This window comes from Aulonocara sp. 'chitande type north' Nkhata Bay, linkage group LG22, assembly GCF_057382095.1.
Source record: "Aulonocara sp. 'chitande type north' Nkhata Bay isolate Kocher_YH1m ecotype deep benthic linkage group LG22, A_spYH_male_GT1.1, whole genome shotgun sequence".
In the NCBI taxonomy this organism is placed as follows: Eukaryota; Metazoa; Chordata; class Actinopteri; order Cichliformes; family Cichlidae; genus Aulonocara; species Aulonocara sp. 'chitande type north' Nkhata Bay.
Genome location: NC_141364.1, coordinates 26,628,821 through 26,754,759, shown reverse-complemented (window position 1 = coordinate 26,754,759; position 125,939 = coordinate 26,628,821). Strand labels below are relative to the sequence as shown.

The 125,939-nt window shown below is 41.9% G+C and overlaps 6 protein-coding genes across 9 annotated transcripts; 4 read left to right on the top strand and 2 right to left on the bottom strand.

Annotated features, from left to right (window-relative positions):
- Positions 1–4,100: 4,100 nt before the first annotated feature.
- On the bottom strand, positions 4,101–12,177 carry LOC147304323 (digestive cysteine proteinase 2). Its single transcript, XM_086281162.1, has 11 exons — positions 12,010–12,177; positions 11,306–11,365; positions 11,130–11,222; positions 10,371–10,543; positions 9,162–9,423; positions 8,876–9,071; positions 8,585–8,778; positions 8,413–8,504; positions 6,196–6,357; positions 4,707–4,896; positions 4,101–4,620 (listed from the first exon to the last, which is right to left on the bottom strand). Exons 1-11 carry the CDS (start codon positions 12,053–12,055, stop codon positions 4,433–4,435), a joined length of 1,656 nt encoding a protein of 551 aa, XP_086137288.1. The 5' UTR covers positions 12,056–12,177; the 3' UTR covers positions 4,101–4,432.
- Positions 12,178–16,839: 4,662 nt separating this feature from the next.
- Positions 16,840–33,378, bottom strand: LOC147304322 (SH3 domain-binding protein 5-like). The gene is made up of 9 exons (XM_086281330.1): positions 32,966–33,378; positions 32,651–32,713; positions 29,081–29,209; positions 20,077–20,241; positions 19,860–19,990; positions 19,381–19,423; positions 19,060–19,276; positions 18,544–18,912; positions 16,840–18,293 (listed from the first exon to the last, which is right to left on the bottom strand). Exons 1-9 carry the CDS (start codon positions 33,041–33,043, stop codon positions 18,118–18,120), a joined length of 1,371 nt encoding a protein of 456 aa, XP_086137456.1. The 5' UTR covers positions 33,044–33,378; the 3' UTR covers positions 16,840–18,117.
- Positions 33,379–37,664: 4,286 nt separating this feature from the next.
- On the top strand, positions 37,665–45,431 carry mturn (maturin, neural progenitor differentiation regulator homolog (Xenopus)). Its single transcript, XM_086281332.1, has 3 exons — positions 37,665–38,184; positions 42,083–42,205; positions 43,980–45,431. The coding sequence occupies exons 1-3, from the start codon at positions 38,026–38,028 to the stop codon at positions 44,085–44,087; spliced, it is 390 nt and encodes a 129-aa protein (XP_086137458.1). The 5' UTR covers positions 37,665–38,025; the 3' UTR covers positions 44,088–45,431.
- Positions 45,432–45,564: 133 nt separating this feature from the next.
- LOC147304320 (E3 ubiquitin-protein ligase znrf2-like) lies at positions 45,565–52,891 on the top strand. Its single transcript, XM_086281331.1, has 4 exons — positions 45,565–46,952; positions 48,389–48,484; positions 49,682–49,787; positions 51,891–52,891. Exons 1-4 carry the CDS (start codon positions 46,646–46,648, stop codon positions 51,946–51,948), a joined length of 567 nt encoding a protein of 188 aa, XP_086137457.1. The 5' UTR covers positions 45,565–46,645; the 3' UTR covers positions 51,949–52,891.
- Positions 52,892–55,017: 2,126 nt separating this feature from the next.
- On the top strand, positions 55,018–59,014 carry txnl4a (thioredoxin-like 4A). Its single transcript, XM_086280827.1, has 4 exons — positions 55,018–55,177; positions 55,393–55,572; positions 56,800–56,903; positions 58,499–59,014. Exons 2-4 carry the CDS (start codon positions 55,420–55,422, stop codon positions 58,668–58,670), a joined length of 429 nt encoding a protein of 142 aa, XP_086136953.1. The 5' UTR covers positions 55,018–55,177; positions 55,393–55,419; the 3' UTR covers positions 58,671–59,014.
- An 18,195-nt stretch (positions 59,015–77,209) lies between these two features.
- On the top strand, positions 77,210–117,180 carry fam49al (family with sequence similarity 49 member A, like). 4 transcript variants are annotated; one of them, XM_086279381.1, is made up of 13 exons: positions 77,211–77,575; positions 96,112–96,202; positions 100,338–100,417; positions 102,392–102,471; positions 106,133–106,254; positions 107,874–107,979; positions 110,699–110,835; positions 110,967–111,044; positions 111,334–111,450; positions 112,957–113,036; positions 113,331–113,457; positions 115,519–115,589; positions 115,690–117,180. In XM_086279381.1, the coding sequence occupies exons 4-13, from the start codon at positions 102,399–102,401 to the stop codon at positions 115,751–115,753; spliced, it is 975 nt and encodes a 324-aa protein (XP_086135507.1). In that variant the 5' UTR covers positions 77,211–77,575; positions 96,112–96,202; positions 100,338–100,417; positions 102,392–102,398; the 3' UTR covers positions 115,754–117,180. The 4 variants fall into 4 exon arrangements, with proteins under 4 accessions (XP_086135508.1, XP_086135507.1, XP_086135510.1 ...); XM_086279382.1 differs by lacking the exon at positions 100,338–100,417 and having other exon boundaries at positions 77,210–77,575; XM_086279384.1 differs by lacking the exon at positions 102,392–102,471.
- Positions 117,181–125,939: the final 8,759 nt, after the last annotated feature.

Genomic DNA, 125,939 nt, shown 5'->3' with positions numbered 1-125,939 from the left:
TCCTATTAATAAACGGTTAACGAATGTGTATTTATGACGACGATTTGTGAGACTGGTAAACTTATGATACGTACGATGGTCTTTACTTTCTACACGGTGCATTTCAAGGTCCTGCACCCATCCGTCGGTAAACTGTACCTGGGCTTGTTGCAGTGACCGGAAGTTACTAAACTTCATGAGTGTATGCACTCACTCCAAGAACCGTATAATTATAAATATGCATATAAATATGCTAAGATGAGATAGCTGACTTCATCTAACTAGCAAATGTTGTCCAGGCTACGTTGGTGATACAGTTTTTTTTAATGTGTATGATATTTTTGTCATGCGATTTTAAAGCTGGTCCTACAACCGCATCCAAGAATAACATGCAGCTTATCTCAGAACTGTCGGTGAAAATTATTCTTGGAGCTAGGTTTAATTGAGCTGCATTTTAAAGAGGTGCAATTTCACAATTTGTGTATATTTTCTAAGTTCACTATTTTGTCATGTGTTGAGAAAAACACAGATTTTAAAATTACATGGTCTAATATTTACATTTAGCATAACTGCAACATTATTTTTTCGTTTTTTTTTTTTTAAAGACTCGAAAGGACTTGAAATTCAAAGTTTCAGACTTGTGACTTGACTCGGACTTTTACACCAGTGACTTGAGACTCGACTCTGACTTGCCTGACATTACTTGAGACTTGACTTGAGACTTGAGGATAAAGACTTGAGACTTACTTGAGACTTGCAAAACAATGACTTGGTCCCACCTCTGGACATGGCTACAGCAAGCTAAAGCGACTTCCTCTCTCCTTCTGCGACACTCGTTAACTCCAGAAACTTCTTGTAGAACCACATGTATTAACTTGAAGTAATAGTTCACTGTATGACTTTCTCAGTCTACCACGTTATCGTGGAGGAATTCTGGGACATCTTCCTTACAGCGTTGTTTCAGTTAATTGAGGTTTGCAGGCATTTGTTTATACACAGCTCTGTTAAGCACCTGCAACAGCATTTTAATCAAATTGAAGTCTTGACTTCGACGGGACCATTGTAACGCCTGGATTCTTTTCAGCCGTTCTGTTCCTGCTGTGCTGTTACGTGACCATATTTGATTTGGGTCAAACGTTAGCTGACGGACAGATAGTCACACGTTTGACTTTAGATCACTTGTGTGTACGGAGGAGTTCATGGTCGACTCAGTCACTGAAAGATGCTTAGGTCACATGGCCAACAGGAAGCCTGAATCATCACCCCTCCACCACCGTGCTTCACAGCTGATATGAGCTGTAAGTGCTGATATGCTGAGTTTGGTTTTTGCCAAAAGATATTCTTCAGAAGTGTTGTGGTTTGTTCAGATGTTACTGTTCAAACCTAAGCATTGGTGCCATGTTCATTTTAGAGAGGAGATGTTCTCCTGGTAGGTCCTCACAAGCAAGCGACTTTTTCTGTCTTTTTTTAATTGTACTGTCATGAACTTTAACATTTAACATTCTAACTGAAGTGTGTAGACTCTGAGATGTAGCTCACGTAGCTGTTTTTTGCTGTTACTCTGAGCATTTGGTGGTCTGACTTTGGGGTGTCCATTCCTCTGAAGATTCGGTAATGTGTTAACACACACCTGAATGCACCAGACCATCAAACGTCTGCTTTTTTTAGAAGTGGTCACGCTTGTTGTTAGTCAGTTAAATAAACTGTGTTCTATTATCCTCTTAATTGCTTTGGAAGCATTAAATGTGTACTTGGGTCTTCACAGGCAGCATGAAGTCCAGTGAAAACTTTCTGTTTCACGTGACTGTAATGATGCTGATTGTTGATCTGTGTGTGCTGCGTGCTATAAATTCGCAAAGATCTCCGGACTGTGTTTCGCACCACTTAAAATTAGGTATTGTTTTCACTCAAGATGGGTGTGCGGTTGCTGTTCAGGGCAAAATCCCTGGACGCGCTGCTCTTGTGATTGGGGGTGCCGAACGCACAACTAAACGTTGTTTAAAGACTGGAGAAGACTAGCAGACTGCCAAATGCAACGCACCTATTCTCCAAACGTTATTACTGCATTTTAAACATTTTGTTCAAAGAAACATGCTTGATATTTTTGTATGAAAGTGTTTTTGTTTTGGGCATATGTTGGTTGTAGCACAAATTTATATTGCAAGCAACTGCCTCATCTTCGTCTCAAGCCAAGAAAAAAGAGACTAGTCAAGTGAGACTGCATGCACTAGTGAAGCCTTTTAGTTAGACTGCTGTATTTAATAGATTTGGATGAAAAAAAAGAGATTTGACTGTTATCAGCATGTGGAAGAATATTTGATTTCAGCAGTGTTGTTGTTGTTGTTGTTGTTTTTAGATTTGTTCTCCTTTTATTATTGTCCAATACAAATGGACTGCAGCATGTATCAATGATAACACTCTATGAGTCTTCACAAGCAATCAAGGGCTGTTATTGTTATGAATTATAGAAGAAATTCGATTCATGTATCGGATGCACTTGAATGTGCAATATGATGCCATACAGTGCTGTGAAGTATCTGTGCCCCTTCTTGATTTTATTTTTACACATTTAATGAAATCATCATTTAAAAACTGCGTTTTGCGTTTACTCTGGTTACTCTGCTTAATGATCTGAAACATTGTGACAGATGAGAAAAAAGAAAAGAGGGACTCAGGAAGCGGGCAAATACTTTCACACAACACCGTATGTTTGTGCTGTTATTCAGGCACAAGCATTTACATGTCCAACTGTAAAATTGTAAATAGAAATAAAATGCAATGATTTGCAAACCTCATAAACCCACATTTGATTCACAATAGAATATGGAAACAATATGGAACATTTAAACTGAGAAAAAAAATGATTCTAGCTGCTTATCAGTCCTGAGTCTTTATATCTTGTTCTCTTCATGATGTGCCAATTGCTTTCTGTTGGTGGAAGGTCTGGACTGCAGGAAAAATTCCAAGAAAAAAATGGAAAAAACCCCAACATGTTTTACATTAAAGTGGCAAATTAATGAGAAAAATGGCAAATTTGCCAGGAATAATACAAAAAAACCCTTTTTCTTAGATGACCTAATTTAATTCTACTTTTCAATTGGACTTTGCAATAAAGAAATCCTTGTGGTTTAAGTTCAGAATCACCACATTTTCAAAAGCGTCTGAGTTTCAAAGAGTCGTTGTCGTGAGCTGCTATTCATGAGAAAACACACTGATTTGGATGAGGTAACAGCCTGTGTGTGAAGTACTACAGCACAGTTGATATCTTGAGGACTTGTGGTACATCAGGACGCAATCCAACAGATTATTAAAGCATTCAATCCTCATGGTTTGAAGGATTGAAACCATGAGAGGCGTCTTAGGCACTGTAGGCTCAATGTTCTCTCAGATTTGCCACTTTAATGTCAAAAATCTTGAGTTTTTTCTCAAAATTTTATACCCACTCTGCTTTTTTTTTAAAATTTTGGGCCCTCATATGTATGTATATGCCATTCAGCACTGATGGTGCCTTTTCAGATGTGTAATTGCACAGCCCCTGATGCACTCACACACCGTGAAAGACACAGGATTTATCCGGGAGGACATGACGCTCATGTTTTCCAAAAGGAATTTCACATTTCTGACCACAGAGCAGTTTTCCAATTTCTCCGGCATCATTTCTTTATCATGTTCCTGTATGACTTAATATTTTTGTGACCTTCCATCAATTTAAAAAAGAAAAAGAAAATAGTAAAGTCAATTGAAACACTTGATATTATTTCTGTTCCATTATGAAAACAATTTGTTGTAAGATTTTTTGTAGATTTAAAAAAACAAACAAACTAAATTCCTTTTGCAAAGAAATTAAAGAAACCAATTGTATAAATGTCGATATGCATGATGTGAGAGTGCACGCCTTAATGCTGGCCACAGCATGTGATGTTAGATGTCATTATAAATGCAACTTCTTTTTATAGCAGGAATAATTTGCCTGTAAAGGACGAGTGGAAATTTGTGACTTATCTGAAATAAGGGCATTGAGCCAGTGTGCCTTGAGCAGTAAAATTTTAATGACTGAGTGAACTTGTTCTGTGTGTGTTTGTGTGTCATCAAGTAGAAACAGACAAAGCAACCAGAGTTAATAACTTCCTGGGACCAGCAAATTTATTTAAATTTGTTTTCAATAAAAATTCTGCCTTCCAGCAGCAATTAAAAAACTAACACCACAGAGACAAAATAGATTATCGGGACGTAACACTTTTTACTTCACAATGATCCAGTTTGTCTTGTTATCAATGCAACACACTGTAGTGCTGTCTCCTCCCAATCAGGCTGCCATGTTTAGTTCAGTCCACGATAAGTTCTTAGGCTTTTTTCCCATAAAGCTGGCCTAACACACACATCAAGATTAAGTGTAATTCAGCAGTCATGAAGTGGCATCAACAGCAACATAAAGGCTTTAAAAGAAGACAGTCTATGCCAGTGTAACATATGTAGCATCAGTGGCAACACCACAGTTGTTATCCTTCATAGACATGAGGATGTAGCCATCATTGCCCCAGTATGTGGACCAAGAGTTCTTGATGAGCCAGTATGGCTCTCCATTCAGGGTGCCATATCCCACTGCAAGCACAGCATGGTCCAGATCATCCACAGTGTTCCCTGAAAAACAGAACCAGCGAGTTACGTTGTTGTGAGCGTGAAGGATAGTATCTAACGCAATCACTGTGGAAAGAAAAAACACTCACCACAAGCAGGTTCGTAGTAGACGCCGTTACTGTAGAAAACAAACGAGCGATGTGATGCGTCGATACTCACGGCAACGGGGCCGTTTTTAAAGAGCGCCAGCTTGAGGGCCAGTTGATCGCCAGACGTGACGTTCGTGTAGCTCTGGATACGTGCAGCGAGCTCGGACGAGTTCGTGTGGCAAAATCCGTTCTACTCGGAGAGAAAAAAATATTTTTAAAAACTTTCTCACAGCTTCTCGAAATCCTCTTTTGTGTTGAAATCCACTGTTAATAAGCAGGCAGTTATTCTGCTGGCTTTTTAAATATAAATTTGTAGGTTTTGCTTTAACATTTAGGGAGGAATGTATTGAAATGAATCATACGCATGTGATTTACTGGGGTTTGTGGAGGGCAAATTAATGGAAAAACAATCCATTATTTAACGCAGAAAGAAAGTATGTGATGTTTTGCTCCTGATGATTCTATGATAGCTGCAAGGAATGTTATTTTAATTGGAATACCAGAGGGGAGGGATTATTGGAACAAAATGTGAATCTTTGTTTGGGTTCTGAATATTTCTGGACCTTAAAATTGCTGTTTTATTACAAAGGAAAACTTAACAAGGAGCACTGGAGAGAGTGGTAGAATAGCTGCCCAGTAAAGGCCATTTATACACACCAGCAGTGGTCATTTCAACTGGCTTTCATCCATCTCTGGCTTTTTGTGACCTAGCACATGTGGGGCAGCTGGGTTAAAGACATGAACAGACATCACATAGTTTATTTTTAAATACATGTATAATATTTAATACTACTCTTAAACAGCAGATCTATGTCTGCTTAGTTAGAGCATGCTAGATTTATGACTGAATTTTGCAAAATACTGTTCAGGTGTCGCTACTTTTGGGTGACACCAGAGCAATTTGGGATAATCACAGGTCACTGGAAGTCAGTCTCTTCCTTTGATGTTAATAAATACACAGTTATACACAGTGGGGCAAACTGACAGTAACTTTCTGAATGCTTTAAGTACTTAAGAGACACATGAAACAGTCTCTGGTCAAAAGCTTGTTTAACTGTAAGACAGGCTTCCTGAGCCTGAAATCAAACATGCCGTTAATACCACAATGATAAGATTTGTAGAATTACACTATTAACGTCGCTCTTTTAAGGGGCGATCGTGGCTCAAGAGTTGGGAGTTCGTCTTGTAATCGGAAGGTTGCCGGTTCGAGCCCCGGCTCGGACGGTCTCGGTCGTTGTGTCCTTGGGCAAGACACTTCACCCGTTGCCTACTGGTGGTGGTCAGAGGGCCCGGTGGCGCCAGTGTCCGGCAACATCTCCTCTGTCAGTGCGCCCCAGGGTGGCTGTGGCTACAATGTAGCTTGCCATCACCAGTGTGTGAATGTGTGTGTGGATGACTGGTTGTGCTTTGGGGTCCTTAGGGACGAGTAAAGCGCTATACAAATAAAGGCCATTTAAATTTTTGATTTGTTGTTGTGAAATCATCTCACCATCCCCATGTAGGCGCCATATGTTTCCATTGTGGCGATGCCTCCGTGCTTCATGATCCACTCGTACGCTCTCCACTCCTCCCCGCCATCGCAGCCGTTATTACCGAAACCCCAGGAGCAGTCGATCAGCATCTGCTGAGACAGAACCTGCAGAGAGCCCGTCTGAAAGACACGAGCAAAAGTATGATTACACTCGGCATTACATCAGCAGCCTGCGCTTACTCTGCACTAATCATGAATCAAACTCTAATAAAATGCAGACATTTTAATCCACTGATCCACTTTATTGACATTTGATTATATGAAACACAAACAAGACAGCTAAACATTTATAATCGGCTTTCATTCCTACACCATTTTTACTCCAGCTGCAATCTACAGGTTTCTAGGCAGATGCTGTGAGATCACGAAGAACTAAATTCAAAGCGTGCCCCCCACTGAGTGGCTCTGTTTATGAACCTGCCCATGGGGGTCACTGCATCGCTCAGGTTCAAAGACGACCTGCTGCAGCCTCACAGCAGTACTTCCTCCTAGCCAAAACAAACTGTTCCTGCAATTATTGCAAAGCAATTAGCAGTTCAAGCTGCTTTACCTCAGTGAGAAATGTTAAGATTATTGCATGGATGAATCCCTTACATTTATATATTTATACATCGTTAAACAAGAAGTCGCTACAGAGACCAAAACCAGACCTTAAAAACATGTTTTGGTGTAAAGTTGGACATTTTTACATGGAAGTCCATCACGACCACTGACAGTGTGAAACAAGGATGCAACTACCATAAAGTTTTCTACTGCATTGTGAAATCTCATTGCAACATCATCTCGGTGCTTTGAACCACATGTGACAGCGAGGGGTAATCTGACCATGAAACCGCGCTGATGCCAAAGAGCATGTCCTGGATAATCCTCCTTTCTGACACTTCAAATGACTAAAATTTACAAAAGGGATAAAGATTTATGGGCTCTTCTCCTACAGACTTTTATAAGGCAGGAGTATTTTTAAAATCACAGATATCACCTCCCCGGTGGCTTTAATAAACTTGCAGTTGCTTCACTTTTCAGACCCAGAAGCTCTATCGATCTTTTATACTTGAGTGAATCGCCTTTGGAGCCAGTCTCAAGGGGCTCACTTCCACATTCACTTTACCTTTCGACCCTGGATTTCGGTGTTCGTTATGTACTTTGCATTTTCTGATCAGTAATTTAAAACTAGATGAGTAAATAAATACTAAGATCAGATTTTACTGATACTCAATGGGAAATTTCCAAGCGCAGCACCTTAAGTTTACTGCAATGCAAAAACATTTTACTTCAGTTAATGTTTAAATGTTGTTACTGCACTGCGATGAAGCAGGAGCTTTAATGTAAGTATTATCCCTGAGACTTCCTCCATCACTGGACCTCAGCCTAGGAGTTACAGAGCTACAGGCCAGGGGCAAGACACATAATTAAGAGTCTCCTATGTGAGGGAGAGACACAGAATTCGGTCACTTCAATGGGGTGCCGTCAAGTCCCAATAAACTGATCCTATGTTTGGATCAAGTTGCTAGGCAACATGGGATAAGGAATGCCTTTGAGCTCAGCTTTCTACAGGATGGAGGCAGCCCAAAGCTGACGTCCCCTCAGACTCATTCATTCACACAGACACACACACTGTAAAGCCCGTCCAACACGACTGAAGTTACACAATGAATCTTCCTGTGGATCTATCCCCAAAAGGAGGGCTGCACTTCGGAGAGAAGGATGTTTGTTTGTTTTTTTTATTTTTTTAAAAAGGTCAGTAGACTCAAACAGCAGCCCTATGCTAAATAAATGTGACAGACTGTCATTATCTATCTAATTTACAAATGGTTATTTTTAATTTTGCAAATAATTCTGCTGGTTTTGTCACAAAGAATCTATATCAGTCATGCACCTTGAATAATTTGCATCTTTGTATTTTATTCATTTCACTGGGCGTATTCTTCTGCCTGCACGAGCCACTTCAATACAAGGAGTATTAAAATAAAACCTAATTTCTCCCTAAAACATCAGAAAGATAGATATAGATTTATACCAAACGTAAGTGCACTGGAAATAAACCCAAACAAGAACAGATGAAGCATCAAGCTGAGCATCTGCGGCTTCAAAGAGAATAGGGAAGGAGCCCCATTATTCGAAGACACTGGAATGGGGCCAAGGACTGTGCAGCAAGCTGCCTCCTATCCTTTTTACCTTTAAGAAGAGAGCGCCCTCTACTGCTCCAGTGGTGGCAAAGCTCCAGCAGGAGCCACAGATGGCCTGGTCCTTTACTGGGGTCACGGCGCCTGGGAGGCCAGAGTTAAGGTGAAAAAACAAACCTTCCTCACAGATGCATCTTTGGTGAATATTTAAAGCTTATACACACCATAAAGCCTCCAGTCGAGTGACTCGGGAAGATTGACTCTTTTGTAAGCTTTGAAGGGGAAGGGGAGCCCTCTGTTTGGGGTCTTTCCCCTTTTTCTTCCCCTCATGGTTGCCAGCTCAGACATGGTGCGATCCGACAGAGAGTTCAGAGCCAGAGAGAAAGACACGCCCGCTCTGTTCTTAGAGTGAATGTACCTAGAAAAACAGGGAACCAGTCAGACACACCGCTGAAAAACTACTACTAAAGCTGTAGCCTCACAATTATTATTAAAGTATTAAATGTTGCGCTCACCGTAGGTTAAGAACAAAAGCATGCTCCCTCTTCTCGTGCTCCCTTTCATCGCTGTACTGCCGCTGGAACTTGTCCTTGAAATGGCTGAACATGCGCTGTGACTGGCTTGACGCTGAGGTGTGGATGAGATCTTTCATTGGATTGGCCAACATATGGTGCTCCACTCCAGGACCAGGAAACCCACCACAACTCATGCCTGTATAGAAACACAACAAGAAGGAGTTTTTGTTTTTCTTTTGTCCTCTGAGTCTTCCAAAAGGTCGAGCAGGTATATATTTACACAAACCTTCAGGCAGCAGGAAGACTTTGGGGTTCACGTCAGTGCTGAACTCCTTGTATTCCACCAAGTACTTGTCGTAATGGGACCCCAGCAGAGTGTTGTATCCCATCATCTCATAGTGAATGGGAATGGGGGTGTCTTTTCCTCCATCTGCACCTCGCTCTGAATGTGTCACCCACAGTGTGTACGTGTTCTTCTTGTAACCCACAGTGGTCACATTCTGCCAGACTTCACACAGGGAACCTCTGTAGTACTCCACCCTCAGGAACTAAGGAGGGAAATGAACAACTTGACTTGTCAAAATAAAAGATAAAAACATTCAATGAAATATGTGACTACGATATAAATACTCACAAATGGTGACGGTTTGTTTTCCACTAAGACATACTCCTCATGAAAATGTAATTTACAAAATGAACATGACACTGTAATAAAGATCTTATGACTTATGAGCCCACAAACTCATCAGAAAAGGTTTACTGAGGTAAGCAGTTGAGTCATTTACCTGTTTTCTTTTGCGGTTTTGCTGACACATCACCACTGACCGTGTGATGTCAACTTGTTAACCATTAATACCATGATTGTGTGACAATCATGGTGACAACATAGGATCAAGTGAATGCGTCTATAGTGACACGGGTCTAGAGAGTGACCATCTGACAACCCTCGAACGTGAGGAGGAAAATGAGTACTCCAAGACCAGCGGTGAATGATTGCTGGAGGCTGATGGCAGTTGCTGCAAAAATGACTGCTATAACCAAAGTCACACAGGCCTACAGACAGGTTAATGGTTTCCTGGAAACAACCTGTCACTAAAGAAATATTAGTATTCCCCCAATGTTAGTAATACTGGTAATGGTAGCATATTCCCATTTACTGGTCTGACTGTAAGTGAAAGGCTTATCTACAAACACTGGCAATCTACTAGAAACACTGCCAACTGGTTGGGGAATAGAAGTTTCCCTAGCAACCGGTGGTTGCATCATGTCCAATGTCGAGGTCAACTCTTAACCGATGTGTGCGTGACCTCAGTACACTCTGACTTCTTCTTGCAGTAGGGTAACTACCCCCTTCTGGCCATTAGAATGATAGTATACAGCTTTAAGACTTTTCTGCTTTGGCTTCTGTTTTAACAACCGGAGACTGTTCCATATATACACTTTTACTCATGAAGATCAAACTGAAAAGTGGAATAAAAAGAAATAAAACACACACCTGGAAGCCCTGCACATCGGGGAGCGCAGCCTGCGGTGTGACTGCTTCGTCCTTTGTTCCGTTAATCTGGAAGCACTTCATCACATTTAGCTCCTCTTCAGTGGTCTCAGGCGAGATCTTATAGGCAGTGCCATACTGCTGCTCTGAAGCTAACTGGTAAGTCAAAACCTGGCCTGTTGGTGATAAAGAGTGTTAAAATGAGACATTATTGACTTCTCTAATGTTAATAGTACATTTATTTTGTTAATAGCTCAAGATTTCTGAATGAATATGCTATGTGTGGCTCAGACAAAACCTTATTAGCTATAGTCAGGGCTTTTTGGCGTATACACCTGTCAGTAGAAACGCATTATATCAGGATTCAATTTTATTATTATTATTTCATTACTACTTTGAATGTGTTCATTCTTCCTTTTTCCTAACAGACTACAGTTATGTACAAGTCAAGATGATGATTTGTCTGATGGAAGAAAAACTAAATAAAGAGGAGTATTCGTGGGTAAGTTTGCACCAGCCGTCATCAGCACTGTAAGCATATAAAAACACAATTTTAGTACAAAGTCACATGCAACACAAGTCATCAGATTATGTTCATCACGCGTGCTTACTCTGTCTTTTTTCACTTCTTTTTTTTGCGATAATGTTACAGTCTGGTATCGTTTCTCTTACACAACAGGCACTCAATTTCAAATTACTGATTAGCCAAGCAGGGGAATACAGAATCTGCTTCAGGAGAATCAGCTGAAGGGGGTTTCTCACCGTGGTAGTAGTCTATCCGGCTTGACTTTGCTGTTAGGTCTAACCAGGCCTCAAATGGTTCCTCAATTTCAGCATAGGGCAGAGAGATGATTCCTGAAATGTAAATACTCAATGAAACATAACTTCCAACAAGGCCCAAAACATACTGTGTAACCCTCTGTTAGTTCACAGCTTACCTTTGACATGATAGCTCTTTCCAAAATCAGGAAGGCTATGTACTGCCTTTGCCTCTGTACCTGACAATGAAGCAGAGGTGACAACACATGTTAGTAATATAACTACAGAGCTGTGTGCAACAAGCAGCAAATAGCAAAGCAAGAAATACTGACAGCTATCCCTGGATATTTGCTATAACTGGTTACATGGACGCTACAAACACTGGTCATTTACAGACGCCTTGTTAACTTCTCACACACGGAGCAGAGGATAAAACAGACGTTTGTAGCCATTTTGGCAATATAAGTTATAAAATTAGATAAACTTCTCATACCCCAACCTTCCTTTTTTAAGTTTTAAAGCCCACTTTATCATAAAAGGAACAGGTTAAGCTTTGGTAAATAATAAAGTTAGTTGTGTGCCGAATTAAAGAGTGGTTAGTGGCGCTCATAAATTAGCACTTCTCTCAAGCTAAAACAGGAAGACTTTAATGTGAAAGTTAAAAATTATCGTATGTATTCCTGCTCTACTGTATAGCTACTTACACACAAAGATAGCCTCTTATTTAGCAAACTGAATGCTAATGTACGTTTATTAACATGTTTATTTGCACGTAACGGCTGCGTAACAAGACCCCCGAGTGCTAGCTACCTCCACAGCATGTAACGCTGGCTGACTGTAAACAGCTAACCTAAAAAAACAAATATGAAATGTATTTCCTTACCAGCGACATCGCACAAAAAAATAGCTGCAATGTACCAAAGCTGCATTTTTTTTCTTCTGTATTCTCAGAGTGACAATGAGAACAGCTGGCAGACTAAAGCCAAACCTCACAGAAACACATTGCTCTGCGGACGTTCTTTAACCCCCAAAACAATGATTAAATCATGGAGAACGGTGCCTGCCCGGTCCACCAATCACATCGCGCCGAGGAAGTGTCTCCTCCAATCACAGTTTTATTTGCACGCACATCATGTGAAGCATGCCATATGACTGTAGTTAACTAGATAATAGGAAAACAGCGGAAAGGGCAGTGTTTGTGTGAACTACCACTGCGTGTCACGAAGCCGAGGCTTCCCCATTTTTGTTTGGAGCTCTTAAAATCCTTAAATCAATCAGACGAAAATACTTTGATAAGATAACTTAATTGTGTGCTAATTGTATGTTAAATGACATTTACAACAGGATTAGTCAGAGTTCCCTCTTGGGTTTTGTTTGTTATAGAGAAGGGTTGCTTTTTTAAAAGCTATTCTTTATATACAATCCTGTGCAAAAGTGTCAAGTCGCCCCATTTTGATTCCCATTTTGATCCAGTGATGTCGAGAATAGTCTTTCAAAGTTTCTGAAGGGTTTTCAAAGTTTTCTTTGGACAATAACTGCTTTTTTATTCAGTCCAATCCTCATACCTGACCATTTCCAGAAGTTTTTAAAACAATTTCTATTATTCATTTTTATTTATTTATTTATTTTTAGAATGGAATAGATAGAATAGAATAGCCCTTTATTGTCATTGTACGTGTAAAATGAAGTTCAATTCAATAAAACTTTATTGATCCTGAAGGTTGACCCCAAAGGAAATGGGGTTAAGGCTGCCGACCTTTGCCAGCGCCGACTTACCCTTCTGACCATACATACATTACACAAACACCACATGGGGAAGACAGGTCAGAGAGGTATAACAATGGAAAATGCACCACATGAGGAAAGATAAGGAGAAAAAAAAATAACTCCCCCCAGACTGAGCTCCAACAGGGAGATCGGTTTGAGAACAGAAAAAAAAAAGTTGTGGGTGCTCCACACCAACAGTGCCAGAATAAAATACAAAGAGTAGAAAGCAGGAAAAAATAGCAAAAGAGGACAAATATATACGATCAAGAGGAATATATTCGGAAATAAGAGAAAGACAGACATTGGAGAACAAAATAGCTTCAAATAGTGGCCTGAGTGATGAGGGTCACACAGACCATGGCTCAGATTCATGAGGTGGGTGTTTGTTAACAGTCTGAATGGCCCAGGGGAAGAAACTGTTACTGGGTCTGGAGGTGTGGGACCTGATTGACCTGAGGCGCTGACCAGAGAAGCGGGTAAACAGATGGTAAGCTGTGTAAGGGCTTACCTATGATTTTCCTAGTTTTCCTGAGACAGGAGGATCTGGCAATGGTCTCCAGGGTGTCAGAGGGCAACCAATAATTTTTTTGGGTGGTGTTGATTACCCTCTGTACAGCCGTCCTGTTGTCAGTAGTGGACTCTGTCTATCAAACACCCAGTGTGGAGGAGATGCTCTCCACAGAGGAGCAGTGAAGGCCAGCAGCAGCTTCTGGTCCACGTAATTCTTCCTCAGGACACGGAGGAAGTGCAGCCGCTGCTGGGCCTTTACCAGGGCGTTGGTGTTGTGGGTCCAGGTGAGATCAGGGGAGATGTGGGTGCCCAGAAACCTGAAGGTGGAGATAGATTCAACCCATTCCCCATTTATAATTAGAGGGGAGTGGACCTGTCTGTGTTTTTCCATTATGAGTTCTTTTGTTTTAAGGATGTTCAGCTTTAGGTTGTTTTCGGAGCACCAGCGGGAAAAGTTCTCTACCTCCGCCCTGTACGCTGTCTTATCTCCATCAGAGATGAGTTTAACCATGTTGGTGTAATTAGCATACTTGACAATGACGAGAGTTGGCTTGGTTGGTGTGCAGTTATAGGTGCACGGGGCGTGGGATCTGGTGCTGGATGACAGTCGAGGAGAGAGGTTGGGGGTTGGACTGATTGAGGCTGGTTTGTGAGGAAATCTTTGATCCAGGAGCAGGTAATAGGTGGTCCAGTTTGGTGGTGAGGATGTCTAGTATTATGGTGTTGGTGGTAAACGCTGAGCTGTAGTCCACGAAGAGCATCGTCAAGTAACTCTTCCTGTTCTGCAGATCATTTAGTGCTCTGTGAAAGGTGATGGTGTTAACAAAGAACTTATTTTAAATGGCATCTTTAAGCACTTTGTTTCTAATAGCCTGTTACAAAAAGACAGAATTTGTTCCCATTTCTTTTGTTGAATGTTTGAAAAATGTCAAAGAAAATGCAGTTTGACAAGCATGAAAAACTATTTTTACAACAACAATTTTATTCCAAAACAGCTATTGTCTGAGAACCTGGCATACTCAGCATGGTGTGCAGTGTGTCCTTAAAAAAGTAGCGGACAAAGGAAGTGACAGGCCTAAAAAACTGCTGTAAAACACCCAAAAGAAGTGAAAATAAATAACCAATCGAGTAAGAGTTTTAATTCTCTCACTCTGTCTGTTAGAGACACGTTTTAATGGTTGCAGAGTTGTTACAAAAGAAGAAGATGTGGTTTTGTGGGTGAGTCTGCATGCAAAAAGATTCATCTTGCTGATTTTCTTCTTGATTGGAAAGTGTAGAGCTGTGAAGGTGTGTGTGTGTGTGTTTTGTCTGTCTGTGGGTGTTTGAGTATGTTTGTGAGTGTTATGCTGGTGGAGTTTCAAAAGTGATAGTTGTTATTAACTACATGCTGAGTGTTTTCCATTTATGTTCCAGTGCATTTAAAAAAACACCAACGTGTGCACAGTGTGACATTTTAAAGAAGAAGAAAAACCTGACTCTTAGTGACAATGTCTTGTACGTACATTGTAGTTACAATATTTATAATTTCATTGTTAAAAGAAAGCATGGCCCCTGTCAGTTCTGAGGTTTTACGTCCCAGGATAACAACATTTTGATCCTTAGCAGGTCTCAAAATTAGACAAACCAAATGTCAGGTGAGCTACAACAACAGTCTTCTCATGAGTGGAAATTCTCCCCAATGCTCAGTTGAATTGTAAAACAAAAAAATCCAAGGGCTGCATCTCAGACTCTACAGGCCTCGGTTAGTATGTTATATGTTAAAGTTCATCACAGTACAAGTAGGAAAAGTCTGAACTAGTATGGCTGGTTTGGAAGGACTGCAGGGTGACAGCCGCTTCTCTCGAAAGAGAACCTGGCAGCACAGCTTAGGTTTGTACCTGAATAAGTTACAAGACTTCTGGAACAATGTCCTTTGGACAGACAAGACCAAAGTGGAGCTGTTCGATCATAATGCACAGCACCACGTTTGGAGAAAACAGAACACAGCATATCAGCACAAACACCTCAAACACTGTTGCTTGGTGGTGGAGGGGTGATGATTTGGACTTCTTTTGCAACCATGGGGCACTGGGGATATTGCAGTCATTGAATTGGCCATTAACTCAGTATAGCAAAGTATTCTAGAGTCAAATGTAAGGTCATCTGTCTGAAAACTAAGTACTGGCTGAAGCACAATCAGGCAGAAACCACGAGGATTTCCCAACCACAGCAGGAAATCTACAACTGCATGGCTGAACAAGAAAAGAATCAAGGTGCTGCAGTGGCCTGGCCAAACTCTAGACCTCAACTTGATTGTGATGCTGTGGTGGGACCTTAAGAGAGTTGTGCATAAGCAAATGCCCAAACCTCAGTGAACTGAAGTTACGTTGCAAAGAAGAGCGAGCCAAATTTCTTCCACAGAGATTTACGAGACTGATCAAGTGGCACAGAAAATGATAATTGGTCGAAGAGGTTCTATAAGCTATTAAATATCAGCGTGTACTCTGTTTTTCTGCATTTTGGCCTAATTTTAAATGAAACCAAACAAATAAAGTGAGAAATCTGATCTTTGCTGTGTTACCACTGAAATGAAACTAATTTAAAAACCTTTAAGAACATTAAAAGTGACAGAGGGCGTACTTTCTTTCTGCCATGACAGCAATTGTATAATTACAGTCATTCAGTTTTGTATGGTAAATGTTTTAATGCACTCTTTTGTTCTTACGCAATCTGATTTCTAATAACCTAAAACCACAAACAACATTTAATATGCTGAGAGCGAGATACAGTCTTTTGTGCTCCATAAAAAACAGAACCCAACCCTGTCACTAGGTGTCAGTGTGTGACAGAGCATTGCTGTGCTGTTCCCCTGCCTCAGTGAAACCTCTGGAGTTGATCTGGCACAGACGGGGAGATCACAGGATCTTAAATAACTGAAAGGTAGCTTGCTGGCAGCAGCCTGTTCAGACAGACAGATGGACAAAGATTTTAGAGTGAGAAGTCGTTCTACGATCTGTCTCAGGGCACTAACTGAAGTCATGAGATTACTCTTAAACAGCTCAGCAGAGCTAAAAAAGAGTGTGTGTCACTGCAAAAAACCAAAACAAAAAACAGCTGACTGGAAAAGGAATCAGCAGGAAAAGCGAAGGTTATCAAATGATACGACCAAATATCCCCAAACAAAACATTGAGCAGATAAAGAACTTTCACATTCAGCAGTTCCAGTCGGCCTTGCTGCCGAGCAAATCTGTAACTCTAGACCATCTTTACTGCACTACGCTGGCAGCTGTGGCAGCACGAGGCAGCTGTTAGTGCTTCATTTGATGACTTGGGTCACTTTTTTCCACCGGTGGCATGTTTTAACATAAAATAAAAAGTTCCCAAAAACCAGGCTGCAGTGATCACCACTATGACAATCAACAACCTGAACGTCTAACACACACCATCAATTCGCTGATGAGTTAGATGAAGTACGTGTTTATTGCTTATTTGGTGTTAAACAGCTACAACGATAACCACACGACATCGTTCATATACAAGAATACAGGAGTATAAATATAGAGTATTTGTACTACAGGGTCAAAAAACACAAGACACACATTCAAAAAGTCATTCGCTCACACATCCGTGCAAACCGGCGACCTCACAGTGCGGTTTGCACTTTACACACATTCAGTCACTCATTCACAAATCCAAATGGAAGACCAGTTCTGCCTCAAAAACAGGGCTCAGTCCCCCACGTGAAGTCTCTTTAGTGTTCAGAGTGTCGCCTGCACTCGAGGTCCTACTTCTGCTCTCCAGAGCCGACGCCGTCGTTCTTCATTTGGAATAAACAGGAGTAGAAGGGAGGGGTTCGAAAATGGACTAATCCTTCAGGAGACAGCTCGTCTTTGTCCCAGTTTGACCCTCACTTAAAGGGGACGTATTATCCTTTATAAATACTATTACAGCGGTGGGCCAAAGTTTTAAAAAATGAGTTCAATTTAGGTACAAGTGATTAATTCAGATTGTTTCAAACACTATGTTTAAGATTATGATGTCACAGAAAGGGGATATTTTAGGTCCACAAACCTGTTTGTTCTCTGGCAACCAATCAAAGGAAAGCTGGCTTAACTGGAGGGTAAAAATAAGGATGAACTGACCCCCCGTATCTGACCTGAAAATCAGTCCAAGAATTTAGACATGGAGTAAGAAAGGAGCGTAACGCTGTTCAAAATAATGAAATGCATGTTACCGGTGCCAACAGTAGCAGGTTAACTATTAAAGTTTCCTGTGTTACCTTGGAAATATCCTGCATGACCCGTGAACATGTTAAAACACAACTGAAATCACCAACGTCTTCCACAGTCTGTAGAGGAACTTTGTCACACAGTCGTAATACGCAGTTTTTTTGGCACAAGATGAGAAGAACTTTGTCTTCTGTAGCAAATACAGAGCAGGAGGGAAGGGGAGGGTCCAGGGGAAATGCAGTGCTGACACTCAACACCACAAGGGTGAAGCAGAGTCCATCAGTCATCCTGTCCCTGATTTCATTTGTTTATAATGAAAGATGTTAAACACGCTACACGCAGCACCTTCCACGTGACAGCACTGATGTTTAGACAGCACAACGAATGAGACACAAAGTCATGCGGGTGTGCAGCGCTTCACTCTCCTCCCATTGTGTCTTCTGCCAGTGAATCCACTGAGTCTTAAAGCTGCGCATGGCGAGAGTTCGCGCCACGACGCATCCTCGTCACACGCTGTTGAGGAGCAGGATGGACGTGGCGGAGGTGGGAGATGTGATTTCGGGGTTAATGTAGTGGGGGTCTCGCTCATCAGCGGGATCCTCATCTCGTTCTTGCGCTACATTCAAGGTCAGCTTGTTCAGACCGCTCTCCACTGTCGCCTCTGCTCCTTCTGCTCTGTTGCCTGGAAAACACGCAGGAAGAAAAGTGCAAGGAAAGGTTCAATTAAATCAGGGAAATTATCCGACATAGAGTTTTAGACAAAAGTTAACCAGCAACTTCTACATTACGAGTCCTTCACAAGGACTCCTACTTTTATTTTAAACCTGTAACATCCTCTGCCAAAATAATTCCTCAGTCATTAGATTTGCTTTTGTTTGTCAGGAAACGTGCTCAGGATCAGGTTGCACATCAGTGCTCAGTGGGACACACACCTCTCTCCTGGTCGCAGTCTGGAGAGGAGGCGCCGCTGCACTGGCTGCGAGGGCCCAGGAGAGGCGAGGTGTGCCCGGAACTGCACACTGAGTCTGGGCTGTGAGAGCCAGAGGGGCTCGCTAGCTCCAGGACACCGGTGGGGCAAGAGGAGGACAGGATGGAAGAGGAAGAGGGACAGGAGGAGAGATAGGAGGATGAGGAGGGGGTGTGGAGCAAGGAGGACGAGTAAGGTTGAGGCATGTCGACGGGGGTGGAGGCAGAGGTGGAAGGCGAGGAAGAGGTTGCTTGGGGCGAGGAGGTGGAGTGCGAGTCGGCCTCCTCCTCTGAGCTGCTGTGACTGCCCTCTTCGTCGATAGACACTGACACCACTGAAACACACACACACACACACACACACACACGGGGATGTGAGCTTGAAGACACACACATGCAAACGGCTCAACAAAAACAAAGAAATGATAACGCGGCTCGATGACGCAGGTGACTGCCCATCTCCGAGTGGGCGTGGCACTCACTCGACAAACCGTCCGACTCCATCTTGAAGTTGGCGATGTCGTCGCTGCCGCCGTCGCCTTCTGCTCCAACTCCCTGCTCCCTGGTGCCCATGGCGAGGGAACGTCGCTGGGCGTGGATCTCCTCTGAGATGCTCTCCAGGTTGCGCAGCGCCGTGCGGTACTCCGCTTTGGCAACCACAAGTTTGGCCTGAAGCTCGTCCACATGACGCTTTATTTGCTGTGAGAAATAAAACAGTGTTTCTCAGCAAAGACACCTTGTAATAAAACACAGATATATAGATTATGTTTACTCCTTCGAGTCTATGAGTAGGTGATACATACCTCCAGATGTAGGTAATACTTCGCTTTGAGTTCAAAATACGGTCTGCAGGGGGAGAAGAAGAAGAAAAAAGTGAGAGGGGGAGGAGAGAAATTTAGCCCGCTGGAAGAACAACCCTCCTCCGTGTGCAGTCACATTCCACGTCTCTATGGAGGGAGCGCAACCCAGTACTGTCAGCCAACACACAAAACATCTGGACTTCATCAGGTTACAGAAATTTCGCTTCCCCCACTTCTCGAGCGCCACTTTAGCTCAGTGGGTGAGCAGGCAACCACTTGCACCATGGCCAGAGTGCAGTGGCCTGGGCTTGAATCTGACCTACAGCCCTTTTCTGTGTGTCTTCGCACTCTGTCTCCTCTGTTTCCGGTCTATCTTCACTGCTAATCTATCCAGCAAAGGCAAAAACCCCCAACACGCTCGCATAAAAGGTTCAGGCGGCGGCAAACTTATGAGCAGCATTTCCCAAAATCCGATCACAAACCTCGATTTGTTGATGGAGCGTTTCAGTTTCTTCTCGAGCTGCCTCATGTGGCCTATGCAGGAATTGTGGTTGGCTGCTGTTTTCTTGTGCTCTGCTTCGCTGCACGTTCTCGCCTGCTCAGCCTCCATCACCTGAAACGACCGAGAAAAAAAACGCCTGAGGCTAAACCGCTCGTTCAGGATGGAATTTTTGGGCTGTGCTGCATTTATATACTTACTCTCTGTGTGGCGTGGTTAAGCATTTCCTGCCAGGCGGAGTCAAACTGCCGGGTGTCCTCCTCGAGCAGCCTCTCCTCGGCCAGGGCGATGGTCTCCTTGGCTGCCCGCAGGATCTCCACCGACCGCTGGAATTCCTGAGTGGCCTTCTGCGCTTCAATCTGAGCCTGGAGTTCAGGGAAGGACAAGCAGCGGTCAGAACTTATTAAGTCAGACTGGAAACCAAATGTTCCACCTAAAAATACAATTCAGGAGGTAAATATTACTGCTAACATTTCACACATTTCTGATGTGAAACAGCTCACTGCCTGCTCCATATTTTCCCTAATAGAGTACCTTTGCTTGGCTCACTGGTCAAAATAACGCTCATTTATCATCTACTGGTTCTCGGTGCAGTCTAAAAAAAAAAAAAAAAAAAGAGCTGCTTATGCTTCTTTCCCTACTTGCTTTAAGCCAGCTTCATCCTGATTGGTTGCCCTTGAAAAACAAAACCAAAAGATTTGAAGAGCTGTGTTCACAGCCAAAGCATGGACTGTGTATAAAAGATGGACAACGGCACACCTCCACATGCCCTCTCATGCATAAGTGCCTTAACTTTAGCCGGTAACTGGGAAAAAAACCCTCTTGGTTCTTCTTAGATTCGGCAGGAAGGCTAAAGCAGCGTATTGTTATTGGTTAATGATCTGTCAATAATAAAACATTAGCCAATGGGTGTGCAGAGTCCCAGTGTCTTTGAGCCAGAGCTGTGTGCCCAAGATGACCATGTTAGAGATATGACATCATTAAGATTAGAAAAATCTACACAAAACTGATCTTGAAACCTGAAACTTGGCTCATAGCTGAAACTTTATCCAGAGTAGAAGAATGACAAAAACTAGAGAAAAGCAAAACAGGTCCCTTATAAATCATAGTGACAAATGACTTAAAATTGCTTTCATGAAGTAAAAGTTCACTAAGTTCTTATATGGTATGAATGAACCAGGAGTCTTTGTGTTGCCTTTGTGTTTAATTTAGGACCCATACCCGCCCTCGTCCTCCCTCCCCTCACACCTCTAACCCTGAACCTGGTTCTGCTTGAGATTTCTTCCTCTGAAAAGGGAGTTTTTCCTTCCCACTGATACCAAAGGCTTACTCATAAGGAGCTTGTCTGACTGTTGGGGTTTTCTCTGTATTATTGTTGGGTCTTTATCTTACAATATAAAGCAACCCGAGGCGACTGTTGTTGTGATTTGACGCTATATAAATAAAACTGAATTGAATCGAATTGGTTGAGTCCTTATGACGCCCAAACAGGCCAACATTCATAGAAAAAGACAACTGAGCCTTGATCCAATAGACAAACAGAATCTTTGTCACTGAGGAAATCTGACACACTGTCAGTGGGCTCCTCCTGCCCACAGTCACAGTTAACAGGAGGGTTATTCTCATCACGTTGGACATATTTGGACCCACTCAGACAGGCATAACTCCAAGGTCATTGCACTGGCTGAATGCTAACATGAAGTAGTTACAGTAACTCCAATTCAATGTCCTTGAAAGAGAGAATAATAATAATCAGGGAGAAACTTTCCCTCTGGTGATTAGTATTTAACAAGTGTATTATTAACAGTACAGCAGTTCAGAGGGACATATTTCATGCTGCCTGTCTGTCGGGTTTACAATGCAACCAAACCTGCTCGTCTACTTTGTGTTTTTATCTCAAAGTGTTTTCAATGGACGATTGTTTCTACTAAATGGTCCTTTTAAACTAAGAAGTAAAGCTGTGTATTCATGTTAACACTTATTATTATGTTAACATGAATGCACAGCTCAACGTCTCAAACATCTATTCTTTAAAATCCAAGAGCGATTTCTCTACCAGCGTTTTCCATAAACAGATGCAGACGCAGAGGAAAGCAAAACCCAAGCTGAAACACATGAATTGGTCTGTATGAATGTAATCCTGCTGACATGACGTCAAGGATAAGAAACTTATGTCACTTTTAACACATAGCCTACACATTGAAGCCTATACTTGGATTTACATTATAGAAACAGTGAAAACAATTATTTTTCTTACTTATTGTGAAGCTGAAATGTAACACAGTAACACTAAAGTCACTGTGTAATATACACCATTACAACAAGAGCACCGGGTCACCTACATGCTCAGCCATGAGGTGAAGCTCCCGGTTTACAGTTTTTGTGCTTTTGTTAATAACAGAGGAAGTTTGGAGCGCTACAGTTATGGAGTCAGCAGCTCGTTGGCCATGCTTAGCTGAAACAATAATACCACTCACAGCTGATGGTTGAATATCTCGGAGGAAAGAAATTTCACTGTTGATTTCTTGCAACAGTGGCATCCTGTTACAGTGCCACACTCAAATTCAGAGAGCACATTAAAACAAGACAGACTGCATGGCTTTGTGCTTGACTTCAATCCTGTGGCAATGAGACTGAAACCACCTGAATTCAAAGGCAATATAGTGCCATCAAAATAGTCTGTCTATGATAGATAGGTACAAGTACAGTACCTGCTAACACTTTTCTGGAGGGGCTTTTTGCCTTTGATTAATAGGTCACCAGTGAGAGGTAGACAGGAAAGAGGGGCAAAGAGAGTAGGGGAAGGCATGCAGCAAAGGGCAGCAAGTTGGACTTGATCCCAGGGCCACTGCAACATATAGCCTGCTCAAGCAGTGAGCTGAACTGACACCAACCTTCTAGCAAGTATACACCTGTATACTTTGAGTGACTGAAAACAATGTGGACAACAGCAGTGTTAATGAGCTACAAAAAAAGTTGGAGTATAACCAGGAGATTTTCTCTGTCCTTGTCCCTGATAGCAACGCACTTCACGTTACTAAGGTCAGTGTAGTCACACAAGCTGTTAACCCGTGTAACGTCGGCCATGTTTAAGATAAACCCAGCAGTGATCAGAGGTCTGCTCCAACTAGGGCTGCTCAATTAATCGAATTTTAATCACGATTACGATCTGGGCTTTCAACGATCATTAAAAATGACTGAGCCGATTATTAGCCCCTCCCTCATTTATCCGCGACACCTAAAGGCCGGTCCGTGAAAATATTGTCGGGCATAAACCGGTCCGTGGCGCAAAAAAGGTTGGAGACCGCTGATTAAGAGGACCCGAGGGAAGCTCGGAAAGCTAAGCAGAAGTTATTTGGAGAGGAGAGTGACTGCCGTTGGTTGAAAAGAGAGGTAAAAAAAAAACTTCAGTGGTGTTGCACACCATTTTATATTATTTTTTAAAGTCATTATTCAATACATTGTTATTGTTAACCCTTTAAAGCCGGTCAGAGCTGCACGCTCCGTTTTGCGTAACTATTTTTAAATCCCTGTAGAACCTGAACCGTGTAAGCTAGCGCAATAATTTTTTTTGCATATGAAACCGGAGGAGTTGTACTTACATCTTATGCCATCAGCTTGTCCTCGGTCACGGTTTCCTTCCACATATAGCTTTGCAAAAATTGCATAAAAAGCGCTTGCAGGAACAAAAACATAATACTCCAGAAACACGCTTTGCCGATCCGATCAGCTGTTCGTAACACTTCCCACAGTGAAACAGATGTCAGCGCGAACTGTCGCATGTCCGCCATTTCCTGGCCGAAACCGGAAGTGACGTCATTTTCGCGGAAAATGTATTTTTTTTTACTTGTACGCCTTAAAAGCCTATACTGGTCATGTTTGACTTTTCTGAATAGTTTCTGGGATGCTTAGAACTCGAATTGCACTGCTGGAAATAGTTTATTTTGATGCACCTGCTGTTTTCTTTGCAAATTTGCATCATAGGATTGTTTTTTTGTTTTTCCTGCAGTATATAAAAATTGGTGTATCTCCAAAATAAAACTATGAAGACACTCAAAATAAATTTCCTGTTGTTGTAAACTATTTTTTGCAACTTTTTTGTATTTAAAGTTTTGAGGGATAAACCTCTTAAATTTCTCCAAGTAGAAATATATGTAAAAAACAAAAAACAAAAACGATTTTCAATTTTTTTGTAGTTTATTGCACTTTTTTGCAATTAATGTAGTTACTATGGACTTAATGCATACATATTATTAAAATATGGGCTATAACAGTTGCATAGCAACTTGAAATGCTCCCACAAACGGCACTACAACATGTAAAACCGTTTCTTCGCCCGCTTTGAGACGACCAAGCCCTCAGCTGCCACACCACTTCCACCCGCCCCCAGCACTGGCACACTAACACTTAGGGAGCACCAAGTGAGGTGTGTTCTAAGGTCAGTGAATCCCAGGAAGGCGGCAGGTCCTGATGGAATACATGGAAAGGTTCTCAGAGCATGTGCTGACGAACTGACCGGAGTCTTCACTAAAATCTTCAACCTTTCCTTGTCATCAAACACCGTCCCGCCCTGCCTCAAAACCTCCACCATCATCCCCATCGCCAAGAAGACAGCTGTGGCCAGCCCAAATGACTACAGGCCTGTTGCACTTACGCCTGTAGTGATGAAGTGCTTTGAGAGACTGGTCTGTCAGCACATCAGGGCCGGTCTGCCTCCCACTCTGGACCCCCACCAATTTGCCTACAGGAAAAATCGTTCCACCGAGGACCAGAGATGGGCAGTAACGCGTTACTTGTAACGCGTTACTGTAATCTGATTACTTTTTTCAAGTAACGAGTAAAGTAAGGGATTACTATTGCAAAATCGGTAATTAGATTACCGTTACTTTCCCGTAGGAACGCTGCGTTACTGCGTTACTAAAACCGTGATTTTTTTTTGCGAGAATGTCTCATGACAGTGACGTAAGCAAGTGCGACGTTGGTGACAGCAGCTGTGTGCAGATCAACAATGGATAATATATCGAGTGCGGGAGAGAGTATGAGCGTGCAGCGTTTAAAGTGTGGAAGTACTGACCTTACTTTGAGTTTGATTCCATAAAAAGTGACAAAAACATTAGCGTCCATCGTGCGTGGGAAGAAAACTTCTTTTTACAGCGAAAAAAACCCCTAAACTTCCGAGCAAGCACCGAGTAGCTACGACGTGATGGGAAACTCACAGAGACACTCGCGCGGATTCTTCAACTGACCGCAGCACACCTGCACCAGGGTAACCCTCCGCCTACCCTGCTCCTGCTTTACAGGTGAAAATAGAGCAAAAGGACCGCTGAGTCTTTGACTTTATTTATTTTCTGCTGTGTTTTACTTGCACCTGTTTGAAAGAGTGAGTGAAAACACAAAAAATATTTTATTTTATGTGCTGGAATGTGTAGAAAATAGGTTTAAATGTTAAACTAATTTATTCAAGTCAGAGAATGTTGCATATAATTAAATGTTTTGCTTGATGCATAAAGTTAAAAGATTAAAACTGATAAAACAAGTTTTAAAAAGAGACTTTTCCATTTGATTACATTTTGTATGATGGATTATGTAGAAAAAGTAGAATTGGGCTGAAAGATCTATCACTTTATCACCTCTTCAGGTTGTAAATCGTGTTTTTAAAAAGTAACTAAGTAACTAAGTAATTAATTACTTTTGAAAATAAGTAATCAGTAAAGTAACGGGATTACTTTTTTGGGGGAGTAATCAGTAATTAGTTACTGATTACTTTTTTCAAGTAACTTGACCAACACTGCCGAGGACGCTACCACCATAGCGCTCCACACTGCGCTGAGTCACCTGGAGCACAGAGGAAGCTATGTGAGAATGCTCTTTCTGGACTTCAGCTCAGCATTCAATCATATCATCCCGGAGATCCTGGTCCAGAAACTGTCTCACCTGGGACTCTCCACCCCATCTGCCTCTGGATCAAGGACTTCCTGACAAATAGACCACAGTCTGTCAGACTCGGCCCCCACCGGTCCAGCACCATCACACTCAGCACCGGGTCTCCACAAGGATGTGTTTTGAGTCCCCTCCTGTTTACGCTCTACACATTCGACTGCTCCCCTACCCATCTCTCAAACACCATCATAAAGTTCGCGGATGACACCACAGTGGTTGGACTCATCTCAAGGGGGGAGGAGTCGGACTACAGAGATGAGGTCAACAGACTGACTGAGTGGTGTTCAGTTAACAACCTCCAACTGAACACCACGAAAACTAAAGAACTTATCTTGGACTTCAGGAAGGGCAGAGCAGACCCGGCCCCACTTTACATTCACGGGAACTGTGTGGAGAGGGTACACTCCATGAGGTTTCTGGGCGTGCACATCTCTGATGACCTCTCCTGGACTGCAAATACTACAGCGGTGGTTAAAAAGGCCCAGCAGCGTCTCCACTTTCTGAGAGTGCTCAGGAGGAACAACCTGGAGGAGAGGCTGCTGGTGACATTTTACAGAGCCACCATAGAGAGCATCCTAACGTACGGCATAACAACATGGTATGCAGGGTGCTCAGCTGCAGACAGGAAAGTACTGCAGAGGGTCATCAACACAGCCCAGAAGATCACTGGCTGCTCTCTGCCCAGCCTGGAGGTCACTGCAAACTCTCGGTACCTCAGCAGAGCTGGCAATATCATCAAGGACTACTCTCACCCCAGCAACCAACTGTTTGAACTATTACCGTCAGGCCGACGGTACAGGTCACATAAAACCAGGACAAACAGATTCAGGGATAGCTTCTTTCCCAGAGCTATCACCGTAGTAAATAAGCACAAAAACAATTGAACCTATTCCATACCGTCACAGTCATGATATTATGCTGCTATTCATACTGTCATTATATTAATGCTGCTATCCTGTATATATTGTACATACTATTGTTTGAGTACTTACGATTGTTTTTTTTGTACTTTTTATATTTTACATTTATATTTATTATTGAAACTTGCACCAAGGGAGTGGCACTCCAATTTCGTTGTACTCTGTACAATGACAATAAAGGCTATTCTATTCTATTCTAAAAAAATAATATAAGCTCTGGCGGACTTGGTTCTATGGTGGGTCTTAAAGGGTTAAATAAATATCGTCAAATAATCGCGATCTCAATTTCAGTGAAAATAATCGTGATTATCATTTTTGCCATAATCGAGCAGCCCTAGCTCCAACTCACAAAAAATGTAGAAAATACAAAATCTTTGGCATCAATTGTCGTGACAGTGTTGTTGCGAAGGCCTGTGAAAGGTGACGAGAGAGAGAAAAGAGGCGGAAGATAACAGCTTTTTATTGCGCGCGATCTGCTATTTCAACAAAGTGGTAAAGATGAATCCTTCCTCTTTGTCTCTCATCGTGACCCATTTCCCAGGCTCTAAGAGCAGGGAGGTTGAGGGGGGAAACAGAAGGAGGGTAATAGATATTTAATGAGGCAAAAACAAGAAGAAAAACAGAAAAAAGGAACTGAAACATTAAAACAACATCCATCAAGATGAAGACAGAAAGAGACACAAAAATACCAGAACTTCCCAATCAGAGCAGCTTTTCTCGTTGCTGGCTTGGTGGTGTTTCCATGAAGTGTCAGTGCTGTGTGAGTTTCTGCCTTTTGCAAAAAGCCTGACGAAAAGTCTTTGTCACCCTCGTGAATAACGTGTCAACGCTTGAGAACACAATTTGCCATTATCTTCATGGCACAAAAGCACACTGAGCTTCAGACACCACGCACATAATGAATGGGCTTTGTTATCAGTTAATTAAGTTGATGTCATAGAGACCAAATCATGTGACACTCAGAACCAAACAATATGATGTTCTTTGGATCTGAAATAGCCTGGCAGGCTGTGATATGCACCATGGCTGCGTGTGTGTGTGTGTGTGTGTGTGTGTGTGTGTGTGTGTGTGTGTGTGTGTGTGTGTGAGAGACTCATTCATGTGTCAGACACAGTCACCCCGTCTGATGTCTAAGTCTCTCTAAAGACATCCTATTTACAATTTCAAACGGGTGAGATGGTTGCAGGGCTGGGAAAGGTGGAGAAAGGTGACTAATACCCAATGTGGTGAGGGTGGGATATGCAGGGCGTGGACACAGACAGCCAGACAGGCAGCAGTGCAGAAGTGAATGCTGGGTAAAAGGGACAAAAGAGAGGACAGTGCAGGAAAATACCCCCCACCCACCCCAATCGTTGTTGGAATGTAAGGGGGAAAACATGGGGGGCGGTGTTTGAGGGGATGTAACTGGCTTATGGGTGGGGGTAGATGGAATATGTGTGTGTCTGTGGTGGAGGGTCAGCGAGGTCATGCATGAGTCCTTTTAAAGTAGGTCGTGTATTAAATATTAAATATTTGTCTATAAATCATAACCAGACAATACGCCAGTTTAAACCCGAGACCGTTATCGGCTTTGCTCTGTTTAAATCACCCAAACACACGCGCGCACACACACACACACGCACACACACACACACACACACGCACGCACACAAGCAAAGGATTTTGATCCTTTCGTGCAAATGCCGGTCCCATCAAAATTCAAAACCCGCAGTAATCCCTGGCTCTCACGTGTTAATACCAGAAGCAGATGCCACCTGCAGGTATTTTGTCACAGCGCAACAGAGATAAGCAACATACACACACATACGTACATTCACACACACACGTGTACAAAATCTATTTCAGTTTGACATGCAAATGTCAGCCTTCTGATGCATGACTCATAAGCTCCTGCATTGGCTAGGATGGAGGGGTGGAAGCTTCAACAGCCTGGAGCAATAAATGAGATGAGCCACTGCAGAGGGAGAAGCACAGACTTGGTGTCCTAACCTTTAGGTTGTGTTGCCCTGCTTTGTGTCTCCCTGCAGCAGTGCTGCAAGCATGACAAGTACTCCCAGATCCAGCAAAAAGAAACAAGTCAGGCCATGCAAAATGTCGCAAGTCTATCACCACGCAGAGACTGCGTGTGCGTGCGTGCATGCGTGAGACACTAGCTTAAGATGCAGAGCTGTGACTGAGTTTAAATATAGGCGTCATGTGACCGTACTCCCTTTAAGTAGATAGAAGCGGCTCTGTTTAAACTTCTCATTGTTAATCCTCAGTAATCCTGCCCTCACACTGTCTGCTGACCTTGGAGTCACTCCCGCTCACTCTTGTGAATGTGTGTGTGTGCATGTGTGTGTACCTGTCTTGCCACTTTGCGGGCCTCCCAGTAGGGTTTGGAGTCATCCACGGCTCGCCCGATCTTCTTCACCTGCTCATCCAGTTTAACTGTTGCCTCAACCAGCACTGCTCGGAACCTCTGACGGAAGTCCTTCACACACACACACAAACACACACACTTAGAAATGAGGAGAGGAACTTATCGGGTCACACTATTAGGTTGGACATGGTAGACTGTTCAAAGCACCACTGTGTCTTCAGTGCAGCGTTACAGAACAACAACTGTGGTTATTATTTATATCTGTGTAATATCAGGCCTTATTGTGGTGTGAGATTTCCTGTTGCCCCCATTAGTCATACCCATATACAAGAGCATGGTTTACCCATGTAACACACAACTGTAGAGTGTGTAAACTATATTTTGTTTTCTTTGTTTTATGCAGTGGGTGTGTCAGCTCTCATTGTTGCTGAGCAGCATTGCTTATGTTTTTTGGTGGTGACCCACTGAATGAGTATGAGTAAGGATGAAGCATTACTGCAGGAGGGCCCAATATCCGTGTGCATTTATGCAGCTACTTTTGTGTGTCTGTGTATGCTTTAATTTGCTGAAGAGGGGTTTAAAAGCAGCTGCATCCTCTTCACAGAGCACAGATCGACATAAATGAGCGGTTAAAGAGGGAGAAGGGAGAGGGCGCTACAGGAAACACACTTCCTGTGACATCATCGCATTTCCTACGTCCTGTTCCTGCAAAGACGGGTGACACGTCACAGAATCTACAAGGTAAACTCTGTGAGCACGCTGCTGGCCTTACATACTGCTCATGAAACTAAATAGGGGCCCGATTGTTGGAACTGGGCACGACCATACACAAATATAATGTTTGTGGATTCAAATGCCAAATGTTCAAAACTAGTTTAATCAAACAAATTCAAGATTTATTGTAAACAAATGGAATAACTGCGGTGTGAGAAAGTCTTGAGTCACCCCTTATTTCTTTATATTTTACTAAGAAAGTGGGAAACGTGCAGAGGTTACTGAAACATCAGCAAACATCATACAAGACAACAAAAGAATGAGGTAATGTCAAAGACAAATCTACTGAGAATAAAACTTATTGGATGACTCACTTTTTTTGTTTGAGTCACCTATTCCACGCTGCACCGTGACACTGAAACCTGGGGTTTCCCCACCTGTCAACACCTACTTTAAGCCCTGCTATGACCACCTTTACTCATCATCACAGTCTGAACTCCCTTACATAAGCATACTGGCCATTTCTTTGAGTCGTCTTCAGGAATAGTTCTCCAGGCTTGTTGAAGGACATTCAAAGCTCTTCTTTGGATGTTTCTGCCTTTTGTTTGGTTCTCTGTGAGCATGATCGCACACTGCTTCAATAATGTTGAGGTCCAGGCTCAGGGGAGGCCAATCCATGACTGATAGTGTTCTTTCATTGTGCGCTTTTCTATTCAGGCATGTTTATAATGCACTATCAGTGTGTTTGGTATCACTGTCATACTGAAAAATGAAGCTGCTGATCACACACTGTCCACTTTTCTTGATGGTAGTTTTCTGCATTCAGGGCCCAAACATTTCAACTTAACTGTAATTTATTTATATAGCTTCAAATCACAACAAGAGTTGCCTTAAGGCGCTTTATATTGTAAAGTAAAAACCCTACAATAATACAGAGAAATCCCCAACAATCATATGACCCCCTATAAATGACTGCTTGGTGGGAAGTAAAAACTCCCTTTTAACAGGAAGAAACCACCAGCAGAACCAGGCTCAGGGTTGCCATCTGCAATGACTTGTTGGGGTTGAGTGGACCAATACAGGACAAACACACGCCGTGGAAGAATTTGGATTTGGATTCATGTCTCCATCAGTCCTGTTGTCACTTATTTTCAGTGGCAGCAGGGCCAGATGCATCTCTCAGGTCCTGTTTCAAGGCTTTTCTGGATTTAAAAAAATTCCTGAAAGATACTGCGTTTAACTCAAAGTTCGTCTGGGTGGATGCTCCCCATAAGCAAAAGACCAGAATACTCTAGAGACATTCAAGAGGTGTGTACCCAAGATGATATCCCTTCAGTGACATCATACAGAGCCAAGAGTAGAAAAAGCTTAATTTAACTTTTCCATACAATAACTGCATTATTTCAATTCACCACAGCAAATGTTATATGTATGACAAAAAAATAAGGACATGTATATTAAGCTCGTTAAGGCAGCTCAGCTCATCAGGAGCTGACAGATTCAATTGTTCCTCTGGGACAATAATAAAGAAGACTTAGTTATCGCTTCATAATAAAGGTTAAAATTTAAAATTCTGTTTATTTTCTATGGGAGGCTCATGATGGCACGCATCACAAGGGCACAGTCCCACATCTGCCAGACATAGAAGAGATTTAACGTTGTGTTGGCAGGCAGAGTCAACTGTGGATTTAAACTCTCCGCCCCAACTTACTCATCCTCTGAATCTACCGTACATCATTTTTAATCAGTTCCAGGCTGCAGGAGGACCCCCTGCAGCCTGCCAGGGGCTCCTTCCATAGTCCTTAGCTCCTCCTTAGCTTTTTTTTTGTTGCCTCCAGATGCATCCATGTTTCTTCTTCTGTTTGCTTGTGTATTCACATCGATCACCCTACTTATAATGCTGTTTCCTGTAAACACTGCCAAAGCTGTGAAAAAGCTGAGCTTTCCAAAAAGCACCAAGAAACAATACGTTAAAAAATAAAATCAGGATATATATATATATATATATATATATATATATATATATATATATATATATATATATATATATATATATATATATATATACATAAGTTAAAATTCAGCTGGAAAACATGGATTAAAACATGGATTACAGGAAAATCTCTCCTCCTGTCCCTCTCTGTCTCTGTGCGTGCTGTTACGGTCATTCCAGCTGTGGTTTGCTGGGTTTGGATGTGAGCGCAGGGCTAATGAGAAACAGAAGAGGCCTACTTTCAGGAAAACGAAAAACTGAGGCCTCGCTCTGGAATGTTTTCACTTTTCCTCAACAGTGACCCAGCTAGCACACACTTGAGCCGAAGCTGCCCCTTCTGTGTGCCGTCTGCCCTCCTGCAGTTGTTCGCTTCACTTTACATCCTTTATTCCTCCATAATGTGTCTGATTCCTGTTTCTGTTCAGACTCCTAAATGAACGTGAGTGTTATGAGCAAATAGATGAATTTCACCAACCGCTCCACGGCAGTGTTTCCGACTAAGACCACAGCTGCACTAGGAGTTTATAAAGTGCAGGGAGGGACAGTTCCTGCTTCAGTTTTTCCACCTCTTCCCACTGATGCACATTTAGTAGTTTTCCATCTTTCGAAAGCTTTCCGTTTAGACTGTTTTAAAACAATGGCACCGTTGATAGGCAAATCCCTGACACTACAGTGGCAGAGAGACAAATCTCACAGCGCTGACACGATTTCTCACCACTTTAGAGTTTTAAAAAAAGTGAGACTTAGTGACTGCTGGGTGGGTGCCAGAGCTCGGCGTACGCCCTGCTCTCGGTGTTTGAGGGGCAATAATTCTGATGCCAGCAGTGTGTGTTGTTGGGTCTCACCTCCAGCTCACTCTCCCAGCGGTTAATGTCGTCTGTAGACTGGTTCAACTTCTCCAGCTCTCCCTGTTTACAGAAAACACACCAGTGATGGAAAACACACACACAGAGAGGGAGAAAGGGAGGAGTGTGATTAAATAAGACTGGCAATCCTCAGGCTGTGACTCGTGTTAACCAAATTATTGAACTTACAGCTCTCAGTAGGTCATTTTGGAGACAGTCAAAATATGACACACACACAAACACACACAAACGCTCTGACATTTTTTAACCTACTGTCACTCCACATCTGGAATCATTGTCCTAACCCCACCTTACCTGTATCCTGGGGTCCACTTCTTCCTCCTCGTCAGCACCCTGCAGGTCATCCTCACAGGTATTCCCATTTCGCTCCATTGTCGGAATTTCTGGGAGATTTCTGGTAACCAAACGAGGGTCTTCGGCGCAAACTAAGCGCGACCCCGGGGTGCTGAACAGCACAGGAGCGATCCAAACACCCTCTAACCTTTAGCGCGGTGCATAGCTGGGCTTTTTAAAAGCGGGCAGCGAGTTTAAAGAGACGTCCACCCGCGGGAAGAGCGGACACGCGAACTACAGCGGACCACAACCTCGCGGAGGACGAGCTGCGAACGAAGAAAGCGTTTAACTACAGCGAGACCTACGGCTACTTCCGTTTGGGACATTCAAAATAAAAGCGGCGCGTAACGTTTACGTCTGCAAGCCGGACCTGAAAGGGGGAGGGGCCAGGCACGTGTCTTATTACAAAGCTGTTAGCTTAAAAGTGGCGCTGCGCGTGAGTTTATGTTTGATGGATACTTGCTCTCAGATTATTTATCTGGACATTATATTTTAGTTACTTATAATCTTACTGCACAAGCTTTTTAAACCAGATACAACAGATGAAAGTACCGATAAACGTATTATCGATTTTACCGATAAACAATCACATGCATGATCTGTTGATGTATGCTCAGTCATCCAGGTAAGGACATCCCTCAAGGTTGATTTTGTGTATCTGGACTTAACGTTTTCAGTGGGAGAAACATTTTGTCACTTATACAAGTGACTTCGTCTGTCTCAGCTGACTACAGGTTTGCCCAGCCTTATAAACAGTCCATTTACACAATGACTGAAACTCCCACACTGAATGAACAGTGGGCTTTGACGCCAGTTTCTTGATCATTGCAAACTGTCATGACCATTGATCTGCAACCACCGATCAATGGCTGTATCCCAATTCAGGGTCTGCAGCCTAAAAGTACGCAGCCTTAACGGCCCACAAGGGCCGCGTACTCAAAGACCGCTAAGGCCGGAAGTGCGAGGCTTGTAAAATGGGACGGTCTAGCCTCCGTCGCGCTGCCCAGGTTGCCTAGCAACCATGATACTAACAGCTGGAAACGTTTCATACAGCTTTGTTTGACAGAAATGAAGGAGAAAATCTTTTGTTCATTTGTTTGTTTGTTTCTACATGAGCTTTGATCATTCTCTGTAGGATTAAGCTCAGCTATTGGACGGCGTATATTTTAAAGTAAAGGCTTTAAAACCAAGTTAGTACAAACGTCACATAACTTTGCCGACATGTGGCCAACAGTAATGTTTTAGTGTTCTTCGTTATTAAACATTTGCACATAAATAAGTGACATAATATTCAGTATTTACTTAAAGTTTACTCTTCGGGCGCCCCTCATCCGCCGTTTTTTCCGGCAAAATTATCCACACCCAGCGCCGCGCTATGCATTCTGGGATATGTTGGGCCACGAAGTCTACACCGCCACATCCTTAAAATTCAGGGAAATTAAGGACGCATTTGAGGGCCGCAATTCGAGCAGCCTTTGAATTGGGACAACCTTCGTCGCGTCGCTGCGACATAATCGGCCTTAAAATGCGGCCCATAAGGCTGCAGACCCTGACTTGGGATACAGCCATTGACCACTGATCATTGGCCATAAGTACCAGTTGGGGAATTTTACTGACCACGCTTTACAGCTGTAGGTAGTTTTAATTACTTAGGATCTATAGCGGTGGGTAGCTTAGCAGTGTTGGTCAAGTTACTTGAAAAAAGTAATCAGTAACTAATTACCGATTACTTCCCCCAAAAAGTAATCCTGTTACATTACTGATTACTTATTTTCAAAAGTAATTAATTACTTAGTTACTTTTTAAAAACACGATTTACAACCTGAATAGGTAATAAAGCGATAGATCTTTCAGCCCAATTCTACTTTTTCTGCATAATTCATCATACAAAATGTAATCAAATGGAAAAGTCCTTTTTTAAAACTTGTTTTATTAGTTTTAGTCTTTTAACTTTATGCATCAAGCAAAAAAAGTAACGGTAATCTAATTATTTTGCAATAGTAATCCCTTACCTTACTCGTTACCCGAAAAAGTAATCAGATTACAGTACTTCCCATCTCTGTAGCTTAGTCTATAACCCGGGCAAACATGAGGCCTGGGGGCCAGAATTAGCCAAGCAAAGACTCCATTTCGGACTACTGGACGGCTTTGGAAAATGCAAAGGACGGCATAAATACTTTACCTTTTAAATGTATTTTAATTTGTTTAGCAGCTTTTTCTTCTGGTAATTACCAGAATTACACGTCTTTAAAGACGTTCCCTATTGCCATTCATACTACAGAGTAATACTATGTAATACTAAGTAAATATAGGGCCAGTATTGCTGATAACAATACAGATACTGATACTTTTCATCTTTAAAGACAGCTTAGCAGTGTATCATGATTTATGACTCATCAGAAGTTTGCAAATTCTGAACACACTTTAATGTCTACTAAATCACTGTGATTCTACAATAACGAGTTAACACAATAAAAACACACTTTTCAGCGTTTTATGCATTTTGAAACTGTTTATTTTTGGAGACCTGATATGTAAATGTACCTGTCCCTAAAGCACAACGTATGTTGTTTACATGTGCTATAAGCTATGAATAAAATAGACCTGACAGTCAACACAAAAAGACTTACCGTTATACCGTTATATGTATATTTTTATATATGGTATATGTTTTAATTCACAAAGAAGTGACTTCACACAATTCAGTGAACTTAGAGGATAGAAACAAAGTATCGATCCAAAACCAGCATTGTTATTGATACTATTAATATTTGGATTGATCTGCTCACCTTTGCCCATGAAATAAAATATGTTTAAAATCCCTGGCTTGTCATAACACAACTGATCTACAAAGACCAGGCACTGAACAAATGATACAGAGTACAAAGTACAGTATTTGAATTGATAGTTAGATTAGACATCCTCGCCACAGCCTACTGGTTGGGTAGAGGAGCAGTATGCTCTCCTCACCATGCTGCAGTCCGGGCGGACCTTTGCAGCCCTCAAATCATCTTCTCTCACTCACACTTCTGGTACTGCCACAGTCTTTTATCCTCTGCTATCTTTAAATGTTTTTATCCCTATTTTTTTTAATATAATTTAATTATTGTATTAATTGATTTATGGTTATGACTGGAGGAATACTTATTTTTTAAAATGATCTGCTGGATATTTGAATTTGAATAAACAATCTATATCAAGTAGAGTCAGTGTAGGAAAGTTACATTCCCACTGATATGATCTGCAGTAATCCAGTGGTGTTATATCTATTCATTTATTATTATTCACTTATTCTTTCAAACCACACCCTGCAGATACATCCCCATACTGTAATATTAGTTTATCACTGAATATGTTTTGTATTTATTTAACATTACTGACTGAATCAGATTAGCAGGATGCTACAGGTGGGATTTGAAGTAAGCCATGTGCTGATAATATTCGGTCATGTCAATTTTAAAACAAATATAAATAATTGTTTTTTGTCGCAATCTACCAAATTTCCCCAATATTATTCTTTTATCTCAAACAGACTTCCTCTTAGACCCGTTCCAACTTGACATAGCCCATTATGGGAGGTACAACAGTTACTGGTTTCACGGGTGTCGCTCGCCCCCTGTTGGTGAGGACTCCGTGGAGCAGGCAGAGTCAGACTGGGCGGCGGGGGGCACTAATGGAAGCGGGCTGGATTAATGGAAACACTGTAGACACACTGTTTATGCAGAAGAGTGGTTCCCAGTACTGTGTGGGCTACATGCCAGTATAGTTTTTAAGGGTCATCAGTAAACAGAGAAGAAAATGGAACAGTTTGGAAATATTTTACACTTATTTTGGCTGCCAGTAAAGCTGATATAGTGCTTATTTCAGCTTATTATTATAGCAAGATCAGTGCTTACTATGTAAGACATGCTGACTTTTAACAGGTTATTTATTTTGTGGCTCTTTTTGAGTTTGACTGACACATACAGTTCCCTTTGTCTAAAACAGATATTGTGAAATGAACAAATGTGATAATTATGGCTTAATCATTTTTAATGCAAAAATGAGTCAGCATTGAGTCTGTATCAGGTGAGCTATTTCCATTATTTAAATAAAGCATTTTTCAGTTTAACTTGTGATTTCCTGCCTCTTTGGAGCTAAAACAGGCCACCTAAACTCACTATTGAGCATCAATATCAGGACCTGGTACGGTAGCTCAAATAAGTCAAAAAAAATATAGACCCAAAAGCAAATGTCCATTACAGAGGACATAAATGAATAGGCTGGGTCTCGGGAGGACATACCACTTCATGGTGGGACATAAATCTAACAATTGACCCCGTTTTAAGATGACGGGCGCTCACGTGCTTTCGGTCACATCAGGTGGCCTTCAGAAGAGATGCAGTTGGCATAATGTCGAAAATTGGAAGTCTGTTTGGATGGAAAACCGGAGAAAATGTGTGTGTGTCTGTGTTTTTATTGCTTGCACACTAGAAACCAGTAACTGTGTCATGGCAGCAATGGCCCATTAATATATGATGACCTCACACTCTTTCATATGGAAGTATGGCAGGACTTGCAGGCTGTCGCATGATCTCAGCTCTGTGGGTGATGAGAGCAGGTTAAACGCTTCGCTGGCGTTGTCATCCTCCTGTGCCAGCAGTGAGAAAGTTAGGGTTAAGCTTATACCGTCTCCGTTATGGACGGCTGCCCGGCTCCACTCGTCGTCATCGCGTTTTCTCCAGCGTCCTCCTGCGTATGCATGCATGCGACCGAAGGGCTGATTTCATAACGTGAGGAGGAAGAGAGGAATGGGGTTCTGAGCACGGATGAGCGCCAGACCCCGCTAGGCTGTGTGCGCCAACAGCGTTATCTTTATTCCCGGGCCATGCAGAAGGCGCACTGAGGGAGATGCGGTATAGTGGAGGCTGCTGATGCTGCGGGCAAATCAGCTGTTAGGCCTATTTTGCGTCTTGAGCATCATCGCCGCGACGGCCAAAGAGACAGAGACACCAGGGACACCGCAGAGCGGATAACAGAGGATGGAGTTCAAGCATCTGGTGGAGGCGGCGGAGAAGTGGTGCTCCGGTAACCCCTTCGACCTCATCTTCGCCGAGGAGGACGACGAGAGGCGGCTGGACTTTTACGCAGAGCCCGGCGTCTCTTTCTACGTGCTGTGTCCCGGCGGCACCGACAGCTTTGTAAGTGCTCGATCTCCTGCAAGGCCTCGTCTCTGCGCGCTCTCTCCTAGGTGTGTCGAGGTTCGGCTGGAGGTGCGTTCGGCCCGGGTTTTCTAGCTAATGGATGTGGGAGAGGAGAGGAGGGGATGATGTCATTTCAGTTTGGGTGCACCTCACCCACCCCTCCTCCAACCACCCTTCTTTCCCCTCAAAGTGTATATGTTGCTTATTTATCCAACATATAATCAACTCTGCTATGGGCACAAAACAGGAAAGCCTTATGACTTTCATAATAAAAGCCGTCGCCATCATGTGGATTTTGCGACACTAAACAGTTCATTTTTATTTCTAAATTGAAATTGATTTAGAAATAAAAACAAAAGCTTCCTATTTCGAGCGTTTATGTTTTCCCCTTATTTGAAGGCAATTTTATTACTTGAAAAACTTTAAAGGCCAGTGCTTGTTGTCACAAATGCAAAAAATATTTTACATTTTTGCCATCATGCCTTTATTTTGAAAGAGTTATTGCTGCTGGGTTTCAGGTTAAGCCTACTCTTATTAGAAATGTTTGTCTAGAGACGGCAAAGTTTACCAGTTGACGTTTTATTTCTAACACTTGATTTACTTTGCAGTTGAATGTTGTGCTTCGAAGCAACTGCCATTTTTTGATGGGGCCGCCGTGACTCGTTTGGCCCCCGTGCCACCACATTTTTTAAAATCCTGGATACGCCCCTGCTAAACAAGAGACTCTGCTTTAAAAACAGCGTGCACTAACCACTCTAAAGAAACTAGATGGGCTCATTAAAAGCCCCAAACCTCCAACCACACTGCAGCTATGCTGTGAGCTCAGTGTCTTTGTAGCTCCAGCGCTGCTGTGATCAGCCACATGCTGTCTTGAAGCATAGCTGTATCATATATCAGTGTGCTGCAGTGGTGGCGTTATGACTCCTAAAGCCCCAGAGGCCAGGCCCGCCCTCCTCGCTCCTCCTGCTCAGTGACAGGGGCCAACAGGGCGGGGAGCAGATGGTGATGACCCAGGAGCCAGGGCGTCTGCTCGGTCAATATCACATTATGTCCCTGTCTGCGTTGTGTGTGTTTGCAAGCATCGTCTGGACTATCCTGCAGACAGGAGAGCAGCATTAGAGCCGGGGTTTTCCATAGCTGTGCGTGAAGAAACTGTGACGTTTATAGCTGCTGCACAATTAATTACCCAGTCTCTCTGACACACACAGACACACATAAAGCGCAGGTGCTTAAATGCATCATGTGACTCGATGTCTTTTAGCACCAACTTCCTTTTTTCTCTCTGTTTCTCTCTCAGCTCACAGTTTTCTACAGCTTTTTAATCTGGTGCTCGCCAACTGCTGCAGGCCTGCCACTCTCTCTCTCTGTTTTTAACACACACACACACACACACACACACACACACACACACACACACACACACACACACACACACACTAACAGTTCAGCGTCTGCTATGCACATTTAAATAAGCTTGAATAACTCTCTGTCTCTCTGCAGGACTCTTGAGATCTAGTTACTCTCCCCGCGATCAATACTGCTATGAGCAGGACGTCTCACATGCTGTTTTTCTCTGATTCTCTCTCTCTCTCCCACACACACACACACACACACACACACACACACACACACACACATGCAGGGCATCATCTTGTCACCTAGCTGCACCATAACAATAACCATAACGATAACTTGTTTCCTTCCCTGTAATTTCCCTCTGGATATGATACAGTAGTGTTTGTTTTTAGCAATCCACATCACCCGTTGTGGCGTTCAGCTGCTGAAAAACAAGAAGAATTGAACGTTCCACGTGACTCCACAGACGCCCCTCTGCTTATCAGAGCTGTAGCTGCCGTACAATCAATTACAGAGTCACGCACACAGCTGTGCTTGGTGGGTGGGGTCAGCTGTTTCAGTGGAGACGCTGGCTGATGTGAGAGTCCGTCCATCGGGGTTGAAGTAGAGCGCATTCCCAGGAAAGTCGGAGCTGAAGAGCCGTTTGCGTGTTTACATTTTCAAGTCGCACCCCCCCCATTCCCCCCTCCTGGGCTGTTTCGCACCATTTCACATGAATCGCTCTCTCTCTTGACTCTTGCAGTTCTTATCTTGAATTTTCACTGACTCATCAGCAGTGATGACATTAAGATAGTTTTTGATGAGATTTTAAGGGACTAATCAACAGATGACGCAGTATAATGAAGTACTCAAGGGATTTCAGTTTTCAGCTGAGATTAAATTTCATTGTCTTTTTCCCCAGGATGTTAGGATAACGATGATCACTGTACCACAAATGCTGCAATAACCAACCAACCAACAAAGCCTCACGGCTGCATGTAAAACAACTTTTTGTGTTTGTTTTGCATCTGCTCCTTTTTTGCCATGTCATTCTGCACATTTGATTTGGTTTAGCGGACGACATTGCCTAATACATAACTTAACACAGTGGCCTTTAGACTCTAATTAAACTATAACTATAAACATGAGCCAAATAGAGCAGCTCCAATGGGCTTTGTCATCAGTATTTATCTAACAATTCCTGTAAAGGCTTTGAGGTGGCCGACAGTATGTGCTCATGAGGAAGCTGATTTTAATCAGCGTGGAACTCGTACATCTGATGTATCAGATTTACATGGTGATAATTCACCGTGCTTTTGTGCTGACCATAAACACACTCGCTTCCATTTCCATTGAGGTGTGCCTAAACTGTCAGCCCACGCTGTAAACTGATCCCGACTCGAAACTGCACCTGTGGTTTGTGCGTTTTGACCTAAAATACAGACAATGTAAGGCAGTTATTGTCTTTATTGTAGCTTGCCATCGCCAGTGTATGAATGTGTGTGTGAATGTGTGAATGACTGAATGTAGTGTGAAGCGCTTTGGGGTCCTTAGGGACTAGAAAAGCGCTATACAAATGCAGGCCATTTACCATTTTATTGTCTAAGAAGATTGTATCTAATTCACAGAGATGGGAATTGTGTAGTAGTCTGATCTCAAGAAGTCTGTACAAAAGCCTCAAGCCACCCTCATCTGATTACATTTTGCTTTTTAGGAGCCAAAAATGTTTTAATGTGATCTTGAGTAGCAGTTCTCCAGGATTTCTTTGGACCTCAGCTGCTTTTTTACTCACTTTCAGTCCAGTCCGTGTTTCATTTTCAGAGGTATGTTTTTAACACTGAGCATCAAAAACAGAACCTAACTCAAAGGACAAACCAGTGTCACCCCTACATGTGACAGGACACTTAGCAAAGAACCAATTTTAAATGGCATCTTTAGGCAGTTTGTTGCTAGCAGCCTGGAGGAAGTCATGAGAGCGGCACAACAGTGAGCATCTGCGGCCATCTGTGAAACACGGTGGAGGCTCCGTCATGATGTGGTGCATCATTTCAGCCAGTGGTGTTTGGGATCTTGTCAAAACTGATGGAATTGTGAAAACAAAAAAGCACAGTGAGATTTTTATTTAACATAAAATACCAACTAAACTGTATGTAAAACATATCTGAAGCATGGCACTGATCCCAAACACACTGACCATGCGGTAAAACACAAAATCGGTCATGATGTAAAGTCTGAACCTCAACATTACTGAAGCAGTGTGAGGAAGTAAAAATCCCCCCAAAAAGCAAAAGAAACACTGAGGATTAAAACAACAGACCGTGTATCAACACAAAGATCATGACAACATGTCTTTCTCAGATTTAGTTGCATTGCTCTGTTTTTTTTTCCTGTGCTGAATCTCCTGTGACTCAGTTTTGCTCACTTATCCATTAATTAAGTTGTGTACAGCCCACATGAGGCTACACCAGTGGAGGAAGTGTGACACTGTTACATCATGTGCTCTATTGTGTTTAAAGTGCATGGACAGAAATTGAAAGATTTTCATGATCTGTGTGTGCAGCATGTGTGGAGTGAGAGCGAGGACTGCCTTCCCTTCCTCCAGCTGGCCCAGGACTACATCTCATCCTGCGGGAAGAAGACTCTGCTGGAGGTGCTGGAGAAAGTCTTCACATCCTTCAGGCCTGTAAGGAACAGAAGCCTGTTGGCTTGTTTATCACTCGAGGATTTTGTGCATTTGTGCAATTTTCTTGTCTCTCAGGAATAAGAGAAATGATCTTTATTTCCCCAAATGTAAATCTGAAGCAGTTTTTTGGTAAATAACATATTTAAAAGGTGTAACAAGCAGTAATCAGTTTTTAAAAATCATTCAGTAAAAGGACTAGATGTTGTAGTCCCTAATACTGCTTTGCTTTAAATGGTGAGAATCTTGAGGGATGGCTGTTATGAGGAAAGGCAGCCCAGAAACTTTACCAGCAGCACACATCGTTGTGTGCCTCAACTTTCGGTCTTTTACCCAAGCTAACCTGCCATTTTTTGGGGGGGATTAGAGATCTGATCTAGGTTATCGCATTAAGATTTGGGACACATCGTCAGTAGTGGACCTTGGATTCATCGGGTGTTTCGGCCATTATCACTAGACACCCTCATCCAAGGAGGCCCTGCCAGGGTTGATCAGGAGTGTGTCACTGGTTTATGTGAAATTGTTATTTGTCTTATTCTTTCTTCTTTTTAGTTTCCTACAGTTTATTTTATCCTATCTATTCACTGCAACTGAGAAATAATACTTAACTCTTTAGCATTTATAGAGCCTAACTTCTTTAAAGGGATAGAAAAGGTGATGGAGAGAAGTAAGACAAGAGGGACAAGATAGGAGAGCTGGAAGGGGGGCGCCCGATCTGGCTTCCCACACCTCCCCGCCGGATCGGGCTGTTACTGCTTGGAGGTTATCATCACAAAAACAAAAATCCATTTATCTATTTACTTAAGTATTGCAAGTTTCACTACTCTTAGCGACAGCGCTTCTTTGCCGTCACAAATGTGAAGCAATAATTTTGTGTAAAATGCATCTGAAATATATCAAATCAAAGATTTATTCAAATAATTAATCATGAAAGAAAATAAATTTGGATTAAACTGAGTGTATATCAATCAGGTGAATTTCATTTGAACAGCTGTCGCTAAATTTAACGCTTTACACCGTACTTACACAGTAAGAATATCTGTAAAGGTACAGTACAATGTACCGTTTTAATTTTTTACGGATATTTTCACGTATTCTATTCCACACATTGAATTTAACATTTACCATTTATGGAAGCCTGCGTAAAAAAATGGATAATGTACTAGCAGAATATTACCAGGACATTTTTTGCCTTTTTTAAAAAAGTGTATGTAAAAAAAACTGCATGAAAATGTTTAATTTTATAATATTTTAATCAATGTTAATAAATAACTCTACAAACCTGAAACTGGTGAGGCTTGGAGACACATTTAGATGATAGTAAGTTACACAAGAGAAAAAGGCGTTTTGTATCAAGTCACAACTGGAGAAAAAGTCAAAGAAATGAAAAATGTTTAGTTTCCAAAAAAAGCTTTACATAATGTGTTACTTGTTTCGAGGTAGAGTTGGGCTGTTCCTGCTGTTTCCAGTCTTTATGCTAAACTGAGCTCACTGCCTTCTGGCTGTAACTGCACAGACGTGATAAGGGTATCATATTATATAACGCTCCCACTGCAAGGTGTGTTTTTCAGCAGTGGATCAAGGAATAACTGAGCAGAATTGGAAGGATTGTTTATTTAGTGGAAGAGAGAGAAACTAGACCGCTGACATAAAGGCTTCTTCTGAAAGACACTGAGTTTGTTTGCTTTGTGATGTTAGTTAGCAAAAAAGAGAGAGAGACAACGTAAACACACTTCATGGTCTAACACTGCATTCTCTTCCTCCCTGTCTCTGTTAGCTGCTGGGTCTCCCAGACTTAGAGGACGACAGTTTTGAGCATTACCACGCTGACATGGAGGGGGAACCCGGGCCCGACCACCAGCAGATGGGGGTCAGCCAGCAGTGATAATGCCCAAGGAGAAGCCCGGGCCTCAACACATTAAGCCCAATCACCTAATGACACACATTCGTACATATTTAAAGTGAACTTGCTTTAAAAAAAACAAAAAAACAAAACAAAACAAAAAAATTGCACCGCCATGTTCTTGAATGTCTCAGTGGCTTTGCTTCCCAAAGAGTGCACGCTGCGGCACTTTTTTTCAGCCCCCTCCCCTTCGCCTCTCAAAATAAAATGAACACACTTACACAAAAATTTGGAGGCTACGTGAGCAGTAGCCATGTACAATGCAAGTATCTCAATCATTCACCATCTGGTTAGTTAAAGTTCCACAGCACAGCAGTATTACATCAGCCTCAGCTGTTTCTTACGCAGGAATACAGTCAGATGTTACCGCAATACCCACTCCCCCCCACCACCAACCCCCTCTCAAACGGGGAGATGAATGTTGCAGATAGCCTGCTTTCTTTACCTGACATACGCAGGGGTGAAAACTAACGGTTTGTGGCAACATGAGGCAATCGGCGCTCTAGCAAAGTTCATTTTCCACCTCATGGAGGGAAAGAGGGAGGGAACTGAAAAACGGCTCTCAGACCCTTCCCTGTTTTAAACACACGCTTAGAGAAGTCATATAGGAAACCGTTTTAAAGACGTTTTACAGTCGCTCCTCGCGTGGAAATCAAAGTGCGCAGCTTTACAGTAGCATGGAACCTTTCCCCCCCCACCCACCCCCATCCCCAAGGTGTGTTTGTGTTAATGTTTCCAAATGCAGCACACCTCAAAAGACTTTCAAGTCACTTTATGAGGATGTTTTAATCATGTAATTATGGTATGACCGTCACAGCTATGACCCATGCTGCAGCTTGATAAGCCCTTACCCAGACTGGGTGTCCCAGACTGCCCCCTTCCAAGTTCTTGTATCCAGTAGTCTTCCTGGTTGTTGGTGGTTCACACTTTGCCCTCTTTTCTTGGCAGCATCTGAGGAGATACCTTCTTTAAAGCTTGTACATCATCATAAATGTAATAAGGGCACACACCCAGACCCCTGAGTGGTATCACAGGGAAGGGGGAACATATTTGTTGTTAGCCACCCTCAGCTTAGCCTTGTTACTTTCTAACCTCAGTATTGTAGTGTCACACCTGATGCACTGCAACGCATCAGGCCACCCACGCCCACCCACAGCTGCCTTCAACCACTAGATCTACATGCAAGACTCTTTCAGACCTTTTACCCATTTACTTTTTTTTGCTTGTACAGTTTTGTCTTCTTTGTTGCCTGGGCGTTCCTCATTCAGTGTATCTTTTGTTTGTCCTCATGTGTGTGAAACTGGTCAATAAACAGTGTGAACAGAGTGTCCCGACAGCTGTTTTTTTCTTTAATCTCAAACAAATATGGAGGGCATTTCATATCAGAGTGGACTGGTGACCTGCTGCTGTGCCAAAGGCCTGCTGGTGTTACTGGGGTTGACGTCACGCAGCCACTCAGGGCCGAGTTAAGCTTCGGACTGAAAAAGGAATCGCTGACAGGAAGTAGTGGTTTAGTATTCAAATTAAAAGCACAGAAGTCATTGCAAAGGTGCCTTTTTCTGTCTTGTCACCACGTGCACATTTATAGGATACATTTGAGTATTTGTAACAGTTATAGAGGCAGGGTTGTGTATTTTTCTGGTTAAGATTTCACATAGGAGGAAAATATGAGCTTAGCCACAAAAACTGCTCAACAGTGAATGAAATTGTTTAAAATCTAACATCAGCTGGACAAACTATGACAGTAAAATGCTACTTTTCAAAATAATACCCCTAGAAGTGAAATTTCCAGCAAAAATACACGCAGCAATAAAATTCAGTAGTTACAATCCTGGTAATTCCCCCTTTGACGGCAGGTACTGTACTTCTTATTGGGTCAGTTGTGTGTCACTCAACTTCATGTAATAAATTAAGCTGCTGCAAAGCGTGGCACACAACTTGTGTACAACCTTCATAGAGTAAATAAAAGGAATCACTATCTGTCAAATTGAACAATTGGATGCTTTTACTTTGAAAGAAAACGTACTGTGTTCGGTGGAGTTGATTACGGCTGACAGCGTTGGCTTACCGGAAGAGGAGGGAAATCCCTGCTTATATTTTTCTTTCCAGACACCACAGTTGAACACAAAAACAAACTTGAAACCAGACGAGCTTTGGGGTCAACGCTTGTGCGTGTGTTCTCGGCTAAAGCGAAGAAACACAAACCTTGTTACTTAAGAGATTTTCTCTCTCTTTTTTTTTTTAATACATCTGTTGTTGGAACAAAGGGGGAGGACTTTGAAACGAAGAGGAAAAAGAAAAAAAGAACCTTTGGAAAGGAAGTTTTGCGTCAGTGAGTGCGCACTTTACGCACAGTGCGCACTGTGAAACTTTGACATGTTGAATAACCTCGGCTGTATCGCTGCATACTTGTTTGGCTGCATTTCCTTTGTTGTTTTCGACTCTCCGGGGCTCGCTGTGATCATGTGTCGTGGCTAAAAAAAACTTCTTTAAGAAAGAAAAACGCACTGACAAACAAAACCCCTAAAACTTGCGGCAGTATGGGGGCCAAGCAGAGCAGCCCTGTGTTTGACAGCAGAACTCGAGCTTATTCCAGCTCCGATCTTCCATCTGGAAATTCCAGCAGAGGAGAAAGGTTTGCGGGGTTCAGGTACACAAATGGACCCGATGGCCCAAGAATCCGGTTCACGAGTGGAGGGCCAACAAATTCTGGGCTCAACATACCGGCCGGCGGCAACCAGAGCCTCGACGGCACAGATGGTGACGATGAGGGCCAGCTGCCCCCAGAGGGACACCGGCTGCTTATAGGGTCCCTGCCGGCCGAACTGTCCTCACGCCTGCTCGGGGGTAAGGCGCAAATTTATAAAAGTACACCTGGAGAGCCCAGGCCCATTATTGCTCAGTGCACACTTGGATTTTTAATGCACTGATTTCCTCTTTGTACTCGAGGTGCACTTCCGCAGTGTCAGTATAGCTTTAATATCGTTTTATGCAGTGCATTTCGCCTTCTCTGATATTACCGCTCATTATTCTAACGATTCTAATCAACATTTAAAATCCTGCAGCACACAACTGCCCACACTACATATCCGAGCTACGTTATTATGACTTAAATTTCTATTTAATGTAAGGTACCCTATCATTATTTCTCAGTTTCATCTCCAAAGTTGTATGTGTAATTTTGGTGTCAGAGTTACTTATTATTTTTCCATTTGACATGCGATACCTGGCATATGGTTAAGGCCGTCTGATGACTGAGCCCTTTGTTTTGCACTTCTGCACTTTTATTCCAGCCACAGGTGGCTCTGCTGCACCACGCTTTCTTTTTTTTCCTTTTTTTTTTTTGTTGGGGGGGCTCTTTCTTCTTCTACTGCTTCTTTGTTTTGCAACACCAGCCTGTTTTGTCACTCTGGCTATGAGAGGGAAGAGTAGTGCACTATGTAGGTCAGCAGATAAGAGCTTCCTGCTGGTTACATATTGCTTGACAGAAACACACACTTGCACACACACACACAACAAACTTCCTGAATCCGCAGGTCTTGCTGTTTCTCAACTGAAGGGGTGTCTCACTGGGCCCAACCTGCAACAAAAGCGGGAGTCAAACTAACATAACGTAACATTCAGAGAGCCTTTAAACACCAGTGTTGCTGACAGCTCAAAAGCTGTTTAAGCACAGGTTGAATTGAGTTTTCTAGGTTTTTTGTTAGAGGCCTAAAAAGTTGTGACATGATCTCCATATCCAGCTGTGTTCCTGCCCTCTTCTCTTCCTTTTTCCTTACCGGCATATAATTCCCCCGATGAGGAAATGTAATCATTAATCGCACCATCAATAATCTTCACTCACGAGAACCACATGACTGGAACTCTGCAGGTCTGAGACTTTATCTCAGGCCTGGAGGTAAGCTTATCTAACGTCGAGCGGTTCTTGGCCTATTAATCTTTGTGCAGCTGTGCAGATACAGGGGGTCAGAAGGAAGCAAGCGATCGGCCAATCGCATGTTTTATAGATGCTTTTGCAGTAAAGATCACATCTGTGTTTAAGTGTGCGCTTGCAGTAAGTTTGCAGCGCTGCAGTGACATCTGCAAACTGTGTGAGGTAAGCAGATTGTTAGTTTATGGGAGATTTGAGTTCGTGCAGTCAAAAGGTCCCGTAGGTCACAAGATTAAGCACAAGCCAACAGTCCCACGTCCTGCCATGTGTACATATCAATATGAGGTTATGAGCGGTGCACTGCCACATCAGGGTCCCTTAATGTTTTCTCTTTGCGTTTTTTCCCCTCCAGGCTTCCACTGTCCCGTTTGCTCCAAGTTCATGGCGTCGGATGAAATCGAGAAGCACCTGCTCATGTGTTTCAGCAAGACGCGCCTCACCTACAACAGTAAGACTGAGGGGGAGATTCTGAACGTCTTCAAGACTGTTATTTTGTTGCCCACTGCTAATTATTAAATGAAACTGCACGTGACAAAGCAAGATCATTAAAATTGTGTCCTTAAGTAATGTAGCAATTCTACATTGTAATAAAATGCTGTAGTCGTTTAAGGTCTCAACCTGCTGCACTGATGTACAGCTGTTCTAAAGGTTACTGTAACGGCTCTGGCTTCTGTGGCTACAGCTAACTGATATTTACGGTGGAAACCATGCGTATGGTCGCCTAAAAGCCCACTGAGCTAAACCAGTGCCCCTGTTTTTACCTTTTTAAAATAAATCTTTTTGTACTATAAATATAAGCGCTAGAGCCTGACTGATAAGACTGTCAGACCAATGCCGATATTTGGTGATTTAAAATCCCGATAAATAGGCACACAAAAAGATTTCCATAATATTTGTTGTTTCTTTTGTTTTAAGTTCTTACAAAGACAAAATGACAATGCGATTTAAAAATAATCTTGCTTTATTTTTACAAGTCGCCAATTACTTGTTTTCCCTTGCCCAACGCCTCTCGGATAATTGTCCCGTTTCAAGTATTAGAGTGCCCCCTGGTGGACAACCTATGCCACGCCAACATTCGTAACATGGTTGAAGGGTGTTTCTCCCACGTTGTCTTCAGTTTTTTTTTTTCAGTTTCATTTTGCGACAATTATAAATGCTGAGATAATCCTAATGATAGATCGACAAATAGCTAGAATCAAAATATCAATTTTCCTCGAATAAATGTCAAAATATTTTTCAATTTTAGAAATTTAATCATCATGTGATGTCTAAGCTTTATCTTGTTTGTCGTTATTTTTCCTCATTTTTAATTCTGACATTAGAAACCACTGAAATATAATTATTGTAATGGTCATTACTGTGTAAGTAGCAATTTATTGGTGCAAAAAGCTGTAATGTACTGGTGTTTAGTTTTCACCTCCATTATTAAACTACACCTTCACATTTTCATACAGAGGAACTGGAGAATAAAAAGTGAAATTACATTCAGCCCAAAAAGCAGCACATTTCCGCACAGATGATAGCAGGTATTCTGGTATCAAAGGTTAAACAGATGGTTGTGCGGGATTCGGTGAAGTGAAGATTCGATTTGGTGTGCGAGGCAGCTTTTTGCTCATTTGGTCTGTGTTTGTATTGTCTTTCTCAGAGGACATCCTGTCCAGAGACTCTGGGGAATGTGCCATCTGTTTAGACGAGCTGGAGCAAGGAGACACCATTGCCAGACTGCCTTGCCTCTGCATCTACCATAAAGGGTAGCTAATGTGCACAAACACACACAGATAAACAGAATCAGCTGGAAATACTTTGACTAATGCATACAGTTAATTTTAAACCTGTAGTACGTATATGCACAATATAAATAAACATACCAATTAATGCTCAAAAGGCCATTTGTTGTTGTTGTTGTTGTTGTTAGATGGGAAGATAATAAAGCACTCATGTTTAAACCTATAGACTACATTAATGTAAAGCCAGCTTAGAAAAAAAATACAGAAAGCAGTTTAAAAACAGGCTGTGAAACTTTAATGCATCCTGTAAAATACTGCACCTCTTATTGTCTATGCATTTTCAAAAAACTAAGACATAAGTAGTTACGTAATAGTGGCTAGCAGCCAGTCTAGCAATTTCACCCTGCTTCTAATCTTTAAAATAAGATAGTGTAATCTTAATTTTTCTTTCTTTCTAGCTTTTACCATTACCTGGTCTATTTGATTATATAGCACCGACAAGTTTGAACCTGTCAGATTAAAAGAAAAAGATCCTGTAAATGGAAAGCATTCTTAGTTTTCTCACAGAAATCATAAAATTATGAAACTATTACTTGCAGCTAGTCTGGTGATATGTAAGGTGCGTTCCTGCACCTATAGTTCGTTCGATCTGATCCATCAGTTGATAATTTTGGAAACTTGTAGCTTTTTCCTGTGGTTTGGTTTGTTTTCACAAAGAAAAACTCAAAGCAAACTCTGAACTAAAATACGTCACAACAAAAAGGTCTGGAGCAAGAATAGTAAATACTGGAAGAAGGTGCTGTGTTGTGGTCTTGTGGATAACATGAAGAATTTACATTAATTTCACAGCTAGTTGCTAACCCAAACCCTGCGTTTGTGTATTTTGGACATTTATGGTACCTTGCAGCATCCCAGAATGCAAAACCTACCTGGCTACAAGAAAGCATTTAACTCAAACCTGCAGCATACACCTTGTAGTTTGCTGGGATCACACCATAAACTAACCGCTGTGGAGTTTGTTTGGAGGTGGACCTCCACGGGTCTCAGTGCAGTTGTTTTGGTGTGCGTTGTGTGTGTTCTTTTGTTAGGTTGGACTAAAACCAGGCTAGCTGTTTTTCACTTTTCGAACAAAATGATGCTAACTTGTCACCAACCTTAGCAGAATATCCCTCACTGATCAGTCCGCTTTGGTGGTTTTATAAGCATTTAATGCATTAAAGCATTCAAAAAGCAGATGTTACAAGGAAACACTATACAAATGTTTTCACTATTTCATATTGACATTTCCTAACAACAGGCTCTTTTCTTTTTAATCTGCATGTTAGCACTTTTCTTAGATGGACACCTATCATCAGCTGTAGAGCTATGTATGTCCCACAGTTAGCATGTAAAGGCTGTAATATGTACAGAGAGATCCTGCTGTTCCCTTTGTTGGTGCAGGTGCTCAGATCAGATCTGGGCTCAAACGTGTACAGAAGGTCGTGAGAAAGCCCCATTCCCAATCAGGAATGGGAATTTAGTTAGTAGTGCTACAGTTTTGTTTAGGAACCTTTAAGCCAGCGAGAGGAATAAACAGTGCCAACAGCGACTGGGTGCTGTCCCCTCTGCAGGCTTTCAGAAGGTGACCAATCGGGAAAACTTTCAGTGAAGTGGGGCCTGAAGGAAGCCTGGGGATAGCATGAGCTGTTCCATGCAGAGGCTGGACTAGGGGGCCGCATAACAATCTGAGATAAGGCCAAGTGTTTTGACTGGGAGCAATGCCAAGATACACTAGAGGAGTCCCAGAATAAAAATGTGGAGTTGAAACAAGCATAATATTTACATTAACCTCATTGGTTCTAAGAACAAGAATTACAGCTTTTCCATATAGATCCTAAAAAATAATAATCAGTGAGAGGAACAAAACGATACACAAGCACATTGGCATAAGTGAATAAGTTCTTCATAATTGTTGTGATAATATTTTATTTTCCATTTTTAACTTAAAAAATATACAAATTAAAATATACATAAAAATATTTTGGTTTTTTTTTTTTTTTACTTCGAGCTGGTTCCATTTGTTGTGTTCACAAACACTAAATATGTTTCCAGCTCCGTTTGAATCAAGCCTCCTTGTTACTGTTGCAGGTGTATAGACGCGTGGTTTGAGGTGAATCGCTCCTGCCCGGAACATCCCAGCGACTAGGAGCTGCAAATGTCCACTACCACAGTACATCACTGGGATCGACTGTGTGCCCTGACCTCATCCCAACACTGTCTTTTCCAGTCACGCATCAGCGCTCCTCAGGGATTATAAGACATTATTGTGTGCAGAGTTTTCACATTGCCTCATGGACTTTGGATATGCCTCCTTAGGTGAAGTGAAATGTTCAAGGAGCCGCACCGGTGGAGTCATTTCAAAATATGTGACATCCCTCGTGTCACCTACTGGCCTAAAGAAGATTCATGAGCTGGGCTGTGTTTTTGATTTGTTTTTTTTTTTTGTTGAGCTGGGCGTGGTTTTTATAGGAGAGGACTTCTAAGACCGACATCTCTCTTCAGGAGGGACGGAGGCCAACAGACTGTGGAGAGAGACGATGAGAAGGCTGATGTTGTGCAATATGAAAAGCAGCCACAGGGACTGGGGAGGAGAAAAATGTCTTTATCAGCTTTAAGGGATGATTGCAGTGTTGACGTAAGGAAGCAGATTTCAATGTTATTGCAAAATAGGCTGTTGATATTGTTTGGTAAACAATCATGTGTCATAGACCAAGCAGTCTAACGTGAAATAGTTGGACGATTACCACTCGGCCATTTAGAACCACATTACTGTGATTGCGTAGTTTAGTTGTGGGGTTTTTTTTGTTTTGTTTTTTAAAGTTGGGTTGTAACATATCTAATGGTGATTCATGCTCGCTCTCTCTCTTTCTCTCTCTCTCTAAAAGAGTGCCATAATGTGCTGCTATGTGATAGACTGGAAAGTTTTTCTATAACCTTTGAACCTTTTCAGTCAATGTTCTTTCTGTTTGTACTGTGATGAGTTGCACAACAATAAATGTTTTGTCTTTGTGTCTTTTTCCTGCATGAGAACTGTTAATGTACATTTGTGTCTTTACACTCGTCCTCCAATTAAAAAGTCGTATAAAGTGTGAAGTTTGCATTCTTTCCAACCGACAGCTGTACTTACTTACAATCACGCAAAGGTATTACATAACATCTGCAGTTTATCCCGCAAACATTATTTTGTTGTTTTAATTGTTGAGAAAAATTAAAATCTTAATGGCACCATTACTTTTGACAGTAAGTACTAAAACTAGCAGCTTCAAAAATGCAGGGATGATGTGTGATACCTGTTTAGAAGTCAGTGAGCAGAGGCATGAAGAGCCAGGAGTTATTTGTTTGTCTGAGGACTTGCAATCTTTTCATTGGTTACAGAGTGTTTGGTAATGAAATGTATGCGTGCCAGAGAAGGTATTTTCATATGAGGGCAAAGGACAACAAATTAAAATATGACAATACTTGCTGATGATAGTAGTTTACCTCCACCAAGATTAGACAGCTTTAAAACAAAGTTCTAGGAATCCTGAAAGTCTCCTTACGTGAGTCCAAAAAACGAATCCACATACTACTGTATGCATGTATACCTCTATCTATCGATCTAAGTTCAATCAAACACATTCGGTGAGTTAATGGTTTATACTTGTGTTACAATCAACTTTTGGATACATTTTCAAGGAGGAGCATTTGATATGATGTAATAAAGTAGATAAAATGCAGCTGTGCCTTAGTCACATTAAACAGTAACCAAATGTAATGTTACTATAATAATAAAAATTAAATCTAATAAAATGTTATCAACTATGAAACATAAACACCTTTTCACAGCCCATGTGTAAAATGAAAGGACCAAAATAGATCCCAAAGGTTGATTCTGTTCATCTGGACGTAGAGTTTTCAGTGGGAGAAACATTTCGTCACTCATCCAAGTGACTTCTTCAGTCTCAGCTCTCTATCAACTCTCTACTCATGGCCATTGATCAGTGGTGTTTGATCAGTAGTTGTTTGCATATTAATGATCAAGGAACTGACCTCCCACCCATTGTCCCTTCAGTGGTGCTAGTTTCAGTTGTTATACAATGAACTGTTTATAAGATTGGGGAATCCTGCAGTCAGCTGAGATTGAAGAAGTTACTTGGATGAGTGATGAAATGTTTCTCCCACTGAAAACGCTACGTCCAGATACACAGAATCAGCCTTTGGGATTTACTTACCCGGATGATTGAGCATGCATCAAGATATCAAGATAAGACCAAAATAGATGGGAACAAGTTTCAGTAATTAGCCCACAGTACTATGTCATTCTCAAACCTTTATAGAAATGTTTCACTGGGTAAATCACCTTAAATGAAGCTCATCTGAACCTTATTTGTCTGAAAGTACTTTTGTGCAGGGACCTGTAACTGTGTAATGTTTTTCACTGCAACCACAGTATAAACCTGTCTTCTACAATCACTGGTAAAGACCAAAAGTTCTTCCAGATGGGGCGGGGCTATAGGAGTGGGGTGGCTCTGACTTATCTGAAATTTGTTTGCTCCTCTTCTTCACACACATTCATTACTTAAGTAGAAATACAGATAGTTGTATTTAAAAATGCTCTAGTAAATATTAACATACTCATTCAATGTCCTTACTCAAAAGTTTAAAAAAAAAGTACAGGCTCTGAAAGGTACTCTAAACAAAAATAAAAAGTAGCTCTCTGTATTTTTGACAACTAATTAAAACTCATGTTATATTATTATTCTTTTTTCTTTTTTTTTTAAACTTAACAAAGGCAGTAAAAATGTGGCTGTATTTGCTGTTGTCTAAATTGTAGATGGGTGACTTTGGCTACATCGAGGTTTGGCAGGTGTGGAAACCCTAAAATTACCTGAAAAGAAAGACGTAGAAACAAGTGACAAGTTGTCTCGGATTGGATTTTCTGAATTCCTATGACTCCCACACCCCACCAACCCCCTGTGCCACCCCATTAAAAAAAGAATCCCGGAAATGCCCCTGCTTCCAGTTAATATTAAGAAAATTCTTCCATGTTGCAGCTGGAAAGGAAAGATTTCCTGAAATCTGATTTTGGAAGTCTCATAAATGAAAATCAGAGGTTACCTAAAGTATAGGGTCTAAACTATAGGGTCAGGACGTCTTACAGTATAATTCACTAAGGAAAAACTTAAAATCTGGCTGCATCTGACTAAAACGTACACACGGACGTGACGTAAACACGTCTGGCGCTGAATTGATGACGCCACGCGCCTAGAAGCGAACCTTCTGCGACAAAGTACACAGCGGCTGTATTATTCAACAAAGTTTCTCTTTCTTAGAGTTGCGAATTGCGTTTTTACCACATACGTGGCCCAATAACACGGATTTATTTACATTTTTAGGTAAGTGTTTCCGAATTTTGTTCACTTCTTTTCATGCAGGGCTCACTATTTCTCCTTCCAGATTTTTCCTTGCTAACCTCAACCCAGACTGCCCCGTTAGCAGCAGGCTTACTGCCTGTTATGACTAACACGAACAAACGCAGAGGTTTTATTGGATGTAATTTATAATATATTACACATTTGCTACTGTTGTAATGAAACGTATTTATTTGCAGCTTAGGAATCAACAACTTTGGATCAACATGTCGTACATGCTACCACATCTCCACAACGGCTGGCAGGTCGACCAAGCCATCCTGTCTGAGGAGGACCGAGTCCTGGTTATCCGTTTCGGACACGATTGGGACCCGACATGTATGAAGATGGACGAAGTTCTTTACAGCATCGCGGAAAAGGTCGTTAGTAGTTTAAAAAGGCCACTGTTTGCTAGCTTATGTTTCTTATCTGAACTCCTGTAGAGGGCGCTATTTGTGGGGGTTTAATGTAATATTACCTGAGTGTTAAGCTGATAAAATTTAATATACTTTAAGGTCAATACGTGGACTATTTTACCATTTATTGTAACATTTAAATAAGACATAAAAACTTACAAATTGAAAATATATGCTCAGCATCTTTGGTGGGGTCTTATTCTGGGATGTAGTGATTTTTCTATCCTGCAAATAATCATTCTAAATGCAAGTCTTTCTCTTACTGTTAATTTCAACTTAAGAGGTGAAATTTTGTAGAGCCTATAATTTATACAAATGTAATGCTGGCACTTCCCCCCCCTCCCTCTCCTGAGTCGTCTTTGTTTTGGTAATTTTGTTTGTTTTCATGGTTCAGGTTTTTCCCAAGTCTTTGAGTTTCAGCAAGTTACCTCCAGTAATTTGCTGATATATGTTAGTCAGTGTGGCAACAGTTTTTATTCTTTCACTTGTAAACTCAAAACCCGGAGGGAAAAGTAGCCATAAAAGACAGTGTGACTTTATTAATTACTCAGTTCAGAGAGCCAACTTCACCCATGTTTCTGGGTCACTCCTTGAGAGCAGTGTTATGGATACAACAAGTCAAGAAGAGGGGAAAAAAGTGCACTTAGCTACATTTTCGCTATGATAACTGCAGTGTCAGTGCAGTTTGATTCAATATTACTGAATTCTCCCATAGATTAAATTTAGTTTTGTTTTGGTTTTTTTGGCCTTTTAGCCTTTAATGGTTAGAGACAGATCGCTAGACAGGAAAGTGGACATGCAGCAAAGGGCCACAGGTCAGACTGGAACCCAGGCCTGCTGCTATCTGGCCACAGGCCTGCTTACCAACAGAGCTAAACCGGCGCCCCTGTTTAGTATTTATTTATTTATTTAAACCCACCCAGATTTTTTTTTCTTTGAGACTTTTTAATGCCTCTTAAAGGGGCCCGGAGGCTCCGTACTACATTGACTGGTCATGGAAGATTATTGCTGATTGTACAACCAAGGCTTTTGCTAGAGGATTTGGCTCTGAGGTAGCAATTTGTTGATGATTTTCCAGATGTAACCTTGCTACCCATAAGAGCAACACTTTTCTTCATTTTTTTTTTTTGTGTGTGTCTGTATTTACTTTGTTTTTCTGAACTCATGGTTTTTATATCTGTGCCTTGACAGGTTAAGAATTTTGCAGTCATTTACCTGGTGGACATCACGGAAGTACCAGATTTCAACAAGATGTACGAGTTGTACGACCCCTGCACTGTCATGTTCTTCTTCAGGTGAGGCTGTCACTGCCAGCTCTGCATTCTGTCACTGTTGTTGTTATTTAGTAGACTGGCATTGCTGAAAGGCACTCAGGTTATTAATTATTAAAGCTAATCAGATTAACAAAACTGCAAAATCTTTTTTTCTTGATAAGTGAGTGCAGTCATTATCCTTACATAAATGAAGTGTACAATCCACTTCTTTCAACACTAAAAGTGCTCAGCTGTGCTCTCCTGGACTCTGCTTCACATCAACCTCACAACACATTAAATAAACAGACCAGAAGACTCTACTAGAAAGGTATGAGGGTGCGTGGGGGAAAACACCAGATACTGATATTTTAATAAAGAAGTTAACATACTCTGGGAATACTTTGAACAAGAGGACACATCTCATGCATGACGGTCCCGAGAAAACTTAACCGAAACACTGGACACGCTTATCTTAACGCAGCTGTCCCCGCAGAACAAGCAATCACTTTTTGATTGTAAGGCGACAAGGTACCTGATGGGAGGCAACCTTTATGCAAACAGTTGCTGTTCGACTTGAATGAGCAGTCACACTCTGAGAGATTGCCGTATGTTTGTAAATACGTGCTGTCTAATTTGTAAATGCAGACAGGTTGCCAGCATGTTGCCATCAGTTTGAATGAGTCTTAGGCTACGTCCACACGTACCCGGGTATTTTTGAAGACGCAGATTTTTCTATGCGTTTGCACCTTTCGTCCACACGTAAACGCCGTTTTCGGTCACTGAAATCGGAGATTTTTTAAAATTCCAGCCAGGGTGGATATTTTTGAAAACTCAGTTTTTGCATTTACGTGTGGACGAGAAAAACGGAGAAAACGCAGCGTCAAAGGTGTGCGCCTTTTTTGACGTCACACTGTGCGCCACGTTATTGTTTCGGTGAAATGAATTTCTACAATACTGTTACTGTTAATTCTACTCTCTGCAGTGTTTAAATGCTTACATACACACACAGTTACTGTCCCTCCACACATACGACTCGGTTCTGCTTCTATGCCCCAGCTTTGTTTACTTTTTCCCACCGAGGCTTCTAGACTTCTGATTGGCCAACATTTCTACACGGTCAGGAATATATCGCCACCTGTTGCTTTGGCATGTTCATAGCAGCGTTTTCCTTCATTTCTGCCTTTACGTGTGGACGGGATTATTTTTTAAAATGAAAACGGAAAATCTCCGTTTTCAAAAATACCCGTGTACGTGTGGACGTAGCCTTTGTCAAAAGCTGAAGGCAAGTCGACTCACCTGGCTGCCAGCTGGTTGTATTCCTATAGTTTATGCTCTGATCATCATCAGGAGCATCATCTATCAGCAGTCTTCCTCATGATTGTGATTGGCTGTATCAAACTAGACAGATGGACAGTTATTTGTTTTTGACTGAAGACCATAATTATAAAAATTAAAAGAAGAACACTCGTAATAATTCACATTATGTCACTGAAATTTCAAAAGGAAAAAAAACAACAACTTCAATTTTTAGTTTTAATCTGTTTTCCACATTAGAACACAGATAGAAACCCAGTTTTTAGTATTTAAATGTGATTTAAAGGAACTTGACATCAAACTTCATTTCATCCCATTTTCAGGAACAAACACATCATGATTGATTTGGGCACCGGTAACAACAACAAGATCAACTGGACAATGGAGGACAAGCAGGAGATGATAGACATTATTGAAACTGTGTATCGAGGAGCAAGAAAAGGCCGAGGTCTGGTAGTGTCTCCCAAGGATTACTCTACAAAATACAGATATTGATTCTTCTTTTACTTCTCTTCTCCTTTTTGTTGGAGTTCTCTTTTTTTTTCCATCCCTGCTGTTTTGGACAGAGACTACAAATTTCAGAAGTCGAGGATTTTCTTTTCCAGTATTTTCTTTTTGCCAGTGAAAGAGGACGATATTGTTGTTATTGGTTGTGTATTTGTTACTTTGTGCCATTTGGGGTTTTTGTGTGTGGGTATCAGTTTAACTCGGTTCCTTAATGAACTGATTATTGTGCTTTTTTTTTTAATTTTCTTGTGTGAAATGAACTGAACAGATCACACACAGTGTACACGGCCCATATATTTAAAAGTTGTAATAAACCTGGATTTTTACTGAGATTTTTTTCCTGAGTAAAGTTTCTGTGGCTGGTAAAGTTTATTTATTTTATGCTTTTTTTTTCTTCCTGTAAGGAGGACCACAGCCACACAGTGGCTGCAAGATGGGTAGAGACAAATGAGCTTCTAAGTAATGTGTTGATAGCTTGTTGAATGGCTTTGAGTTAGATTTTGTCTAATTAGAGTTTTAGCTCTGATGACCACGCTAGACGGAGAACAGGAATTTAAAAAATGCCTAAGGAGCTTGGAGCTTTTCTTTCCAAGCTCCTTACACTACGATGACCTGGATGACTGAGAACCTTCACAGACAAAAAAAACTACGTTTTTCTGTGTCCTCATGTTGAAATCTAATCTCAGTATTTCCCGACCTAGTTGGGTCCACAGGCAATAAACACATAAGTAAATAGTTGAATATCTAACTATTTTAATTCAAACAATTAAAATATAAAGTGCAGATTTTCAATTTTAACACAGTGTTTGACAGATAAGCTGAGCTGAAGATCCAACCTATAGACCTAAAATACAATTCCCTGATGTCTCCACTAGATGGAGCCAGAGCTATTTGGAAGAAGACTGCATCGTTATAACGTTACAGGTTCCAGCCTTACTGCTGAACATTGGTCAAGTGTGCTGTCACAATGACCTAATTCCAATTGTCCCGGCACCCTCCCATTCAGTAACTAGTGTAACTCCGTTTGGATGCCCACTTGGAGCTGCAGTAGTGCCTCGTTTAAGGGATAAGGGTTTAAATGCAAGCTCTGGGACCGCTTTGTCCTCACACAGGAACAGGAGCTTCCACTCAGCACCTGCAGCTAATTCTACTGCTGTCAGATGGATGTGTTAACATAGTCCTTCATCTGCTGTGCTTCACTTTCATTCATCATTTACAAAAATCCGACTTGTCTTTAATCTTTCTTGTTATTAGTATTTATAACAACAATAAGGCAAATAAGAGATTAAATTTTTAGCACAATACAGAATTTCACTAAGTATTCCTCTTATTACTGAAATAGATCATTTGAAATAATCATAACTCAAACGAATGGGGCCAACATCCAGGCATACAAACTTAAATAAAAGATAAGACTTTTTGCTCACTTTCACAGTTTAAATGATTAAAATTTAACTACTTAACTAAAATATTACCAGACAGCAGCACGGCAAACAAGTGCTCCGTGTGTACACGTCACAAGGATAAAAACTAAATTATGCACATTTTACAAACACTAAACAGGATAAATCAAATTATCAAGCCACATGTAAAAATACATAAATAAAAAATAAACACTATTGCTTACACGAGCTAGAAAGATTACAATATACAGGAAATCGCTGTAGTTTCTGTCAGTTTGATCACATTTTTTCCATTTTGCTTCACATCTGTAGAAAAGTTGGTTTGACGTAATAAAAAAAACAAAGAGACGAAACTATAATAACCCTGGGACATGTTCACACACTGAACTGTTTATGAGTGTGATGTCCTGTGGGAAGAAGCATTTCTTGTGTCAGCCTGTTTCGGAGCTCTTTAGCGCCTGCCAGACGGGAGAAATTCACATAAGTTCTGGACAGAGTGTGAAGTGTCTGGGATGGAAAAATAACCCTCAGAGGAGTCCTGGTTACTGTTATATCTCTGCATTTACATTTTAAACCAAAGTATATACATTTTAACACAATTAAAGCTTAGATGGATAATACTTCTGTTAGAAAAACAACAACACTTATAGGTCTTCATAGTTGCAAACTCCCGAAACATCAAGGGTAAGAAAATGAAACCAGGGTTTGAATCTTCCACAGTCTTTGGTTTTAATCTCTATGCAGCATTTAAAGAAAAGGGGGGAAAGAGAGCGGTGAGGAGTTTGAGAATAAGAGAATCTCATTAGTATCCTTCAGCTGTCAGCTCCATGTTTTACAGCTCCTTCCGGTTGGACACCGCACACCAAACGGGAGTCCAATTTGCCGAGTGACAGACGAGGTGAAAGGAGACAAACTCCGTCTCTCTCCGTCTGTTTCGTTTTACGTGAGCGTGTTTGGACCGGAGACACAAAGAACAATCCAGAGAAAACAGCCTGACCTCTTCACCTTTAATCTCACAATCAGGGTGTGTGTTCGCTTCCAGTTCACTGCACTGTATATTTCTGCCCAGTGTGTTGGGCACAGAGAGTAGACAGCTGGCCACTGAAAGGAGATGAGTGAGGACCGAAAAGGGCCAATAACTGCTTTGGCTGCTGCCAAAACCAAACACTCTGACCACACTGACATAACATGTGAAATATCTGTTTTTCAGGAAACAGAAAAATGCAGTGTTTTTAAAGCTGCTGTTGATTTTTTAAGCTTAACATTATGAAAGCTAAAGCCAAGAAGTAACCTCACTGCCTTAATTTGTGTACAGTGGCAGGCCTGAGAATATTTGCAGTTCAAAATAAACTAATATCCTCATACTAGTCTGTGTTTATAGACCATGTTGGGAATCTATACACACACCCTTAAGGCCTTGCATGTTCTTTCCACTTAGATTAGCCTGGCATGGCTTTGTCTTTGTCTGGCCTGTCCCTGCAGGGCGCGCACACCATTACTGTGCCACTGTCCTCATATGGAGCACGGGGCCAAAGGCCAACTCCATCGGTCCATTATAATTCACATTATCATGCGTTGTGTTGTTCCCTGTAACTGTTAATCAGCTCAGCCTCCGGGGAAAGTGGAGGGAAACTCCAGTCTAGACGCACACAGTGAAGAGCATGTAGTGGAGTCGTTGCTCTTATGCACTATACAGGGAACGTGCACGCACTAAAGCTGCATTAATCCAGGATCTGTTTTCAGCTGATAGTGTTTAAAGTGGATCTGCACAAAGAAGGGTGCAGCATGCAGACCACGAGGATCATCTGGGTGCCAAGGGGGAAGACACGCTGGCATCTCTCCATCCCTTTCTCTGCTCCCTTTCTCGTCTGACACTAACCATGTGGATGGAGAGGAGGGGGGCAATTGCCAATTTCTGGGACACCCCATCCCCCTAGCCCTGCAGCTTCCCCTGTTGGCACTGATTCAGATGCACACTCATACACAAATATTGTATTTACCCATTTCTCTTACCCGGTGACAGTTTGGTCACAGCCTAACCCAAATGTGTGCCACATGACGATCTGAGCCACTGCTCTCAAAGTTAGCATCAACTGTCATCCTGGGTAAAGCACTGCTGACCCCTAAAGCTAAACAAAGATCTTTTAACAATTTGGTCCACAGAATGAGTCAACATGGCCTTTTCAACCAGATTCAGACTCATTAGATTTTACAAGCCTAAATTAGATTCTTTCTCTATAAATTTAAAGTGAATTTTGTTTTACTTTTGAATTATCTGTTGTATTATGTCACGTTAGCTATGTTTGCTGTGCACACTTACAGTTATGGCAGTTTTGTTTTCACCATACAATAACTCAAAAAATTGTACATAACCTTAAAATCACTGAATTTCCCAGAGGAACCCAGCATAGGGATTAATAAAGTTTTATCTAATCTATCTAATGTAATCTAAAATCAAAATCAACACCTCTACTATGCTGCTAGGTAAAGAGCCAAGCTAGCTAATGAGACAGGCTAGCGGCAAACAGTTCAGAAGAATTTTAAACAGATGAGATTGGCAAATTACAAAAATTAGTTTTTGTTTTGTCCCCCACCCCCACCCCCACCCACAACAAACAAAAACAAATAAGAAAAGCTAAAATATGTTATCAACAAGCTAGCATTTTAGGTAACATCTTAGCTTAACTAGAGCTTAGCTTAGCTTAAATAGAGTGTTATAAAATGCACACACTTATAAACCAGTAAAAGGTAGAAAATGGTAGAAGTATTATTTGATTTTCTACTTTCCACAAGGTTGTGAACCCCTTAATTTTTTTATTAGCTTTAACTGGAATGATTTAATCAGGTCAAACAAGAAGGAAATACAATAAATCCAGATTGCATTTGAAAAGATGTGAATTTAATCCTATAGCTGTAACATTAAAACCATTGAATCTTAAAGTGGACATTGTAGACCCAGTATACTGGTTCCTGTTATTCATGTATGTGTTTTGACATATGCCACCAACCCAAATGTCGTTGCAGACCAAATCAATACATGTATGGAAAGTTAATTAGCCATACACTTTTTGTTTATGGTTATTAAGACACATGGAAGATATCCATCCATGGTATGTCAAATAAAGTTATTTAAAACTAATATATATATATATATACATATATATATATATTTTAGGGGTGCAACGATACACAAAATTCACGGTTCGGTTCGATACTTTGGTGTCACGGTTTGATATTTTTTCGATACAAAAAAATGTTCATGCCTTTTTAATTTGTCATTTATTAAAATTATAAATATATATTTTAACTCAAAAGTACAGTTTTTAAATTTAATGTTGCTGAAACAACAAAATTTTAAACAATTAAATAAATCTATCTGCTCAAGAAATCACTCATCTTTGGAAAAGAGAGTTTATTGCAGAGAAATGGCTCTTTCCAAAATAAAAGCTATACTATACGCTTCTTCTGGGCTATATTCTCAGCAGCATATTAAACATATCAGGTCCCCATAAGGAGAATCATGTGCTAACGGCTGTCTAAATGACTCGGGTAAAGTTTGTAGCATGCATGCTTGTTGTTTTTGTCTGCTTCCACTTGTCTTTGCACTAGGATGATGTTGGCGTAAATGTGCAGTCATATTCGTTGTGTTCCCACTAGTGCTGTCAGCGTTAATCTCGTTAAAATGACATTAACGCCATGACGCCGCAAATCTCTGTTAACGAGTTACCGCGGATCGCCCCGTGCGTGGGGCTGGGCGGCGTCAACACCTTAACAAGCTAACTGCGCTAACACACTAGTTCCCGCCAATGTAATTGAGCATTGCGTGGCACATCCAACATACTGTTTTACTTTTGTCCATGACGCGCTTACCTTCAGGGTCATACGTCACATGAAAACCAAAATAGTTCCAAAAGCCAGATCTGAATGAGGGTGGGGGAGGTTCAATTTGCCATGTTGCAACGAGCTTAACTTCTATCGCTCAGTGGATCTGCGCTTGACAGTGCAGCCTAGGCGGAGTAGTCGAACGCAGATCCACTGAGCGCTCAACACAGACAGCATCGTCAGAAGAAAAGTTGATAAAATAAATTAAAAATTTTGTATTGTTCGATACATATGCGTACCGAACCGAAAGCACTGTATCGAACGGTTCAATACCAATACGAGTATTGTTGCACCCCTAATATATATATATATATATATATATATATATATATATATATATATATATATATATATATATATATATAATGTACATATGAAACATATTAAATAAATAAATAGTATTTGTGGAACTTCACTTCTTTTTGGTCCATATTTAAAAAAAATTTCTTGCTTTTTGTTTGTCAGCTCTCCTATGAACTATGTTCTTAATTACAAATATTTTGTGACTGTGCTGCTGCTGCCACTCGCAGTCTGTGTTTATATATCTGTACATAATCATCCCGTCATCAAGCCTCCATCACTGCAAACCCGCGACCTCGTTCTTGCTTGTCCTTCAGTTCACTCTCTCCCCGATCTCCACCTCTCCTCTTGGGTTATATCACGGGCTCTTTTTACATAACTGACACAGCAGGGAGAGTTATCAAGTCTCATCTCCTCCTCGATAGCTTTAGTTCTCTAATTTCTTCAAGGGAAATATCAATTCAGAGACCCGATGGAGAGATAGGACTGTTAGATTTTCTGAGAGAAGAGATGATGAGCACTGGCTTATCTCCAAACTCTGAATCAAGATACTGTTTATTCATCTGATATTTTCTCCTCTTCTAAGATCGACTTATTTGTGTGGGCTTTAGGGTGGGTTTGAGTTTTGGCCCCATTGGGGAATTACTCAGAGTGAATGAACCATTGCCCACAGGTTGCAATAGATTAGCAAGCGGCGATCAGTCATACTGATTATAACCCTAAAGAAACACAAACCTTACGCCATCAGCCAGCTCCTCGCCCGCCTCAGTTCATAAACGCTGACACACTTAGCAGCTGACTGTTGTGTTGGTTTAATTCCTTCCCCCTCCTCTTGTCTGCCTTTTCCTCCACTTAGGGACCTGTGACTAAATGGATTTGCATCTCTTTTTCTGCATCATTCCCAAGGGGGTGCCATCCCTCCATGCGGGACGGTTTACTTAACTCAAGTGAAACAGATACCAGTGTGTACGGGAGAGGAGGTGTGTTTATGCAGTCTGTCGCAATGCTAACACACCTGATGTACTGTACACATGCTGAACCCCCCATCACCCCGGGCTTAATGCACTCACTCCATTCATGGCAGCCACTTCCATTCAGAAGCTTCAGAGCCAATTAGCACCTGCACAGTTCTCACAGGAAGACCAGGCCTCCTGCTACATGGGAAGTGTGATGTTGTGAAATGCCCCAGCTGAACCAACAAAACCAATGCACGTGCTGGTACTCGTGCACAAACGCCCCAACGCACTTGCACAAGTACAAGAGTGGAAAAACTCAATTTCCCCCCATTTTAAGAAGTGGCTCGTGGGTAATGTGTGCAGCAGGATTTGACAAGCAAGAAGCAATCCAGTGATTTTACACATTAAGCTGTGCTCAGGTGTCACTGCTCAGCCTGTAAAATGTTTGTGGCAGCAAGGGAGGAGCTTTGAGAGGTGTCAGGAATTAGTGATGTTGTAGGGGTTAATGTAGCTTTCTAATTTTTATTTATTTTTGTGAACATCTCAGGGTGGATTATGTGAAAAGAAATTTATTTTTCACTGTCCCATAAAAAGGATTACATAATTGTGGAGGAAATAAACAAAACTAAAATACACGTCTGAATATAATGTTTTACATACAAAATTACACTGTTCATAAGTGCTCAGTGTTCTCGCTTTGGACACACAGCATATGTCCCCATACTTTTATGAGCATGTCGGGAGTGACTGCAGTCATGGCTGCTGTTATGCTACCTACCAGCAAACACGTGAAACTCATGATTTCACTCTTTCTAACAGTACACGTTTGGACATCAGATGATTTCTTCTGATGCATGCTGTCCTAGAGGGTCCTAGAGTCCTAGAGGGAGCTACAGTCATGCATCCTTTCAGGCTTCAGAAAATCCATCCATCTTCTGCTTATCCAATTTAGGCTCGAAGGGTAAAATGTGCGGTACACCCTGGAGTATTTACCAGCCTTATATTCTAAGGTAGAAAGAGTTTGAACAAAGTACAACATGGTGTTACATGTGATCTGAATATAACATGCAATCAAGCTGTTAACATGACTGGGCCAAGCAGATAATTAGCACAGAACGAAATAGTGGACGAATTGTAGCCTGTGGTAGTAACATCATACTATCATACTTCACCACACAGTCTGTAAATTCTTTCTTACTATCTTCAAATTCCAGTGATTTTTATTCTAATGGTGAGATAAGTAAGATCTGAGTGGGTTACATATACGAGGACACATACACATGCACTCATAGCTGACGTCCAAGTGTTTTTATCAGCTACTTAGACACACAAGTATAACTTTTCCTCATTTACAAGAAATGAATAAAGTGATCAGACATAGTAAGAACGTGGGCGGAAAGGGATGTTGATTATTAAATGCTGATGACTTGTTAAAGTTCCTAAACAGTGGGTCTGATTACAAGCTCATAAAAGTTTCTGTTGTAGCCCTGTGGGGATAATAAATTACTTCCACTGAAAGGATGTTATCTTGTAGGGTACACATATTTCATGAGCTATGGTAAAATATGAAAGTTTGGAATTAAAGACTCGTATTCACACAATATGACTGTTTTGTCACGCACTCAGAAATAGGATTAAGTGTCCCTACAGGTACATGCTACACCTAGGGATAAATACAGAACTGGAAGGCAATTATGTGTACTCTTTCAAGTATAAACACTTAAATTCTAGGACCAAAAAACAATTTCTAGTTTAAAACTTCTTTTTGTATTTGGGTATCTCCTGGTAGGGTGGCTTGGTGGAACAGTGGTTTTCACCGTCGCCTCACAGCAAAAGGTCCTGCGATTCAATTCTTCCTGTGCCTGTGTGGGTTCTCTCTCAGTTCTCCACAGACATGCATGTTAGTTATTAGCTTTACAAATTTGCAAATCCAATTTACATCACTAGTGACAGTTAGGATTAACCAAGAATTTGGCTAACTTAATACTCAGACAACAGCACTGGCCAGCTCATGATGATTACATCATCATCTTTAAATCTAATGGAAAAAATACAATTATATACATTCCACTCTTGCTGGGAAACATGTACCTTTTAAAAAAAAATAAATTTCCTTTGAAAATCAGACTAGAAAAGCTCTGTACACTTGCCAGTCCATTTCTAAAGGAATAAATGAGTAAAAATATATAAAACAGATTCACAGATACCGCTTAATACTACTTTGTACCTTTTTTTTAAGCATCTGATTTTGGATATCAAGGTACAAAATTGTCACTACAATACACAAAACTGCAGTAACAGGGTACAATAAGATGAATAAAGAGTGGACAGTAATGTGTAGGGCCGCCTCCTGTAATAATTCACACATGTGAAGCAAATATTAGCATGCTGTAAATGTTCCACTGTTTTAGTACATTAGAAACACATTGATGCGTAGAGGTATTAAAGGAGTCTTTGGGTAAATGTTTGCATTGGCGCTTTTTCAGAAGCTGCTTTTAGAAATCTAAAGGCAGGCTAATATAGAAATATTTAATTCTCAGGAATTATTAGCTATTAGCCATCTTCAGTGAGTCTAAACTGTGATGTTTTTTCCTGTTGCGCAGTGGGACAAAGGCAGAAAAACCTGCACAAGCCTGAAAATTGATTGACAGCTATACCCTCCTTTTAAAAATGCTGCTGTTTGCTTTCAAAAGCTCTGAAAGCTTCGGGTTAAGCCCTGTTCTTATCAAACAATCGCCGTCACCCTCGTTCTCTGGCCATTTTCATCACTCCTTCTCCTTGTTCACTGTTTCCTAATCTCTGCTTCTCTGCCTTTACATCATCTCTCTCTCTCTCTGCCTCTTTTTTTCTCTCTTTTCCTCCGTTTGAGCCGCTGTCCCCCTATCTGCCAGCCTGTGCTGGTACATCCCCTTCTCTCTGCCTTTGTCAATGTATTTTGCCCTTATAAGGAGAGAGCACAGGCAGACTGTACTAACCGCATGAGCTTAGCGGGGGTGTTGCAGGGGCAGGAGGACCACGGCAACTGTAGAGAGAGGAGGAGGAAGGATGAGAAAGAAGAGGATAGAGGCTGTAGAGAGATGATGGTGAGGAAAGGCAGGTGAACGAATGTGGGAGTCGGGAGGCTTGCACATCAGGTCGAGGCTTTAAGAGGCAAAGAGCTTCACAACATCGTTTACCTCTCATTTTAAAAGCCAAAAGTTGGTCCACGCTGATTATATACGTTCACAAAGCTTCCATTTTCTGCTCTAAGCAGTATCTGCATGATGCCAGCTCACCAGCTGCCCACATACTCATCGATACAGAAGTCTAAAATTCAGCTGGTGAGAGTCATGGAGGGAGAGTGTGGGCTTCAGTGTGGTGCATGTCAGTATGGTGCAACGTGACTGGTCCAGGACTCAGATTTTGATGAGAGGAATAAGGCGCCCTTTGACTGGGTGAACCTGATCACACAACACAATTGAGTATGATTACATAACCTAATTATTCAATCTCACCCCAAATGAAGGCAATATATTACAGGCTGTCATATGTAAAATGTAAATGAACAGCATGTTAAACAACTTTCCTGTTACTGCTGTATTTAATTTTAGTTGGGGTTTTTTTTGGGGGGGTGGCTGTAGCTCAGGTGGCAGAGCAGGTCAGCCACTAATCAGAAGGTCGGTGGTTCGATCCCAGGCTGCTTCCTGGCTGCATGCCAAATATCCTTGGGCAAGACACTAACCCCGTGTTTGCCTACTGGTGGTGGTCAGAGGGCCCGGTGGCGCCAGTGTCCGGCAGCCTCGCCTCTGTCAGTGCGCCCCAGGGCAGCTGTGGCTACAATGTAGCTTGCCATTGCCAGTGTGTGAATGGGTGAATGACTGAATGTAGCGTAAAGCGCCTTGGGGTCCTATGGACTAGAAAAGCGCTATACAAATGCAGACCATTTACCATTTAAGCACTGATGTTTCTTCTTCCTCTTGCAAGTGATTAGAAATAAAGTAAACCCTTCCTTAATTCAGTAGACTTACAGTCTTTGTTGGTAAACCTGTCCTATTCTCATATGACCAGAAGTTTACGGTGGCTTAAATTAGTGTTGCTATTGCTGTGTCATTGATCTTGCTGAGGGACTTCTTTGGGGTTAACAACTCATTTTTTTTCTACTTAAAGTGGACATGAAACGCTACATGTACAAAAGCTAATTTACAGTACGGAGCCCTGCTCTCAAAAAACGTTTTTCCTGGTGTTGCCTCTCTACCATAGGGATGAGGAGGGATATGAATAATACGGTCATCTCAGCCATCTCAGGTCAAAATTAACCTAAATAAAATAATAGTGTAGGGCAGCACGGTGGTGCAGTGATTAGCCTTCCGTGACCGCAAGAAGGTCCGGACTTTGACTCCACCATCTGGCCGGGGCTTTTCTGTGTGGAGTTTGCATGTTCTCCCCATGTTTGCATTGGTTCTCTCTGGGTTCTCTGGCTTCCTCCGTACCCTTCTTTGAGTTGGACAAGGCAATCAGCTATGTCCCTTGGATTGTCCTTTGGGGTTTGAATTGGGAGTATGGGGTGTCTGGTTCCTGTAAAACCATTCCAGGGGCTTTGTCCGCACAAAAAGTCAGACTTTTTTCCTGGTGGATATTGGACTCTGCCAGGGCTGCCCTTATACATCTATTCTGTTCATAGGGTCTATGGACAAGATTTCTGGGTGTAGCCAGGTGACGAAAGGCTTCCACTTTGGTGGTCTCAGAATCTCATCTCTGCTTTTTGCAGATGATATGGTGCTGTTGGCTTCATCAGGTGGTGGCCTCCAGCTGCCTCTGGGGCGGTTTGAAGCTGAGAATCAGGACCTCCAAATCTGGGGCCAAATCATGGTTCTTAGTGAAGTGGAGTCCCCACTCAGAGTCAGGTATGAGTTAATGCTCAAGTGGGGGTGTTTGAGTATCTCGTGGTATCGTTCATGACTGAAGGGAGACAGGAGCTGGAAATGGACAGATGGATTGGGGTCACAGTTGCAGTGATGTGGATGTTGGATTGGTCTCAGAGCTGAGAATAAAAATTAAGCTCTTGATCTACATCCCTACCTTCACCTGAGGTCACGAGCTCTATGTAGTAACCAAAACAACGAGTCAACAATACAACTTGGAGAAATTAGCTTTTTCCGTAGGATGGCTGGTTTCTCCCTTTGAGATAAGATTAGGAGTTCAGACCTCTGAGAGAGGCTGAGAGTGGAGCTGCTGCTCCTCCACATCAAAAGGAGCCAGTTCAGGTAGTTCAGGCATCTGACTAGGATACCTCCTGGGTGTCTCCACGGTGAGGTGTTCCAGATGTAGGACAAATTAGAGCTAGATCCCTCCTCATAGGCTCCTTCATTTCAATTCAATTCAATTTTATTTATATAGTGTCAAGTCACAACAACAGTTGCCTCAAGGTGCTTAAAAAGAATCTAAACATGTTGTGACATTTCTGTATTAAAGTCTCCTCAGCTCATATTTCCTCACCACAAGCATCACCCCACATTTTACACCTAATGTGAGTTGTGCACTTTACATCTCCTTATAATTCATGAAGCAAGCCTTTATGGACACTTAACTCAGACACCACAGGCAGTCTGTGTCATTCATGCAGTGGCAAGCAAGACAGGTCGACTGACCTAAAAAAAAAAATCAGACACTGTATAAATAATCCAAGCTGTTCCACCTTGTGTCGGTTGGCAGTTATGCTACGGTATAAATATTTCACCTCCGTATCTCTCTCTGTGCATCGTGGACTGGTCTTCCCATATGGAAAAGATGTATATAAATATTATAAAGTTTGTATCTGTCTTGTGTGAAACTTGTTTGAAAACCAAACAAGAGTGAAAACAGATATAAGATCCCGAGAAAAATTATATAAATGAAACTTGTATGTTTTGGATACTTACAAAAACAATATATGAAAGTGGCCACTTTGATGAGTAAATCATATAAGTCTTAAATGATTCACTATATGAAGTAGGCCACATTTGATGCAAGTCTTTTATAAGTTTTTTCTATTTCTTTTCCATATGGGAAAGGCCCTTTTTTGCCTTCCAATCAATGTAGGAAAACAGACTGCGAAGGCTTTCGATTCCACGGATGAACTGAAAGGAGTTAAACATGGTGATTACCAGATGCAGAGCTTCAAATACCTCTGGGCAGCTTAGCAAACTAAGAGACTGTATACAGTAGGTATCTTTGGAAGCAAACTTTCCCCAGAAGCTTATGCAAATTGACTTACTCATCATCCTCCCTCGGTATCCTTGGATACGAGTTATTTATTCATTTTGGTCTCCTTCACTGCAGAGCCGCTGCCTCTTGGAGCAACGCACGCAGATCAGGTGATGATCATGTGTCTCAGCCGGGGTCTACACTCTCTGCTGTTCACACACACACACACACACACACACACACACACACACACACACACACACACACACACACACACACACACACACACACAGAAAGACACTGATCTGAGTGAGCCCTTTTTCACAGTGTGCTGAGATTTGAATTGATCTTTTAGCCGGTGAGTTCAGCTGGTTGTGAGGGATCAGTAGGAAGCCTCCCATCAAAGACAATGTTTATTAACAGACAACAGGCAAAACTGACTCTCCAATCCTCTCTGGTTTCAAAGAGAACATCTGCTCCTGTGCATATTTGAGTCATTAGGCCAGAGGGTGGTGGTGGTCGGGCTTGTTACAACTGTGAAACTGGAGTGTTTCACTGTTTGAAAGCCTTCCAGATCCTGTTAATGAATGATCAGAGTCTTTTCTGAGATGAGAAATTAAAAGCGGTGGTGCTGGTTGTAATAAGGGAAGAAGAAAATTCAGAAAAACCAGTGTCATCACGCTGACACTGCTACACACCGCCATCAACAGATGCTATTTTTGAAGCTTCATTTTCGAGTGTAATTCCCGAGGATACTTAGGTTTTTGCATTTGGGTCTTTTATTGCGATGCTGGATTGAATTTACTGCACAGCTCATTAACATTGGAGTAAATTTCATTTACCTGAGTAAGGAGGGGAACCAGACACTGTCACTAAATAAATCATAACTGACCAAGGTGCATCATCATAATAAGTCTCACACCAGGTTTATAATAACCTCCCACTCAATGAGCTCGAGTGACTCATGAAGACTCTCTGACGTTGATTCTTTTTTCTTAAGCCTCACAGGAGACAAACTCTCCTACCAGCATTGTGCTGTCAAGCTGAAGAACTTGCTCACTACTGATGAAAAAAATGGTGATGGAGATGGTTCTTCAGCTAACAGGAAGCACTGCAGCCCTACGTCCATGATGAGCTTTTTACTCTGTGGTGGACAACACGTGGCACAGGTGTATCCTGATATATGCACTTCTGCCATGACTTTCTTTGGGTGTCTGCCTGGAGACTTTAATGCTCATAGTCAATACGCTTTAGATTTTCACATAAACCGATGAGCAAAAACATGTTGAAAAGTCAACTAAATAAGTTTCACGATGATGTAAAAGATGTTTCACGTCTTTTCAGATCATTTAAGGGGCCAATACATCTAAACTGTCTAAAGTTTATGCAAATAAATGATCTTGCAACACATACTGAGACATATATAGATGATATAAATGTCTTTTTTACAGTATTGTCCAAAAATCCTGCAACACACCTCATTGCTTTATATTTTGCTTGGGAACAAAAAGGAGAAATGGGTGCAAACATACATGGAAATACAGTATACAAGACAAAAATGACAGCCACTCTTCCACTGAGACCTTTCTGGTGAGGCCTTGGTGAGCAGATGACAAACTGAAGGACCAGATACATCTCTCAGATCCTTTGTCAGGTCTTTGCTTTTTTTCCCTTCTTGTTTCTTACAGACACGACTTTCTGACACTGTTCATTGTTCTCATCCATTGAGTTATGACCCCTTTTTTTGCTTGAATGAAATAGGTCAGTGTTAAATGACCTATTTCCTCACCCCCCAACCCCCCCCCCCCCCCCCCCAAAAAAAAAAACCAAAAACATTTTTCTAAAATTGGTCAGATAGAAAGATGAAGCTAATTGCTAAAAACTGCTGCTCAAGCCCTGTTTAAAAAATATACTAGAAAGTCTGGCTAGTGTACTTCTGTTACTGGTCCCAAGCCCAGATCAATGGAACAGCTGCACCAGGAAAGGCAGCTGGGAATTGTAAAACCAGTATCAAACAGCAGATCTATTTAATGTGGCTGTCTCGTGGGAAATAATGAAGGGGCTGAAAGTGCCTCGTGTATACTGTTAAGATGTATTTTAGCTCTACAATAAAGAGAAAATTTACCAGAAATTATTTTATTTTTGAAATTAGGTTGAGCTCAAGCCAGCGTTAATGTGATTATGGTGTTAACGTCATTGTAACGAGATTAACGCTGACAGCACTAATATGCACACACACACACACACACACACACACACACACACACACACACACACACACACACACACACACACACACACACAGATATAGATATATAGATATTTTAACCTTTCAACCAATTTCAGACATAAACTGACGACTTTTATACGTCATGACTGACCGAGCAGACGGAGCCCAGAAAACAACCTCTGTAGATGTCTAATGCTTGGTGGCAACATTTTTTGGGGCCTGCTAACCTTCATATCTGGTATGACTATGCAATACTATATATGATGTTATAAATGTGTGAATGTATTGTGAAAGAGAAGGTGTGCAAGCTGCCAGCTCTTGAGTGTGTTTAAGTAATGATGGAGAATATTTGCAAATGTGAAAGTAGAAGAAAGAAGAAGACCTTCTCAGGCAGAACCACACAACAGGAAGACCCCCTGTGTACTTGTTAGAGGTTCAACTCTGGTTTACATTTAGGCATGCAGAGGTGTGAGGAGTACAGCTTTGGTGTATCTTTACTGGACTGACTCACAAAGATCCTTTCCTATCAATAATGTACAAAACATTAAAGGTTTGAAAATGTGCAGAAAGACAGCGCTGTTATTTGCTGCTCTCTTTGCTATGCTAGAAGATGGTATTATTAGCTACTACAATGCTAGCATGCTACTTAAGATGAAAGAAATGATCACACAGATAGCTGTGCTGCGTAGACCTCCACCAGAAATGAGTGAGGCAAGTTTTTTTTTTATAGTTACCTCAAATGTCAAATGCTATTTTGACATCTTCCATCTGATTGGCCAAGTCAAAGTTTGGCTCACATTTCTAGGGTTTCGCTTCAACGTTTGCTTTAACCTCTTCAATGCTTGGGGCACCTGTAACAGATACAATGCGTGCAGTCCCATTTTTTTAAGGTTGCCAATTCTGTCACATTGGTCACCTACAATACCAGTAAGGTAAGGTCTATTTTTAATACCGACACAACAACACATTGTAAAACTGTCATCAAGGTTCAAGTGGTCTACATAAGTTACACATCACAAAAACAAGTTAACAGCGTCAATATTATTAGCCCCCTGAAAAATGGATCTTTTTATTGAGCCATAGCACAAACCACTGCTGTGTAGTGATGTGCTTTAATTTTGTGATGCTCAAAACTTTTAAAAGTTAAAAGCAAGGGTTATCTTCCAATTTACACACAGTACAAAACTTCAGCACGGGTTTGAGCTGTCACTTGAGAAAGCATCATGTCAGAAACAAAATAAATCAGTTTAGACTTGAGAAAAAGAATAATTGATGCTTACAAAGCAGGATATGGATATAAGAAAGTTATCTAAGTATTTCCAAGTGTCAAGAACTGGAGTGAAAATATCATCAAGAAATCAAACAGAGCCACGCTGTGGAGAACACGCCTGGCAGAGAAAGGAACTGGAAGGTTTAATAGACCCAGAAAAGAAAACTAGTTGGAGATGTGCCTAAAAACCTCAGAACAACTGCCAAGACAGTATAAAAACAACCTAACCAAGTCAGTTGTCTCAAAGAAGCGAATCACTGGAACTCTACACAAGAATGGACTGTGAGGTTGCAGAACAAGGAAAGCCCCACTTTTACAGAAGAGACACCTTCAAGTCAGACTGAAGTATGCTAAAGACAACCTGGGGAATGATTATGCAATACTGGAATACACTTGAAGTCCGTCGTTTGATCAGATGACTTCAGAGCCACAGAGTGCTGCTTATGTTTGGAGAAAGAAGCCGGGCAACCCAAAGAATACCATCCCCACAGTGAAACACGGTGGTGGGAGTATTATGTTGTGGGGACGCTTCAGAGTTTCTGAAAAGGGAATCTTGTGGAAAGAAGGATATGTGAAGATTTCCAAAGGAAACATCAAGCAATCCGCAGCAAAACTGGTTCAGGGTCATTACTTTGTCTTCCAACATGATGAACCATAATATACATCGCTTTTCCAACACCAAAGAGAAAATTATTGATGGGCCTGCACAAAGTCCATGACTTGAATCATTAAAAATCTGCAGGATGAACTGAAGACTAAGGTCAATTCCAGAAGACCATCTTATCTGGAGGAGCTTGAGATATTCACCAAAGACGAATGGGCTGGGATTTTGAGACTTGTTAAAAACTACAACAAACGACTGCAGGACGTTATCCAGCTAAAAGGATGCACAACTGACTGTTAGCATCAGGGCAGCTAATAATTCTGACCCCGGTAGTTTCAGTTTATTTGTGACATTATTTTCCTTCTGTGTGAAAAAACCCCAGGATGTTTGGAACAGGTGTGTTAAAAATTACTTGTTCTGTTTAACAGGTCTTGGAAAATCCATGGGGAGGCTAATAATTATGTCCTCATCTGTACATACTAGGACTTAAAATTGTTTCATGATTTTCAAAAGGGCTGCCAAATGTTCATGACCAGTCCAGGGTGTACTTCACCACTCGCTGGCATAGACTTCAGTTCCCCTGTGACCCTGAATTGGATAAGCAGAAGAAAATGGATGGATGGATGGATGGATGGATGGGTGGGCTTTCAAAAGGGGTGAATAAACTCATTATGAAGCACTTTTAAGTCTCTGTATGCTAGTGTAAGCTTCTCATTCTCAGAGAACAAGTGTCCTTATATGACCCATGAGGCTTTTAACTGCAGCCATGGTCAGAACATCAATAATGGCCACTGGTCAAGTCAGATTTCCTCACATAACCTGACTGTAGGAGGGCAGCAGGTCATTGTAGCCTCACTCTGCATCGCAGCATCACGCCTTTAAATTTTTGTACAGAAAAAACAGAATAAAACAAACAAAAAAAAGGGGGATGCCACAAGCACTGATCTGGGTACAAGACCACCAGATAATAGGCATTCTCTCCACTCTCACACACACACCCACAAGGACAAGCACACTGAGTGACAATTTAGCCACGGCTCATTTAACCTACAGGCTGTGACCCCGAAGTAAGGTTCCCTACTGGGAGTTTTCACCAGGCCAAATTCTTGCTGAAGGACGAGAGCACAGAGGAAAGTGACGACGCACACAGTCAACCACATACTTCGTAGGCGTTCTAGCGAAAGAGGTGCCCATGATGCTCAAAGTTTCATAAATAGGAGCTCATTTTGTTCACACTTATGTACACTTCGGCCTAGCTGTAAATAAATACACCCTCGTGCTCCCGCTACCCATAACCACAAATAATGCGAATTTCCTTCCCTTTCTGCAACGTGGCAGCGAGTGATGCTCAGCAGTCACCCACACAGTTTGCAAAAAATACCCCCGATGCACATCCCTGCTCATCGCGGTGCATTTTCTCACCGTGCGGACAGAATAAGTCACTCTGCCACTAGAACAATGTCAAACACAATGCAACTCTGCACTCTCTGTGTCTCACACACACTCACACAGCAGTGCCCCCTCCTCTTGTTGCCAGCAGGCTAGTGGGAGATGTTAGTCAAAGGGGGAGGGGGTGTTGTGAGGATATGCTGAGTGTGAGTGTGGTGGGGGTCTTTGTGAGCGACAGAGGTAGGAGGAGAAGGACAGAGGGAGGGGGACATAGCGTTCTATTTCTCATAGACCAGCAGCTGCTGTCTATAGTGGAGAGAGAGAGAGAGAGAGAGAGAGAGAGAGGAAGAGGGAGGGCTGTGTGGCGTGAGGCAGTGCGTGTGCTCAGTGTTTAGGTGAATCCACAACCCTCTGGCTCACGAGGATAAAGGATCCACACAGAAAACAAGAGAGAGAGAGAGAGAGGGAGAGAAAAGCAGCGCGGGGACTTTGTCTTCTTCTTCCTCTTCTGGCATCCTCTGTGCTCTTTCTCCTCGCTTCATTTTCCCGCAAGCCGACAGCGACTGTTTTTGCTTCTTTTTTCCCTCCCATCCTTCCCTTTTGTTCTCTGCATCCATCTCCGTTTCACCTCGGTCCAGCAGAGGAGGCAGGAAGAGCATAGTCAGAGGCATCATCCTCCCTCCTGCACGCCGAGCCGGTAAGCTGAGCTCTTTTTTTTCCCCCTCTCCCTTCGTTTCACCTCTCACCAACGTTCTGTCCACTCAGCACAGGAAGGGGATCGGATAGTCCCACCCTTCACCTTAAAGAGAGGCTGGAGAAGGAGGATGGAGGAGGCATGTGGGTCAGGTTTTGGAGTGAGGCTGGTGGGTGACTTGGGTGGTTAGTTTTAGCAGGGTAGATGGACCGGATGGGAAAGACTAGCCTGGGTCAGAACCCCCCTGTGGAGTAAGGCGGGAGGAAGGGAGCATGTGGGGCTGGTCAACTGGGACTTGTCCTCTTTCACTGCAGTGCTTAGCCAGAGCGCCACAGTCACTGCCACAGTCATATACACATCTCTACACACACACACACACACACACACACACACACCATCAGGGATCTGCTCTGCATGTTGGAAACCATCAGGAGAGCTCATGTGTGCAAATTTCCTGTGAAGGTTGGTGGCTCGGTCATAGGACATATGTGACCTAGAACCATTGCAGCACATGCATTGTATATTACACTGAAACTGTGGGAACAATGTGGATAAATTGCATGCCAGGCATGGCCTCTCGCACATTGAGATCCATTCACCGCACACGCGTTATATCATCTAATTGTCGACGCGTACAAAAGGCGCCTGGCTTTATGCAGCGAGATGAGGTGTTTGAGGTTCAAGCTCAGGCCGGTCATTTCTGCAAACAGACCTGCTAAAAACAATAGCCTCAGAATTGCAACGCTGATCAGAAGGGGTGGGTGCATGCGACTGGAGTGGATAACAGGGAGGAGGGAAGGATGGATGGATGGATGGAGGGGAAAAAAACTGAATGGAAAGATGAATGAATGAGGGCTAAGGATGTTTGGACTTTTCAAATGTAGGAAAACAACTGGTGAATGAGAAAGGTGTGCATTTGGAGCAGAAAGAGTGAAGCTACCATGTGACTCTGCAGGTCTTCTTTTTGTGTGTGTGTGTGTGTGGGAGGGAGGGGTGATGTGTGGATGGACAGATGCATTTGAAGCAAGGTAGAAAGAGAAAGCATGTGTGTAAGAGTGGACTGAGATGAAAGGTGTGTAATTCCAAGTATGAGGCTGAATCCATGCCTGCTGCAGCCGCTAGGAATGTGGTTATGATTATGATAATGAATGACTCACTGTAATTTAAGTTTGCATGCATAAATTGGTTTGCATACCAATGTATGTATACCAATCATACAAATGACACACATGAATGCGTATGTGTGCGTGGCCAGTGTTCTATAATATATCTATATGTAGGACTTTATTATACTGTACAGGTGCATGCATACATATTTGAAAGTATGACATGTACAATATGTGATGTATTTATTAACAATTATTATATTTATCACTGTAGCACATGTAGTGACTGAGGTAAAACTGTATAAACAAATATATTTAACTAAAACATGTCTTTAACATTAGACAAAAACTGCTCAATGCGAATCAGTTTATTTATATCTATATATAAAGCATACCAATGTGTTAATCAAATTGTGTGTGTGTGTGTGTGTGTGTGTGTTTGCGTGCATGCAGGATTTTTCAGTCTGAGGTGGAATGGTGGCTGCTATGGTATTTACTCCGCTGTTGCTAGGACACTCCCTTTGAACATTTTAACGGAGCCTTTTCATTGGCTCGCCACGATGATGCAAGAATCCCTTACCCCAAATCTTTCCTGAGCGCCCATAGAAACATGCCCGTTTGCATTTCCCTCTGCTCTCCTCTCGCTCCTTCTCTGTCACTCTTTTGTCTCCCCCCCCCCCCCCCCCCCCCCACTTTCCCCCATATCTCTCCCCCATTCTCTCCCATATCTTTTTCTCTTTGTCTTCTTCTCTCTTCTTCATTATTGCTTAATTTATTAATTCCTTGCTCTCAGTAAGTCACTCCTCCCATCAGTCTTCATCAGCTTGCCACTTTCTGACACTTCCTTCTCTCTCATCCAGTCAAAATGCTCGCTGCAAAATGGTGTTGACAGTGTGCGGTGGTGGCTTCCAGCGCTGCACGATCACTCTCTCCTGCTGTCTTGCGGAGGATTAGCACTGTGTGTGTGTGTGTGTGTGTGTGTCTCACACTGTCCTGTTTCGTCTGTCCATGCGAGGTGAGGCATCATCAGGCTGTTTTCCATGTGTCAGGATTATTAGCCTCGACAAGGCAGAAGACAGGAATAGGGGCTTGGGTGTCACGGCGGAGGAGGTTCTCGTAATAGACATCACCTTATCTATTTTTGTCCTTTCTCCTCCACAATATGTGCAGTTATTGGTGTTCACCTTATCACTGCAATAACCTCAGGTTCACAGCCATACATTATTTCCTGTCATGTATTTCACTGTGGAGTCATGCAACCTTAACAGCTCCAGTCTGTTGGTTAGCACATGTTAAGGGAGTGGGGGTAGAAGATTAGGTTATTTAAGGTTAGGAGGAAGGAAAAAGGGGAAAGTATGAGTAATTGTAGTCTTGTTTTCCGATCTTCTCACTTTTGTAAAGTGTGAACAGAGTTTCTGCCTGAAAGAGTGTTTCGTCAAAACATTTTTGCACAGAATAGTGGCTAGTTAGCTAGTAGTAGCCTAGCCTAAAACAAGTGAAAGTCAGGGAAGTTAGTGATTACATCTCAAACATGCACTCTCTTATTTTGTAAGGTGTCTTCACACAAACATTTGTTTTATTTGTAGCTGTAAACTCAATGCTAGTACTAGCTAGTTAGCTAGCAAGCTTCCCAGAGACCAAGAAGCTCTCATAATAAATCGTCTAAGGGAGCAGTATTAAAAAGGTTTTGTGCAGTGTTGATAGTTTTTTACTTCATAACAACTGTACTGGCTGAAACTGGAGGCTCACCACTCTGATTGACAGGTTTATGACATAGGCTACTATAGCATATAATTAAAATAGCTTAACTGGACCTTGCTGCTGTCTATGTGTGTTGGAGCCTTTTTAATGAAATTATCCAACAAATGATAAGGTCTGCAATGAAGTACACATTCATACCCAAATTTCGCACTAAAATCCCTAGTTTAGTCACCGTGTTTGTCAGAATATACTTCTGCTTTGGAAAAGCTAACATGGTGGCAGTCAAAATGCTAATGTTGGGGCTTATAAATGCCATTGACATCTGGCTGCGTCTATCTTCTGGCTGACATCTTCTGTATGTTTGTGGCATTGTTGGAGTTTGTGCATATTAGTGTTGTCTTCAGTGTAGTATTAGTTGTGGCTGCAAAATGCAGCAGCTAGCATTTCAGTGACAGTCAAACTCTGAAACTGTCACTTCCAATAAGTGGACCAGTTGACATATTCAGTTTGACTACAGGACTCTGTTGAACTTCATGCAGTATGAAAGGAAGTACATGATATACATATTGTACTACATGTAAGTTTATTAAGAGAGCTATCCAAATCAAGTCACTGTGAATTTTCTGCTCATCCTCTCATGATGCTTTGAAATGGTTCTTGTCGAAGCCCAAATTGAAGCCCAGAATTAAACACTTGCCCCACCAGTGCCTTTGGAAAGCAAAACAGTGTTTTAAAAGTATATTTTGGCTTTTTGTTTTAAAGCATAGCCTTCTACGATGTCAAACAAACACGTGAAAGTACAACCATTCTCAGTCAATCCTTTTACTAAAGTACACCATCATCCATATGTTTGCCCATGTGGCCACACAAGCTTTCTCAAAATGTGTGACAGCCCACACTTTATCTCACCACTTCTAATCTATTTGACTTCCCTGCCCATCTGTCCAACAGCAACATCTGTCACTTCAACATCTGTCACTTGAGCTCTCACGCTTGCATTTGAGGTCTTCTTTTGTTATCATTTGAGTTCAGAGGTCAGATTGGTGTCATAGACAGAGCTGAAATAATTGAGGAATTTGAGATTTGAGCTGTCTCTAGCCGCTAATCTTGTAGTATTTAATCCAGTATTGTCAGGAATTATGGATTACTTCCTGCGAGCAGAGATGATCCTGTTAAAGGGGCATTGGGTGGAGGAACAGAGGGTGTGGGACGAGAGGTGTAGGCGTAGGATGCTGGAGGGCAGTATGAAAGAAGAGCGTTTACTAAATCCAGTATTAGTCAGAAAACTCTTGTGAGATAAAAGACAAAATGTAAATACCACCATTATTAATTCAGTCTTAAAGTCTTAGGACTCTTAAGTAGCTTGACAAACTGGAACATATGCATAGTTTCCTTTCTTGCTGAGAGTAATTTGTAAAGATAGACAACACTTTTATGTTTGTAGAGTAAAGTCAGATTCAGGGTCTTGGTCTGGATTCACGCCTAAGACAGGGATTATGTGAATTTAAACAATACAGAGGCTGCACTTTGACACCATCCTACAAAAAAGTCAGCATAGATTATGCTTAGGTTGAATTCGTCCAAAAGTGCGCACGAACAGGAAAGAGAGCCACAGCAAACATCACCACAAAGAGAAACAAGTGAAAAAAACAAACCAACCCCAAAGCCCATCAAAGATTTAAAAAAGCACAGACGAGAAATACAAACATTGGCTGCTGTGGGCAGTTATAAATGTTTTCAACACTCTACTGCAAAGAAGTTTTTTGCCTATCATGATATTTAGATTCTCTGTGGCTAAGCTAGTAGACCACCAACAGCACAAACATCAACACAAGCAGCCGTTGGGCCTGCAAAGGTCCATGTAGCACCTACAGACTATCAAGACACAATAGCTTTGTATTAACAATGAAAACTAGTGGAAACACTAACATGTGTGCCCACATATAACAAAAACTCCTTACCACTCTCTCTTAAGGTTTCGAATGAATACGCCAACAAATTAGTTGATTTCATTCGTATTGGTAGTTCTCAGTCATATTCTGCAAAGTCATTTCCAGAACAGGAAAAAAGATACAGTTTGGGTTTTGAAATCAAAATCAACTCCAAAGCATCAGCAAACTATTGCTTATTTTTCCGATAACGTTCATATTCAATAAACTTAGTCTCGCTCCATATATTGCTCATGGTCGTCCATGTAAACCAACAAGACTAAAAAAAACGTGTCCTCAAAGGACTTGCTAAAGACTTGCTAACAAGATAAGAAATTTTGTTAGTTAAATGAAATCAACGCGTTCAACTTGTTTTAGAGTAATTCAGGTGTTCTTCAGGAATTTTCTCACGACATTTCGAAACGAACAGGAGAAATTATAAGAACTTTAAGGCCCATTAGAGGGTAAAAAATCTCGACTAACAAGTTATCAAAAGGGCTAATGTAACACGTCCTGAATTCATCCACTAAATCAGTAAAAAACTAGATTCAGGAGCCAGTGAGATTTAATTCTTTGTGACTAGGGAGCCGGGATCTGATAGGTCATCGATATTGCTTTATTCTCAATGCTTGATTGCACTTCTGAAAACTGCTGCGAAGTCTTATTAAACTCTGTTATCATCCTTGTTATGGGTGTTCTGCTGAAACTCTTTGAAATTTGTGCTGTTAAATCCGGGAAGACACAGAGACGAGCCACAGTGAATCCTCTCCAGCTTCTAACTTCGACATGACTTGGCTTGTCAAACTCGTTTTCTTCTGTGGTAGCGAAAGATGATGTAATCAGATTACTTTAGTTACGCTCACCTTGGGTTTACAATAACACCGTGGTCTGTTGTCTGTTGATGAGAACAATGAGCCTCCACTAACACCAACGAAAAGTCCAATTGCTCACCCTCTGGTCATATTTAAGGTCAATAAATGAAAGGTGAAATCAATTTATGCTGGTGGGAGGCTAAAGAGAGCAGAGCGAGGGGAGAGGAAGCAATACTGTGTTGCAATTAGTGTGTAAAAAGTGAAAGACAAGTTATCTACTCTGCAATGGCTCTAACTTCCTTTATAAGGTCTGCTATAAGGCTATATCCTAATGTTTGGTTCGAGGCTAAAGGTAAATATACTTACTGTGGAGTGGAACACTTTCCCTGTGAGAGAAGAATGACTCAGTGATTGTGTATTTACTTTAGCAGCCATTATGCGCAGCGTAATCGAGCATGTCTTTGATCGTTGCTTAAACCTCATCCCTTCGTTTACTCTTTCTTAATTGTTAGCATGTAGCCTACAGCTAGAAAGCAAATGGTTCTACTTCCAAAACCAAAAGACCTTTTCAGTACCAAACTACATTGTTGTGTAAGGGTACACGTTATGGTAAAAAGCATTTACTTACAGTTTGGAAATCCTTAGTGAAACTACATTGGAATTTAGGATAACTTTAGGAGCTCTTTCCTGGGAAGGTTTACACTTCAGCAATGAGACAAGACACCATTACATTGCCACATCCGGCAATTACTTTTGTCAAAGACTTACAGTTTATAGCATAAACATAAAAATAATATAATTTAAAAAAACACAACAACATTAAAACTTGCCCAATATTGCACCAGTTTACCTTGTACTGCCAAAACAACTTTAGATCCATCTAGGCATGGATGTGGGGCCTCGGGGATGTACTAGGATGTAGGCAGCTGGACCTGAAGGTGGTACTGGAATTTGGAGGTCCGGTGAGTGTCCTGGATTCTCTATTGTGTTCCTCAGGCCATAGGACAGTGTTTGCATTGTGGTGTAGAGCATTCGAAAGGCTGTGCCATGACAGGGTTAATGGGTGGAGTTTGACCTAGTCCCAACAAAGCTTTTAATTCAGCTGCACTCAAGGTTCAAACCCCGATGGGAGAGTTTGGACTTCGTTAGTTTTTTCCAGAAAAAAGAAAGCATTTCCAAACCATGATTAACATTCTGAAAACTTTAACCCAACACATGACCTATCCCTAAACCGAGTACTACTGTTTCATAAAACCAGTAAAAACTGAAGATGAAGAAGAAAAAAAAATCCAGCTAAGCCTGGAAATTCACTTCCAAGGCATGATAAAATTTTGATTAGCAGGCAGCATGAACTAAGCTGGCTGTGACTACTTTTGGTTATGTACAGCATATTTCTGTTTCTTTTAATGCAGTCTTCACTCAGTTGATGATACTGTGTAGCCTCTGTTATCACTGTAAAGCTGGACAGGTGGGCAACAGTAACTATGGCAGATCTTAGTAAATGTCACTGCTGCTTGTGTGTGTGTGTGTGTGTGTGTGTCCTTCCATGGGCAAACTAAGATGCTGGCAGCCATACTTTTATACTGTGTTTGATCAGGCTTGCCAGATTGTACACAGAAACTCCCCCCCCCCCCCCCCCCCCGCCCCTCCGCCAATATGCACATAGACACTGAGATATCCTCACTAATTAGTTTAGCAAGGATTTGTACGACTGTATATATCACTCTTTTTTAATACATCAAACAGCACTGAAAGAAGCTTTTAAGTCCAAAATAAATCACCGGACAGAAATAAACCAGGAAAACAGCCAAGAGCTCAAACTTTCACACCAGGGATCCACCAACATGTCCCAAATGTGCTCTCTTTTTTGTCTGTTCTTATCCTCTTCCATCAGTTTCTCTTTTTTTCCATTCTTTGTGTCAGCTTGAGCCCATACCTCAGACTGCAGCCAGTCTCCTACATTTAAGAGCCTCTGCCCCTCCCAGTGGGACGGGGAACGGTGAAACACCCACCGCATCCTCTGCCATGTGAGACACACTGCAGCACGGTGTGCACAGCAGAGGTGTCAAGGTCTGCTGGCAGACTTTGATGCTAAATATAGATTGGCTCTGTGTACATAAAGGTCAAATTGGGGTTAGAGGTCACCTTGTTCATTTATTCTCTGTGGCCATGTTCCAATGGAGTGAGACACATAATATCTCCCAATTCCAAGCATCACTATTACTGTCAGTTTACCATCAGCACGAGCTCTGGCCTCTTCTCACTCTCCTTCTTGGTCTCTGCATTATGCAGTCTGACATCAAGGTGCATTCATGTTAGCTGTTTTTTAGCAATAAGTGATGCATTTGCTACACTAATGTCATTTTCAGTTAACAGAGAATTTATATTTATAGAGAATTTATATCCAGATTTAAAGCCTGCTTAGGGGCTCTGTGTCATTTAGGTTGGAGTTTAAGGAGCTTTTATTTGTAAAGTTTCACTTTCAGGTATGTGCACTGCTCCTTCCATCCGCTTCATGTTGCCTTCATTTGCCATTTGGAGCAATTTTTCTTTTACTATTTTTATGCACTTGCACAGGAGGATGACGTTTCCATTTTTAGGCACCTCTAATGGGCTCAGTCGCTTTTGCAAACGCAGCACAACTGCCAGTAGACACCAGATCTGCTGGAATCTGCTTTGCTGTTTTGTGCTAAGGAAAAATTGGGCAAGATGTGCATCCGTGGAAATCACTTACCCGGAACTCAACATCAAAGATGGCGCTGAACTCTTCTCTAATTTCCTCTACTTAAGCAAACAGCAAAAATTGTGCAATCAGAAGCATTTTTATCAGGCATGCAGACTTCATGAAATTTACTGTACTGTCAATTTCTCAGTATTTATTTGTCAATAGGGCATCCTTCTGCCCATGCCATAGCTTCTGTTTGATGAAGGTGAATAAGACAATAGATACTGCTTATATACTGGAGCTGGATCACAACTAGAGAGTTTGGAGTTTGAGGCTCAAGATAAGGAAGAGTTTTGGTGCTCGAGTGCTACTTGAAAACAATTATTGTTAAAGAACAGAACAGTGGCTAGTGGGTGCAGGCAAAGAGGGAAGTGGACTAAAATATACAGCCAGACGTGGAATGAGTGGAATGAAAGAGTGAAGGAGAGTTGAAGGGGAGGGGAGTATCACAAGACAGCGAGACTCCAGGGACTTGACTTCAAACTGCCTTTACGTACCGTTTTATAGTAGTCCTCGTCCTTGTGACATTCACTCTCTGTGTTTTACACACACTGTGTCTCTCGCTGCCTCTCTCACTTAAATCCCCTGACTTGACTACACAAGTCAACAATGATAAAGAAATTATACAAAAACCAAATAAATATTTAAAAAGAGATTAAGTTATTTAAGGTATTAAGTGGAGAAGATAGTAACAGAATTTTTTTGTGTTAAAAAAGGAAGCTCTGTTAAAAGCTTTAACCAAATCACATTTACGCCCATAAGCAAAGACAGTTTTTGTTTGGCAGGATTTTTGTCTATAGCCAGTCTTGAGCATCAGTATTATGGGATATTTCATTTTAATATTAAACACAAAATCTCTGTGTGTTTGTTTCTTTGTCTACAAACTCCTGCTTGACCACCAGGAGTCCAGTAAACAAACTTTGCACACAGATAGAGCTTAGGCCCCTGAAGGTTCTCATCTACATCACGCATTAGGATGTCAATATGCTGCCTAGCAACCACCTAGTAACAGGCTAAAATAACCCATTTTTAGCATATAAAGAACATCTACTGCTTGTAGTTTTTCATTTTTGTCAGTGAGGCTTAGTATTGTCAGTTTGCCAACTGCACAAACAGGCCTAACAATGGTTGGGTACATTTTTAGAGTCATATTAGAATATTGTATTGATGACTTACAAAAACAGGTTGAAGCATGTGATGATCTCCTTTTTAACTACATTTTAAAACCATGCTCATCTTCTACCCATGCTTCCTTACTGGTCAAAACAATTTTCAAATACAGTCATATTTTAGCACCTGTGAAGCTGAAATTTTTAATCTAGTTATAACAATGCAATTACGATAAAGCACGCCTCATTTGGTCCAGATAGGGTGGACAGAGGTCAGCTGAACAGGTAAAACAAAGCATTCGACTGGTTCTTACAACCAAAATTTTAGGTCCATAAGATACATTATTACTCAGTGTAATTAAAGTCCATCCTGACTGATGTAGATGATGTTGATTCAGCCAAATGCACGCTCACTGCATGTGGAGGCATCTGCTCTAATGCTCACGCTGTTCACGTCTATCCTTGCAGTTATCGTCACATGTAAAAACACAAACATACACACTCTCCTCTGACCTATATAAAACACAGTGCAAGCAGTCCATCAAGAACAAAGAGCGCCAGCATGCACGCACGCATATTCTGTCTGTCTTTGTTTACAGGTAGTGGGTGGTGGGGAGTTCTAGAAAAGGGGGTTCAATGGGGGAGGGGGACCACAATAACTAACTACCACACACACACACACACACACACACACACGAGCCCCCCTGCGAGTGCATGTAGAACCCTAAAAGCCTATCCTGTTCTCTTTGATGGCAGCTAATTGGCATCCCGCAACACAAATACAGATAACAAGAGCTCGCAGATACATTCCTTTATGTCCTCTGACAGCCGAAGCACAGAGACAAAACCGCTATTAAAACTGATATATAAAGCTGTAATTTTTCCAGATCTGCTTTGCCAAGTTTGAAAATGCCCCGGAGCCAAGTCATGGTATTCAAATATTAATGACCACATTAAATATAAGGCATATATTAATCTGTGCTGAGAAAGAAAAGAGAAAGAAACTACAGAGGAGAACTCAATTTAATTCCCAAGATTTTCCCATGTTCAACGCTTCAGCAAAACGAGCTGCCGCAGCAAAGGCAAATACACATCAGGTGTTTTTTTTATCCACCTCTGAACAAATAAGCTATGAAATCCCCCAGTCGCTGCCCCACTTCTTTATTTCACTTGAGAAAAGATCACACTGAAGGATGTTCCACTGTAGAAACGGATTCAAGTGCAACTTAAACGAGCCGCACATCTGCCTGCCTGCCATTTTTTTCTGCCTCTCATTATATCCTCTTTTCTTTGTCAGCAGCGCAGACTCACAATGCTCATTTGCAATCGGCCTTTCACGAGGCACCGTGCTCTCCTCCGGACTGGTGTGTGTGAAAGAGAGCGAGAGAAGGGGGAGGGGTAGCGGTGGAGAATCGTAACCTCCTCCTTTGATTTCCATCCCTCCTTTGCACTCCATCTTTTGCTCTCACACTCAGCCTCTCTCTTCTTTTCATTCTCCATCCCACCTCACTTCAAGGAGGGACAGCGGTATCTATTATTGTATATGAATGTGGATGGGGAGGGCCTGAGGCAAATTGGCTGTAACATTCCTTCAGTGGTCAATCTTTGGTGATGGTCTGGCCTTGTCTGACGCTGCTACCTCCCATTCTGCTCCTGGAAAAGTCTCTTTGTCTCCTCTCGTGTCCTCACACACTGCTTGGGCTCTCAGCAGGGTTCAGCGGCCATAGCCAGAGCTGTACCTGTTTCTCTCCAAACCTTAACTTTGAAGCGTTAATAGATCTTTAAAGCTTCATCTAAACACGCTGCCTGACTGTTAAACACACACCTCACTTGTGCACTTGAATGCAAAGTGTTTCCTTACTGAGGCGTGTAAGTTATTTTGAAAGAATTCACACACACAACATCAACTATTCAGCCATTTTTGCCCTTCCTTCCTGCTTGTAGGTGCATGACGGGTTTCTGTGGGCTGTATGAGAAGTTGACATGCCACGCAGTGGTCAAAGTTCAACCAATCTGACAGTGTGAGGAGCTCCCAGAGCACTTCAACATACAAGAGCTCCACGAGGATGATGCAAGCCCAGCATCACTCTGGTTGTCTCAGTAAAATAGCCAGCGGTATTTTTTTGACAGGCTTTTTGGATTCTTGGAGAAAACAGGCGTTTTACTGAGAAAGATAATCTCCATGAAGTGACGCCACTTTTGATCTTCAAAGCTTGAATGCAATCAGCACTGAGACTAACGAACTACTTGAGCGTCATCGTCGCTAAGCTGCTGTGCTCACTGTCACGGTGTTTAATATCGCTTGCGGTCATGTTTAGCCACTTGTTAGCAAACTCCTTTCTGGGACACATAACACCTTTGAAATTTACAGGTCAATTATTTACCTACATATTTAATGTTGTAGTGCAAAGCTTAAAAAAGTCACAGGTTTGAGGTCTTCTCTTTCTAGATGAAGAGAACTGGAAGTACAAAATGCCAAATTTCTTGGTTTTAGGATTTTGAGACACATGCTCCGTTACTTTTTGCGCGAGATCGAAATTAGCAGCCATGATCATAGAGACTACTTACAATTAATGTTAGTATAAAAAAAACAGATGTATCCTGTGATACCACACTTATCTGCATCTGGCAAGAAAGGACAAACGAGAAAGTGAACAAGTCAAAATTGCAGGTGGTGAGAAGTGAATGATTGGCTGCATAAAAAAGAAGGTTGCAGAAAAAGTGGAATCTGTGAATCTTCTAATCTGTGTCTTCTCCTGCCCCACCTATAATCCTCTAGTCTGAGTCTCTACATATCAGCTGTCAGGTTGCTGAAAAAAGCAGCTAGAGTGCATTTAGACACTGTCCCCTCCAGCTGGCTCGTCTAACAGTGTCTGCCATCTGGAGACGGCAGAGTAGTCTGATATTTGATTAACATGACACTGATTCACGATGAGGCTCATGAAGGGCAAAAAGACGAGTATTCATTGATTTGTTTTGACCGTTTCCAAATGAGGACGGAATGATTAGCACTTCATAAAAATTTGTTCCCAAATTGTGTTAAACAGAAACACAAATTTTTCAAATAGCTTTTCCTAACCTCATTTTTTGGGGGATGCTTACATTATTTTACTTTGAACATAGAAACGAAATTATTTCACAAAAACCAAAATCTACCAGGGTCAAAATTATTAGCTTATTGCTAATATACAGTTGTGTATCCTTTTTGCTGGATAACATCCTGCAGTTGTTTGTTGTAGTTTTTATTTGTAGTCTCACAAATGTTTCCTGAGCAATCCCAGCCCAGTCTTCTTTGGTGAATCTCTCAGGCTCCTCCAGATGTGCTGGTCTTCTGGCATGACCTTGGTCTTCAGTTCACCCCACAGATTTTTAATGATTCAAGTCAGGGACTTTGTGCAGGCCAGTCCAGAACTTTTACTTTAATCTTCTGCAGGTAGCTCTTCACCAATTGCATGTTTTGGGTCATTATCGTGCTGGAAGGCAAAGTGACGACCCAGAACCAGTTTTCCTGCTGACAGCTTGAGGATTTCTTTTAAAATCTTCACGTCCTTTTTTCTTTATGATTCCTTCCACTTTGTCGAGATTTCCAGTTACAGAAATCCTAAAGCGTTTCATTGTAGGGATGCTGCTCTTTAGCTTGTACACCTCTCCCTTCTTTCTCTAAACTTAAGCAGCACCTCCCTGGCAAAAAAAAAAAAAAAGCTTTATGAGCATCAACAGTTCTCAATTTTAAACTAATTTATGTTGTTTTTGCCGTGATGCTTTCTCAAGCTTCAGCCCAAACCCTTGCTGAAGTTTTTATACTGTGTGTAAATAGTAGATAACGCTCAGTTTGACCTTGATTTCACGAGCTTTGAGCATTACAAAGTTAAAGCACATCATTGCACAGTGCTGGTTCATGCTATTGCTCAATAAAAAGGTCTGTTTTTTCAGGTGGCTAATTATAATGACCCTGGTAGTTTTTGTTTCTGTGTCCAAATATAAACAAGTTATGCTTTCTAAAGAAAACTAGTACGATTAGAAAACAAATGTGGCCAATAATTTTGTCCTCTGTATATATATTAACACTGTAATAACACAGATCAGATTTGTGTAAGTAAATTCATCCATAAAGTTAATCATATGAATTATTTGCTCAAATCTTGAAACAGTTTTACGAAATTTTGTGCGTGACATGCTAGATAGCATCCTCATCTTACTGAGTCCCTGAGACCATTTTTCCTTCATTTTTACTCATCTGTATAAAAAAATAAACTAAATGTATTTACTTAAATGTTAATCAAGCACATTAGTCATGAGGACCATTTTTACGCCTCCTGTAACACTGCAGTATTACTCACTTAGTGGTGATTGGATTTTGAAATGAAAAGTTGTGCACTATAAAGGTGGATGCATCTTAAACCCTCGAGCTGTAAATATAAACATGTATGCTGGAAGTAGAGATGAAAACTGAAGTTTGTGCATGGTGAGAAAGCAAACAAGTGGCATGTAGCTTTAATGGAAAAGTGGACCATTTGATTAGCAATTAGCAGATTTAAAAAAATAGTTCTCCATCAAAGTGTGTACTTGAGGCCCTCAAGCAGGGGTAAAATTAGATATCTATTCTTGTCTGGTAAAGGCTCAAATAGTTACAGCTGCAACAAAAAGGGCTCGTGTGAGAGCTCCACAGTTAGGAGCAAGAATAAAGTTCACAATAAGTCTGCAAACTTAAACTGCGCTTGTTAAGTGGATAAATGTGTAAAGGCTACTCACTGAGTTTTCTGTCTGCACCGAGCTGCAAACTCACCAGATGTGACTTTGCATATTAAATTCTTCTACAGTAAAGACGACAGTTTAACACAGATGAACACTAAACACTGCCACAACACATTTAATCTGTGGTTTTTACATATAGCGCCTGTGGATTGGGCTTTAGTCTCTTGGGTTTAGTCTCCTTTGAAAGGCTTGACCTTTGCCCTTTCACTGACAGAATAAACATTAGACTCCTGAATTAGTCCATGACTCCCCGATAAGGTAGAAGACGCGATTCCATGATTGCACAGCACTTTAACACTGCTACAGGAAAGTAAATGCTTTGGTGTCCCCTCGTGCTCCAGATATTGAGCGAAGTCCATCTATCCATCCCACCTCATTGATAACACCAAACTGTGCGTTGCCATGAGAATAAGAGGCTGTGTTTCCCTGGCAACTATTCTGCAGATATCCTGCCTTCCTCCTGTCTGCACTCTCCCCTGATTCAATTCAATTCAATTTTATTTATATAGCTCCAAATCACAATGACAGTCACCTCAAGGCGCTTTATATTGTACAGTAGATTGTACAATAATAGATACAGAGGAAAACCCAACAACCATGTGACCCCCTATGAGCAAGCACTTTGGTGACAGTGGGAAGGAAAAACTCCCTTTTAACAGGAAGAAACCTCCGGCAGAACCAGGGTCAGGGAGGGGCGGGGCCATCTGCTGCGACCGGTTGGGGTGAGAGAAGGAAGACAGGATAAAAGACATGCTGTGGAAGAGAGACAGAGGTTAATAACAGATATGATTCAATGCAGAGAGGTCTATTAACACATAGTGAGTGAGAAAGGTGACTGGAAAGGAAAAACTCAATGCATCATGGGAATCCCCCGGCAGCCTACATCTATTGCAGCATAACTAAGGGAGGATTCAGGGTCACCTGGTCCAGCCCTAACTATATGCTTTAGCAAAAAGGAAAGTTTTAGCCTAATCTTGAAAGTAGAGATAGTGTCTGTCTCCCAAATCCAAACTGGAAGCTGGTTCCACAGAAGAGGGGCCTGAAAACTGAAGGCTCTCCCTCCTATTCTACTTTTAAATACTCGAGGAACAACAAGTAGGCCTGCAGAGCGAGAGCGAAGTGCTCTAATAGGGTGATATGGTACTACAAGGTCAATAAGATAAGATGGGGCCTGATTATTTAAGACCTTGTATGTGAGGAGCAGGATTTTGAATTAAATTCTGGATTTAACAGGAAGCCAATGAAGGGAAGCCAAAACAGGAGAAATATGCTCTCTCTTTCTAGTCCCTGTCAGGACTCTTGCTGCAGCATTTTGGATTAGCTGAAGGCTTTTCAGTGAGTTTTTTGGACATCCTGATAATAATGAATTACAGTAGTCCAGCCTGGAAGTAATAAATGCATGAACTAATTTTTCAGCGTCACTCTGAGACAGGATATTTCTAATTTTAGAGATGTTGCGCAAATGGAAGAACGCATTCTTACATATTTGTTTAATATGTGCATTGAAGGACATGTCCTGGTCAAAAGTGACTCCAATGTTCCTCACAGCGTTACTGGAGGCCAAGGTAATGCCATCCAGAGTAAGAATCTGGTTAGATACCACATTTCTAGGCTTTTCAGGGCCGAGTACAATAACCTCAGTTTTATCTGAATTAAGAAGCAGAAAGTTAGCGGCCATCCAGGTCTTTATGTCTTTAAGACATTCCTGCAGTTTAACTAATTGGTGTGTGTTATCTGGCTTCATGGACAGATAGAGCTGGGTGTCATCTGCATAGCAGTGAAAATGTATACTATGTCTTCTAATGATGCTGCCTAGGGGAAGCATGTATAATGTAAACAGAATTGGTCCTAGCACCGAACCCTGTAGAACTCCATAATTAACCTCAGTGTGTGAAGAGGACTCTCCATTTACATGCACAAACTGGAGTCTGTTAGATAGATATGATACAAACCACGGCAGCGCAGTACCTGTAATACCTACAGCATGTTCTAATCGCTCTAATAGAATATCATAGTCAACAGTATCGAACGCTGCACTAAGGTCTAGCAGGACAAGCACAGAGACGAGTCCACTGTCAGAGGCCATAAGAAGATCATTTGTAACCTTCACTAAAGCTGTTTCTGTGCTGTGATGAGCTCTGAAACCTGACTGAAACTCTTCAAATAAGCTATTCCTCTGCAGATGATCTGTTAGCTGTTTGACAACTACTCTTTCAAGGATTTTTGATATGAAAGGAAGGTTGGAGATTGGCCTATAATTAGCTAAGACTGCTGGGTCTAGAGATGGCTTTTTAAGTAAAGGTTTAACTACAGCCAGCTTGAAGGCCTGTGGTACAAATCTCTGATGAGATTCGATGATGCAATGGCAGCAGCAGCAGTGTTAATAGTTACACCAGTCAGCGGGTAAGAGTGCTGGAGGTGTGCAAGACGCTCAGTCAGTAAGATGAGCTTAACAAGCTTAAATGAAGACATAAAAATGGAAAGAAGAAAGCAAGAAGCACCATTCACGGGCTCCCAGACTGAACAGATTGTTAAGCGTCTGTATTTTAAATGGTATTACTCCATCAAAACCACCCTGGGACATAGAAAACGTCTATAATCCACAACTGTGTGTGGATTACAGCTGCTTTTAGTGTATGGTCTAAATATGTGAATCAAATATATATAATGCTGTGCAGTTGCTTATGGTAAAAAGAATTGTTACCCGACTCTGCAGATGCTCATTAAGGCAGCTGGAGTAGATTGTCTACCAGTCAGAAGGCTGGTGGTTTGACTCCTCCATGTCTGAATATCCTGAACCCCAAGTTGCCCCTGATGCATCTATTGGAGTGTGAATGTTAGATTAGGTGCTTATGTAACAGAGGTGAAGGTAATTTTTGCACAAGTGTTACTAAAGGAGGGAAACCCTCCTCAAAAACGGACGGTGCAGTGGAGCAGCCAAGGGAATGCACTGAATTAAAGACTGTATAATTAAAATATAATTTATTATATTTAAACAGTTAAAAATGTAAAATGAATTAAAACAACCCTGGCCAGGGAACAACACAATAAACATTAATAAAACACAACCTTAAAAACCCAGTGGCGTCTGCCACGGTATAAAAGTCACTCAAAATTAAAATTCCAGGCAAGCAGTGTGCAAGGGGGAAACCCGGCGGCGTCCTCGCCTTCCTGTCCGTGTTCTCCACTCGGGCCGAGCTCTTAACTCTGCCCGCCGCTTCCTTGTAACACGCCAATCGGCACCGGCCTGTCTCGCCGCGGAAGGTAGAGCACTGTCTCACCGCCTATAGTTCCCCGCAACAGCGTGATCTGGCCTCCAGTTACTCCAGCAGCCGGAGCGCTCTCTCCGATCCCTGCTCGCTGGCGTCGTCTCCTCGTTCACAGCCCACGCCAACCTTTACCAGCCCTCTGGGCTTGCAGGTGCCACCGCCTGACACCATTCACTCCGCCACTGTTGCCTGTCTCTCAAGCCTCCCCTCAAGCCTCCTTCTCTGTGGTCTGCCAGGCCCTCTTATTGACCTCTGGGACCTCCCAGGTGTGATCAGGTTCATAATCAGGTAGGGGCGGAGTCTTTCCAGGACAAGTCACCAATAAATACCATAAAAACATGCAATAAAACTCATAAAAACAAACCAGTGTACAATATTAAAACATTAAAAAGGTAAAACACAGCAAAACATGCATAGTAAAAAACCCTAGATAACTTGTCCCTTTTCCACCCCGTGACACAAAAAGCACCTGTATGAATATGTGTTTGGGTAAAAATCTAGTAAAAAGTGCTGTGAGTGCTCAGTTAATGTAGAAAAGAAATATACAAGGCCAGCTATTTATTCTGCCTTAGCCTGCCAACAGCGGTATGCTCTGCAAGCCATTTTGCAACCCACCCCTAACCGAGCTCCATGTTAATGCTTTATCTGACTCACTCAGGCAGTTTAAATAAATACAGATTAAATTAACAATCTTCTTTGACTGTCGTGGTCTTGACTGACCTGTTTTCAGTTTCTGGTCAAACCAAGGTAGCCTTCATCAGTTAAAAACAACTAGATACAAAGTTACTGGCTATCTAAAGAAACAAGCATGGTTAAGATAAAGAACAGAGCTGAAGGAGAGTGAGTGTGTGGCGAAAAATCTGTTATTTGTAGGTTTAAACAAAGGCTTGAACATTTTTTGGATGACGTCACATGTTCAGTCTGGCCAATTATAATCATATCACAGTCATATTTGTTCCTAATTTGTTGCCGTTACCAACTCTTAACATCTTGATATCCAAATAAACAACACACTACATTCCTGTTTTTCCCCACATTGTCTCCACATGTAGTTGAAATTTACGCCGACTCCCCTCCCTCTGCTTTTTTCTTCTTCTTGTTACCCTCCTTAATCTGTTTCTCTGTCTTTGTCAGGTTGTGGGTGCTGATGCTGTAACCACTGTTTGGAGCTGACAAGCCCTGGTTGATGCAGTGAAGTGTTCCAGTGGGATAAACACAAGCAAAGGTAGGAATGCAAGCAGATAACTCGGAGAAAGAAAAACAGAAGCATACAAAACACCATTCGGGGAAAGAGGAGAGGCAGATTTTCTGAATAAAGATTGGTGAAGATGAGAGCTGAACGAGTGCAGTCGCTGCATCCGTTGCATACAGTACAGCTGCTAAAGGGTTTGATTCACAGACCACTGAATACTCAGTTAGTGACAGAAAGATTGTGGTTAGAGACAGAGAGGGAGAAAGACAGAATAGAAAGGGAATGCGGATGGTATTATTGGTGAGTTAATAGAGGTTAGGCTTGGCAGTGCCATTCCTGTGCTCACTAAATCCACACTGATGAAGCTCCTGGGCTGTAACAGGAGGAATCTTTCAGTGAGAGCTGAAAGGAGGCTGGGAGGCTTAGCGCTGACGCTTGGCTTCCAGTCTGGACCAGATTTGCTTTTCAGGCCCATGTGGGAGCCGGGCTGCGTCTTTATTAAGGCTCGAGGAGCCCCTCGCTTTGGTGTCTCTTGCCGGACTACAGATGAGAGCTGTGTGTGCTGTGCGGTTGCATAAGAGAGGCACTTTCATCCACTCAAACGCCGGCAGACTGCAAACACTGTGCGTGTGAGAGGAGCTGCAACCGGTGGCCACCAAAGACACACTTCCTAATTCCACAGAGTGCTGCGTCTCAGCGCCCAGAGAGTCCATCTGTGATGCATCCAGTGGCTTCGTGGAAAGTTTTAATAGCAAACGTGTGTTTGCGCTACCCTATCACCATTTCCATTCTGCCACTTGGATTTGTTTGCGCCCGAGGGCCACCAGTGAGGCTGAATGGCACCTTGACAGAGATGTGCTGCGACAAGACAAGGCCAAAGAAGCCGGGAGAGTGCTGCTGAGTGATGAAATAGGGAAGTGAAGCAGAAAGGAGAGCTGAAGGGGATATTTTTGAGGAACCCATTCTGACGTCAGAAACAAAAAAAGAGAGAAGAGACTTTTCTCTATTTGAGTAGAAATGATATAAACGCACACACAAAAAAAGAGAGAGAGAGACATCTTATGTTCTGTAGACTCACAAGCTTACAACAGCAAAAACAAAACAAAAAAAAGCCCATAGAGCAAATAGAAAAGGAAAAAAACCCACAGGCCTTTAAATAGATGTCTAAAAAAAAGAGAAGTGTGAAGTGGACAGACTGAGGGAGAAAGAGCGAGAGCAGAAGTTTACATCAGTCTCTAAGACAAGCCGAGAGTGGAAACTGGTGTAAACCATCGTGGGACTCCCGTTGTCACTCTGGGATTTACATACAGGAGGCGAGGACGTGCGAGAAGAAGCTGAGGACCAAAGACAAACGAAAAGGCCACACACTCATAGGAAAGCAGGGTAAGAGGAGAGAGGCTGGCTTTAAAGCTTAATGAATCGCGTTTACCATCCGTGCCACAAAATAAAGACCAATCTCATGAGTAGTAACAAGTGAAGCATCGGATCGCTGTTGTGAGCGATTGACCCGGTGTGCGAGTGAGCTGGATGCTGTTTTTTTTTTTTTTTCCTTTTTTCTTCTTCATCTTCAGCTGAGAAGATATTACCAGGCCAACAGTATCCTGGCAACCATCAGCCCAGCTCTGCTCTCGGCACGGACCACATGCTGCTCCAGACTCAGTGTGTGTTAATGTGTGCGTGTGTGGCTGTTGTGAGGCTGACACGCACCAACACTTCAGAGAAATCTTTCTTTGCTTTATGCGAGGTTGTGACGTGGATCTCAGCTTGACTTCGCCTTTGTAGTCACCTTGTCAGGCCGAAGATGAGGATCGGTTATTCATATATTCACGGTGTCGGCTCGGTTTGCATCTCTCGGAGCAGGTGGTGGAAAAGTCAGGTCGGAGACGAGGTGCGTTTTGGGCCAACGCTCACAGGTTACAGCCGTGACTCAGCACACAGCCGCGTTTAAGCAATTTACCTGCAGATGGAGCAGACACAGAGTACGGCAGGTAACTGCAGTCCTCGTGTGAAACTGTCTCAGCGACCGGACAGTGTAACCCCATCCCTTCCTCTGTGCTGCAGTGCAACACCCGTTCTTGCTGAGTAACAGGGAAAAGACTGTTGATACATTTAATTTATTTTCTGCAAGATGGCATCTAGAGAACATGCAAATGCCGGCTGTAGCTTATTCTTGAAGCCGGAAACTGATAGACCTCAGCTGTGAGCTAACACAGCACATGCACAAACACAAAGGGCACGGCAGAGGAAGTGAAACTTGGCAGCCGCTTACCTTCTGCTACCAAAGCGAGCAAGAAGCAGGAAGACGATTAAAGGCGACCTGTTATGCTCATTTCCAGCTCCGTGCTTTTACTGTAAGAGCAGATGCATGAGTTAAAAATAATCGTTATTTAACTTATATTGGTTATGAGGACAGATGTCTTGTGATTGGATGCCCCTCCCAGTTAAGGTTTGAACTGGGAGGGGCATCCAATGCACATCAATACGTGCCATTGCCAAAAGGTTTGTGGTTCCTCCCAGCACAGTCTCAATCAGACCTGATCTGACCAAACAATCATGAGGGTGGCTCCTGAAGCCAGGTTTGCATTTGCCATAGAATACCAGGATTAGCAGGTCCATCACTGGCGCTCTGTGATTTTCACAGATGAGTGCAGGTTCACCCTGAGCACATGAAATAGACATGAAAGGAAGTGGAGAAGCTGTGGAGAACATAATGCTGCCTTTAACATCATTCAGCATGACCGATTAAGTGGTGGGTCAGTGATGGTCTGGGAAAGCATATCCATGGAGGAACACACAGACCTCTACAGGTTAGGTACTCCCATTAGGTATCAGGATGAAACCCTTACTTCCATTCCCAGACTTTATGCTGGTGCAATGGGTGGTGAATGACAATCTCCAACTTCATGTGGCACGAGTATGGAGGCAGTTCTTGGAGAATGAAGGACCTGACACCACTGACTGCCCCCCTTGCTGTTATAGGCAAAATGGAGTAATCTGCTCTATAATTTACTTGGATAATTTACTTTGATTTTCAGGGTGTCTTTGAATTCAGCTCTCTGTAAGATGATCATTTTCATTTCCATCAAACAATGTGGGATGCTTTCATGCCTAACACACTACAGAGTCAACATCAGCATAGAAACATCTGATGTGTTTTTTAAGTGTTCACTTAATTTTCTTGAGCGGTGTATAAACAAAAATAAGGAGCTTCCTTAACGGCATAACAGGTCCCCTTTAAGGAGGATGACTTTTTTTGGTGTCTTTTGCTCTAAACTTCCTGTTTAAGCAGTTTTAACATTTTAAAAATCTTCTTGTTCCACAGTATGAAATGTTTTGTGCACGTGTTACTGAAGCTGTGTGTGATTCAGTCAGAGGTAAATCATCAGCATCATTTCAGACACAGAAATAAAATTCAGCTGGCACATCTGATATTTTCATTGAGATGTGGACAACTTAATGCATATGTACTTACTAGTAGTTTGGAGCATAGACGCTCCTGTTAGTGTGATAAGTGGCAGAAAAAGAGCCTCACCAGTTGCCAAATTGATCTTAAATGGGCCAGACCAGTAAAGCCGTTAAACACCTTGAAATTATTATTTTTTAATTCTATGAAATCATTCTGAAAACCTCTGTATTTCATGGAGAAATAAGCTGAAAAGCCCGAGACTTTATAACGTACCTGTCTGACCACAAATTTTATCTCTTGAGCTTGGATCCTTGGGTTCACGCTCTGGCATCTGGCCCTGTGGTCTGAAGAAGTATCTATAGACTGCTGTATATAAAGAGCATTAGAGGGGAGCAGTCTGCACATGGCAGGCTTTTAGTGGGTTACTATAGTAATGTAAATGGATTAAAACCACCGCTCAGCTCGAGCGACTCCCAATGAGTGAGCTAAATGATTCATGGCTGGATTTGGGCCGTGCTGTAATTGAATACAGCATATGCGTATCGGACACAAACTGCGATCGGTGTCATCTGTGACTGGACGTCCGGCTTCGCTCTGCACATATTGCTTAGACAGAAGGATGCAGAGGGGAAAATTAGACAAGTGCAGATGGGTAAGAAACTAAAGTGCGTCTGCTGCGTCCTCCATGTGCTGGTTGTGTATTTTGATGCAGGTTGCCAGATCCAGGGTACTGTATGCATTTTGTTGTTTCCTCCCGTCCAGGTCGCCAGCCATGGGGAACCTCATTAAGGTCCTTGGCAAGGATTTAGAGAACTGTCCACATTTTTTCCTGGACTTTGAAAGTAAGTGGGCGCCAGGGTTGCGTGCGTGTGTCCGTGTGGTTGAATTGTGAGTGTGTGGAGTGGAAGTGTGTGGCGGGGAGGGGGTGGGGCCAGCTGGTGGTGATTTGATGGAGTGTTGTTGAGGGTGTGGTTTGTCATTAACAGACACTCTTTAGTCCCACTCTCCACACGAGGAAACCTTTGTTTCATGAACTTGTCAGCCGTCCACAGAAATCAGATATGATAAGAAGCCAATAAACAGAAACAAACCAAACCAACAACCTCAGAGACTTGACCGTAAAATAGAGAACAGTGACCACAGGTAATTGAAAGCAGCACATGGGGTTTTTGTCTCATAGAAACTCACCTTTTAAAAATAAATCTGTTTCACTGCTCCAGTTTTGAGTCACATACATGACGCGCAGCTTTCATAAAGCGGATGCAAACACTCCGAGCTGCACCAGTGCTACGCAACCAGCTGTACTTTGCATCAAATTATACCAAACTAGAAACAATCTGTTTTTATTACACAGTAAACAAACACAGTCATATCCTAATTACACTGCAGTTATGGGCTAATTAGAACCTGTGCATAATGTTTCTGGATCCAAAAGTATTAAACCTAATTACATCAGGTTTGGCCTTTATTACAATGGGATGAAACACAGAGCAAGACTTTATTCTTTCACTTCATTTTACCGCACGGGTCTCTTGTAATGTGTTTCATTCACACTCTGGATGGGTCCAGTGTTCAGACAACAGAATTATGATAGTTTGGCATTTAAAAAACTGTTGTTTCATTCTCAATTTTCTTTGTATCAGTTTAGTTTTAGTTAGTTTCCAGAGTGGGCAGGGTGAACATTTGTTTTAACACTTTACAAAGGCCCTCGCAGTACTGCAGACATCACAGGCTCAACAAAGCCTCATCAGGCAAGCTGTTAGTGGTTTATCAATGAGTGTATTCCTGTTTTACAGTTTATTTGTATTTTAAAATAACTGATTTTTTTAATCACCTAGTTTTAGCTTTTAGTTTAGTTTTAGTTAACTATAATAACATTGCCTGACTAGTTTTAGGCCAGTGTTAGGCTGTTGGAGGTAATCCTATAACACCAAGGGCAGCATATTTTATACACGAATGTTTGAGATCAATAAATTGCATGTGGAGGCAGAATGCAGGAAAACTGATACGAGCTCACTAACTCAACAGGACTTGAACGCATCAAGATGCATGTGAAGCAGTTATAATGAGCAACAAATGGCCTTGTAATAAAGTAAAAACATGGTCAACAAAGGCCCAGTAAATGTCCTCTGAGTGCAGTGTTTTCAGTGTCAACCAGTAGAACTGGATACTCTGGATCTGACAGTATATGGAGTTTCTAACTAGATCATAATTAAGGTATTGTGTCTAATCAGAACATATTATTCCTAGTGTTTGTCTAATTTGATAAAAGGAAGCACAGCTGATTAAGTGTTATTAATGCAACAAAAAATAAAGTGCGCCCCTGAAGTATTTTTTAAGTCGTTATCTTTATATTTCATGACTTTATTGCAACTTTTGATTTAAATTTTCTGCACCAGACTCAGGTAGTTTCTTGTATTTGAGTCTTAATGAGTTTCCTGTCTTCCAAAATAAATAAATTCAAACTGTTCTTGCGACAAACTGTCTTGAGTTTGAGGCTAGTAGCGCATTCCTGCGACCTTTGATCTTTAAGTTTGATTGCTTTTGGAGTCGGCACCTCCTCATGAAGGACTATTTTATCTCAGAGGAAACAGTGAGAGTGGGATTAAAGACGTTCTGCGTCCACGTTGTCACGCTCCACCCAGGACATACTCCCATCATGCCATTCCAACAACGTCCTCTCATCCACCTCGACACCCTCACCTCTCGCACAACGCACACCCACCTACACCTCACAGGCACGCACACGCGCGCACAACCCCTCCCAACACCCATCCCCTCATCACCCACAGACTTCTCCCCTCTCTCTGTTCCAGGGGGCTCATGGGAAACCTCCTGAAAGTGCTGGCTTGCGCCGAACTTGAGCATGGCCCAATAGTTTTCCTTGACTTTGAACGTGAGACCATCCGCTTCTTATTTTTTTGAGTTATCCCTTTCTCTCTGTTGCTTCCCCCCTCCTCCCTTTTATTTTTTGGTCATATCATCCATCTTAGCTGACCATTGTGTCATCTTTAGGTCCTTAGTTATATTTTATTTCCTCCTCAGCTCTCCCCCTCCTCACCCCTCCTCCTTTTCTTTATCTTTTTGATTTCTGCTCTGGGGACCGGCATTTGAAAGGCATCTGGCTTTTTTCTGAAGGGTCTTACTCATGCACGCTGCATCCTATTAGACGCAGACAGATGCACAATAGCAGGGTGGCACTGCAGCAAAAAGAAAATAAATTCATTAATGTTAAAAACTGACAACAATAACACTTTGCTCTCCAAAGCTACAAAGAGCTGAGGAGAAACAAACAGAGAATGCCAGTCCTGTGTGGGTTTCTGTTGCTCGGGGATGACGATGGCTAACAAAAAGTCTATCGTCATCCCTCCACCTCCTCATCTCCTCATCCCCTATTGTACGTCTAATCTATTTGTGAGTGTGAGTGTGCGTTAGGAGAGTGAGACTGATAAAGAGAAGCTGAAGTATGACTGCGAAGAAAGGCTAATGATTTCACCTCTGTCCCCTCTTTTCTAATTTACCCAGTCAGTGAAGTATGAACTTTGCAAAGCATCCATCCTAACAAATCTTTTTTTTTTACTTCATTACTCAGTGTTAAAATCTTTTTGTAGTTCATGTCAATTTATAATTTACTTTGTTAGCAGGCTCGGCATTTAACACGAAGTTCAGTAAGCGAGCTGACATGTTTAGAGGTTTTCTTGAATTGTTGGGTATCTTTGAGATTCAGATTTTTTTGTTCCTCTTTTGATGAGTTTAAAAAGCTGTGAAAAAACATCTCCAGTGAAGATCTTAACACTGATTATGAATTTTTAAGATGTAGATGTTTTGCACTGTATCCCCAACATGCTCTGCACCTCCTCAAACATCCCCTTCTCCCTTTTAACAGCTGCCTTCCTCCCCCCTCTTTCTTTACCCGCTGTTACAGTGGGAGTGGGAGAGCTCACTGCTGGCGAGAGACGTCAGCCGTCAAATAGGTTGAATTTCCCCTTCGTGTGTCGGGCCTGTGATTCACTTTACTTCAAAAGCGAGTTGGGATGAGTCAGACTCGGGAATGGCAGCTTTGGGAGCGTCCCTCCCCCTCCTCATCCACCCCCCTGTGCCATCTGTGAGCTCTCCTTCTCCACCTGGAGACACACACTCACCTCTGTCACACAGCTTCAAGTTTGGTTTCTCGTTAAACTATTTATAGCTCGGCGCTGATCGCACCTCCCTAACACCATTTGAAGGATAAGATGCAATTCTGACCACTGACAAAAAGATTATCAGGATGGATGTCTGGACTGAGCTGCTGTCTGTGAAAATCATCAGTCAGCTTGAAGTCATCCTCAGACTGAATTATAGCAACCTCTGTGTCTTAAAACATCTGAGGGAAATGGTTTGAGAATCAGGGAAGATACTGCTCTCACCGTGAAGCTGTAATCAGCCAACCTCGGAGAGAGAAACAAACTTGCACACATTGTAAAAATCCCCCTGGGAGCACGACTAAATACAAAAATCAACAAGTGAAGCTTGAGGTTTATCAGAGTTGTGTAATACTGTGATAGTTATGGCCAGATTTCCCATATCCATAATGAGACTTCTGTCACAAACAGTGTGTGCGAATCACTCACTGCACTGTGTATTATAGTTAGGGTCGTCCATTTTATTCAATTATCTAAATTTTGTGTCATTAAATTTATATCGACGACTCCCCGCAGTAATTCCATCCACTGCATGAGCTTTATATATGCAAAGTAATAAAATTAAGTAATTTAGCTCAATTCATTTTAATTTTTATGTTGCTAAATTACAACAACGAATGAACCATAAAAGTGAAGTCGAAACCTTAGACCCTATCCCTGGCTTTTTTCGTTATACTAGCGCATGCTAACACATTCTCTGCTCCGGGTTCATATCATTAACTGTATATTAAAAATGGACATCACAACTGTAATGCAACCAATTGTTTTCTGGAAAATAATTTTTTTAACGCCTCTAATTTGGCATTTTGACTGTCAACCTTCTCTGCTGATCAGCTAATACTGACTGCTAGCTAGCTAGCTTAGCTAATGAGGTGCATCTGTTATTTACTTAGCCGTACTTGGGATGCTAATTTGGCTAATTTGGCTAGCAAAAGACAGGGTTAAAACGAAATAAAGAAAACTACACAGCAACGCCTTTTAGTAGAACCAAAAGTGTGGGCTGGATATGAATGAGAAAACTATATGATCACAATGTAGCCTTGCCTGAAGTATACTATGCTGTATTGTTTGAACTACAGCTTACAAAATGAAATCATTCTGTATTAAGGAAGACTTTAAATTTGCAACTCAGACCATAAATAGTTCTTTAGCTAATAAATCAAATTAGCAGCAGGATAATTGTCTGTAAAGATCTATAATTGATTAATTTTTTCCAACCAAAGGCGTCCCCCCTGCTGGCCAGTATAAAGAATGCAGGTTTAAGGCAGTTCAAGACTGATACCTGAATATGTCCATCTTTTATATAGAACTAATTTAGCTTACAAATATGAGGGCGTTATCAATCACAAGATCTTGGCATAATAACTGTATTTAATACAAAGCAATTATGCTATACTTAATTAATACCAAGTAAACATAATGTGTTGTTTACCAGAATAATGAAGGGGGGCATTAGAGAGAATTCACTAATGTTGCACTGCTTGCTGTGCTTATAATGGCAGCTGGTGTGCACGCAGGACAGCAAATATACCTTGATTACTATTTCTCCGCAGGGAAGCAGCGCCTCGGGGTGCAAAAATAATCAGCAGAGCTACCACATGTAGCGAGCTGCCTGGGCACACTCCCACTCTTTATACCTGAGTCAGAGGCAAGAAAAACCAAACACATCGCTGACTCAAGAGAACCCCTCCTAATTGTGTCCCTGTAAGCACTTCATCTGTCCTGCGTGCATACATGAACGAAGCAAAAACTATGACTGGAAAAAAACTGAGATAAAGACTGAGCATGCCCAGAGGTTTCCCTCTCTGCTGCTTATTTTTTCTCACAATTAAACTTAACAGTCATTAAAAAAATCTTTTCACAGACGTGTAAAGGGAAAAGGAGAGTGAGAAAAATCTATAAGACTATTACATCAGTCTGATTCTGCTGTTACACCTACCCAGGCTTTGGTACATTTATGCTGAATGGGCAGTGGACATGAATGGTTGCTTTTACAGCGACTGCAGCCCATCAAAATGCAAAACTCTGTTCCCTGACACGAAGCCGACTTGTTATATGAGTAACCACAAACCTCGCTGTGTGACAGAGCGCTCTATGAGTGTCCTGTTATTGTTCTACCTGTAGGTTGTTTATTGGCCAGATTTTAACCTTAGATATTTACACATGCAATGATTACTCGTTGTCTTTCTAATTCTTTGCTAATCTCAGGTTTCTATCTGGCCTTCTAGGACATCATCATCTAAGCTCCTCACTAATACTCGCTCTCCCTTTCCTCCCTCCTCTCTGTATCCCATCACCTCTGCTCTTGATATTTTCATCCCGTCATGACACTTTCACTTCCCACTCCCCGTCCTTCTTCCCTCCCTGCCCTCACAGATGCCCAGCCCACAGAGGCAGAGACGGCCGTGTGGAACCAGGTCAGCGCCGTGCTGGAGGAGGCTCACGGGATCTTGGCCGAGCTGCAGTCCTACAACGGAGCGGGCCAGGAGATACGAGAAGTGAGCATGAATCAGTCGAGCCCCCACTGCAGCATGGGGAAACTAGCGCTCATGTGTGATGCCAGGGTTGGAATTCTGCCGTGCAGCAGGCACCGAATCTAAATCCAAGCAGAAACACCAGAAACATTTCATGCAATATGTCGTTTCCATAAATATAATCAGCTACAAAGCTGGTACACTGGTCCTGATGATCACATGGCACACAATTAACTGTCTTCAGAAACATTAATGAGAACCACTGCTGATAGCTTAGCTGTCAGGATAACTACATTTATAAGTGCTGAATCATTTCCTTTCCTTGCATCCTAACTCTGAGGACACAGATACTGTATGCCGGGGGCTATAGAGAAGATAATGTATTATTAATTCCACAGCAGAGAGAAACTGAGGAGAATATTATTACCAAACCTGAGTAAAGATAACTAGAAATATATCTTTAGTGATAACATGCAACCAACAGATATCCTGCTCTGCATTTTTTTTACACTGAGGCATTTGTGAAATATTAATCTTGACTAAATATGTGTCAGTTTGCACACTTTTCCAGGACAGAAATGGGAACATTTAGATGATCCGGGTTCAAAAAGTCTTCTTTCATATTGATGGCAAATTGGAATAAAAGGGTTTTTTTTGCAGGAGGGATTTTGGAAATCTGTGTTTATCACTCCATAACAGCCATCAAAAAGTCAATTTTCACTGTGTTTTAGCAATGAAAGGGGCCATAAATCAGGCTTTGAAGGGCTATATGAACAGCTGATTGTGTAAAAACCATCAGGATAGAGACAGAACAGTAAAGCTGTTCGAGTGGCGCTTTTTGGCTCAGAGAATTAGAAAAACTCATAGTTCTTTCTTTTTTAAAAAAATTGGGGATATCTGCTGGCAAAAGAAAGTGCCGTCACAACAGGATTATATGTCTTATATATTCAATAGAATAATTTACAGGAAAACAAATAATGACAGTCATAAGGGCTTATTATGGAGCTGATATGTATTGATTTGCTGCTGAAAATAGCTCTGAGCAAATGCACCAATTTCCTCTTGTTTAAACAGCTTTAAGCACTGAGTTAGCCTCTGCAAAATGTTTTTGTGCCCTATTTAAAGATTTACACCAAAAGTAGGCGCAAAACGAATATATATATCCACACAATGCTGACTTTGACAAATTTGATTACATGTAAATTTTACCTCTAATTTTTTTTATAGGAGTACAACATAGAAGGCACATTGGCTTTAATGAAACTCGAGGAATGACTAATTAAAAATGAATAATAATTTGAAGAAATAAATGCTTGATTTTATACATTTCAGTTACATTTTACCCAAAATAATTATTTAATGTTTATGAGGGCAAATAATTGTTGTTGTTTTCTTTCAGTGTAAAGAAATTGAGAGATGGGATTAACATGTTTTGATTTGATTTATTTATTGATTGTTATTTGTTGATGCAAAGAAATATAAACCATTTATACTTTTTCTTATCATATTGATCAGGTGAGATTATTTGAGGCCAATTTGAGTGTGTGATACTGTGTGTGAGATCACTGGTCAGAGGAAAGGACAGGGAACAAAAAAGATGGCAAGGTTTTTAAAAGTAACATCTGTCTGTTACTGGGCTGCAGGCCATCCAGAACCCGGGCGACCTCGCTCTTCAGGAGAAGGCCTGGAACGCAGTGTGCCCTCTGGTGGCCAAGCTGAAGCGGTTCTACGAGTTCTCCCTCCGACTGGGTGAGTGTGGCCGTTGCAGTCTATGAAAGCATTTCAGAGAGTGATGTAACCCCATCTCTGGTGGCCATGTTGGAGCTGAAAGCATCTGTAACATGAACCTAAAATCTAAAGAGACGGCATTTGCTGTCAGCTGCTCATTTATGAGCGAAGCAGGGTTGTCAGCTGGGTGGATGTGCTGCAGAGCCAGAAGAAGGCAGGAAAATGAGTGGAGATGAGGTGATGGGTGCACCCCTCAGATTAAAGTCTCTGTCCTCTGTTTATCTCAGTTTGAAACAGCTGTTTTGGTATTTAGCATCTGTGCTTCATTGCACAGGCTAGAGCTGATTGTACTACAGCACTAGCTATTATACTGCTTTTTCTTTTGTTGTTTTTTTAAAATTGGCATCTTTTCAGCAATTTCAGGATGTGATAAATCCTGTTAAGACTGACTGATGAATGCAGTCAAAAGTGTCCACGCCGCATATGTTACCTTAAACAGGAAGGAGGTCCGTTTAAAGTGATAAAAACGGGCCTTGGCATTGCTGAGAGCTCCATCAGCATTGTGCCTTTCCAGGCTTGACAGCATTCCTCAACAAACACACACACACTCACATTCATACTCCATGATGTCCTCTCAGCCATCTCTGCAGCATCCTGACCCAGCAGCAGCCAGGCAGCCGTTGCTACGGAAACAGTGGTCCACAGTGGTCCAGCGCGGAGAGAAAGAGAGAGAGTAGAGAGAGGAGTATGAGCAGAGAAATAGAGTTCAGCTGCCGCCTCTGCGCTGCCTTCCAATAATACTTTCAGTCTCAGGGACATTGTGTTCTCAGATTACCATACAATGGGAGCTGGCCAATAATTGATGATAATGTCTGGCGGCTAATGTAGCTATGAGATTCAGTACAATAGAGATCACATACTTCCATCATGCTGAAGAGAAAGGGTGGCAGTATGTCCCAGCACCACCTTTTGCTTTATAGTTATTTGATCAAAGGGGGAAGTAAGGGGTGGAGAGGTCCAGTTTAACATTAACAGCTGCTGCATCTCTATAAGCTGTCAGAGGATGGAGATCGTGCACTCTGTGCTCTCGGCAGGAGCGAGACTGGGGTATCAGCCCAGGGCCTCAGATGAAACAATTCCATGTTGTATTTATAGAAGGCACTCGTGCATTTTTAATGCAGAGGAAGGGATGGAGCCCCAGGAGCTTTTGCTTCTGAGGCATCAACACCACTGTACGTACAGCCTCTGGAGTCCGGCTATGGAGTGTGATTTGTTGCAGACTTAGTTTAACATCATGGATGACACGGGTGGGATAACCATGGCCACTGCCTCTGCAGTCACAGCCACACTCAGGCTGTGTGAGCAGCTGTAGCTTGATCTGTGAACATGCAACATGCAGTCTTTGTTTTAGCAAGGAGCGCTCTGTTAAGCCTGTGGTCACTGAGGGCAAATAAAATCCTGCTGAGAGCCTTAATGAAAGTGAAACTAGCAAGACAATAGCAAGGAGAGCATGCAAGTGGGTATTTTGGATTTCATGCTAAGCAGAAAAACATTCATCATGTTCACCATCACGACCGATGTCTGTTTACCAGTTCAGGGAGGTACTACTGCATTTGCTTCCAAAAAAATAAATACATAAAATGTTGGACTGATCTGCCTCTAATCATCTCACTCACGACCTACAAACTGAAACTGCTCCCTGAGAGCTCTGCCTCGAAGTGTAGCTAAATATGCAACATTAAAAATGCAACAGACATACTGTTTCAAATCCCGTGGCTCCACTGACTGTATATAAAAGATGGAAATTGCCACTGTGACGAAACCTGTTGGTTTGTTGAATTCAATTTTGGAACTTTATGCAAAGAGTAAAAGTATGGAACATAAAACTTCTTGCATGTCCTCTTAGGTCACGAGACTGCAAATAGTATAGATCTGTCAAATTGTGTATAGCATATAGTGTTTGTGGGAGCTGCCAGCCACAAGTGGCCTGTCTGCCGAACCGCAGTCTTCAAACGTTCTTTCTGCTGTGATAAAGCCATTTTGGTGTTTATACCGTGATAAACTTGACCCCTTGTCCCAGGTGCCCACGCTGAGCTGTTGCATAAAGAAATAAATAAAGAAATTCTTTCCTTTGCTGTCAAAAACGATTTCAGTGTAGAGGCAGCAGTCCTTTACTAAATTTACACCTTTGTGCATCCTAACGGGACACACATCAGAGAAAGACTTTTAAGGCTCATGCAAAATGTAGAAGACACGCTGGTAATGATTTCCTTTTAGGAAAGCAGCTTTTCCGTTCGCATACTTTCACTTCCTCTCAAGCTTTATTTCTCAGACCAACTGTTTGGCTCCAATTCTAAATTTTTGGACACCTGAATAATACAATAATACAGAGAAAACATCCAACAATCAAACAACCCCCCTTTGAGCAAGCACTTGGCGAAAGTGGGAAGGAAAAACTCCCTTTTAACAGGAAGAAACCTCTAGAAAAACGAGGCTCAGGGAGGGGCGGCCATGTGGTGTGACTGGTTGGGGTTGAGGGGAGGTAGATAAGACAAAAGACACGTTGTGGAAGAGATTGATGACAACGATGATTAATTGTATGTATTTTAGAGAAAGAAAAAAGAAGAAACACTCAGATCCTGGCTAGATTAGAGAGGATTACATAAATCTGACCAAACTAAGATAAAACAGCCAGGTCCTAGCTGGACTGGATGAATTTCTGACTTGGATCCATTTGCAGAGAACGCCTTGCGCAGCCTGCTGGAGGCGCTGACGAGCCCGCCGTATGCTCCCATGCAGCACCTGGAGAGAGAGCAGGCCTTGGCCAAGCAGTTTGCCGAGATCCTCCATTTCACCCTCAGCTTCGATGAACTAAAGGTGAAGGAAATCTTTGTTGTTGTTGTTCTAATTACAGCCCTCAGATGCTGACCTTTACTGTACTGAAACATCAATACGGTCGTTGAGCAGCCTTTGTGAAACTAAATGCCACCTTCTCTCTCGCCGTGCAGATGACAAATCCAGCCATTCAGAATGACTTCAGCTACTACAGGAGGACCATAAGCAGGAACAGGCTGAACAACCAGCAGGTGAGGCAGGCCTGGCTCCGGCTGTTTGCACTGCATACATGATCAAATGGTTCAGCGCGGCTTCAGTTCCCCTCTTTAATCATTAATGAAGTGGGGGTGTCCGTTTCCTTCCAACGACGCAAAGACGTGTACAATCAATATTTCATCTAACTTTCGAGTTATACAAATTAACACCAGGGTTGCCTCCATCATTACGCTCTCCTTTCACCAGCTGTGTGACATGATTATCGGATCGTCTGAAAACAAACGTTTGTTTTAAGTGTGACATCTGTTTTGTTTCGGCGCGCAGCTGGAAGCGGAGAACGAGGTTAACAACGAGATGGCAAACAGGATGTCGCTGTTCTACGCCGAAGCAACACCAATGCTGAAGACTCTGAGTAACGCCACCACCAAGTTTGTCTCAGAGGTACACGTCATCCACTCACTGCTTACATGTGTTTATGGCTTAGTCCACATTTCCAAGAACAACATTCCAATCAATAATATTGAATAAAGTAGTGGTGACACAATTCATCCTCAACAATGAGTAAAAGACCAAAAGTATTCAATGCAGACAAGGTTTCTGGTAGTATTACCCCATTTTTTGGATAAAAGTCAAATGTAGCTCTTTGGAGGATAATTCTACCAGCTGTAATTCAGTGAGTGAATCTGATCAGCATCATCCCTTTAAATTTAACTCGATGTCTTTAGTGTAACCTAACACTGACCAGGAACACCACAGCTGCTCTGCACCAGTCAGCCATGTCAACACAGCACTGTAGACCAGGGGTAGGCAACTCCAGGCCTCGAGTGCCGGTGTCCTGCAGATTTTAGATGACTCCTTGATCCAACACAGCTGATTTAAATGGCTAAATTACTTCCTCGACATGTCTTGAAGTTCTCCAGAGGCCTGGTAATCAACTAATCATTTGATTCAGGTGTGTTGACCCAGGGTGAGATCTAAAACCTGCAGGACACCGGCCCTTGAGGCCTGGAGTTGCCCACCCCTGCTGTAGACTAACCACTTTAGCAAGTTTCTTGAATTCTACTGTATTAATTTGCAGTGAAACTTTCATATATGACAGTAAGCAGGCCCCAGCTGATGGGGGATAGAGCTGCTCCAAGTGTGGGGCGACCAAGCAAAAAACAAAAAAATAAAATAATGATTTTTATTTAGAGAAATTAAAGAAACAAGAGTACTAGATGTCTCCTGCTAACCTGAGAGCAAATGAAAGGACTGGGTTGTTAACTGCTTTTGGGTTCTAAAGAGGGGCTAACCCAAGTTACAATGACCAGTATAAAAGGGAGTCCTGTTTCCCTCACTGTGGGGGTCTTAGTCGTAGACGTGGTCATTGTCAAGACATCTGGGTGTAACTAAAGTAGAGTCAGTAGAGTAAAGTAGAGTCTGTCAGCACAGAAGTGAAGCTCAATAAAGCGAATAGAAGAACAGAGCCCTCTATATAGATTAGATCCGAATTACTGTGTGTCTCTATGTACAGTCTGTTTTTGCTGTGCTTGTAAGAAAAAAAACAAAACCATATACTTCCATGGTACACTCGAGTCTTCACCTCAGGCGGCCATGTTGAACTGCTGTGTGAAACATCCGCCTTCTCCTGTCAAAACACAGTTTTACGGGCGAGGCAGCAGCCTTTTGCTAACTTTACACCTCGATGCATCCTGATGGGCCGCACGCCACACGGAGAAAGACTTCAGAGGTTCGTGCCATATGTAGAGGGCGTGCTGGGGATGAACGCCTTCCAGCATAGCAGCTGCACAGTCCTCATGCTTTTTGCCCTGCTTTGTCGCCACCTTGTGGCAGAACATTTTGGCGCAGGCAGTGCAGTAAAGTGTAGAGGACTTTCTCACATTGTCCGCTCATCCAAATGGAAGCCATTTTTACATCTTCTTTCATTTCCCTTTTGTCTTTCATCAGAATAAGACCTTGCCCATAGAGGACACCACAGACTGCCTGAGCACCATGGCCTGCGTGTGTCGCGTCATGCTGGAGACTCCGTAAGTGCTTCTTGTCTCCCCATCTTCTTTCGCTCAGTCCATCTCCTTGAATGTCAGAATCCTAAATTCGAATTAACAGGCTCTTTCACTGTGCCGTATAATATGTCAGTAATTCAATAGATCGATGCTCAGAGTCCTTCATGCTAAATGTGAAATGTTTAATCTTTATTCTGTGTGTCTTTGTGTGAAGAAACTCTCATCTATAACTTGTTCACTGGTATTTGGTGGACACCCCCAACCCCCGCCGTGCCCTCTGTTAAACAGAGCAAATATTAACTCCCGTTTTTGTCCCAGGGAGTACCGCTGTCGGTTCACCAACACAGACACTATGCTGTTCTGCATGAGGGTGATGGTGGGCGTCATCATCCTGTATGACCACGTTCACCCCGTCGGGGCTTTCGCCAAGACCTCCAAAATTGATGTGAGTACAGCAAATACTTGCATACTTTGAAAATAATGGCCCTCTGTTGCATGTGTAAAGCAAAGGAGGTTAATCTAGTGTACCTGAGGGGTCCTGCTAAGCCAACAGTTTGGTTAGGCTGGTCATCAATCACAAAGCTTTAGTTGACCAGTTGCATTCATTTCAATCTCCATATTTTTATTACTGAGCTCCACCAGAGAAGATCTGCACGACTCAAAGCTCAGAATAATCTTTTTATGTCATAACAGCTCAGATTATCTGCTCTCTGGAGCATGTTTGTAAAGAAGTGTGATGAGTGTTGAGTAACAGACCTAGAAAAAAATGAAAATATTTAAATTTTGCATAAGATGGATGGAGTTGTTAATAGCTGGGTATTGTGAGCATGAATGTAATGTGGGCTTTGTTATGATTGATGCAAATCCATTAGCTTCAAATCCCCAAGTTTCATACCAAGATGAATGCCTCTCTTAAATGTTTTTGTCTTTTTCTATCCATTTATTACCAGGACAAACTGATAATAAGGAATTACAAATAGACGAGCACAGAACTGATACACGCTGTCCTTTATCAGTGACCCACATCTTCAGCTTCAGTTAATTGACGTTGGTGGGCATTTGTTCATGCACAGCTCTCTTTAACTCCTGTTGCACTTTGATTGCAGCACATTTTCTTTTTCAGACCTTTTGTTGTAGAGTTGCTGCTGTGCTTGGGAACCAGCTGTTTTGACAGATGGCCTCACATTTGACTGTAGAGTACTTCAATATACAGAGGAGCTCATGGTTGACTTAATGACAGCAAGGTGTCATTAAGGGCTGCAAAACAAGCCCAAGTCATCACCCCTCCACCACTGTTCTTGACAGTTGGTTATGGGGTGTTTGTAGTGATATGCAACGTTTGGTTTTCTCCTTTCTGCGCATTACGTAGTGCTCTCCACCAAAGTAGAGATATCAAACATCTCCACTTTGGCCCTGTCTGTCCAAAGGGCATTGTTCCAGAAGTCTTGTGGTTTATTTGGATGCAACTTTGCAAACACAAGACATGCTGAGAGCAGAAGCTTTCTCATGGCAAACCTTCCAGTCAAGCCGTACATGTTTAATCTTTTTCTAACTGTACTGAATTTTAATGAATGCTAAAATTTAACATTCTAGCCGAGGCCTGTAGAGTCTGAGTTGTCAGTCTCAGTTTCATTTATTTGCTGCATTTCATTATAGTTCATCTGAGTGTGTTTACAGTAGATAAAAAAACCACCAAATCCTGTGTAGGTTTAAGATGAAAATAAAAGCTAACACACACACACTCGTAACTGCAAGCCTGCGAGAACTTAGTCTGTTTTTAAATGCATGCAAGGATTTGACTGACCTCACATCAGCAGGACAAGATGTTCTGGGGAGCTAAAAGGTTCATGAGAAGGAATTCAAAGGTAATTCTGTAGTCAACTGGGAACCCGTGAAGTCACTTCAATAATGGGATAACATGTTCACATTTCTATGTACATGTTAGGAGTCCAGACAAGTTAAAGTTGTCCTACTGATGATTCGGATAATCCCGGTAGTCGAACCTGCTCGTGCTCGATATGAAAGCTTGGATCAGTTTCCCAGAGTTGGTTTGAGAATTTTTAACTTGCGGGATATTAAGTTCCTGAATATGATACAAAAAGCTGTGATCACTGTCCGAAAACGACGCCATGGTTCATGGTTCCTGACCTGCTCACCGAGTTTCAGAGAAAAGGATGATGCATTTAAGACGTAGCTCTTGGGTTTCTGTGCAGTTTCTCTGGGCACAGGATGGTCTGATCTGGGGTGAATTTAGCTTTTATAGAGGTGTTCACACTTCCTGTTGATCAGTTAGTCAAGTGCATTTGATTGGCGGCGCCTGGCTGCTACTTGCCCTCGTAACTCCTAAGAAAGCAGTGAGGGTGTACTGAGACAGGAGGCTCTTGACAACATTTCATAAATGTGTGCACGTGAGTTTGGGTTTTTTGCAGCAGCAGTACCAGGACATGATGTGATGTGAGCCCGCTGACCTTTCTCTAATGCCCTGTGTTGTCTTTGTGGTGGGCAGATGAAGGGCTGCATCAAGGTGCTGAAAGAGCAACCGTCTAACAGTGTGGAGGGACTCCTGAACGCACTGAGGTGAGTATGAATGTAGAAGAGTAGAAAGGTACAAATCTCCTCCTCCTTCCTCGCTCTGAATAAATGTGAATGTGACATGAATGTGCTTCTGCTTCTTCAGATACACGACACGGCATCTACACGATGACAGCACCTCCAAACAAATCAGGGCCCTCCTGCAATGAAACAAAGAAGAAAAAGAAGCGACCAGGAGGGGAGGAGGAGGGGAAACGAAGGAGCGCACTTGAAGGAGGAGGAAACAAACGCTGATAAACCTGTTTGTTTACAACGAACAAAGAGAAAAATCATCTCCGGGGTTAAGTGCGACCTGATGACAATAAGAAGAGGAAAATAATTATATATATTGTCAGCTGTCCATCATTCTGTCTCTCATTTTGTAAAGTAAGAAAAGAAGAAAAAAAAAAGAAGCCAGAAAAGAAGATATAGATATATATTAAGAAAAGTGAAACACTGAGCAGCAGGTGAAGAATAGGTAGGATTAAAGAGGAAGCTATATTGGAAGATTTAAGGTCAGAACCAACTGAAAGTGTACGAAACAAAAAAGGAAGAAAAAAAAAAAAAGAGGGTTAATGTTCCAGAAGTAGTCTGACGAGTATTTTTGCACACACTTTGAAAACATCTCCTTCCCCAATGAAATCTGATCCCAAACTGGTTCCCATTGCTTGAACTGGAGGGGCTCTCCTTCAGCTGCACTGGTCTCCACCGACGGGTGAATCATAAAGCAATGTGATGGATACACTCCGGAGATTTGCTTTTACCCGTTTCACTTTCTTTCTGGTGCAGCTGGAGGAAAGCAGGCAGGCGGAGACGGGACGCCTCTGTTTTTGCCCCGATTTCTTCCTCATCATCCATCTATCAAGTATATGCTTTTTTTTCCTTTAAATTTCTCCTCATCACCAACAAAAATGTAAAAAATAAATAAATAAATAAAGAGCCGCCCGTGTCGTGTGCCCCAATGCCGTTTATGTTCCTGCACACAAAAACCATCTTGCCAGCTGTCTGGCTTTACTTGAACTACGTCCTTCACTCTCTCCATGGTGCTAATGTGGTTTATCGCAGCTTCTTATCTGATATCGTTTGGCTGTGATGTGGGACATACAGTGATTTTGTCATCCTCTTCTTTTGTGCACAAGTTAGCCACGATGGCGAGTGAGCCTTCAGCATCTCAGTGCGTAAAAAAAGGGGGTCAAATCTGAGAGGGCGTTTTTAGGGAAACCGCAGCACACTTTTAGTTCTTCACCCAGTGCCAAAGCTTATTCTGTTATTACATCGCACGTGAGTCAGGCTTGAGGGTTTGATGGTATTATTATATCACTCATCTTTCTTTTCTTTTTGTAAAAGAGGATTAAAAAGCCGAGACACACGTGAAAAACAAGTGGGAAGGTGGTCCGATTTACATACATTTTAAGGGCGATCTGAGTGTTCCGGTGTAAATACGTGAAGCTTTTCACAGCGGGCATCCACATGTTCCCCGTCGGGGAATATGAAAAAACCACCATCACAAACTCACACATAAAAACTCGAGTGCTTTCTTTTAGAGTGAGGTTTAAAAAGTCCATCAATAAGTGGGAAATAAAAATGAAACTAAAAATGATCCAAAAGGAGATTCAAAAGAAGTGCTGTAATGTCTAGAGCCCTTAGTTACTTATTTAATTTGACCTTATAATATATTTTCTATACAGGGGTATGTGCGCGAGCATATTCTGTATAAATACATAGATGGCATGTTGCAAAAGTTCTGACAGAAATGTGTAAATAAGGTGTTTTTATTCATTTTTAATCGTTCAGTGATGCTGAAATTGGGTATGTGTTGTCTCTCAGAATTACCATGCGTTTGGCTTGGACCATCGGACTTGCCGTAGTCATAGGTTTCAGAAATTCAGCTTCATTAATGGCGAATGAACCGGAGGGAGGGGAGGGACGCCAAGTGGGGAGGGGGCCGGGGCTGTCCATTTGCTTGTTATTTTGTATATTTTGTGCAACAATAAACTTGTCATTTATTACATTCAACAACAGCCGTCCTGTGTCTGTTCAGTCATGTGTAGGAGTAATGGTGCTGGGGGTGTGATGTCAAAAACTGCAAGTGAAAATCACATTTTTCTATAACAGGGCTGTCAAACATAAGGCCCGCGGGCCAGAATCAGTCCGGCAAAAGCTCCAATCTGACCCATTAAACAGAAGATTGGAAAATGTAAAGAAGGATGTAAATTCGAAAATTTTTACTATGTTTTTAAGTTTTACGTATTTTCCACTTCCCCCTTGGCTAGTCGTACTGCATCACACCAAACTAAATAAGTAAAAGATAAACAATGAATTGACAGAAAGTTCCTGTTTTTTCACCACTATAGAAATGTAGGATTTTTATCACGAGCTTGCTGTAAAAACAAACAAAAGAATAAGAGGACATCATGTCAATTAACAAAACAAATGTTCAATTTATAATTTAGGTACATCCTGTATGATGAATTAACAGAACTTTTTCTGTCATTTTAAACATCTTTTTCTTACAATTTAATCCCAAAGCAGCATGTCTTTCGCATGTAGAAAAACTGAGATATGTTGCTGAAATTGCACTTCTTCTTTTTTTTATATTAAAAATGTGTAGTTAGACTTCTTCACACTGACAGGAAGAGAAGCTTCACTGCTCCAGCCCACTTAAGATCATAGCAGCCTGTACTCTGCACACAATGTAAAATAAACGTGACGTCCCCGCTCTAAGGTAAACTCTCAGTAACAGTGGTGTAGTCTGCGGCTTTAAATTACAGGAAATATTTGACTGGAAAGCAATTAAATGATTATATTCAAAGTCATTACAAATTTGGAATAAATCATAAAGTGTTAGTTACTTTTCAGTGTTTCCTTTGGTTTAACTCAGTCCAATGAAGACACCTAGTTACATGTGTGAGTGTTTAATGTAAAGAAACAGTTTCACAGTGTGTAATATTGCGTAGGTCACAGTGGTTTTGCAATAGTACCCACAGTGGGAGGGCAGGTGACTTTAATGGTGCAGGAATTGGTCTGTAACTGCAGGATGTAAACTCCAAATTTTGCACAAGAATGTAAAACTTTTTTTTTTTTTTAACTAGAATTATTTGCCATCAATCCCCATAAATCTGTTAAAAAACTCTCAGAGTCAAGCTACTGCTCCTCCCAGTTGAAAGGAGTTGGGTGAGGCGTTTCAGGCATGTCCTACGCCGAGGAGGCCCTGCGCCAGACCCAGGACACGCTGGAGGTTACATCTCTTGGTTGGCTTGGAAAAGCCTCGATGTCTCCCTGGAAGAGCAGAAACTGGATGGACTGATAAAGAACACAATCCACTGCATAAAAAATATAAAAATGTTAAAATTGGATTTAAACATTTTAAATAAACCAATAAAAATTTTATTTTCATGACTAAAACAATCCACTGTTGCAGGCTGCAAGAATACAAATGGAAAAATCTAAAGTTTTAAACTTTAATGAACTTCAAATAAAAATAAAATATAATTTACTCGATATGCTGACCAAACCACGGTGCATCCTGAATTTGAAAAAAACAAAAAACAAACAAGGCAAAGTAATGGAGGCTGAAATGTAACATTTAGACTCAATTCATACACTTAGCCCAACATAACTCAATGCCAAGCAAGAAGGTATCTGATGTAATGTTGCAAATGCAAAATCTTCAATCGGCACATGAATTTTTAGTTTTGCTTTAGCCACGGTCAGCTTGTCAGAAGGAGACACACCTGAGTCCTGAATTAATGATTTGTATTAAGTATTCATTAATGAACATTACTGTGTTGTAGCATATCAGTCTCCCCACCGAGAGCTACTGCAGGATGTATTCCAGTCACTCACCACAAGGGGGCAGCAAACGTCTTTATGAAAGACTACAAACCAACTCAAACTGCGCCTTCTCTGCTTGTTCCCATCAAAACGGCAGAAATGTAATTCACCTCAGCACAAGAGCCCTACCAACACTCACTTTGGCAGCGTGATGAACATCAAACAGTTCACGAGGTAATTCATGCGGTGCTCCAAATAAGCAGTGCTGTTGAGCAATTAAACTTCAGGTATGGTGCGGCACCTGTTATGATGAATAAGCTGCAGGAACATTCAGCTGAGAGGTCAGTCTGACTGAGCTGTGCTGTAAGGTGTGATTGTTGGAGGGTGTAAAGTAGGGCAGGAGATAGGAGAGCTTGTCAGAAGTTATATGGAAATGAGAGCAGCGGGCTGCAGACACTGAACCATGTTATGGGATCAAATTCAACAACAGCTTGAACAGAAAAGAAAGCGGCTCTAAGAAAATATTATAGGCTGTAAATATCAAAGTGGGCTTATCAGCTCATCCTACTGTTTTCTAGATCGCACCTTTTGAAGCCTCGGCGTGAGTCGACTGAGTTATAAGAAAAACTCCACAAAGACCAAAACCCACTTTGTGTACTGAACTGTAAACGTGATTATTTCATGGCTGAAGTTGAGCACTTTATCACAGGAGTCTGCAAAGATTTACTCAGTCGTGGAGCATACTTGCCAACCTTGAGACCGCAGAATTACAGAGACATTCAAAAGGGCTGTGGGGGAGGGGTTGTATACATATACATATACATATATATATACAAAAAACTTGAATTTTATAATGTTGTTTTTATCGGCTAAAATAAGTTAAATGTCGCAGTTATTATTGTCTGGCCGGAAACAGCGGGGGTGTCCACATTCAGAAGCTGTGTCCACCTGAGGACCTTGCCTTTAAGTGACTTATATATATCATGTTTAACCTGAGTAGCGAAAGACCGCGGGGGTTTGAAAACGATGTGCCAGGAGTTTGCTGTTCCGTCGGCTCAGATATTTGAAGTTTACGCAGCTACATTCTCGCCTGAAAATACACTCAACAAAAATATAAACGCAACACCTTTGTTACTGCTCCCATTCCCCATGGGATGGACGTAGAGACCTAAAATTCATTCCAGATACACAATATAACCATCCCTCCCAAACAGTGGTCACAAATCAGTCCAAATGTGTGGTAGTGGGCACATCTGCCATATTGAGATAATCCATCCCACCTCACAGGTGTGCCACATCAGGATGCTGATCTGACATCATGAGTAGTGCACAGGTGTACCTCAGACTGCCCACAACAAAAGGCCACCCTGGAATGTGCAGTTTTTTGCGCTATTGGGGGTCTGGGGACCCAGAACCGGTCAGTATCTGGTGTGACCACCATTTGCCTCATGCAGTGCAACACATCGTCGCATGGAGTCTATCAGATTGTCAATTGTGGCCTTTGGAATGTTGGTCCACTCCACTTCAATGGCTGTGCGAGGTTGTTGGATATTCGTGGGAACTGGTACACGCTGTCGTATACGCCGGTCAAGCACATCCCGAACATGCTCAATGGGTGACATGTCCGGTGAGTATGCTGGCCATGCAAGAACTGGGACATTCTCAGCTGCCATCTGCCCTGAACAATGTGAACCATGATTCATCCGTGAAGCGCACACCTCTCCAACGTGCCAGACGCCATCGAATGTGAGCATTTGCCCACACAAGTCTGTTACGGCGACGAGCTGGAGTCAGGTCAAGACCCCGATGAGGACGACGGGCATGCAGTTGAGCGTCCCTGAGACGGTTTCTGACAGTTTGTGCAGAAATTGTTTGGTTGTGCAAACCAATTGTTCCAGCAGCTGTCTGGGTGGCTGGTCTCAGACGATCTTGGAGGTGAACCTGCTGGATGTGGAGGTCCTGGGCTGGTGTGGTTACACGAGGTCTGCGGTTGTGAGGCCGGTTGGATGTGCTGCCATATTCTCTGAAACGCCTGTGGAGACGGCTTATGGTTGAGAAATGAACATTCAATGCACGGGCGACAGATCTGGTTGACATTCCTGCTGTCAGCATGCCAATTGCACGCTCCCTCATTGCTTGTGGCATCTGTGGCATTTTGCTGTGAGACAAAACTGCACATTCCAGGGTGGCCTTTTGTTGTGGGCAGTCTGAGGTACACCTGTGCACTACTCATGATGTCAGATCAGCATCCTGATGTGGCACACCTGTGAGGTGGGATGGATTATCTCAATATAGCAGATGTGCCCACTACCACACATTTGGACTGATTTGTGACCACTGTTTGGGAGGGATGGTTATATTGTGTATCTGGAATGAATTTTAGGTCTCTACATCCATCCCATGGGGAATGGGAGCAGTAACAAAGGTGTTGCGTTTATATTTTTGTTGAGTGTATGTTAAAAGTTTATTTTGCAACCCAGAAAGAGTAATAAGAGTAATATTAAAACTAAGTAGCTGCAGTAGTAGTAGCCATTGTTGGAAACTGGAATTGGATGGGCCAATCTGGGATATGGTTTTTCAATTTTGTTATCCGGGTGGAAAATCGGGAGAAATTCGAGAGAAATCCGGGAGAATGGTGGCTCCGGGAGATTTTCGGGAGGGGCATGGAAAAATTGGGAGGGTTGGCATGTATGCTCGTGGAGTCAGCCTCAAGTGGACATTTCAGGAACTGCAGAATTACAGTTTGTTTAATTTTTCAGCTCTGGCAGCTGCTGCTTAAGAAATACAGACAAAATGATGGAAATGTGTCTCATGCATAGCCATGCATTTCCCTGAGTAAATTCGGCAAATTCTAGGAAGAAATTATTAAACGTCAGATACAAAGTTTTCTTTATTTCTGGTAAATGTACTTTTCTGCTATACGATGGAAATATCAAAACACAAAAACCAGGAACCAAATATACTGGTAGTTCCCAAAAAGTTAAACCCTTTGCTTCTTTCATAGTAGGGGAAATACATTTCTGATCCCCTCCTGAATTCACAAGTTTGCTCACTTACTAAGAAATTGAACAGTCTCTCATTTTTTTGGATGTCAGTGGAGAGCAACAGAATATCAACCAAAAATCTAGAAAAAAAAACCAAAACACAGTACTGGGAAAAACATTGCTCTTCTTCTACCCTGAAATCTATAGCATTTCTCTTCAAACCACACAGTTTGAAGAGAAATGCTGTGTGTGTGTGTGTGTGTGTGTGTGTGTGTGTGTGTGTGTGTGTGTGTGTGTGTGTGTGTGTGTGTGTGTGTGTGTGTGTACGTACTTCTATCCATGGGTCTGGCTTTGGCTTCGTGCCCTAACTGCCATGTAATAAATAAAGAACCAGTGTCTCATTTTACTTCCCTAATGTCAAATGTATTCAAATTTAGAGGTTAATGAATCCTTCGCAGCTACTTACTGTCTTTCAACAGACCATGCAAATAACAACAATTTAAGAGAAAGTCACATCAGATACTTGAGTGAGCACCAAACTGTAGTTGTATGTTAATTAATTGCTGTTAGTAGTCTGGGATACACTGGATTCATCCATAAAGACATCTTTGATAACACAATTTATAATAACACAAATTATTAAAACATGTAAATAAATACTTTTCTGGGTTTTTTGCTTATTTATTTAAACGATGTCTCCGTTTGACATAAACCAGCAGAGCTTACAGAGTCATCTCAGATATGGAAATGTCCTTTTCTGTTAGATTCTTTAAACAAAGTTATCTCAGATAACTCAAAAAGTTCCCCTGAAATGTTTTGCAAATTCCCCTATTACTTTGTTGTTTTGCTCTCTTCCCTTCCGCACGACGGCCCGGCCCCCGACAGATCAAGTACTAACCGTTAACTGTCCTCAAGGCGAGAGCACCTTATCAGCATAAATGAGCGCGATACACGTTCAACAGTGGTTTCCCTCCTCTGGGTTCACACGCGGCCTTTCACTGAACTTGGACTCACACACGCACACACACACACACCAGTAAGCATTTTTCCCGCCCACTCTGTCGTTCCCTCTCTAACTAGTCCTGGCATGGCTTACTTCATATCAGCAGACAGTCATTGTCCTCGCGGGCCACAATGTAAATCAGCCTGAGCGGCGTCGGAGTGGTTAGCAACTGCTCTGTTGTACAAATGTGCTGACCAACTGTGCTGAGCAACAGTTCTCTCTGCTCTTTAACAAGCCCGTACATGCCTGAATGTGCAAGCGCGACATGAGGACAACCGTTCTGTGGCAACTTAACATAAAAGATTCAGCGATAATTTAATGCATTCATACTTCAAATTTGCAGCTTTTAGTAAAGCAGGACAAATACATTTAACACAATGTTTGCCCTGCACATGGCAGCCTATAGTCACACAATATCCTTTTGAAGAGGAAGTTAAAACTCCTTTCAAACTTCACTGTACATGTTTAAGCTTGTGATCTTAGCGCAATCTGTAAGAGTAGCTTTGCGTTATTCAAAATTACTACTACTACTTGTACTACTAATGAATCTTATACGTGGCCTTCTGTCTGAAACAACCCATTTAAGCGCTCTTCCATCTCTCCTCAAGCCAGCTTTGTAAAAAATGCTCAGTAAAAGTAAAAAAGCATTACTTGACACCACTTTACTTTGTTCTGATTGGCTGTCCCTTGTAAATACAAAGTGGGAGGGGCTATGTACCTAAAATGACTATATTTGGGATATCCACTCTCACTGATGTCATACGGAACCAACACTTGAAAAAAAAACTAAATGAAGTGATTAAAGCGGTCTGCTTTTTTGTAGATTACTTTTACATTCACTGACATCATTATTTGCACTGAACAATTGCACCAGTGTACCAAATATAAGATCTAAATAAGGAAAAGTTTAATAGCCTTTTTAAAGAAAACAGCTGTGACAGAGCTCACTGCTGTGCATGTGTGGAGCTGAGCTGCAGTATCGCCATCATCTGGTCTGTATCGACACAAATGCGTGTCTATAGCTAACAATGCTCACGTTATTAAAAGACATTTGAGCACCGAGTATGAAACCACGTGAAAATCTTATACTGCAGAAGAAACAACCCAACAGTGTTCCAAATTGACCGAGATGTCATTTCGATCCAGCGACAGGGTAACGGGCTGTCGAGGATCCCTGATGCACAAGGGGAGCAAAGGCTGGCAGCGGTGGTCCAATCCAACATTTTCAACTGTAGCTGAAATTTTAAAAAAAGACATTTATGCTGGTTCTGATAGAAAGATGTCAGAATACACAGAGCATCACAGTTAGTTGCAAATGGGCCTGCATAGCTGTCAGGGTGCCCATTCTGATCCCTGCTGAAACGGTTAAAAGCACCAACAATGGGCACGTGAGCATCAGAACTGGACCTTGGAGCAAAGGAAGAAGGTGGCCTGCTTTGATGAATCAGTGTTTTCTTTTACATTGTTTTTATGGCCATCAGAGGCAGCGTGATGGTTTGGACAATATTCTGCTAGGATCTTGGGTTCTGCCATCCATGTGGATGTTACTTTGACATGTACCACCTACCCTAAACAGTATTGCAGACCAAGTACACCTTTTCATGGAAACAGTATTGCCTGAATGCTTGGGCCTCTTTCAGCAGGATAGCACGTCCTCCTACAAAGTAAACATGATTTAGGGAAGGTTTGAGGAGCACCACAACGTGTTTGAAGTGTTGACTTGGCCTCAACACCTCAAACTCACCTGATTGTTGTAAAACAGAAACATGCATTCAAAATTTATACACCTGGCACATAGAAAACGTTGTAACTGAATCCGTGAGGTACAAAAACTAATGCACAACTGTACTTGTTTATAATCAGCAGGGCACACTGCACAACTTATCTTCCTTGGATCAAATATCACACATTACCAGAGATGGGCAGTAACGCGTTACTTGTAACGCGTTACTGTAATCGGATTACTTTTTTCAAGTAACGAGTAATGTAAGGGATTACTATTGCAAAAACGGTAATTAGATTACCTTTACTTTCCCGTAGGAACGCTGCGTTACTGCGTTACTAAAACCGTGAACTTTTTGCGAGAATGTCTCATGACAATGACGCAAGCGAGTGCGACGGCTATGGTAGCTCGTGTGTCAACAATAGAAAACATGGAGCGAGGGATAGAGTACGATCGTGCAGCATTTAATACTTGGAAATACCGACATTATTTTGAATTTGACTCTTTAAAAAGCGACAAAAACATAAGCGTACGTTGTACACTCTGCATCGGAAGAAAACTTATTTCTACGTCGAAAAATTCCACTTCCAACCTGAGCAAGCACCTAGCACGCTGCCACAAGAATGTTAAATTGACAGAAAACCCCCAGGATCCCCTCACTGACGTGACCGCTGTGGCTACCACATCTACTTCCACCGGGCAAACCTCAGATGGACCCACTCCTGCTAAACAGGTTAAACTAGACGTAAGAGTGACAGGACTTAGTGCCGCTGAACTGAAGAAGCTTGTCGCTGCCTATATCGTCGAGGACATGTTGCCGATTTCCACTGTTGACTCTGAATCATTCCGACGCATCGTAGAAAAAATACCAA

What these genes read in the sequence shown, in the direction of transcription:
- LOC147304323 (XM_086281162.1), bottom strand. Translation starts at nt 12,055, where the DNA reads ATGCAGCTTTGGTACATTGCAGCTATTTTTTTGTGCGATGTCGCTG. An exon ending in AGGGCGCTCTCTTCTTAAAG is followed by an intron (nt 6,358 to 8,412) that starts GTAAAAAGGATA and finishes CGTGTCTTTCAG; the next exon opens with ACGGGCTCTCTGCAGGTTCT. An exon ending in ATGGCGCCTACATGGGGATG is followed by an intron (nt 4,897 to 6,195) that starts GTGAGATGATTT and finishes CTCTCCGAGTAG; the next exon opens with AACGGATTTTGCCACACGAA.
- LOC147304322 (XM_086281330.1), bottom strand. Translation starts at nt 33,043, where the DNA reads ATGGAGCGAAATGGGAATACCTGTGAGGATGACCTGCAGGGTGCTGAC. An exon ending in AAGTGGACCCCAGGATACAG is followed by an intron (nt 32,714 to 32,965) that starts GTAAGGTGGGGT and finishes TTCTGTAAACAG; the next exon opens with GGAGAGCTGGAGAAGTTGAA. An exon ending in CCCGCAAAGTGGCAAGACAG is followed by an intron (nt 20,242 to 29,080) that starts GTACACACACAT and finishes CCTGAACTCCAG; the next exon opens with GCTCAGATTGAAGCGCAGAA.
- mturn (XM_086281332.1), top strand. Translation starts at nt 38,026, where the DNA reads ATGGAGTTCAAGCATCTGGTGGAGGCGGCGGAGAAGTGGTGCTCCGGT. An exon ending in CCGGCGGCACCGACAGCTTT is followed by an intron (nt 38,185 to 42,082) that starts GTAAGTGCTCGA and finishes CTGTGTGTGCAG; the next exon opens with CATGTGTGGAGTGAGAGCGA. An exon ending in TCTTCACATCCTTCAGGCCT is followed by an intron (nt 42,206 to 43,979) that starts GTAAGGAACAGA and finishes TGTCTCTGTTAG; the next exon opens with CTGCTGGGTCTCCCAGACTT.
- LOC147304320 (XM_086281331.1), top strand. Translation starts at nt 46,646, where the DNA reads ATGGGGGCCAAGCAGAGCAGCCCTGTGTTTGACAGCAGAACTCGAGCT. An exon ending in GACGCGCCTCACCTACAACA is followed by an intron (nt 48,485 to 49,681) that starts GTAAGACTGAGG and finishes TGTCTTTCTCAG; the next exon opens with AGGACATCCTGTCCAGAGAC. An exon ending in CTCTGCATCTACCATAAAGG is followed by an intron (nt 49,788 to 51,890) that starts GTAGCTAATGTG and finishes TTACTGTTGCAG; the next exon opens with GTGTATAGACGCGTGGTTTG.
- txnl4a (XM_086280827.1), top strand. Translation starts at nt 55,420, where the DNA reads ATGTCGTACATGCTACCACATCTCCACAACGGCTGGCAGGTCGACCAA. An exon ending in TTTACAGCATCGCGGAAAAG is followed by an intron (nt 55,573 to 56,799) that starts GTCGTTAGTAGT and finishes GTGCCTTGACAG; the next exon opens with GTTAAGAATTTTGCAGTCAT. An exon ending in ACTGTCATGTTCTTCTTCAG is followed by an intron (nt 56,904 to 58,498) that starts GTGAGGCTGTCA and finishes TCCCATTTTCAG; the next exon opens with GAACAAACACATCATGATTG.
- fam49al (XM_086279382.1), top strand. Translation starts at nt 102,399, where the DNA reads ATGGGAAACCTCCTGAAAGTGCTGGCTTGCGCCGAACTTGAGCATGGC. An exon ending in TCAGCTTCGATGAACTAAAG is followed by an intron (nt 110,836 to 110,966) that starts GTGAAGGAAATC and finishes CTCGCCGTGCAG; the next exon opens with ATGACAAATCCAGCCATTCA. An exon ending in GGACTCCTGAACGCACTGAG is followed by an intron (nt 115,590 to 115,689) that starts GTGAGTATGAAT and finishes CTGCTTCTTCAG; the next exon opens with ATACACGACACGGCATCTAC.